The sequence below is a fragment of the Manis pentadactyla genome, chromosome 1, assembly GCF_030020395.1.
Source record: "Manis pentadactyla isolate mManPen7 chromosome 1, mManPen7.hap1, whole genome shotgun sequence".
Taxonomy (NCBI): Eukaryota; Metazoa; Chordata; class Mammalia; order Pholidota; family Manidae; genus Manis; species Manis pentadactyla.
The window spans coordinates 200430139-200561493 of record NC_080019.1 but is presented as its reverse complement, the minus strand read 5'-3'; the positions used below and the strand labels follow the sequence as shown (position 1 = coordinate 200561493).

At 45.7% G+C, this 131355-nt stretch overlaps 3 protein-coding genes, 1 long non-coding RNA gene and 1 pseudogene across 4 annotated transcripts; 3 read left to right on the top strand and 2 right to left on the bottom strand.

Moving 5' to 3' along the window:
• The first annotated feature begins 50839 nt into the window (after positions 1 to 50839).
• On the top strand, positions 50840 to 78982 carry COPG1 (COPI coat complex subunit gamma 1). The gene is made up of 24 exons (XM_036911533.2): positions 50840 to 50987; positions 51927 to 51979; positions 52424 to 52504; positions 52771 to 52842; positions 53074 to 53153; positions 54298 to 54373; positions 54631 to 54723; positions 55144 to 55230; positions 56740 to 56897; positions 56986 to 57119; positions 58996 to 59063; positions 59329 to 59517; positions 60349 to 60444; positions 62918 to 63161; positions 63935 to 64010; positions 65007 to 65110; positions 65579 to 65704; positions 66002 to 66070; positions 72231 to 72373; positions 72644 to 72815; positions 73562 to 73659; positions 75144 to 75282; positions 75476 to 75574; positions 78734 to 78982. Exons 1-24 carry the CDS (start codon positions 50951 to 50953, stop codon positions 78862 to 78864), a joined length of 2625 nt encoding a protein of 874 aa, XP_036767428.2. The 5' UTR covers positions 50840 to 50950; the 3' UTR covers positions 78865 to 78982.
• Positions 70542 to 72224, bottom strand: LOC118925582 (N-myc-interactor-like; annotated as a pseudogene).
• Positions 73666 to 75137, top strand: LOC130684607 (uncharacterized). The gene is made up of 3 exons (XR_008998939.1): positions 73666 to 73884; positions 73920 to 74475; positions 74522 to 75137. It is a non-coding gene; the product is annotated as an uncharacterized LOC130684607 (long non-coding RNA).
• A 1271-nt stretch (positions 78983 to 80253) lies between the features above and the next one.
• Positions 80254 to 106437, top strand: HMCES (5-hydroxymethylcytosine binding, ES cell specific). Its single transcript, XM_036911535.2, has 7 exons — positions 80254 to 80331; positions 80982 to 81187; positions 90278 to 90421; positions 91144 to 91290; positions 101401 to 101582; positions 104191 to 104383; positions 105786 to 106437. The coding sequence occupies exons 2-7, from the start codon at positions 81005 to 81007 to the stop codon at positions 106017 to 106019; spliced, it is 1083 nt and encodes a 360-aa protein (XP_036767430.1). The 5' UTR covers positions 80254 to 80331; positions 80982 to 81004; the 3' UTR covers positions 106020 to 106437.
• Positions 106438 to 115788: 9351 nt separating this feature from the next.
• Positions 115789 to 117325, bottom strand: LOC118925583 (histone H1.10). Its single transcript, XM_036911541.2, has one exon. The coding sequence runs from the start codon at positions 116907 to 116909 to the stop codon at positions 116274 to 116276; it is 636 nt and encodes a 211-aa protein (XP_036767436.1). The 5' UTR covers positions 116910 to 117325; the 3' UTR covers positions 115789 to 116273.
• Between the last annotated feature and the right edge of the window lie 14030 nt (positions 117326 to 131355).

Here is a 131355-nt window from a genome sequence, read left to right as displayed (position 1 = left end):
ATTTCCTTCTTTTTTTTCTGACTGAATAATATTTGTCTGTGTGTGTGTGTGTGTCTTATTTATTTGTCTATCCTGCAACAGACATTTAGGTTGCTTCCAAAAGTTTCTTCTTAAAATAAGAATAAGGCATGAGTTAATTTAAGAATAAATATGAAAAAGAACAACAAAATGTAAACAATCACAGAACACAACACTAGGTAGACCTGACAAAAATGGCGAGGGTAGAATGCACGTGGAACAAGGGTGGGAAACTAGATGAACCCCAAAGGAATATTTAGCAGTGGAAGACAGGAGGGAAAGCCCATAGGGGTGGCACTTTCAGAGCCTCTCACCTCATTCAGTTTTATTACCTACTGTTGGACTCTGACAGGCCTTGAGTATCAGCTGTTGGAGTAATTTGTGCAATAATTATGATGAAAGAAAAGATCCTCAAAAACACACGCTTGCCATTAAAAACAAAATGAGATAAATTCCTCCCGTGAATATGGCAAGAACGCTGTTGAGTAATCATAACACTTCGGCCAACTCTCCTTGAGGGTTAACAGTGTTTTTAAATTGAGGGAGAAAAAAAAAGGCAGAAACAAGCTCCTGTTTCCTATTCCTTCTATACATAGTTTCCATAGCGGAAGATCTTGGGGCAAAGGGCTGGCACTGGGACATTTGAATGTCTACAGACTGGCTGTTCAACAAGCTTTTCCTGCTGGCGTGCCATTCCCGGGAAACCTTCTATGGGGCTGTTTGGCGAGGGTGAGGAGGGGAGTGAAGTGCTGATATCAGGGACACTCGAGAGTTTCCGTCCCTGAGTGGTGGGTAGGTCTGCAACATTTAGTGTAGGTGGTAGGTGGAAGGTCTCTTTAGTCGCAGGCAGCACCCAAGTTCACACCAGCAGCCTGACTGTGCACGTGCACGCACCTGCCCACAACACCTTACATGCCCTTGACTCTTGGAAGATTGGCAGAATAAAATCACCTCTCAAGAGAAACAACCCCAAGGATACTGATTCAGGGGGACCCAAGACCCAGTGGAGGGTGAAAATAGTCTTTGATTTCTGTCCCTCTTACTTTTCACAATTTCCTTTCTGTTTCCTTACTGTTGTCTTCCTGGTCCTCTTAGGTAATGATCCCAGCTGAACACGAGTCCATAAATTGCTTTCTATTGAGAGGTTAGGGGACATTAGCCAAGGGTCTTTGCTTTTATGGGGTTTCTTCTATGGGTCCTTCTTGGAGGCTCCATGAAATCCTTTGTGGTAGATTTCATAGAAAGGCGAATAAATTAGTACAAGCTCCTAGGGGCTCACCACATCATAGCCATAGACCCTTACCTACTTTTCCCCCAGACCCTTATATATTCCTACATCAAGGATAATGCATTGGGTTATTATATAGGGACATAAAAGATGAAACTGTAGCTTAAGCTTAAGATCCACAATAGGGAAAAAAAGTTAACTCAGAGAAGTAAAATTATTGGAAGCTTTTGAAAACAAATCTCTCCATTTCATTTCATGATTTTCAACTGTAGACCCTCCAAGGTTGAGAGTAGGCAAGGTCTGAGCAATTTCATAGTCTCAGTACCTAACACAGTACCTGGAATATAGGCCTTCTATTAATTATTATTGAGTGAATGGAGATTTCATTTTCCTTCTCAGCATCACACCTGAGATGGTTCAAATTGTTCATTGTCCTCAGAACCAGCATTTATTACATCTCACTCAAAAGTTGCTAAGCCAAGACATTTTCCACAGGCTTTTCCTGTTTTTTAAGTACCTTCCAACGTTGACTTGCTAGTGTCAGCATCAGTTGGCATGAGTTTTATGCTGGCCTTTGCAAGGGTACAGTAAATAGAATCCGGAATCTCCAGAATCTATGTTAATATAGTTTTGAAATGGAACTACCATACAAAAGGAAGCTTGACACCTATGTCATGAGAGAGTGGTGAGTTTAGAATAATGTATGTTAAGAAGCACTTTTAAATTCTAAAGTGCTATCCATCTGTTACATATTACTATTACTAGGATATGAGGAAACTACCCATAGGACCTTACAAAAAGTAATTGTAATTAATCCAGGTCATTTTTACTCTATATGACAAAGCATGATTCTCCAACATTTTGGTAGTTAATCATTTTGGTGAAATGCCTCAAGACTCACTATCTCATTCACTTTTACTGTCCAATCCAAGCACTTCACCACAATGAATGGGAAGAACTGAGATACTTTTAATTTCCAGTTTCCAATAACCTTCTGCCAGGAAAGGCAAATAGGAATAAAAGCATTGTGGAAAGGAGTTCCAAATACAAGATCAGCCTGGATTGGATTCTTGATGAAGCAGCAAGACCAGCCGATTGTTAGGAAAACCAAGGAAAGGGCTCTGGGCCAGGAGGGCCGCTGAGTGCAGACCTGCTGCTGCGCTTGCCCTGGCCTCTGCATCTGTCATCCTCGGTGTTCCTGAAAGATCCATCCTTGGCTGCTTTCTCTCCTCACGCCCTCATCTCCCTGTTTCAACAGTCATCTACCAAAGATGGAAGGAGCCAACGAAGATGACTTGGGGGCAGGAGAGAGCAAAGATGAGTGAAGCGGGGCAGAGTATGAGAGCCCACCTGCCCAAAAGGTGCAGCCCTTGTTCAGCTCCAGCCAGCCCCTGCCTTTGGAGAATATCAGATCAGGGTTACCAGATGTCTCATCTTTTGGCAGAAGTTGAAATAGTTGGTTTGTAGGACAAATCCCCCAACTTTCCATTGTTGTCCATTTATTGAAAAGATTGCACAGAGGATATTTAGGGTAATGAAACTATTCTGTAAGATACTATAATGGTGGATACATATCATTATCAATTTCTCAAAACCCATCGAAGGTACAATGTCAAGAATGAACCCTCATGTAAAGTGTAGACTTCGGGCAGTGATGGTGTATTAGTGTGGGCTCACTGACTGTAACAAGTGCACCCCTCTGCTGGGAGATAGTGATGCAGGGGAGGCTGTGCATGTGTGGGGGAAAGGGGTAGAGGGGAAACTCTCTGTACCATCTGCTAAATATTTCTGGGAACGTGAAACTACTCTGAAAAATAATGTCTATTTAAAAAAATTGCCCTGGCCAAATGAAACCCATTAATAGTGTGCATTTGGCCCACAGACCACTGCTTAGCAACCTGGGACTGACTACACATTGTCTGGCTTTACTCCACACTTCTTTCTTGAGCTTGAGACCTGTATTTTAAGCTAAAAGTTGGATGTATTAATCCGGGCATTCCATGGATGACTCAAATACAATTTGTTTAAACTAGAATATACTTTATTCAACATACAAACAAACAAAATGAAACCTGCTTCCCATCTTAGAGTCCCTGTTGATTGTGATCCATCTGTTTGTCCAGATTAGGAGGCCTGGAGTCATCTGTGGCCCTTTCTCTACTTTATCTCTCACCCCCAATTCCTTCATTAAACCGATAGTGAGCATCTTCTCAGTGCCAGGCACCGTGCAGAGCACTGAAGATACAAATGTAAGATGAACAAAGGGAGTCCAGGCTCTGGAGGGGTTTACGTCTATAGGGGGAAATGGACAGGTATTTACAAAACAATTATTTACAAAGTGTTATAATAATACACATGTATAAAATGCCTCATGACCATTTTTTAATCTGCACAATGACCTTATGAAATAGGTATATTTTTAATAACAGCTTTATCAAGATAGGCTGTGAAAGTCATTCTTTTACAATGTACAATTCAGTGGGGCTTAGTACATTCACAGAGCCATACCTATCTAATCCTATCTATCCATCATACCATCATCCCTATCTAATCCCAGACATTTTTTTTTAGAGTGGTTGAAGTTCAAGCAAATTGAACACAGACCACAGAGTTCCCACATACCTCCCCCAGAAACCCTGGCAAGCACTGCTCATTGTACTGTCTCTGTGGTTTTATTTTTTCCAGAATGTCCTATAGTTGTAATCACACAGTTTGTATTCTTTTCAGCTTGGCTTTTCACTTAGTAATGTAGAGTTAAGTTTCTGCCATATCTTTTTATGCCTTGATAGCTCATTTCTTTTTAGTGCTGAATAATATTCTGCTACTTAGATACAGCAGTTTATGTATCCATTCACCCTCTGAAGGACATCTTGGTTGCTTTCAAGTTTTGACAATTAAAAAGAAAATGGCCATAAACATCCATGTGCAGGTTTTTGTGTGCACATAAGTTTTCAGCTCCTTTGGGTAAATACCAAGGAGCATGGCTGCTGAGCTATATGGTAAGAGTATGTTTAATTTTGTGAGAAACTACCGAACTGTTTTCTGAAGTGGCTGTACCATTTCGTTTCAGCACTCAGTGAGAGTTCCTGTTCCTCCACATCCTTGCCAACATTTGGTGTTGTCAGTGTTTTCGACTTTAGCTATTCTGGTAAGTGCATAGTGGTATCTTGTTTTAATTTGCATTTCCCTGATGACATATGACATTGAGCATCTTTTCATATGCTATTTGCCATCTCTATATCTTCTTTGGTGAGATGTCTGTTCAGGTGTCCTGCTTATTTTTTAATTGAGTTGTCCTTTTCCTCTTGTTGAGTTTTAAGAGTTCTCTATATATTCAATAAATTTTTAAGTTTCTCCTGAGCCTTCTTCTTTGACACTGTTATTTAAAAGTATGTTGTTTAATCTTCAAGTATTTTGGGGGCATTCCAGCTTTCTTCCTGTTACTGATTTCTAGTTTAATTCTATGTGGTCTGCAGGCAAGCTGGGCTCACCTGCATAACTCAGGTTACATGGCAGAGTTCTGGCCCTGAGTACTAACACCACTGAATTTATTGCATTTAAGCCAAGTCTGATTGTAACTTTAATCTGGAAGGATTAATTGTTGAAAAAAAGTCCCCAAATCTCCACCTCACTATGTTTTAAACTGACTTATAAAAGTTAAAAAAAAAGAAAGAAAAGAAAAGGCTCAGTGTACAGTAAAGGAGGCTAAGCAGACTTCTGTTTAATAAGCCAGGGCCTAAATGTATGAAGCTGTGCAGATTTGGGGTAGATTCTGTATCTGAATTTTCTTATTTATTGTGATAAAATGTACTAACCATTTTTTAGTATACAGTTCAGTGGCATTAAGTACATTCACACTATTATGCAACCATCACCACCATCCAAGTCCAGAACTCTCCCATCTTGCAAAACTGAAACTGTTCCATTAAACACTAACTCCCCATTCCCCCTCCCCAGCTCCTGGCCACACCGACTCTTCTTTCCCTGTGAGGTTTATGATGTTTGATGACTCTAACAGAGTATTCCTCATAGAAGTGGAACACACAGCATTTGTCCTTTTGTGGCTGGCTTATTACACTGAGCATAATGTCAAGATTCAGCCATATTGTAGCATGTGTCAGAATTTCCTTCTTTGTTAAGTCTCTGTCTGGACATATGTTTCTTCATTTTGCTTCAACTTAAAATTACAACAGTGCGAATCAGTCCTGATTTTGCAAACAAACGTGCCATGCCGAGGCTACCTGAAAGACATGGTGCTGCCCAAGGAAGCATCCGGTGTGATGTCCCCGCTGGCTCCCTGGTGTTTTCTCCAGAGGCAGCCTCTGCATTGATGGTCATTTGGACAAGGAACTCAAAGCTCTATTGACTGTGGCTGAGAAGTAGCAGATCATTCTTTAGTTTTCTTTGCCAAAAAGAAACTAAATTGTGCTGAATCAGAGCAACTATAAACATTGTTTTCTTTTAGAGATTTCACTTTATCCAACAGGCTGTGAGATGGGCAGCCTGTGCTCTGGAGCTGTGTTTCTGAGAAATAGATACGAATGAGTCGGCAGAGTCCATAAACAAAACAGTTTAGGATTTCCTAATCCAGGACAAACCAAGTAATATAAATCATGGGTAGTGCTGCATCACACAAATCTTTATAAAAAGTGTGCATTAGTGGGTGCAAGGAAATTTTTAGTCTATAGGAAAATGGCAATATATTAAATATCTAGTGCTTTATTCTTATATTTATTTTCCAAGTGCAGTAATTTTATCACCTCTCCCTGTGGTAAATGTATCAAACATCAGTCAAAGCAGAAACAGCTGGTGCATCTAGAAAATAATCCAATCAAAAAACCACTTTCTTACATTGTATTAACATTAAGAACATAATTATATTCTATATTTGTAAGTATATATAAATATATATATAGAAATTTAAAAAGTATATATACACATATAAGTATATATATAAGAATATTTTTATATATTACTATAAAAATGTTAATATATATATTTGTATTTTCTATATATGTAAAATTATGTGGTATTTACTGATTTTGAACAAATCTAAAAGATTACCTGTAAATGTATAAACTGTGACAAATAAAATCTGCCTTGATGGTTTTATCAGCACCCACCATCCACCAAAATTCAAGACAAGATAAATATTGTTATTTTAAAATGAATGAAACATAATAATAGCACTGCAAATGCATATGGAATGTGAACTTGAATTATTCCACATGGACTGCAGTTAAAAAAATGTTTTAAGACATAAGTCACCCCTGGGAGTTGGATAGAAAAGTTGAAATATAATTAGGGTCTCAGTTTTAGAAGTTAAACATCAGGCTTAGGTATCTCAGAAGTAACGTGAAGGTATACTATCTAACCTAGCTGTGTTATTTTTTTCCAAGTAGTATGACAGACAGTCTTCTGAAAAAATAACTCAGACATCACATCTCCCAACCTCTTCCATGAGGCAACAAGCCCAGAAAATTTTAGTGGCTTACTGATGGTCACAGAGCCAGGACACCAGCCCTTTCCCTGAGTCCAATGGTTTCTAATAGGAAAGTTTTCAAGGACAGGAGAAAATATATAAGAAAGCAGAAATATGCTGGAATAAGGGAGATCTAATAATTGTGCTCAAAATTTTCATAGAATGGGATCTATTAGGATTCAGAGGAGAATCACCACAGAATTAAATACTGACACCAAAGGAGAAGAAACCCTCAGGTGTAGTGCTGCACTAGCCCAGAAGCAGGCAGTTTACACAGAAGTGATTTCCAGTCCCTGTGGATACTGCCGGAGGCCAGGAGAGGAGGTGACTGAGGAAGGATTATTTCATTCCAGCCTTGCTCAAAACCCTCTGGTGGCCCTTGTCCATTACCGATGGGAATGTAAAATGGTGCAGCCACTGTGGAAAACAGTTTGATGATTCCTCAGAAAAAGACAAAATTACCATATGACAGCAATTTCACTCCTAGGTATACACCCAAAAATTTTGAGAAAGGACTCAAACTATACGTGTATGCCCACGTTCACAGCAGCATTACTCACAATAGCAAAAAGATGGAAACAACCCCAAAGTGTCCATCTACAGATGAATGGATAAACAAAATGTGATATATACATTCAATGGAATATTATTCAGCCATAAAAAGGAATGAAAACAGAACATAATAAGTACTGTCGAGGATGTAGAGGCATTGGAACCTTTGTGCCTTGCTGGTAGGAATGTAAAATGGTGCAGCCTCTGTGGAAAACAGTTCAGTGGTTCCTCAGAAAGTTAAACATAGAAATACCCAACAATCCAGCAATTCCACATTCACTCCAAAGACCTGGAAGCAAGGAGTTGAACAAATATTTGCACACCCATATTCACAGCAGCATTATTCATAACAGCCAAAAGGCAGAAACAACCCCACTATCCAACAATGGGTGAATGAATAACAGATATTCATGCTTAAAAGTGAATGAAATTCTCATCTGCCACAACATGGCTGAGCCTTGAAAACTTCATGCTATGTGAAATAAGCCAGTCACATAGGACAACTATCATATGGTTTCACTTATTTGCAGTATCGAGAATAGTCAATTCCTGGAGACAAAGTAGAATGGGGGTCTCCAGGGACTGGAGGACAGGGATGGGGAATTAGTGTTCAACTGGGACAGAGTTTCACTTGGGAAGATGAAAAATTTCTGGAGATGGATGGCCATATGCAGTGTGAATGTACTTAATGCAGCTGAACTGTTACACTTAAAAATGGTTAAAATGGGAAATTTTATGTTATGTATATTTTACAAAAATAAAAGCAAATGAAAATATGATAGTGAGAGCACCAGAAAAAAAAGAATAAAATTCTGATAACATTCTACAACATGGATGAATCTTTAAAATATTTCTAAGTGAAATAAGCTGGACACAAAAGGACAAAATACTGTATGATTCCATTTATATGGAATATGAATAATAGGCAGATTCACAGAGGCAGCAGCAGATAAGAAGTTACCAGGGGCTGGGCACAGGGTGGAATGGGAGTTATTGCTTAATGGGTAGAGTTTCTGTTTGGGGTGATGAGAAAGTTCTGGAAATAGTGGTGATGGTTGCACAACATTCAATTAATGCCACTGAATTGGACTCTTTCAAATGGTGAAAATAATAGGTTTGAGATATATTTTTCCAGCAAAACAAACAAAAAACAAACCAGAACACCCTTCAGTAGCTCCACAACTTTGCAGAACTAAAAGCCCACACCCCTGTGGCTGGCAGGCAGGGCCTTCCATTCAGCCTTTCCAGACATCTTTCCTACTTGTCCTGCTTGTACAGCTTCTAGGCTGTTCCTGGCCTTTGCCCAAATCCTACTGGCCCAGCTCCATGAGGCCTTTCAAATTCCTGGTCTGAGAGTCTCACTCAATCCTCTGAGTAACTTGCCACTCTTGCACCATCTACCACCCCACCCTGACCCCTCCTAAGCCTCAAATCTGAGTCATCTAGGCGGACCAGAGCTGTGGGCTCAGTAAGGAAGGAGTTCAAGCAGTGGCAGGGGCTGGCCAAGGTCACGCCTTCAGAGCCATAGTGTGCTCCAGCAGAAAGGCCACTGGGCTTGGCATCAGAAGATAGGTTCCAGGTCACCTCTGCCCCCTGCTAATGAGGTAACTATGGATAAGCACTGCCCCTTTCTGGACCTGCTTTCTCTTCTGTTAAAAAAGCAGGCTGACCTAGGATCTATAAGAATGCTTTCAGTTCTAGCTAGGGATTGGGGACTTAAGTGCAGCAAGATAGAAATCACCTTCCTCAAAGGAGAACATTTTCCCAAATTTTACAATGGATGATTTTATCCTCACTGGGGCACCTGGAGCAGTCTTTAAAGGTTTCTTGAGAGATATATGAAAAAAAAAGTAACACATAAAAGTTGAGAGTTTTGAGGCTGTTTTATCCAACAATTTTAGAGGTCATTGTGGTATTAGGATTTCCAAAAGAAGCTTTCCAAAGGAAATAATAGTTATTGTCCTAGTCTTAGCCTACAAATGTAAGCCTAAGACGTTGAATAGAATCTGGATATTAGCAATGCATAGTCAAATGGAGACACAGCCTAATGGAGGCCATGAAACAGGCATGGCCATGGGAAACGACATCATTAAGAGGAACTGAGCACAACTCCTGGCAACAATGTGATCACATATGTTGTATGACTACCATTATGAAATGTCCAAAAGTGGGTGAAAATATTGATGGTGCTTTTTCTGATTCCACTGCATTTTAACATGTTGGTATTTAAAATAAAACAGGTTACAACTGGAGAAAATACTTAAGATATTATTTTATTTAACTCACCTGTTACACTTCTGGGAATTTCTCCTGATGAAATAATCAGTGATGTACAAAACTAGTTGTAAGGATGTTCACTGAAGGATGGTTGTTATGGACTGTGTATTTGGGTTCCCCCTAAATTCCTATGTTGAAACCCTAATCCCCAACATGATAGTATTTGGTGGGGCCCAAGGAGGTGGTTAGCTCATAAGGGTGGGGCTCTCATGAAGAGGATTAGTGCCCTTAGAAGAGGCCAGAGAGCTATCCTGCTCTTTTTCTACCATATGAGGACACAATGAGAAGACAGCCATCTGCAAACCAGGAGGCAGCTTCAACAGACACTGAATCTTCCAGCACCTTGATCTCAGACTTGCTAGCCTCCAGGACTGGCAGAAACAAGTGTTTGTTATTTAAGCCATCAGTCTATGATGATTTGTTAGAGCAGCCCAAATGGACTAAGATAACTATTTATAATACTGAAAAAGAAACAAGTCTAAAGGTAGGGAATGGATTTTATATATAGATAATATGTGTGTGTGTATGTATATATATATATAATGCATGTGCATCTGTGTGTATATATAATATATATGTATTGATATAATAGCATATGTATAAACATATGCCATTATATACATATGCAACTATATCAGTATATCAATACATATGCCAGATATATATCATATGTATAAATAATATATGATATAAATAACATGTAAATATATTTATATTACATACACACATATATATTTAATATATGTCAGTGTATTGATATGATGGAATGCTATACAGCCATTTAATATTTTGGAAAATATTTAATCACTTAATAATAGTAACTAACATTTACTGGGCCTTAATTGAGCACTCTATCTGCATTATCTTATTTAATCATTACAATTATAACTCCCTGTGATAAAATACTTGTATTTTTATTTTTATAGATGAGAACACTGAAGCACAGGGGGTTAAGTAACTTGCTCTTACTCAAGATGACCTAGTTAAAAATGGCAAACCCAGAAATATATCCATTCATTTATGTTCAAGTGAAAAATAAGATATGCAACAATATGTATAGTATTATCTCATTTTTAATTCTTTTGTTTTTAATTTTTTCAAAATGTGTGTCTGCACAGATATGTAAAACGTAACAACATATAAATACATACACAACACACACATGACCTCCAAAAAATGTTAGCCATGGTGGATTATAGGAAATTATGATTTTCTTCCTTTTATGTGTGTGGAGTGGGCATGTACATGAACTACATGACTCTTAAGTCCTAGTTGTGGCAAGGTGTCTTATCAGTTACCAACACAGAGGGGCTGCCCTGTTGTAGGGAGGGTCAGCACATCGGTGTCCCAACATTGGGGTTGCTGATTTGCATATTCATAAGACCAGCAGTAGAGCCAAATATGCACAAGCAATAGCTATGCCCCACTGCAAGGGTTTGCTCACCTGCATGTAGCCCATCAAATCAGACTATGGAGGGCAACACCCCTGAGGAAATCAATCTCAGAAAGCCACTCCCTACTCCAGAGTTCAAGAGCCCTGAGCTTGGAGAGCCTGAGGGCATTCATGCCTGCCGCAGCAGGAGTGGCATGCTGACCTCCAGCTCTCCAACTCTTGAAGACAGAAGGAATCTCTGGCTGAAGGCTCTGGTCTTCCCTCTGATGGAGGAGCCCTTATCCTGGATCCAATCCACAGTGAGCACAGGCCTAGGCAGCCCTGAGGAGGGGCGTCCCTGACACCACGCCCATCTAGAAGTTAACGTATGTATAGCCTACCCTACCCCACAGAAATTTGCCTGTGTGTGCTGTTGTTTAACAGGAAGCTTGGAGAGATTAGATACGTTCATATTAGACAATCTTTTGTTATGTTAAACAACTTTATAATTAATATGAGTAATTTGAAAAGGCTGCCTAAGTTTCCACTTCATTCTACCCAAGTCAGTGGAGTGACTATAACTCAATTCACTATTTTCTAAAGTTTCTTTGATGACTGGGTAACATTTTTGCAGTGAGTGTTTTTTTTTTTTAATGAAACTAATCTTTAAAAATTTGGGAGCTGACCACGTGCCAGACCACAGAGACAAGACTGGTAAGTCCTGAGTTTATAGTGTGCACACAGAAAGCCCATTTTCCTCTACCACCCCCTCCTCTGCCCAACAAGGAAGACCCTCGGTTCTCTGTCTGTGCCTTTGGGGCATGGGTCTCCCGTCCCCCCAGCATGCTCACCCTTGAGCCTCCTTATGAAATCTTACAGCGGCTCCAGGCAGATGTGAGCATCCCCTGCTCTGGGCTAACTTGTAATATTCTTACAACCATAATAGATTCCGTTTATTGAATGCCCATAATGTGTCAAGCACTTTACATTCCTTAGCTCTTACTTCTCCAAACACACAATGAGACACATACTCTCATTTTAAAGCTGAAAATAACTGAGACATAGAGAGGTCAGGTAACTTACATGCGGTCACTCACCAGAATTCGATCCCAGGCGGACTGGCCCCACAGCTGCATTCACTTTCAACCACTTACCTTACTTTGTCAAATCTACCCCCAATGTGCATGCACACCCAACCCTGGCTGGCTTGTCAAGTTCTTAAGGGAGAAACCAATCCAGGAGTTCCTGAACAGCAATAGGCACTACAGCAGCCAAGGCTTACTGTTTCAAAGTCCAGTTTTTCTTTGGAATCCAGACCCTTCCTTTTCTTTTGTCCCAGCTACCCCTGCTAGAGCCCTACTCCGTCATCACCACTTACCCACGGCTGATCATATTTAAGCCCCTTCATTATCTCCACACTGACCATGGGATGCAAGGCAAGAAATGTTCTCAGCAACCCAACCCTAGCCAACCTTACCAGCTCCATCACCCAGCTCATCACACACCTCCAGCCTGCTCCCACCAGCTGGACCCGTCTCTATGCTCAACCTGTACAGGGCCTTCCTGCCCTTCTTCTGATAGACCCAAAGTGGCCAGGGGGGCTGGGTTTAGTCAGGGAGACTGATAGAAATGACAGGCAAAAATATGGCCTGTAAATACCAAATGATTTCCCTCATTTGTGGAGTATAACAATGAAGCAAAACTGAAGGAACAAAATAGTAGCAGACTTACAGCCTTCAAGAAGGGACTAGTGGTTACCAAAGGGGAGGAGTGGGGAAGGAGGGTGGAGAGGGAGGGAGAAGGGAATTGTGGGGTATCATGATTGATGCACATGGTGTGTGTGGGGTCAGCGGGGAGACAGTGTAGCTCAGAGAGGACAAGTAGTGACTCTGTGGCATCCTACTACACTGACGGACAGTGACTACAATGGGGTATGGGGGTGAACTCAATAATAAGGGTGAATGTTGTAACCACATTGTTTTTCTTGTGAAACTTTCATAAGAGTGTATATCAATGATACCTTAATAAAAAAAAAATCACTGGAAAAAAAAATGGCCTGTAAATGCTGAGACCATACAGCGAGAGGGAAAACTGCTTGCAGGAGGAGGTATCCCATGAGCATCTTAAAGAATGAGAAGGCTTCACTGGGCTGGGAAAGGCAGAAAGAGAATTCCAGTGTGAAAGGATAGAAAAGGGCTTTTGTAAACCATAACGTGCTCTGTGCTGTGTAGGTGGCACTTTATTCACAGATACAGTGTGAAGACCGGGCTTTGAAGTCAGAGTCAGAGTTGTGATCTGATGGCAGCTCTGCCTACTCAGCTCTGAGCTTGTTTACCCAGCAGTGGAGAGGAGATGGAACACTTACATGAGATGTGGGCGAGCACAAAGCTAGTGACACGGAGGGTCAGCTGCTTATCCACCACAAACCAGGGAGCAGTGAGTTCAGGCACACATCTGCGGTTGATATGTCATCCCTTGAACCTCTAGGTCTATGACTGGCCCCATTTTACCCTCAACTATGAAATAATTAAGGACGCTATGCTGGCATTTCTTTAGATTACTGATCTGTTTTTTAAGTTACATGATATATTCAAAATCTAGGGCATTACTCCTGCAAAATTATTGAAAATGAGTAACTGAATAAGTAGAAAAAGGCAGGTGCACAAGATGGTGCAATAGAAAATTAAAAATCAGAATGATGTAAGTATCCAAGAGAAGAATAATTTTAATTTATGGGCCCTCTCCGGATGATAGTATGCAGCCATTAACAGTTATAATTTTGACAACTGTCACAAATGGGAAATTCTTATATCTTAAGTGAAGAAGCAGAATACAAAAGTACATATATATTATGCTTATCAGGGAATCTAGAAGCTATAAAAGCCAAAGATAGTCATGTTTAACTACCTGAGCCTTTTTAAGTTTTATGACAACACTATTAAAAAGTCAGAGGCTAAAGGATAGAGCAGAAAAATTATAATATCTACAACAAAACTTAATATCCTTAGCAAACAAAGAGTTCCTACATATTAAAATCCAATAGAAAAATGGGTAAATGATGTGTACAAACAATTCATAAAAGAACAAATCCAAGAAGCACAACCTCTGAGATCAGGGCAGCAAATTCAGGGAATAACAAGATACCAGAGTTCATTTGCGAGATGGGCAAAACTAAAGAGCAGGAGAACATCTAGTCCTTGTAAAGATTCAGGGAAAAAGACCTTCCTGTTCATTGCTGGCAGGAATGTGACTGGCTACTACCTCTTTGGAAAGTAACTTGCTACTCTCAAAATTACACTCAGCAGCAAAAAGGGAGAAACTACTGATACAAGCAACAAGATGGGAGAATCTCAAAGGCATGATGCCAAGTAAAAAAAGGCAGACATAAGTGAGTACATAGTGGATGTTTCCAATGACATGAAATTCCAGGAAATGGAAAACTGTGTGGACAGTGGGAGAAGGGCTCTTTTGTGAAGGAGCAAGAGAGACCTTTTGGGGGTGATGGTAAGTTTTATATCTGGATTGTGTTGGTAGTTGCATTTGTGTATACATGTGCCAAAACTCATTAAATTGTACACTTAAAATGGCAAATGTTTAACTGTATGAACATTATAGCTCAGTAACGTTGATTTTAATAATTAAAACACAAATGTATATGTCTGTTGATCTTGTAAATCCCATTTTGGAGAATCAGGCTCACAGAAATAAAAGTGACAGTATAGAAGAATGTATGTAGATGGATGTTTTATGGTGGCATTGTTTTTAGAGTCAAAAAACTGAAAATGATGGAAGTGTTTATCATTAGGAAAATAACTGCATAAATTATGATAAATCCTTACTGTAGAATATAAACCCATTTAAAAGAATAAGTTAAATTGTATCTGTTGACCTGGAAGAATATGTGTGTCAAAGTGAGTTGCTGAGAAATATGCATAGTATCCCATTTTTGTAAAAAAAAGAAAAAAACATATTTGTTTATATATTGTTTGTTTCTGAAAGATGAGAAAAAATAATGGATTGAGCAATTCAGGCTGTTAATATTTATTACTTCAGGGGATGGAATAGAATAGGGTGTGGGATGGATGTAACTTTTCTTTCATAAAATGTTGGATTATTTTGCTTGTAACAAGTTAACATGAATTACCTTTGTAATTCTTTCAAATCTTAAAGAAAATTTAAGAAAAAAATGGCCAAGACTATAAGGAGATACTAAATGTTTTACAGTGCAAAATAGCAAAATAAAAATATTAAATTGAATTCATGCTCTGATTACAAATGTCAAAATGAAATGTGTGGATAAAGATTGGTAAAGAGAACTCAAAATGGGTTTTCAGAGATTTTTACAGTGTAGGAGTATGTATGCTTTTTTTAAAACTGTGAGTGCTTGTGGGCAATCACCGGAACAGTTCTATTATGTAAAATATGCCACATTATGTAAAATATGTATAGATAGAACATGCAAAAGCAAAGTAGAAATAGAAAATGCAAATATTTGAATTGTTTAGTAAGGATGGTAGTCTTATGAATAAACTTTTTTCAATTTCTCCCAACTATATGTAATATTACAGTCTTTCAAATAAAAAGTAACACCTCCTCTCTAAAAACCTAGGCTCTCTTTTTTGGAATTAATGACATTAGTAGAAAAGACAAAACACAAACGTGTCTCATAGTACAATTACAGCTTTGTCAAAATGCACCCCTGTATGGATAAGGAACCTAAGGAAAAATGCTGAGATTGTTGAGGGTTTCCTAATTTTCACTTCCTTTACTGTTACATTGCCAAAAAGAACCTATCAAGAGTGGGAAAAAAACACTTATGCGTTTTCCTAGTTCCCTGAAGCTCCGTTTCCTTTTTCGAATTATAAAACGCCTCTCCTAAAGACACGCTTATCGGATTGTCCCTGAAACAGTACAGTAACTCAAGCTGCTGACCTTTGGAAAGCAAATCAGAGACTATATCGAGAAAGAGTTGTAATCAGGCTGGGCCGCAGTGAGAGTTATTTAGGACGCAGGCTCACGCCCAGTTACAGCCGCAATCCGGAGCCAGCGGGGAAGCTGGGACACGTGACCGGCGCTGGGCGTCGGGAGGGTCCCACGCGGGCTGGTGCTCGGGAAGGAGCCCCAGGGCTGCCTTGGCAGCCTCCGCGAAGCTAGCAGGCTGCTTACCCGCTGAGCGTGTTCTCGCCCTGTCTGAACATGGACTGCCAATTGAACGTAATCCATGCAGGTCATTTTTCTCTGCAATTTGAAAAACAAAGTCAATCCTAGACTTGATATGCTTCAAATCAGCTGGAGCAGGGATTGAGACAGGTTTGGGCCACTTCCAATTTGGTTTTCGAATATACGAAGAAGTATCAAATCAGGTTTAAAATTTGTGGTATATTTTAAATGTTTACTTTAATTAACACAATACAAAAACATTTATAATAGTGCTATTCTGACTACAGAATTTTATATATATGGATGAAGATACATATATTTCCTTTTTGTAATATATAATTTTAAGTCAGGAAACAAGATAAGTTTATCTTTAAATAGTGTATCAGTTACATTTTAAAATAATATGTTCAATATTTTTTCTTTAACCTCTAGTGACCTTTTAAAAAAAAAACATCTAAATTTAAAACAATAGATCCAATTGTTCCTTTGAAAAAGTAAACACACAAGGAAATTTTTACATATGTATGTGTAATATCCTATCTGTCTATCTATCTATCTATCTATCTATCTATCTATCTATCTATCTATCTATCTATCATCTATCTATCTATGTACTCATAGTGTAGTCCAGGTGTTCTGGTTTGATAAAGGAAGACAAACTCAAGGTAATATAAGCATTTTGTTTTAATCCCACCAGGGTGTCTCTGACTCATGCACACCCTTATATGGAGATAAAGCTCTTGGAGAATGTGCAACCTGGGCACCCATCCATGACAGGCCCTGCTATGAGAAAGCAAGAGCCGAGGATGTGGACAAGCCTATGATGTGGAATCAAACTACTCAGGTTGAAACTGCAGTCCTGTCATTTCTTGTATGGACTCTGAGCCTATCTCCTCCACAGCTAGATGGAAGTAGTAATATAACCTTCACAGGGCTGTGGGGAAGATTAGCTGAGATAATATGTTGAACAGTCTTAGCCCAGGGTTTAGCATGAAGGTTGCTCAAGTGTTTTCTTCCTTGGACTCTCTCCCTGGCTGGACATGAGGATTGCAGTTGGATGATGTACATGAAAACAAATGTTGGTTATAATTAGAATCGGGTAACAGTGTCTCTGAGTCTATGTCAAGACATCATGTCTGTCTGTGTGTAGATGGTGGTGAAGGGAGGTCTCTCACTGCACTGCCTCCCAACTCCCAGGACAGGGACGTTAGTCCTCAAATGCTAGGTTATCTTTTTATTTCCATCTGAGCCCCTCCCCTTGTAGCAGTTCCTAGATCTAGCTTCCAACTTCGGGAAGTGCAGAGGGGCAATCCCAGGCAAGGAACTATGAGTCATAGCTCCTCAATTAATACTTCAAGGCTATATTTAAAGGTCCAACAAGGCTCCTCCGTGCTCTCTGATCTTCCCTCCCACTCTCTCCCATCTTTTCTTACAATTCAAGCACTCTGGCCTTTCTGTCCTAAAACATGTCAAGCTGAGTCTTAGTCAAGATGCATCCCTGCCTCCCTCCTTTGCCCTGTTCCCTCTTTCTAGAACATTCTTCCTTGAGCTCCACATGGCCAACTCCCTCTCATCATTTAAATCTCAGCTAAGCTCCCCATTCTGAGGAAGGCCTCTCCTGACCTCCTTAGCTAGGGCAGCCATTCCTCACCCCTAGTCACTCCCTACCCTATTATGCTATTTTCTTTATAGCACTTATCATCATTTGAAATTTTCTTATTTGTGTACGTACTGATTCTTTGACACCCTGCAGAATAGCTCACTTGTCTTGTCATACCAAATCCCCAGACCTACACACTCAAGAAATACTTGTTAATTGAACAAATGAGTGAAAGGCTTAGGACATCCATATAGCAGAATGTATAGCTTCCCCTGGGTGATCCGTGGCAGTGTATTTATTCCTGTATGCAGTGTTTACCCTAGTTGTGGTACACTGATACACCAGTAGCCTCCAGTGAAAGAAACACAGCATCCAATTTTCATGCTTTTTTGTAGTCCCTCACATATTAACTCCAGGATGGGCCATACAACTTGCTTTGGACAATGGGACATTAGCAGGCATGACATAAGCAGAGGCTTGATAAGTATCTGAATACTGGAGTTTGTCATCTTGAGGTCCTGAGTTAAGACACCTAGGACACTGTGACTTGGGTCCTTGCAAAAGAGGTCTGGCTTCCCTGATGGAGAGACAAGTGAGCCCAGACTGCCCCCACTGGTCCAGCCATTCCAGCTGAAGTGTTGAAAATGTGAGTGAAAAAGCTCCCTTGGACATTTCAGCCCTAGTAGATACCAGGTGGCGCAGAAGAACCATCTAGCTGAGCTCAGCCCAGATTGCAGAACCGTGAGAAATAATAAGTCATTATTTTCTTTCATAAGCTGGGCATGACTTATTACAGAGCAATAGGTAGCTGAAACACCAGTTTACCTTCCACTATAAACGGATGTGTGTGAGTCTGTATTTCTCCACTAGACTGTGACCTGAAGGCAAACGTGTGCTACATAATTATTGTCTTCCCCACTTTGCCTGGCATCCTGCACAAATTGAAGTCAATCCAAGATTCTATTTTAAGTCAATAATTCAAAGATTTATTGAGTTCCACTACATGCTAGTTAGTCTCTGTGCTACCTGTGTGGGGACAGTTTTGTGTGTGTGTGTGTGTGTGTGTGTGTGTGTGAGGGATGGTTGTGGGTAAAATTGTAATATTTCCAGAATCTCTTGCCTGGCCTTAGTGCATCTCCATATCAATAGGTGTTTCCAAGGGGTAGAGAGAAGTAGTCCATCTCTATATGAATAGGTAATTTTAAGGGCGAGTGAGGGCATATCTGGACCAGAGAGGTTGGGTGCGGTCTCCTCTTCTGCAGCCTGGTCACAAGAGACACAGGAGAGCAGAAGTGGACTGCTTATAAGAAATAAATGGGTCTCTCTCACTTTACTTCTCCCTTTCACTGATTTTGGTTTCAAAGGTATTTTGCCCCAGAATTATCCCCCTGGAGTTACAGATGGAGAGAGTGCAAAAAGCAGAGGCCAAGCTTCACTCCCCAAACATTTCACTAGGCTCTTCCTTGAGGTTGGCGATCATGCCCACCTCCCAGCACAGCAGCCCAAGTGCAGGAGGTGACCATCAGTGTCCAGAGAGGTCAAACAAAGGTCCCTGGGAGTCCAGAGAGGGCAGAGCTAACTGCCACCAGAGACATGGGGGGAGGCTTTACAGATCTGGGGAGTGGATTTTGAGCTGAGCATCGGTGTTTTGGCTGCTGTGTGAAAGCATGGGAAAGTTGGCAAGATGATTCCAGTAATTTTCTCTTGTGATCTAGAAGGCCATCCTGTGAGGTGTTAGTAGGGTCATTTTACAGTTTGTTCCTATTCACATAGCTTGTGCAGGAGTGCAATAGCTGGGCTCAGAGGAGTGAGCTACCTGCAGGTTACCTTGAAGCCAACCTTATTGCCTTCTCCCTGGTCCCTGAGGTTTGGAGGCCATATCCCCCCATCCTGGGCCCAGGGAAGGCACATACCTACCTTACCTCCTGGCACACTTTTCCCCAGCACCTGGTACTCTTTGGGGGAGATTAAGAATGGGGCAGTTCTACAGGCGGAGAAAGACAAGTACCAAATGATTTCCCTCATTTGTGGAGTATAACAACGAAGCAAAACTGAAGGAACAAAACAGCAGCAGACTCATAGACTCCAAGAAGGGACTAGGGTTACCAAAGGGGAGGGGTGAGGGAGGGCAGGTGGGGAGGGAGGGAGAAGGGGATTGAGGGGTATCATGATTGGTGTGCATGGTGTGTGGGGGGGGTCACGGGGAAGACAGTGTAGCACAGAGAAGACAAGTAGTGACTCTGTGGCATCTTACTACACTGATGGACAGTGACTTCAATGGGGTATTGGGGGGACTTGATAATATGGGTGAATGTAGTAACCACAATGTTTTTCATGTGAAACCTTCATAAAAAAAAGAATGGAGTTCTGCCTAACCTAAAGTTCATTCATGTCTTAAAAAACAAAACCAAACTAAATCCTACTTTATATTGCCAAATATAAGTTCAAGTAGAAACCTTATTTCCTTTTCCTCTTTTTTTCCCTCTTGGATGGAATTAAGTAAATTCAAACTGATGACATGTTTTATCTCAAGTAGATTAGAAGCTATGTTTGGTTATTTTGGAGTAAAAATAATTCTAAAGTTAGAAAAAAATACATAAAATTTTTTAAGGTGGGAAAGTGGGAATTCTTTAGCCACCAAAATTTTTACTATTAAAAACAGTCAAATATACAGAAGAGTTAAAAGATCCAACAATTATTAGTAAGTTGCCCTATCCACTTTGTATGTGTGTGCATGTGTTTTCCTCAAAGCTTTGGAGGAAATTTCAATTCTCCTCTATGACTACAATAGCATTGTCACACCTAAGAAAATTAACTATAATTAAACATAATCTTTAAACACAGGGCCTGGGAGAAGGAGGCAACACCTTCATCTCCATTCCTTACTTACCTGGGAGCACAGGTAAGTGGGTTGGGGTGCTAGGCCACGTGTCGGGGGACGTGAATGCAAGGGCTTTCTGATCCTCAGAGGCCTGGACAAATATGCAAAGCTGTCATCGTTTTGAGGTGTGTTTGAAACCATGTGTGAGCACTCCTCTTCTGCGCGTGTGATTACCTGCCTGTACATTAGCAAGCCCAGGGCCAGGGCTCACTGACCAGCGTGTGAAAACGTCATGAAAAACAGAAGTGAATAGGTATTTGAGGATGAAACAAGCTGTAGCCACAAGTCATCTTTGCAAGCATGAGGGAGAAAAAAGAAAGAAAGAAAAGAAAGTGAATGAAGATTACGTGACGGACTAATACCTCACTCTTCCTACGTCCGCCAGCTCCAGTTCACTGGGAGGATTTTGCATAAACTTCTGTGCATTCCATGACGGGATGAGGCCTTCCAACTGCCTCCTCTCCCCCATCCCAGGGACTCCCGCTCCACCCCACCCCACCCAGACTGCTTTTCTTTATCTGAGTCCCTAAATGCCCTCATCTATATAATGGAGTGCCTGATTTCTGCTTGCGGGTCGGTTCTCGGGCAGGACTACGTGGAGCGGCGTGAATGAACGTGCCTCGCAGTGTCAGGCTCATTGTCACAGGCCCCAAGTCTGAATCATTTCCCGGGAGCACCCGCCCTTGTGGAAACTACATTTCCCAGGCTCCCTTGTCCGTTGGCTCTTGGCTGGGTTCAGCCAATGGGAGGTATAAGTAGGAGATCGACAGGAGGAAGGGAGAAGCCCTTCCTCTGTGGCCCCAGTACCCAGCAAGCAGCCTTCCACACAGCAGTTCCACAGAGCCTCTGGGTTCTGGGGACACCACCTGTCGTCCTAGGGGTGGTGGAGGCTTCCTGTTGCTGCTGCTGATTTCTGGGTTCCCTCACTGTCTCCTGCTTAGCTTCCCAGCTCTTCTATCAACTCTGCAAATAACTTAAATTCTGCTACAGTCTGCTAATTCTAAATAATTACATTTGTGTCCATTATCCTGACTGGCCTCCGACATGACAGTGGTTCAAAGTATGCAGTAAAGGTACACATTCCAAAGAAAGGACTGGCCCTAAATTGGCTCCTGGGAGTAACCTATAAACCCTCGGAATACCCTGCCTAATGAGTGTTTTTGTATACTTGAGGCCTTGGGCAATGCCAGATAGCTTATGTTAACAATATGACTTGTGGTGAACACCTGTTTTTATTTGCCATGGGCCTTGAGCTATGCTGCTCCAGTTTGACTCAGTGATGGGGTGTAGAGGAGTCTGAATATCTCTGGTAGGTCATGCGGGTGCTCCATGCCTATGTGACTGACTCTTAATAAAACCCAAGACTCAGAGGATCAAAGCCTAATTTGGCTACACAGAAAACGAATTAAGATACGATATGAAGAAGAACTTCCAACATCAACATCCTCTGGAAGAGTCATTCCAGAAGATGAACATCAAAAAACTTCAACAAAGATCCTGGTGCTGCTGCAGTTGTAGCTGCAGTCATCCCACCGGTTCCTGGACTTGCCATTGGAATGAAGAAGGAGATATCTAAGCTGGCCTGTGCATACAGTAAAACAACAAATTTGACTGGATCTATACTGTCGGAACTCAACCAAGAATTAGGAGAAGTGCAAGTTGCAGTGCTCCAAAATCGTGTGACTCTAGACTATCTACTGTTAAAAGAACACATGGGATGTGAACAGTTCCCAGGAATGTGTTGTTTTAATTTGTCTGATTTTTCTCAAACTATTCAAATTCAGTTAGATAATATCCATCATATCATTGATAAGTTTTCACAAATGCCTAGGGTACCTAACTGGTTTTCTTGGTTTCACTGGATATGGCTAGTAATTGTAGGTCTGCTTTGGTTATGTAGCTGTATTCCTATTATGTTAATGTATGTGCTCAATTTAATTAGTAGTTTAAAACCTATACATGCTTATGTTACTCTACAAGAAGATATGTCAAAGAAATAATCAATCTTCCCATGTTTTCTTCTGTCTGCTACTTCTATAGCTTTTCTTCTTCCTTCCTAATTACAACCCTTTAGTAGAATTAATGCCTCATATCGAAAATTACCGAGTATCGTAATTCTTCCAAGTGGTAAAGATACCTCAAGACAAATGCTGGGCATAGAAGCCACAGGGCATAAATCTGCAAAGAAGTAAAAAGCTAACCTTTTCAAACAATATTGCCTCTCTCTCACTTGCCAACTTTACATTTCCCTGTATGGCCTCGGAAGATGACTGGTTAGCCAGAGACGGGTAAGATTCCTCAAGGGAGGAACAACCTAAGACAGGCACAGTCGCAGGGGGGCCATCAGGAGAGAAATTGGGGATCAACAGAGGGGAGGCTTAGAACCTCACCCCCCCTGTTTTGAGAGAAATCTTCTGCATCCGTGGATGTTTTGTTGCCCTGTCTAGCTTGGATTAATACTTAGTCTATAGGCACAGACCTGATCATCTACATTTGCCCTCTTACAGCACTAAATTATGTTTTCTACCTTTATCTTGCATCTACCTACCACTTCAGCATTTTATTTAAAAAAATAATAATAACAATAAGGGAGAAATGTGGGATTCACATATAAATCATGTATAAAAATCAAACGAATAATCATATCTGACTTGATTGTTTATAGTTCATGATGCACGATCAAAACCGAAAGTTTCTCTGATATGACTGCCCTTGCACTGTTCACCATGTAAGAACTTATTCACTATGCAAGACCTTGTTCACCATGTAAGAACTTGTTTGTTATGCTTCAGAAGATTGGAGACTGTTGAGATATAGGCTTGGGGTTGATTAATGACTGTGCATTGAGTCCCCTATACAGAATTTTATTGTTGTTAACAACCATTTGATCAATAAATATGAGAGATGCCCTTTCAAAACAAAAAACAAAAAAAAACCCCCAAGACTCAAAGGGCATCCCTGGTTGGCAACATTTTGTACTATTGTCATACATCAGTGCTGGGAGCACTAGGCGCTGTCTGTAGGCTCTGCTGGGTGAGGACTGCTAGAACCACACACCTGGTCTCTCTTGGACTCTGCCTAATACACCTTCTCCTTTGCTGATCTTAATCTTTAATTTTTTTGCTGTAACAAAACTGTAACCAAGAGTATTTCAGCTTTTCTGAGTTGCATGACTTCTTCTAGAAAATCATTGAACTTAGGGGGGATCATGGGGACCCCCAACACACCAATTAAGAAGGAAACATTTTTTCACGAAGTGTCTAGGGTCCCCAGAATAACTTGCCTGGACCAAATTCAAGTTCTACCTGACTCTAAAGCCCTGGCTCCCATCACCATGCCACACACTGCCTCTCGTAGGACAAAGGAGGGGTTAGGAATGTGGAAGCAGAAGGTCCACTTGACTGCAGTGTTGAAGTAGATGGCTGTTAAGCTCCAATAGCTCATAGATCTGCAAGTCAATCAATACCTATTAACTGTCAGACTAAGCAATTATTTGCTTGCCTGGGAGTGACTGCAGAAGGTCTGTGTGGGCAAGGCCACTCTGGCTGCAGCTTAAGGAAGGACTGGAGAGGAATGAAACAGAGCGGAGGCTCCTGCAGCAGTCCAGGGACCTAGGCTGGCAGCCAGGACTAGAGGGTGGCCGTAGGAAGCGGGGACAGGATGAATTCAAGCAACCGGGCAGGAAGTGCACTGCTGGGCATCTCTCCTGGAAGCCTTGTTTCCCACCTCTCCCCCAGAGCAGATGGTGTCCTAGGCATTTCAGCAAATCCTTCCTGATTCCTCACTTTCCCTTACTTCACCCCCCACAGAAACCATGGCAATCCTCTTTTGGAAATTTATGTTACGTGGGCCCTCTTTTCTCCTCTCCCCACCCTTCTCCACACCCCCATCACCTTTTGTTTCTGCACTGATTGTACTCTCCCCCCTGGCTTGCCTGGCTTGTGCCTTCTCATCCTTCCAAAATGTGGGCAGAGAAGCCTTCCCTGCCCAGCCGAGGGGGAGGAGATCCACTCTCTTGTTCTCCCCACGGCACCCTCTTTTAGTTCTTCATATATGGCTCTTCTTGCTTCTCTAATAATAACAACTAGCATTTATTGAGCACACTTATTGTAGGCCAGGCACTGTTCCAAGCACATTATGTTATATCAACTCATTAGTCCTCGTTTACAGGACAGAGTTGGGTAAATCCAATTTTAAATTCATTTTAGAGTGAAGGAACAAGTGAAACTGTCACCTCAGCTAGACTCTGGGCATTCTAAGAGCAAGAGCGGAGAACTTGTCTGTCCTGCTTGCTGCTGATCCCCAGAACCCAAGCACACAGCCTGGTCCTTAAGGAGGAACTGTTTTTGCTCAAGAGAAAAGAAGAATGTAGATGGATTGGACGTGGAGGAGAAGGGGAAGGAAGATGTCAAGAGTGGCTCCAGGTTTGTGGATTTTGCACATAAATGGGTTTTGTGCTGTTGACAGAGGTGAGGAATTCTGCAGAGGGAGCCGATGGTTAGACTGGGAAATGCGTGGGGTTAGGGAAATGTGGGGTTGAGAAGTCAGTCATGACTTCTCGTTGGGTCTAGAGCATTGGGTGTAGAGCTCAGTTTTGGGTGCTAGATCTGCATTTAGATGTGGTGAGCATGTAGGTAGTAAATGGAGTCTGAGAGTAATGAGATCATGCAGAGAAGTATTTTGAGTGAGACAAGAGCTTTAAACAATGTCAGCATCTAATGTAAGAATGGATGTAGCAAAACAGTGTGAGAAGCAGCAGCCCAAAGCTAAGTGGGAAACCAGGGTGGTGTGACCCCCACAGAAGCCAGGGAAGAGAAGGGAGTATGATGTGGTTCTTATAGGCATTACTGGCCTGAAGCATGCTTTCTCTGGCCTGCGTCTTCTAGGCCTGCATGATGTTTTCAAACACTTTTAATTGCCAAAATTTTTAAACAGAAATATTTCTTTTGAAATCTCTGGAAAAATCTGAGGATTGGCCATTTTAAGCCTGAACTACAGCATGCCACCAACCAGGCACAGTGAGTTATGGCTGCTCCCATTACCCGAGTGAGGAGTGTGCTCTCTGATTTGCCTCAGTCCCCACCTGTCCTTGTTGCATCCCTGACACTGGAGGCCTGTCAGATGCCATCCACCGTCTGTCTTTTTTTAAATTGAAGTAAGTTGATTTATGATATTATATTGGTTTCCAGTATACAACACAGTGGTTCAACAGTTACACACACAGCATCTGTCTTAGTCTGCCTGGCTTACTATAACAAAATACCATAGACTGGGGGGCTTAACCACAGACGTTTGTTTCTCAGTGCAGGGAGCTGGGAAGTCCAAGATGAAGATGCTGGCAGATTCAGCTCCTGGTGGGGGCCCACTTCCTGGCTTGCAGACAGCTACCTTCTGTGCTCACGTGGCATCTCTTCAGTTTGTATTCTTAGACATCTCTCTTCCTCTCCTTATAAGGGCACTAATCCAATGATGAGGGTCCCAATCTCATAACCTAGTCTAAACCTCCTGACTTCATCACATTGAGGGTTAGGGCTTTAACATATGAATCTTGGGGGACACAAACATTCCCCCTGTGATACCCCTCAATTACATTATTGCTTTTCTTCTAGCAGAGTAAAAGAAAGGACAGGATTTCTGAAGTTCATGTGTCTATTGAAAGTAGGAAAACAAAAGAAAGACTGAGATAGTTAAGCACTTCTTGCAAAATGGGAGGGAGGATATTTCTTAATGGATATGCCTTCTCTGCCTGGGAGATTCCTCAGGTGGCCCCCAATCATCCCTGCCTCCTGGTGTTCATGCCCTAGGTAATCCCTTCCTCTGAGTGCGGCTGAACCCATTTACTTGAGTCTACCCAGTAGATTATGCCAAAGATGATGGGATGTCACTTCTGTAATTAGATTACAAAAAATTATGACTTCCATCTTGCTAGCAGACTCTCTGTATTGACTTCTTGGCTTGCACACTTTGAAGAAGTAAGCTGCCACTTTGGAGAGGCCCACATGGCAAAGGACTGAGGGTGACTCTGGTGAACAGCCAGTGAGACTCTGAGGCCTTCAAGCCAATAGCACACAAAGAACTGAATCCTGCCAACAATCATGCTATTTTGGAAGAGGATCTCTCCCTAGTTGGGCCTTTGGATGAGACCCTTGCCTTTGTGTGGCCTTGTGAGAGACCTCAAGGGGAGGTCCCAGCTAAGCTCGGCCCAGATTCCTACCTCCAGAAACTGTGAGATCACAAATGTAGGTTTGTTATTTTAACTGTGGCACACACATATAACATAAAATCGACCATCTTGACCATTTTAAGTATACAGTAATAGTTTTAGCTATATCCACATTGTTGTACAGCAGATATCTAGGACTTCTTCATCTTGTAAATTGAAACTCTGTCTCCATTGAACAGCAACTTCCCATCCCTGACCTCCCCCACGACAGACCCTGGTAACCACCATTCTACTTTCTCTATGAATTTGACTACTTTGGATGCCTTACAGCAATGGAATCATATTCTGTTTGTCTTCTTGTGACTGGCTTATTTTACTGAGTACAATGTCCTAACGGTTCATCCATGTTGTAGCCTGTGTCAGAACTTGCTTCCTTTTAAGGCTGAACAATATTCCATTGTATGGATAGATCACATTTTGTTAATCCATTCACCAGTTGAAGAAAACTTGGGTTGCTTTCACATTTTGGCTATTATGAATAATGCTGCTATGAACATGGTGTACAAATCTCTTTGAGATCCTGCCTTCCATTCTTTTGTATATACACCAAAAAGTAGAACTGATGGAGCATATGGTAATTCTATTTAATTTTTTGAGGCACTGCTATACTGTTTTCCACAGTGGCTATACCATTTTACATTCCCATCAGCAATACATAAGGCTTCTAATTTCTCCATATCCTCACCAACACTTGTTTTCTTTCTTTTTTTTCTTTTTTTGGATAGTGGCTATCCTAAAGGGCATGAGGTGTTTGCTCATTAAACGTGTATTGCTTTGATCAGGTAAGTTTTGGGGTGACTTTTACATAACAATAGGTAAATACCACACCATTTCATTTTGTGAACTCCAAGAAGGGAATGGTTATTGATTTCAGCTGAAAGGTGGAGCTAGAGGAAAACTAAAAATGAAAGCCCCTGGAGGTTTTACAGAACAAGGCTGGGGGTCTTGGGCAGAGCAGATCCAGAGGAGAAGGGGGTGGGACACAGGGTTGGGGGAAGCAGTGGCAAGCCTGGCGATGAAGAAGAGTAAGGGCAGCTTTTTAAGGGAGTTGTCTATCAATTTTTATGGTTGTCTATATTCTTTCCTGTGAGGGAGAGGGAAATGGAAGGGAGAGTAGTCAGAAGGAGAGTTTTCTTTTTTAATTTTTAAGACAGGAAAGAATTGATGACATTAAAATAACAGGTAGTGGCCACTGTGGAAAGCAATATGGAGTTTCCTCAAAAAACTAGAAACAGAAATACTATTTGACCCAGGCATTCCACTCCTAGGAATTTACCTGAAGAAAACAAGATCCCTGATTCAAAGACATATGCACCTCCATGTTTATTGCTGTACTATTTACAATAGCCAAGATATAGAAGCAACCTAAGTGTCTATCAGTAGATGAATGGATAAAGATGTGGTACATATACACAATGGAATACTATTCAGCCATAAGAAGAAAACAAATCCTACCATTTGCAACAACATGGATGGAGCTAGAGGGTGTTATGCTCAGTGAAATAAGCCAGGTGGAGAAAGATAAACACCAAATGATTTCACTCATTTGCAGAGCATAAATAGAAAGCAAAACTGAAGGAACAAAACAGCAGCAGACTCACAGACACCGAGAAGGGACTAGTGGTTACCAAGGGGGAGGGTTGGAGAGGGAGGGAGAAGGGGATTGAGGGGCATTATAGTTCACAATCAAAATATACGTATGTCACAGGGAAGGCAGGACAGCACAGAAAATACATTAATGACTCTATAATATCTTACTACACTGATAGTGACTGCAATAGAGGGGGTGAAGACTTGATAATATGGGTGAATGTTGGAACCTCTGTGTTGTTTATGTGAAACCATCATAAGATTGTATATCAATGATACTTTAATAAAAATAATAATAACAGGTAGTGATACCTGTGGCAGGGCTGGTACTGGGCCCCAGGCTCAATGGCTCCTGAGTTTGCACACTTACCAGAATGCCTTGCTGACTTGCCCATTTTTGAAGGAAAATGAAAAACAAGACTAATATAAATCCACAATATTCTGATTTCTTTTCCTTGATGATTATTTTGAGTCTTTTTTGGGTGGCAAATATCAAATATTTAATTATTTCCAGCATTCTCTCCTTCCCCTTGGTGCCCCTGCTTGGCTGGGGTGCAAATACATGTCTCTTGGGCAATCCAGCTTCATGCTCTTCCTCCCCCCAACACCCACTCTTGTTCATGTCTCCTGAAGCAAAGCACAGTGTATGTTGGTAGGTCCCTAATGAAAAAGAAACAAAATCACCCCAGTGGCTGAGCTTTCTAGGGGTTTCACAAATTGCACGACAAACACCCTCTGGTGGGAACTGGGTCTTTGAGCGTGAAATGTGGGCAAGTGTGATTTGTGTACACTCCACCGTATCACGCATGTGTGTTTTAGCTATGTATGGAAAGGTACACTTGTTCTGGAGGCTTGCTGACTGTAAAATCCCAGACCTGGGCACAGCCCAGTGTTTACTGGACCCAGGTGTTATGGTTTGCATACAGAAGTTCACTGAGGAGTGGGTGCAGGCCTCAGAGCTCATCACAGACCTCCCTGTGGGGTTACTGGATGGTCATTATTCTTCATTCTGCTGGGTGGAGATGTTCTAAACCCTTTCCATTCATTGTCACCCGCTCTTGATGAGTCACTAATAACTATTCAGCTACACCACACCTGCTGGAGGGTGGAGGAGCCTGCAGATGGCTGCTTGTCCTACTTTGTAGCGACAGGAACATCATCCTTCAGTCATAGACATGGGTATAGGCACAGTCATAGACATTCGGCTTACAGTCACACACTCAGAGAAGAGCAGGACAGGTGTTAATTTGCTGCTTGGGAACCAAAGATCCACAGAAGCTGAGCAGTAAGTGCCCTCAGACTCACAGGCCAGGGCTCTTCCATCACATGAAAAGAAAATCAGGAATTTGCACATACACATTGATTTAACTTTAGATATTATATTATGTTTTCTTTTCAGTAAGCTATCAGTGATCACTGTAAAGGAATTTCTAAGTGCAGAAAAAGAGTAAATGTGGAGTTGCTCAGACCAGGACTGAATCTGGGCTCTGTCGTTCATTTGTTCCACTGCTATTTACTGAGCACCTACTATGTGCCTGGTGTGAGGGATATGGCAGATGAAGAGCTGCCTTAGTAGCTAAAGGTGGAGAGATGACAATAAATAAGCAGGATGGTTAATTTTATGTGTCAGCTTGACTGAGTCATGGTGTGTCCCGATAGCTGGTCAAATATTATTCCGGGTGTTTCCGTGAGGGAGTTTTTAGGTGAGATTATCATTTAAATTAGCAGACTGAGTAAAGCAGATTGTCCCCCTCCAATGTGGGTGGGCCTCATCCAATCAGTTGAAGGCCAGAATAAAACAAAAAGGCTGAATTAGATGGAACTACATCCGCCCTGATTGCCTTCAAACTGAGACATCAGCTTTTTTCCTGCCTTTGGACTCAAATCAAAACGTCATCTCTTCCTGAGTCTTAAGCTTGCCAATCTTCAGATGGGAACTACATCAGCAGCTCTCCTGGTTCTCAGAACTTTCGACTCAGGTTCAGACTAGATCATTGGCTCTCTTGGGTCTCAGACTGCTGACTCACTTTGCAGATCTTGAGACTTGCCAACTTCAATAACTGCAGAGCCAATTCCTTATAATAAATCAATCTCCTAATCTCTATCTCTCTATATACTTTTAAGTATTATTTTATATATTTATATCATACTCAGACACACACACACACCCTATTGTTTCTGTTTCTCTGGAGAAATCTAACTAAAACAACAAACAAACAAATGATCAGTTCAGACAGTAATAAATTTCCATAGGAAAAATGAAACAAAATCAGGGAAAAGAGAGAGTGGGTGGCATTTTGTGGCAGTCAGGACCACCTCTCTGAGGAGATGGCCTTTCAACCGAGCCAGAGTGGGAGAGCACTTGCTATATAAAAGATGTGGGGGGATGGTTGGGAAAAACCCTTGTGGTGGGCAGAGTCATAGGGTTTTGGAGGAACAGAAAGATACCAATATGGATGGAGGGGATGGTGGCAGGAGAGGCAGGCAGGAAGCAGGGCATTACGGACTGACATGCCATGGGAAGGAGTTTGGATCTTATGTTGGTGCAAGGGGAATCCTTTGGAGGCTTTTAAGAAGGCACATGACACTCCGGCTGCTTTGTTTTCCTTGCTTACTGATCTTGGGCAAGTGCACGTACCACTCTGAGCTTCAGTTTCCTGGTGTTCTTGTGGGAATCAGATGAGGTAATATGAGAGAATGAGTTATCACTACCTGGCCCAAAGAAGTGGCTGTAAAATGTTAGTGTCTCTTCCTGGTTGTTCACTAGGGGCAATGATTGGTAACTGCTAGCTCTATAATAAGCTGTGGAGGGGAAAATGACATGAACTTTCTGGAAGGCAGGATGATCACACCCTTTGACAAGGGATGCCCCTGCTAGGATTGTAGCCTAGGGAAATGATGAGATACAGACAAAATGTATGCAAAGATGCTCATCACAGTATAAATTACACATGGGAAGACTGGAAACAACTAAACATCTGAGACAAAGGATGGTTTAAAGACACTTTGATGTGGTGAAGCAAGAGTTCTGGAGTCCAAAAGACATGGCCTCAAATTTCAGCTCTTCAGCTGAATTCCCTGGGTGGCTTTTGGCCAGTCACCAAACTCTGTAAATATCAGTTAACCTGGGAAACAAGGACAACAACAGCATCCTCCACCACCTATGGTCGTTGGGAGAACTACATGAGAGCTCATGTACAACACACAACACAGTGCCTGCTACCCATAAGGCCCTGTACACAGGAGCCATTGGGGAAAATGCAAGGATCACACAGCTAACTTTTAAGAAGTCATGTATATAGGTGAGGATGTGGAGAAAGGGGAAACCTCATACACTGCTGGTGGGAATGAAAATTAGTTCAACCATTGTGGAAAGCAGTATGGAGGTTCCTCAAAAAACTCAAAATAGAAATACCATTTGACCCAGGAATTCCATTCCTAGGAATTTACTCTAAGAATGCAGCAGCCCAGTTTGAAAAAGACATATGCAACCCTGTTTATCACAGCACTATTTACAATAGTCAAGATATGGAGGCAATCTAAGTGTCCATCAGTGGATGAATGGATAAAGATGTGGTACATATACACAATGGAATATTATTCAGCCATAAGAAGAAAACAAATCCTACCAATTGCAATAACATGCACGGAGCTAGAGGGTATTCTGCTCAGTGAAATAAGCCAGGTGGAGAAAGACAAATACCAAATGATTTTACTCATCTGTGGAGTATAAGAACAAAGCAAAAACTGAAGGAACAGAACAGTAGCAGACTCACAGAACCCAAGAACGGACTAATAGTTACCAAAGAGAAAGGAACTGAGGAAGTTGGGTGGGAAGGGAGGGATAAGGGGGAAAAGGGGTATTACGATTAGCATACATAATGTAGCAGGGGGTGGGGGTGGATACGGGGAAGGCAGTATAACACAGAGAAGACAAGTAGTGATTCTATAGCATCTTACTACGCTGATGGACAGTGACTGTAATGGGTGGGGTATGTGGTAGGGACTTGATAATAGGGGGAGTCTAGTAACCATAATATTGCTAATGTAATTCTACATTAATAATAGCAAAAAAAAAAAAAGAAAGAAAAAAGAACACATGGTAGACAAAATGTTCCTCAGAAGAAAAAGTGAAACAAATACTAACAGAATTAAAGGAGGAAATAGAATGCAATGCACTCATTTTAGGAGACTTCAACACACCATTCACTCCAAAGGACAGATTCACCAGACAGAAAATAAGTAAGGACACGGAGGCACTGAACAACACACTAGAACAGATGGACCTAATAGACATCTATAGAACTCTGCATCCAAAAGCAACAAGATACACATTCTTCTCAAGTGCATATGGAACATTCTCCAGAATAGACCACATACTAGGCCACAAAAAGAGCTTCAGCAAATTCAAAGCAAATTCAAAAAAGACTAAAATTCTACCAACCAACTTTTCAGACCACAAAGGTATAAAACTAGAAATAAATTGTACAAAGTAAATAAAAAGGCTCGCAAACACAAGGAGGCTTAACAACATCCTCCTAAATAATCAATGGATCAACGACCAAATCAAAATAGAGATCAAGCAATATATGGAAACAAATGACAACAACAACACAAAGCCCCAACTTCTGTGGGACACAGCAAAAGCAGTCTTAAGAGGAAAGAATATAGCAATCCAGGCATATTTAAAGAAGGAAGAACAATCCCAAATGAATAGTCTAATGTCACAATTATCGAAATTGCAAAAAGAAGAACAAATGAGGCCTAAAGTCAGCAGAAGGAGGGACATAATAAAGATCAGAGAAAAAATAAATAAAATTGAGAAGAATAAAACAATAGAAAAATCAATGAAACCAAGAGCTGATTCTTTGAGAAAATAAACAAAATAGATAAGCCTCTAGCCAGACTTAATTAAGAGAAAAAGAGAAACCACACATATCAATAGAATCAGAAACGAGAAAGGAAAAATCATGACGGACCCCACAGAAATACAAAGAATTATTAGAGAATACTATGAAAACCTATATGCCAACAAGCTGGAAAACCTAGAAGAAATGGACAACTTCCTAGAAAAATACAACCGTCCAAGACTGACCAAGGAAGAAACAGAAAACCTAAAAAACCAATTACAAGCAAAAAAAATTGAATCAGTAATCAAAAAACTACCCAAGAGCAAAACCCCCAGGCCAGATGGATTTACCTCAGAATTTTATCAGACATACAGAGAAGATATAATACCCATTCTTCTTAAAGTTTTCCAAAAAATAGAAGAGGAGGGAATACACCCAAACTCATTCTATGAAGCCAGCATCACCCTAATACCAAAACGAGGCAAACACCCCACCAAAAAAGAAAATTACAGACCAATATCCCTGATGAATGTAGATGCAAAAATACTCAACAAAATATTAGCAAACCGAATTCAAAAATACATCAAAAGGATCATACACCATGACCAAGTGGGATTCATCCCAGGGATGCAAGGATGGTACAACATTCAAAAGTCCATCAACATCATCCACCACATCAACAAAAAGAAAGACAAAAACCACATGATCATCTCCATGGATGCTGAAAAAACCTTCGACAAAGTTCAACATCCATTCATGATAAAAACTCTCAACAAAATGGGAATAGAGGGCAAGTACCTCAACATAATAAAGGCCATATATGATAAACCCACAGCCAACCATCATACTGAACAGCCAGAAGCTGAAAGCTTTTCCTCTGAGATCGGGTACAAGACAGGGATGCCCACTCTCCCCATTGTTATTTAACATAGTACTGGAGGTCCTAGCCACGGCAATTAGACAAAACAAAGAAATACAAGGAATCCAGATTGGTAAGGAAGAAGTTAAACTGTCACTATTTGCAGATGACATGATATTGTACATAAAAAACTCTAAAGACTCCACTCTAAAACTACTAGAACTAATATCAGAATTCAGCAAACTTGCAGGATACAAAATACAATTGCATCAAAAAGAATAAAATACCTAGGAATAAACCTAACCAAGGAAGTGAAAGACCTATACCCTGAAAACTATAAGACACTCTTAAGAGAAATTAAAGACACTAACAAATGGAAACTCATCCCATGCTCTTGGCTAGGAAGAATTAATATCGTCAAAATGGTCATCCTGCCCAAAGCAATATACAGATTTGATGCAATCCCTATCAAATTACCAACAACATTCTTCAATGAACTGGAACAAATAGTTCAAAAATTCATATGGAAACACCAAAGACCTGGAATAGCCAAAGCAATCCTGAGAAGGAAGAATAAAGTGGGGGAGATCTCACTCCCCAACTTCAAGCTCTACTACAAAGCCACAGTAATCAAGACAATTTGGTACTGGCACAAGAAAAGAGCCACAGACCAGTGGAACAGAATAGAGACTCCAGACATTAACCCAAACATATATGGTCAATTAATATATGATAAAGGAGCCATGGACATACAATGGGGAAATGACAAGTCTCTTCAACAGATGGTGCTGGCAAAATTGGACAGCTACATATAAGAGAATGAAACTGGATCACTGTCTAACCCCATACACAAAAGTAAATTCGAAATGGATCAAAGACCTGAATGTAAGTCATGAAACCATAAAACTCTTAGAAAAAAACATAGGCAAAAATCTCTTGGACATAAACATGAGCGATTTCTTCATGAACATATCTCTCCAGGCAAGGAAACAGAAGCAAAAATGAACAAGTGGGACTATATCAAGCTGAAAAGCTTCTGTACAGAAAAGGACACGATCAGTATAACAAAAAGGTACCCTAGAGTATGGGAGAATATATTTATAAATGACAAATCCGATAAAGGGTTGACATCCAAAATATATAAAGAGCTCACACACCTCAACAAACAAAAAGCAAATAATCCAATTAAAAAATGGGCAGAGGAGCTGAGCAGACAGTTCTCCAAAGAAGAAATTCAGATGGCCAACAGACACATGAAAAGATGCTCCACATCACTAGTCATCAGAGAAATGCAAATTAAAACCACAATGAGATATCACCTCACACCAGTAAGGATCGCCACCATCCAAAAGACAAACAACAACAAATGTTGGCGAGGTTGTGGAGAAAGGGGAACCCTCCTACACTGCTGATGGGGATGTAAATTAGTTCAACCATTATGGAAAGCAGTATGGAGGTTCCTCAAAAAGCTCAAAATAGAAATACCATTTGACCCAGGAATTCCACTTCTAGGAATTTATGTTAAGAATGCAGCACTCCAGTTTGAAAAAGACAGATGCACACCTATGTTTATCGCAGCACTATTTACAATAGCCAAGAAATAGAAGCAACCTAAATGTCCATCAGTAGATGAATGGATAAAGAAGATGTGGTACATATACACAATAGAATATTACTCAGCCATAAGAAAAAAACAGATCCTATCATTTGCAACAACATGGATGGAGCTAGAGGGTATTATGCTCAGTGAAATAAGCCAGGTGGAGAAAGACAAGTACCAAATGATTTCACTCATATGTGGACTATAAGAACAAAGGAAAACTGAAGAAACAAAACAGCAGCAGACTCACAGAACCCAAGAATGGACTAACGGTTACCAAAGGGAAAGGGACTGGGCAGGAGGGGTGGGAAGGGAGGGATAAGGGCAGGGAAAAAGAAAGGGGGCCTTACGATTAGCATGTATAATGTGGGGGGGGGCGGGCAAAGGGAGGGCTGTGCAACACAGAGAAGACAAGTAGTGATTCTATAGCATCTTACTACGCTGATGGACAGTGACTGTAATGGGGTTTGTGGGAGGGGGACTTGGTGAAGGGGGGAATCTAGTAACCATAATGTTCTTAATGTAATTGTAGATTAATGATAATAAAATGAATTTAAAAAAAGACACATGCACCCCTATGTTTATTGCAGCAGAATTTACAATAGCCAAGATATGGAAGTAACCTGTGTTCATCAGTAGATGAATGGATAAAGAAGATGTGGTACATATACAACATGGAATACTATTCAGCCATAAGAAAGAAACAAATCCTATCATTTGCAACAAGATGGATAGAGCTAGAGGGTATTACGCTCAGTGAAATAATCCAGGCAGAGAAAGACAAGCACCAAATGATTTCCCTCATTTGTGAAGTATAATAATGAAGTAAAACTGACGAAACTAAACAGCAGCAGTCTCACAGACTCCAAGAAGGGTCTACTGGTTACCAAGGAGGAGGGTGGGTATGGAAGGAGGGAGAAGCAGGTTGAGGGGTATTATGATTAGTACACATGGTGTAGGGGTGGTTATGGGGAAGACAGTGTAGCACAGAGAAGACAGTGACTCTGTGGCATCTTACTACACTGGTGGACAATGACTTCAATGGGGTATGGGGGGACTTGATAATATGGGTGAATGTAGTAACCACATTGTTTTTCATGTGAAACCTTAAGAGTGTATATCAATGATACCTTAATAAAAAAATTAATAAAAAAAGAATGAAAAAGAATGCAGTAGCCCAGTTTGAAAAACACAGACGCACCCCTATGTTTATCCCAGCACTATTTACAATAGTCAAGAAATAGAAGCAACCTAAATGTCCATCAGTAGATGAATGGATAAAGAAGATGTGGTACATATACACAATGGAATATTATTCAGCCATAAGAAGAAAACAAATCCTACCATTTGCAACAACATGGATGGAGCTAGAGGGTATTATGCTCAGTGAAATAAGCCAGGCGGAGAGAGACAAGTACCAAATGATTTCACTCATATGTAGAGTATTATAAGAACAAAGAAAAACTGAAGGAACAAAACAGCAGCAGAATCACAGAACCCAAGAATGGATTAACAGTTACCGAAGGGAAAGGGACTGAGGAAGATGGATGGGAAGGGAGGGATAAGGGCAGGGAAAAAGAAAGGGGGCATTATGATTAGCATGTGTAATGTGGGGTGGGGTGCACGGGGAGGGCTGTGCAACACAGAGAAGACAAGTAGTGATTCTACAGCATCTTACTACACTGATGGACAGTGACTGTAATGGGGTTTGTGGGGGGTACTTGGTGAAGGGGGAAGCCTAGTAAACATAATGTTCTTCATGTAATTGTAGATTAATGATAACAAAATAAATAAAAAATAAAAATAAAATAAAGAAAAAGAAAAGAAAGAGAAAAGTCATATTTGTAATGCTGGTTATGCCAGTTTGCTGAAATTGCTCTATGAGTTTAATGCAATTATAACTACAATCCCACATATTTATGAAACAAGCTTTATTTGGAGGATTTACATGGAGGAATAAAGGCCAAGAAGAGGCAAGGCATGTCCAAGACAAGACGCAAGGGCTCACCTCCACTAAATACTGGTATCAAGACTTACGCCAAGACTCTGATAATCAAGCAGTGTGGAACTGACATATGGATAGACAGATTGACAATGATACAAACAAGGAGCCCAGAAACAAACCCATAGAAATGGGCCTTTGATATATGACATAAAAAGAATATGAATGAAAGTTTCATATAGAACAAAAGTAGCATTACAAATCAGTGTGGAAAGAAAGGAATTTTCAAAAAATTTTGCTGGGGCAGTTGATTATACATATGGGAAAAAAGTGAAATTGGTTCCTTACCTCACACCATACAAAGAAAGTTTCAGGTGAAGTCAGAACTCAAATGTGAAAAGCAAAACTTTAAGTCTTTAGAAAAAAACATGTTCAATACATGAACTGTGCTGTTCAATACAGTAGGCACTAGTGACATGTGGCTGTTGACATTTAATTTTAAAGTAATTAAAATTAAATAAAATTTAAAATTCAGTCCCTAACTCATGAGCTACATTTTAAGTGATCAGTAGCCACATATGCCTAGTGGCTACTGTACTGGACAGTGTGCAGATAGGGAACATTTCTATTATTGCAAAAGTTCTACTGGACAGCTCTGATATAGAAGAATACCTTTCCAAACTTGGGATAGGGAAAGGTTTCTTTAAAAAGACAAAAAATACTATCCACACAAAAAAATTGGTAATTCAACATTAAAATTTTACACTAACATTTATCAAAACATACCATGAATAAAATGAAAAGACAAATCATGAACTGAGAGAAGACAATTGCAATAAATAGAATCAACAAAGATTAGCACTCACAATATACAGAGAACTCCTACATATTGGCTACCAAAACACAACAAAAGACATGAGTGGGCATTTCCCAGAAATATCATGATTGTCCAAAAAACAGATACAATGTTCTCAACTTCAGGGAAAAGCAAATTAGACCGCAGTGAAATTTCATTTATAGCTACTAGATCAGCAAAAAGTAAGTTTAGTGATATTAAGTTAGAAAGGATAAAGATTCATGGTGGGAATAAAAATTGGTAAAAAATATTTGGGAAACAATTGGTATTATATTGTAAGGTTGAATATCCCAAGCAATTCCTCTTCTTCTGTTAATCCAAGAGGCATTCCTGCATATAGGCATCAGATGACAGGCACAAGAATATTCATAGCAGCATTTTTTGTAGTAAAAAAACTGGAAACTAAATGCCCATTAATAAGAAAATAGATAAGTACACTGTGGTATATTTCAAAATGGAATATTATACAGCAGTGAGAAGGACGAACTATAGCTACATGACCTCAAGAAAAACCTTAGATAATGCTGAGTACAGAATATCCTAGAACACTACCTATTGTGTGATACCATTTTTACAAAGCTCAAAAATAAGCAAAGCTACAAAGTTCATTGTTTAAGCATGCATATATACGTGATTTTATTTTCAAAAGGCAAAGAGAAAATAAACTAAAAATTAAGGATGGTAGTTACTTCTGGAGATGGGCAGGGCATGATAATATAGGGGGACTCTGGTTATCAGCAATGTTCTAGATCTGCATTTGGGAAGTGAGTTCATTGGTGTCATTGTATTATGATGCCCTAAAACTTACACATTACATATATTTGCTTGTATGCATCTGTAAGTCTGGGGAGAGGAAATCCCGGGGCAAAATACCAATAAAAACTGAAATCAGTCAAAGGGAGAAATAAAGTTTAAAACCCGTTTATTACTTACAAACTGCAGTCCAGGGCCATCTCTCTCCTCTGCTCCTGAAGAAGCAAGCCAGCAAGCCCCTCCCTTTAAACTCTCAGATTCAGACACGCCCTTGGTTGCCCAGGTAATTACCCATTGACATGGAGATGAACTTCTCTCCACCCCTGAGGATATGCAAATGCACTAAAGCCAGGCGAGATATTCTGGAAATGTTACAATTTTACCCACAGCATTGAATATAAGTAAAAATGTAACAAAGAAAGAAAAGAATTGTCAAGTTTCTCCTTTTCTTTTTACTTTGCTGTATTGTTCTGAAGTTCCTTCCCCTCAGATAAATGTTTTCCTTGTCAGGAAAAAAAAAACCCCACAAATGTATATATACATATACACATACATATATACTAATTACCTGGGAAATGCCTCATGAAATTTAGACATCATTTACAAGTAGGATTATGACAGGACCCTCAAAAATAATGGTGCAAGGAAAGCATATTTAGGAGGATGACCTGATTCTTCAGGTCATCAAATGACCATGTGTTCAGCTCAAAACTTCATGAAATGGCTTCACCCTGAGATTTCCCTTCAGTTCCCTTCAGCTGATGGGTTCAGAAGCAACAGCAGTCTTTTGAAAACCAGGAACCAAGCTTTGAATGCCAGCTCTGTTATTCAGTAGCTGTCTTTCCTTTCTAACATATATAACTTCACTGAGATTCAGTTTTTTTACTCTAAAAACACAATGATGGGATTAAAGATGGCAGTGTGAGAGGTGAGACAGAGAACTCCTCCCAAAACCACATATAATACAAAAATAGTTAATACAACTAATCCTAAAAGAGCAACAGGAAAGAAGGCTGCGCCAGACTGCATACACCTGGAGAAAAGAGCAGACCTCACAAAACAGGGTAACATACCAAAGCCTTGATCTGGCAGGACCAAAGCCCTTCCCCCACCCTAGCTCATCAGCAGGAGGAAGAGAAATGGAGCGGGGAGGTGGTAGAAGCCTAGGACTGGTGAACACCCAGCCCTGGAGATCTGCTTTGGGAGCACAAACCTATATTATTTGGTGCTCTGGAGATTAGTGGGGTTGGAAAGCTAAGACAGGCAGAATACTTAAGAGAGACTGAGCTTCCAGCCATTTGTGGAGGACAGGAATCTACATCCAGCTGCTCTGGGACAAAGGAAAGGCGTGCGGTCTGAGAGTCTTCCTAGCAGCGAGAGGGCTGCTGAAGGGGCGGGGATTGCACGGGGCTTGCTGCGTGGGAGAAGGGATAGGTGGACAAGGTTGTCTGGGTGTGCTCTCCCCAGCAGGTTGGGAACTTTCAGGAGCTTCAGGTGCTCCATACCCCTGACTGGCTACTCAACTCTGAGGCCGCTCATTGTGATACGCAGCCTGCTGTGCCTTCCTCCTGGCCTGCCGGCACCAGCTTGTAAACCGGCAGTCCCTGCCCTGGTGTCAGGCCAGCCAGAGGGAGGCTCTGACTACAGCAGCTACATACACAAAGCACAGAGGCTTACACCTGTATGCTCAGCCCACTGGTTTTGACTGTGGAGACAGGCACTGCAGCTGGGAATCAGAGAACAGCTCTTTCCTGCTCCCACACACCAGCACTGCTCCCCTGCAACCCCCGACATCACTCCAGGGGCTGAGCAGCTCCAGAGACTAGAACTTCTGGGCACTAGAGGGTGCCATATACAAATAAGAAACGTCAAAGGAACCTGGTTCAGACCAAAATCTCACACCACCAGAAAAAGGCCCAAGTGAAATGGAATTCACCAAACTTCCTGAAAGAGAGTTCAAAATAAAATCATAAACCTGCTCATGGAGCTACAGAAAAATACTCAAGAACTCAAGGGCGAATTTAGGATGGAGATTCAATCATTAAGAAATTCCATATCTGACATGAAACATACAATGGAGGGATTTAAAAGCAGATTAGATGTAGTAGAAGAGACGGTAAATGGAATAGAAATTAGAGAAGAGGACTACAAAGCTAAGGCACAGAGAGAAAAAAGGATCTCTAGGAATGAAAGAATATTGACAGAACTGTGTGACCAATCCAAACGGAACAATATTTGCATTATAGGGGTACCAGAAGAAGAAGACAGAGAAAAAGGGATAGAAGGTGTCTTTGAAGACGTAATTGCTGAAAACTTCCCCAATCTGGGGAAGGAGATAGTCTCTCAGGCCATGGAGGTGCACAGATCTCTATGGGAGATAAGGAAGGGAAATAAGGAAGACAACACCAAGACCTATAATAATTAAAATGGCAAATATCAAGGATAATGACAGACTTTTAAAAGCAGCTAGAGGGAGAAAAAAAGATCACATACAAAGGAAAATCCATCAGGCTATCACCTGACTTCTCAACAGAAACCTTAGTCCAGAAGAGAGTGGCATCATGTACTTAATGCAATGAAACAGAAGGGCCTGGAACCAAGAATACTCTACCCAGGAAGATTATCATTTAACTTTGAAGGAGGGATTAAACAATCATCAGATAAGCAAGAGCTGAGAGAATTTACCTCCCACAAACCACCTATACAGTGTATTTTGGAGGGACTGCTATAGATGGAAGTGTTCCAAAGGCTAAATAGCTGTCACCAGGGGAAATAAAACCACCCTAAAGAAAGTAGAACAATTAATTACTAAGCAGATACAAAATCAAATCAACTACCCACAAAGTCAATCAATGGATACACAAAGAGTACAGAACATGATACCTAGTATATAGAGAATGGAGGAGGAAAAAAAAGAACCTTTAGGTTGTATTTGTAATAGCGTACTAGGTGAGTTCAATTAGACTGTTAGACAGTAAGGGAATTACCCTTGAACCTTTGGTAACCATGAATCTAAAGCCTGCAATGGCAATAAGGACATATCAATCTATAATCACCCTAAATGTAAATGGTCTGAATGCACCAATCAAAAGACATAGAGTCACTGAATGGATAAAAAAACAGGACCCATCTATATGCTGCCTACAAGAGACTCACTTCAAACCCAAAGACATACGCAGACTAAAAGTGAAGGGATGGAAAAAGATATTTCATGCAACTAATAGGGAGAAAAAAGCCAGAGTTGCAGTACTTGTATCAGACAAAATAGACTTCAAAACAAAGAAAGTCACAAGAGACAAAGAAGGACATTATATAATGATAAAGGGGTCAGTCCAACAAGAGGATATAACCATTATAAATATCTATGCTCCCAACACAGGAGCACCCACATATGTGAAACAAATACTAACAGAATTAAAGGTGGATATAGAATGTAATGCATTCATTTTAGGAGACTTCAACACACCATTCACTCCAAAGGACAGATCAACCAGACAGAAAATAAGTAAGGAGACAGAGGCACTGAACAACGTACTAGAACAGATGGACCTAAAGGACATCTACAGAACGCTCTACTCAGAAGCAACAGGATGCACATTCTTCTCAAGTGCACATAGAACATTTTCAAGAATAGACCACATACTAGGCCACAAAAAGAGCCTCAGTAAATTCATAAAGATCGAAATTGTACCAACCAGCTTCTCAGACCACAAAGGTATGAAACTAGGAATAAAATACTCAAAGAAAATGAAAAAGCCCACAAACACATGGAGGCTTAGTAACAAGCTCCTAAATAATCAATGGATCAATGGTCAGACAAAAACAGGGATCAAACAATATATGGAGACAAATGACAACAATAATTTAATACCACAAAATCTGTGGGACACAGCAAAGGCCATGCTAAGAGGGAAATATACTGCAATACAGGCCTATTTCAGGAAAGAAGACCAATCCCAAATGAACAGTCTAAACTCACAATTAATGAAACTAGAGAAAGAAGAACAAATGAGGCCCAAAGTCAGCAGAAGGAGGGACATAATAAAGATTAGAGCAGAAATAAATAAAATTGAGAAGATTAAAACAATAGAAAGAATCAATGAGAGCAGGAGTTGTTTCTTTGAGAAAATAGATAAACCTCTAGGCAGACTTATCATGAAAAAAAGAGGGTTTACACACATAAACAGAATCAGAAATGATAAAGGAAAAATCACTACAGACACCAGAGAAATACAAAGAATTATGACAGGAAACTATGAAAAATTATATGCTAACAAATTGGATAACCTAGAAGAAATGGACAACTTTCTAGAATAATACAACCTTGCAAGGCTAACCCAGAAAGAAACAGAAAATCTGATTAGACCAATTACCAGCAAGGAAATTGAATTGGTAATAAAAAAACTACCTAAGAACAAAACTCCTGGACCAGATGGCTTCAACTGCTGAATTTTATCAAACATTTAGTGAAGACCTAATGCCCATCCTCCTTAAAGTTTTCCAAAAAGTAGAAGAGGAGAGAATACTCCCAAACTCATTCCATGAGGACAGCATCACTCTAATACCAAAACCAGGCAACGACACCACAAAAAAAGAAAATTACAGACCAATATCCCCAATGAGCATAGATGCAAAAATACTCAACAAGATTAGCAAACCAAATTAAAAAAATATATCAAAAAGATCATCCACCATGATCAAGTAGGATTGATTCCAGGGATGGAAGGATGGTAGAACATTCGAAAATCCCTCAACATCATCCACCACATCAACAAAAAGAAGGACAAAATCCACATGATCATCTCCACAGATGCTGAAAAAGTATTTGACAAAATTCAACATCCATTCATGATAAAAACTCTCAATAAAATGGGTATAAAGGGCAAGTACCTCAAATAATAAAGGCCATATAGGACAGACCCACAGCCAACATCATACTTAACAGTGAGAAGCTGAAACTATTCCTCTAAGATTGGAAACAAGACAAGGATGCCCATTCTCCCCACTTTTATTCAACATAGTTCTGGAGGTCCTAGCCATGGCAATTAGACAGCACAAAGAAATAAAAGGCATCCAGATTGGTAAGGAAGAAGTTAAACTGTCCCTGTCTGCAGATGACATGATATTGTACATAAAAATCCCTAAGGAATCCACTCCAAAACTACTAGATCTAATATCTGAATTCAGCAAAGTTGTGGGATACAAAATTAATACACAGAAATCTGTTGCATTCCTATACACTAACGATGAACTAGCAGAAAGAGAAATCAGGAAAACAATTCCATTCACCATTGCATCAAAAAGAATAAAATACCTAGGAATAAACATACCAAAGGAAGTGAAAGACCTATACTCTGAAAATTACAAGACACTCATGAGAGAAATTAAAGAAGATAACAATAAATGGAAACACATCCTGTGATCATGCGTAGGAAGAATTAATATCGTCAAAATGGCCATCCTGCCTAAAGCAATTTACAGATTCGATGTAATCCCTATCAAAATACCAACAGCATTCTTCAACAAACTAGAGAAAATCATTCTAAAATTCATATGAAACCACAAAAGACCCCAAATGGCCAAAGCAATTCTGAGAAGGAAGAATAAAGTTGGGGGGATTATGCTCCTCAACTTCAAGCTCTACTACAAAGCCACAGTAATCAAGACAATTTGGTACTGGTACAAGAACAGACCCATAAACCAATGGAAGAGACTAGAGAGCTCAGATATAAACCCAAGCATATATGGTCAATTAATATACAATAAAGGAGCCATGGACATACAATGGGGAAATGTCAGCCTCTTCAACAACTGGTGGTGGCAAAACTGGACAGCTACATGCAAGAGAATGAAACTGGATTATTGTCTAATCCCATACACAAAAGTAAACTCAAAATGGATCAAAGACCTGAATGTAAGTCATGAAACCAAAAAACTCTTAGAAGAAAATGTAAGCAAATGTGTCTTGAATATAAGCATGAGCAACTTTTTCCTGAACGCATCTCCTTGGGCAAGGAAAACAAAACAAAAAATGAACAAATGGGACTACATCAAGCTAAAAAGCTTCCGTACAGCAAAGGACACCATCAGCAGAACAAAAACGCATCCTACAGTATGGGAGAATATGTTGCAAATGACATATCTGACAAGGGGTTAACATCCAAAATACATGAAGAACTCACACGCCTCAACACACAAAAAGTAAATAACCCTATTAAAAAATGGGCAGAGGATATGAACAGACACTTCTCCAAAGAAGAAATTCAAATGGCCAACCGGCAAATGAAAAGATGCTCCACATCACTAATTATCAGGGAAATGCAAATTAAAACCAAAATGAGATATCACCTCACACCTGTTAGGATGCCCAACATAGAAAAGACTAGGAACAACAAATGCTGGCGAGGATGTGGAGAAAGGGGAATCCTCCTACACTGCTGGTGGGAATGTAAACTAGTTCAACCATTGTGGAAAGCAATATGGAGGTTCCTCAAAACACTCAAAATAGAAATACCATTTGACCCGGGAATTCCACTCCTAGGAATTTACCCAAACAAAACTTCTCAGATTCAAAAAGACCCTTGCACCCCTATGTTTATTGCAGCACTATTTACAATAGCCAAGATATGGAAGCAACCTAAGTGCCCATCAGTAGAAGAATGGATAAAGAAGATGTGGTACATATACACAATGGAATACTATTTGGCCATAAGAAAGAAACAAATTCATCCATGTGCAACAACATGGATGGAGCTAGAGGGTATTACGCTCAGAGAAATAAGTCAGGTAGAGAAAGACAAATACCAAATGATTTCCCTCATTTGTGGAGTATAACAACGAAGCTAAACTGAAGGAACAAAACAGCAGGAGACTCACAGACTCCAAGAAGGGACTAGCAGTTACCAAAGGGAAGGGGGTTGGAAAAAGCGGGTGGGGAGGGAGGGAGAAGGGGATTGTGGGGTATCATGGTTGGTGCACATGGTGCTTGTGGGGTCACGGGGAAGACAGTGTAGCTCAGAGAAGACAAATAGGGACTCTGTGGCATCTAACTACACTGATGGACACTGACTGTAATGGGGTATGGGGGTGGACTCGATAATAAAGGTGAATGTAATAACCACATTGTTTTTCTTGTGAACCTTCAGAAGAGTGTATATCAATGATACCTTAACAAAAAATAAATTTAAAAGAAAGGAAAAAAAAATGAAAGCACAATGATGTTTATTTTGAACTTTCTTTGCATGGGTTAAGGATAAAAAACACAAAGTATCTCCTGGTGAATCTTTGATACTTGCCAGCACTTATATTGTAATCTTCCTGCCACAGTAATGACCATACTTCATTATAGTGCAGCCCTTTACAGTTTCAAGGGCCTGTGCATGGTGTGATTATCTGATCCTAAGAAAGCCTAATTTTGATTACTAATAATAGCTTACATGTATAGAGAATTTGCTACGTTTATAAGAATTATCTAATAGTGGGTGCTTAATAAGTGCTGAATGAATGAAGCTTTCAAAGGTGGATGTGGGCAGAGAAGAAATAGGGAACTGCTTCTTTGACTGAAGAACTCATTTTATGAGGCTAGAAGCTGCCCCTAAAGCAAAGGTGGCCTTGAGTTTCCCTTTTATATTGAGGGGACCCTCAGGGCAGGACCAGGACCCTGAAACTGCCCTGAGTCATTCTGGTGAACAGCCAGAGCTTGGTAAGAGACCCTGGCAGAGCCTTTTCCTGCTCTGGCTTCTGAAAAGCTAGAGATAAAAAGAGAGAGTTGGTGCCACCTGGAGGGCAAGGGCAGGCACCTTAGATGAAGGCTGGAAAAATTCTTAGAAACAATCAGTTGTTATAGTTGGGAAGGGGTGGGGGTGGGAGTGGTGAGAAGGTACCATAAAAATAATCTCTTCTTTTTTTTAATTTAAATTTTATTGAGATAATTGTAGAGTCACGAGCAGTTATGAGAAATAATACAGAGAGATATTGCATACCATTTATATAATTTCCCTCAATGGTAACATTTCCAAAACTATAGTATACAGATCCATGGAATAGAGTTCCAGATATAAACCCATACATTATGGCCAACTGATTTTTGACACAGGTGATAACATAATCCAGTGGGGGAAAGAACAGTCTTTTCAACAAGTGGTGCTTTTACAACTGGATATCTACATGCAAAAAAATGAAGTTGGACCCCTACCTCACACCATATACAAAAACGTACTTAAAATGGGCCAAAGATCTAAGTGTAAGAGATACAACTATAAAACTCTTAGAAAAACATATAAGGATAAATCTTCATGACCATGGCTTAAGCAATGATTTCTTATATGTGACACCCAAGACATAAGCAACAAAAGAAAAAATCAGATAAATTGGGCTTTATCAAAATAAAAAAACTTCTGTGCTACACTATAAGAAAGTGAAAAGACAACCCACAGAATGGGAGGAAATGTTTGCAAATCATATACAGTCACACCTCGTCTTATTGCACTTCACTTGTTATGCTTTGCAGATACTGCATCTTTTATAAATTGAAGGTTTGTGGCAACCCTGTGTTGAGCAAGTCTATCGATACCATTCTTCCAACAGCATTTGCTCACTTCGAGTCTTTGTGTCACATTTTGGTAATTATCACAATATTTCAAACTCTTCCACTATTATTATATTTGTTAAGGTGATCTGTGATCAGTGATTATGACTCACTAAAAGCTCAAATGATGGCTAGCATTTTTAGCAATAAAGTATTTTTTAATTAAGGCATGTACTTTTTTTAGGCATAATGCTATTGTACATTTAATAGTCTATAGCACAGTGTAAACATAAGTTTTATATGCACAGGAATGAAAAAATTCCTTTGACTCACTTTATTGTGATACTTGTTTTGTGCAGTGGTCTGGAACCAAACCCACAGTATCTCTGAGGTATGCTTGTATATGGATGTAGTATCCAGAATACATAAAGTACTTTTACAACTCTACAATGAAAAGACAACCCAATTTTAAAATGGGCAAAATACTTTAGTAGGTTTTTCTTCAAAGAAGATATATCAATGGCCAGTAAGAACATGAAAATATGCTCAACATCATCAACCACCAGGGAAATGAAAATGAAGACCACAGTGAGATACCGCTTCACACCCACTAGGATGGCTATAATAAAAAAGACAGTAACAAGTGTTGGTGAGGATGTGGAGATTAGAACCCTTATCCATTGCTGGTGGGAATGTAAAGTGGTGTAGATGCTTTGGAAAACTGCCAGTTTCTCAAAAAGTTAAACATAAGTTATGATATGACCCAGCATTTCTACTCCAAGGTATATACCCAAGAGCAATGAAAACATGTCACACAGTCTTGTATACAAATGTTCATAGCAGCATTATTCACAAGATCCAAAAAGTGGAGACAACCCAAATGTCCATCAACCAGTGAATGTTTAAACAAAACGTGGTACATCCATTAAGTGGAATATCATTCAGCAATAAAAGCACCAATTTCATGCTATGACATGGATGGATCTTGAAAACAGTATGCTCACTGAAAGAAGTCAGACATACAAAAGGCCACATCTTATATGATCCCATTTATATGCAATATCCAGAATGGGAAAATCTATAGTGACTGAAAGTAGAATAATGGTTTGGGAGGGGAGTGAGGATGGAGAATGACTGCTAATGGATATGGGTTTCTTTTGGGGGTGAGGAAATGTTCTAGAATTAGAGGTGATGGTTACACAACTTCTTAAATATATTAAGAACCACTTTTTTCTAAACTGAACTATAGTTGACATATAATATTGAATTGTGCACTTTAGAGGGGTGAATTTTGTGGTATGTGGATTATACCTCAATTTTTTGAAAACTAGAAAAATTAATAAAAAACAATATCACAACCAGGATATTAGTTATAATCTTATTCATATTTCCCTGGTTTTTCTCTTGTACTTTCAGGATTCTGTGTTTCTACAAAGGATTTAGCAATCGTCATGAAGAATGTATATCACATTTAAAAAATAATAAAAACTACAATTATATATTATACTCCATACTTAACAGCTGGAGTCACAACCCACAATTCTCATTCTCAGAAAAGTACTGTAAAAATTGTCCTTGGTATATAGTTTTATAGATTTAGTATCATAACATAAAAGAATATTTTAATCTAACACATTTCATCTGTATTTCACCATCTTAACAACAATCCAGATCTCTGGGATTCCTTTCTGGTTTTTAACCATGAGGCATATTTATTTAATCTTAATTATGAATATTTTTATACACTGCTTTTCTCATTTAATGTCTCATTTATTGTAAGAAGTTTGCATGTTGCCTCCCAAGTCATTAGAAATACTTCATCCGATGGATATACTATAATTCCCTTAATCATCCCCTTATCTATGGACATTTAGGGTGTTTCCAATAATCCTGCTGCAAACTGCTGCAGTGGGCAACTTTATTTTCTTCTTTTCGATGATATCCTCCGGATAAGGGGTGGGATTACTGGTTAAAGATTTTGAACTTCTTTCTGGCTCTTGACAATTTCACTTTGGTTCAAGATCTGCTCTCCGCTTCCCCTGCTTCCCTTTGGCCCCCAGCCTCAGCCTCAGCATAGCCTGACCCTAAAGGCAAGTCCCTCCCTCCCAACCCCTCCTTCCGCTTTACTGTCACCCCCTCACCTGCAAGCCTCTGCCCCAGCCGCCCACCACTTCTCTCCCCAATCCTCACTCACCAGGGCTCCTTCTCCTCCAGGCTTTGGGCTCTGCCGCCTCCCCAGGCAAGCTGGTGCCACGTCTCAGCGCTCCACCATCCCGTTTGCCGCAGCCAATGCGGTGTGGCACGCTGGCACGCGCTGTCCTTACTTTGGCCTCAGGATGTCCCGCACAGACCCCCTGGAAGACCTGGGTGATGTTTCATTTTCTCCTTCCCTTTCCTTTCTGCCCCCAGGGCTAGGCGACGCACCCAGGAAGCGCTATTTAAAAAGTACATTTACGTTTTTGTGCTCCTGTTTACTTTAGTTAGATCTCTGGAAGCTAATAAAATACAGCAGTTTACACCAGGAGCAGATGTTATGGCGATGAGCAGATACGAATTATAAGAGTAAACCCATGCAGTAATGCATTCAACAAGAATTTACTGAGCATCTACTATATGCCAACTTTACAGCAGTGAATAAAAGTCAATAAAAAATAAAATTACGGTGTGTTAGATGGTGATTCGAGCTCGGGAGAAAAATCAGGTGGGGAAAAGGGACTGAAAGTGAGCAGTGGCTAGCGAGGCGTCCCTCAGAAGGTAACAATGACAGAACAGGTCATGTTAATTGGGTGTCAACGGCGGGCCGGGGTGCTAGGGGCCTCACCTCCGAAAGCCCGTTTAAACACTCCACGACGCAGGGACGCATGGACTACTACTGCACTCATTGTACAGATAAGGAGGGTGTAAGGGGCAGAGCGGGGCTGCCCGACAGTCTCAGTCTAAATCCCCCACCCCCTCCTCAGTCCCCGACCCCGGGACACTCCCCGGCAATGACCAGGTTAACGCCGGACACCGCGACGCTGTCGGAAAATGCGCACGCGCAGAGCCTGGAGTGCGCGTGCGCATCGCGTAGGGTGACGTGGCCGGCCGGAAGTGGCCTGTACAGAACCGCTGCGGTACCAACTCTGCTAGCGGTCCGGGTCCAGCACGGGGTTGCTGCTTTGCGTCCCCGCCGGTACCAACATGCTGAAGAAATTCGACAAGAAAGACGAGGAATCGGGTGAGGGGGCCCAGACTGGGTCTAGGCCTGGGGAAGACAGGACCCTCGCCCAAGCTCTTAGCACTCTCCCTGGGAGACTTTCTTCGGGGCGTCTGTTTTGACGCCTGGCGGAGGCCCATTCAGGAGCAGGGCCTTATGTGAAGTTCACACCTGGTCAGTGGCAGGCATCGGAGAGCCAGAGCATGCTCCACTAATCCCTCACTCCTAAGCTCGGACCGCGATTCGTTGGCTGACCTTGGGTGGGGTCACGCGCCTCTCCGGGCCTCAGTTTCCCCATCTGTCAGGGGAGGAGGCCGGGCCAGATGCTCATTTGTTACTTTCCCCGTCCCACCTGTTGGGACTTGGCGGGGGCTGCGTTGGCGCTGGCCAAACTGGGGCGGAATCTAAATTGCAGTGTCCTGTGGCTGATAACCACATGATGATTCTCATTTTTAATTCAGCAAACAATTATTAAGCGCTTACAGCATGCCAGGCTCTGTACTGAGTCCTGGCGCAGTGCCCAGATCCTTGGAGCCTGATCTGGGAATATTTGAATAGTCACAAGCACAGGAGACAGAAGCCAACCAAATAATCACATGCAGTTAATCACAAATGTGACATCTGCTGTGAAAAAATCATAGTCGCTGGGAGATGGTGGTCCCTACATATAGTACGGAGTCAGTAAATACCAGTTGCATAAAGGAATGCAAGACCTGGCACTTTGAGAAACACAGAAGGACGGTCCCAGGGCTTCTAGGTAACTGTAAGTGGTTTGGGGTAGGGGGAGCCCCCTTGCAGGAGAGCAGTAGGATCTATACCCAGGTAGAGGTTTGCCATTCCGAAGGACTTTAAGCCTGACTATGTAGACCACAGGGACATCTTTCCCTTCTCTGTCTCTGCAAGCATGATAAAATTCAGTGTTGCAACCTGTAGTCAGCCTTCTCTGTTCTCTGCCTGTAGGTGGAGGCTCCAACCCATTCCAGCACCTTGAGAAGAGTGCAGTACTCCAGGAGGTAAAGCAGGCAGACATGTCTTCCAACATAGATATTCACAATTGATGCAATCAAAATACTAACACATTCAAAGTGCTGATTTAAAGAATGACATGGAAGAAAACCTATTCCTGGAAAGACAGGAAAACTCTGATCCTGCAGAGAGTTCATTATGCTTACATTTTTTTGTTTGTTTGTTTCTCCTTCCAGTGAACAAGCATTTACTAATTATCTGTTAGTCAATAAGTCAGCACATCCCTAACCAACATCTAGGGAAGACATCAGGAGTTGTTAATAGATGAATTAAGGAAGAAGCAAAAGAAAACTCTTTCCTTATGAAAATAGACTTGTCTAGGCAAGCATATTTATTTAACCTGGGACATCTCAGACTTTGTTCTTGTGGGTAGTCAACGGAAGGGAAATAAACTGGGCTTGAAGGTAATATCATTGGTCACTTCTTTTTAGGCCCGTGTATTTAACGAAACTCCTATCAACCCTCGGAAATGTGCCCACATCCTCACCAAGATCCTTTACCTTATAAACCAGGTATCAGGGTGAGGCTTGGGGGTGGGGAAAACAGTGCTGGAGGATGTTGGGGGACTGGTGTGCACAAGTCGGATAGCCCTTAGGCTGTTTGACAGCCCCTGGGGGGTTGTAGCCAGCGGCCAGCCCTGGGTCCTCTTGGTGTCTAACTCTCATGTGTTGCCCTTGATGGAGCCTCTGGAGGGTATGAGGATCTTGTCTGGGCTGATGTGACAGGAGGTGCCTTCTGCCCTCTCTGTCCCAAGCTGAAACTTTCTTGCTTAAAACAGGGGGAGCACCTGGGGACCACAGAAGCAACCGAGGCCTTCTTTGCCATGACCAAGCTCTTCCAGTCCAACGATGTAAGTGCCCAAAGCCCACCTTTCCTTGGGAGGATTTTAATTTAGTCCACAGCTGCTGTGTGTATCCACAGCTATGACAGGGTGGTGGTAGGGCCCAGGGAGGCTGGTCCCCCCCATCAGTGTGGGCTGCCTTTGTGTCGATTGGAGTTTTCTTTTCCTAACCTTGGCCCTCATGCTGAGCCAGTGGCCATAGGGCCTTTCTCATCCCTTTCTCACGGCATCTCATCCCAGCCCACACTCCGTCGGATGTGCTACTTGACCATTAAGGAGATGTCTTGCATTGCAGAGGATGTCATCATCGTTACTAGCAGGTGAGTCCTGAGCCTGTGGATGGCTCCTCTGATGGATTCCACTGACACAGGCCATTTTTTTCTTATGGGTACCAGGCAGTGAGACTTTGTTTGAGATATTGCCAGGCTCCCTTTCCTCTTCTGTCTTCCTCATCCTTTAGTTACTGCTGCCCACCCCATGGCAGCCTCTAGAATGTGCGGTTTCCCTTTTAATATAGGCACAAACCCTTCCTTCCCTGGTTCCTCTTAGTCAACTGAGCCAGCCTGGAACTTTCACAATGACTTTGTTAGTGAGTACCAAGAAGAAAATACAAGAAAATCAGACAGAGAGAATGCAGGGGGCCTACACACAGGCTTGCTTATTAAGTACTGGTTTCTGCATCAGGCTGAGTTACGCAAGGGACAGATGGGACTAAATTAAAATCCCTGCCCTGAAGAACTGGGGCTCAGTCCTCTTACTTCTTCTTGCCCCAGTTTGGGTTGGGGGGGATGTTACACATTCATTTGCATTTAGAAAATATTGAGTGTCTGCCAGTCCCTGTGTGTAGCTCTGGGAATACAGCAGCAAACAAAATAGACATGGTCTGTGCAGCCCCAGAATTTATAGAGAAATAACCAGGCAGAGAGATGTTAGGGTAGCATACAGTTTATCATGGGAAGTATGATAGGCTGTGAGCACAAGGCTATCCGGCTTGAATTTAGGTCAGGAAGGGCCCAGAACTATCTGAGCAGAGTCCTGAGAGGAGTAAGAAATGGCAGGACGGTGTGTGGGGGGGGTGAGAGGCGGGTGGAGGTGAGCGGTCAGGGACTGCCCCATGCTGAGGAAACAGCCAATGCCAAGGCCTGGAGTGGAGAGAGCAGGCCTGTTTGGGGACGTCCTGTTCAGGAGTGTACATGTGATGGTGATGGCAGTAGGAAGCCTGGGGAATGTTTTACTGAAAGGGAGTGACCTGGTCAGTTTGGAGTGTTATAAATAACCTCTTTGGTGGCTGTGTGGAGTTTGGCTTGGAAGGATCAAGAATACAGAGAGAAGGCTACTTAGAGACTGGTAGACATTCAGGGAAGTGTGGTGACGGGAGCTGGAGAGGAGCAGGTGGGGACGTGGACTTGGGGAGGGCTGGCTAGGCTCCTGCGTGTAGACAAGGCCTTCTCCCCTGCCCCCCAGCCTGACAAAGGACATGACCGGGAAAGAAGACAACTATCGGGGCCCTGCTGTGCGAGCCCTCTGCCAGATCACCGATGTGAGTCTGCTGCCCCCTCTCTCTTCCTCCGCCCTTTTCTCAGTCGAGGCTCGACCTCCTCCTGTGCATGCTTTATGTTGTCCCCCATCCCGAGGGCAAAGCCCTGAGACAGGTGATGTGGGGGTGAGGGCAGGGTGCAGGGACACAAGGAGCATGTGGCCCCCTTTCCCCTCGTCCTCAGTGCTCTGTACCCCACCACCACACTCCTGAGGGTGCCAAGGATTGATCGGGCCCTTCCCGCCCCACTGTCCCCACAGGGCACCATGCTGCAGGCTATTGAGCGGTACATGAAACAGGCCATCGTGGACAAGGTGCCCAGTGTCTCCAGCTCTGCCCTGGTGTCTTCCCTGGTGTGTAGCTGCTGCCGGGATGCTGTGTGGCTGGGGCCAGGAGGTGGATTGGGAAACTGAAGAAAAGAGTAGATTTCCAATAGGGAAACAAAATGTATCAGATCCTTAGATCTGAGAGTCCCATCCCGCTTCTCAGTGGAGAATTCCCAGGAACTCTGGGTTTATTGAGAAGGGGCCTATTGGACAGCCTTGACCCTTCCCTTGGGGTGACAGCCTGTTGGAGTTTGGGCCTGACAGGAAATCTTTGAGGGTGGGAGCAGTGCTGAGTTCCTGCGCTGTCTTAGAGGACCAGGACAGCAGAGGAGCCCTGGGCTGTGTTGGGAAGGTCCCTGGGCTGGGCTGAACTGTGCGCTGGGCGCAGGAGGCGTGACTACAGAGGGCCCTGCCCACCTGCCCCTTCATGTGCCCTATTGCCCACAGCACCTGCTGAAGTGCAGCTTTGATGTGGTCAAGCGCTGGGTGAACGAGGCCCAGGAGGCAGCATCCAGCGATAACATCATGGTCCAGGTGAGGCATGAGCAGAGCAGCGATATTTACAACCCTTAGGAGGTGGACGGCACAAGCTGGCTAGTAGAAATGGACGCCCACCACGGAGATCTGCGGCCCCTCTCAGGAGCAGGCCTTAATCCTCACAGTGGGTGTTAGGGAGACTTGGGCTTTGGGAAAGAATCTAGGGCACCACTTGTGGGGATTTGGGTTAGAGACTGCTTACCAGCTTGTAGTGACACATTCAGGTGTGTTGCTGACCAGCTCAGTGTGGTTTTGGGGTATGGGCTAGAGCACACCTGGCCCAGGCAAGCTGAGGGGCCTTTGCCAAGCTGGCTTTAGTGATGCATGGAAATAGCTTAGTGGGACTTTCATCTCCTTATCTTTTTCCAGTGACCTAGGCTAGGAACTTCTTTTTCATCAAATTGAGTCTGTTTCCTTGTTTATGAAATGGGAATGAAAGTTCTTGCCTCACAAAGCTGTAAGGATAAGATGAGCCTCTGTAACACTTGACCCTCCTCCTGATGCATACCTATGAGGAGCGCCTACCTGTAGGGGGTGGGTATCTATGGGGAACATATACCTGTAGGGGGTACATACCTGTAGGGGACAGATATCTATGGGGAGCATATACCTGTAGGGGGCGAGTACCTATGGGGAGCACATACCTGTAGGGGGCATGTACCTATGGGGAGCACATACCTGTAGGGGATGCATACCTGTAGAGGGCATGTACCTATGGGGAGCACATACCTGTAGGGGGTGCATACCTGTAGAGGGCATGTACCTATGGGGAGCACATACCTGTAGGGGGTGCATACCTGTAGGTGGTCCCTGTATGTTCATCTCTTCTCTTTTCTCTTCACCTTTGTGCTGATCCTCATCTCCACGGCCAGCTGGGCCCCGCAAACCCTCCTCCCTCATAAAAGGCACCCACAGCCGCCATGCCTGAGCCCTTGTATGCCGCTCTGGCAGGGAAACAGGAAAGAGCAGAGGGGATGGGAAGTAGCTCTGTGCACCTCACATCTCCAGAAGAGCCCTGGGCTTTGGGCCTCCAGGTCTGGTGCTGTCGGCACCTGCCATGGTCCTTGGGAAAGTATGTGGGGATAAGAGTGTTGTACCAGTTCTCTCTGTAAGGTGTCCTGGCTGAGGTGTGCCGCTCAGTGCCTTCCAACACATCCGTGCCCAGGGCCTGGCTCCTGCTTTCTCTTCCTTGTCAAAAGACAGCTGGTCTCCCATCCTTTCATCTCTGTGCCATCTGTTCTTTCCCTCCACACCTGTGCTTATGACGCCTGTCTGGGCCCTTGGCAAAATCAGGGTGAGAGTGAGAACTGCAAATACACTCTTGCGGTTTGTCGAGCACTGTGCGGGGGGCTATCTGGAGGAATTGTCGCCATCGCCCTGTGCCCCAGCTCCGACGATGCCTGTCTTAGAAATGAGAAGGCTGAAGCCCAGAGACTGCAGTGGCCTGCCTTGGCTGGTAGCCTGGGCTTCACCTGCCTGTGCTCTGCTGCCATCTCCCGTCCTCAGTACCACGCCCTGGGGCTCCTGTACCACGTGCGGAAGAACGACCGCCTGGCTGTCAATAAGATGATCAGCAAGTTCACCCGGCATGGCCTCAAGTCTCCCTTTGCCTACTGCATGATGATCCGCGTGGCCAGCAAGCAGCTGGAGGAGGAGGACGGCAGGTAAGGGCTCCTGTCAGCCTGGCTGAGGATGCCGCACCCAGTGCTTGGCCGTTCCCAGCTTCCTCTTTGCGCCCATGTTCTATTGTAGCCGTGACAGCCCACTGTTTGACTTCATCGAGAACTGCTTGCGTAACAAGCACGAGATGGTGGTGTACGAAGCCGCCTCTGCCATTGTCAACCTGCCAGGCTGCAGTGCCAAGGAGCTGGCCCCAGCTGTGTCAGGTTACCAGATTTTCATGCCCCTTCACATGTTTATGCCTGCTGGGAGCTCAGCCCTGCCCTGGGAATCCGGGGAGAGGAAGAGAAGGCCCCCAAATAGGCCACAGTCTAGTGATAAGAAAAGGAATCGGTGCCTAGTAAGTACCTGCTGCGGGCCAGGCACTGTGCCAGAGCCTGTCACACTTTGGGTTTGGGGTACTTCAATTTGGTCTTAGCACAAAGAAGGCTGGAGCTCTCTAAGTGGCAGATGTGAGGTTCAAATCTACTCTGCAGCCTGTGGGGCTGGCTAGCTGTGGCACGAGGGCCTGGGGGGACCCAGGATTTATGACACCAGTGCATGTCCACTAGGGGCTGAGCCATCTCAGATGAAGGAGAAGGCAGTTCTGAGCCTGGGCATGGGCCCAGAAGCCTGGGTTGGAGTCCTGGCCCTGCCCTTTAGCATCCTCCCCAGGCGTTACCCCCTGTGAAATGTAGATAGTGGTGGTGCCTGTCACATAGGGGTATGGTAGGCAGTAAACCTGAGTGGTCTATACAAATGACTTAGAACAGTGCCTAGCACCATTGTGAACACAGAGTAAGTTGTTCTTTGTGGTCATTAAGGAGAATCCACCAGGCTCGAGTGGTTTCAGAGCTAGTCATTTAACGCTCAGTGCCGTGTTTGTGCAGAACCCTGTGCTAGGTAGTCAGATCTCAGCATATATAAGGGTAGTGAGCCTGTGATGATGTGCTAGGTGGTCAGTACCAGAAAGCAGGTACATGGACAAGTTAGTAAAGGAGAGGTTCTTAGGGATGCCCAGATTCAGAGTGGGAGAAGAGGAGAGAGTGTTCTAGAAGGACAAACCCAATGAAACCAAAGGTTTCATGACAGCAGAATTCAAGTTGCAGATTTTCAGGAATGATCAACTTCCTGTTTTTCTAATATTCTCCGTAATAATGATGTAAAGCTGGTCAGACAGACAGGTGGGGTCCATGTTTGGAGAGAGAAGTCTCCCTTCCAACTTGGAGACAAAAATATAAGAAGTAAATGGATTCATTCACTGATCCAGGTGTTCATTCATTTTTATTGTATTCCCTGTATTGGCAGAATAATGAAAGAAATAAGATAGAGTCTTCAAAATAAGAGGTATCTTATTTTAAGAAAAACAAAAGTTAGTGCTGAGTCGTATAAGCGTGAAAGCCAGATGAAGGAACACAATACCCCAGGTTACAGCGGCCATGTTCACTACCACAGCCAGTGCAGAACGAGCTCCGAGCTTCCTGACAGCAGAGCCTGGGGAGGGATATGCTGCCTGACAGGCGCCCACAGAGCTCGGGAACCGAGGCAGTTGTTTGAGCCAGCACTGAGGATGCTCTGGTTTCCTGCACATCCTGGGCGGAGGTTTACCTCCCCGGGGCCAAGGGCTCACTTCCGGTATACAGGCAGTCCTGGATGGGGGTCCTGGTGCTGCCGGCTGCTAACCTATTATACCTTAGTTGCTTTTCCCCTTTGCGCCTCAGTCTGGGTATCTGTTCAGTGGGGATAATAACAGTTGGTGCTTTATAGGTTTCTGAGGAATCAGTTAAAGCCAGGCAGCTCCTCAGCACAGTGCCAGGCACACAGCAGGTGCTCAACTGTCATCATTCATAGGCCCTCCTCCCGTCCCCCCTCCCAGTTGTAAATCTCTGCTCATGACTCAGGTGCCCAGGGACCAGAGAGCTTCTCCTTGGCCGGGGTAGGGGTGCTGCAGGGAAATGAGCTGAGCAGAGGGTTTGGGTCTGAGCAGTTGCAGAGCCCTTGCACACCCTCGAAGCCCTGTTCTGCCCCTCCCCAGAGGCCTCCCTGGGGCTTCCCAGCTGCTGAGCGGGGAGGGCAGCCTGGCATGTGCATGTCTCCCCACAGTGCTCCAGCTTTTCTGCAGCTCACCCAAGGCCGCTCTCCGTTATGCTGCCGTCCGTACCCTCAATAAGGTAAGAGTCCCAGGGTGGGCAGAATGGGGGGCCTGCCCTTTTCAGAGGATCAAATGGGCAGCCTGATCCAGCTGGAGGTGTTTCCTAGCCCCTGACCTACAAAAGGTGTAGCCCTGGTCACAGTTACTTTCTACCAGATGGTGAGATGAGTTCATCCTCTGACCAGGTCAAAGGACCTCTGACCAGGCCAGACCCATCCAAACAGATGACAAAAGTCCTTTACTACCCCTTGTCCCTGTCCTCTTTCTCTTTCTTCCCCAAACAGGTTGCCATGAAGCATCCGTCAGCAGTGACAGCCTGTAACCTGGATTTGGAGAACCTGGTCACAGATTCCAACCGCAGCATTGCCACACTGGCCATCACCACCCTCCTCAAGACTGGCAGTGAGAGCAGCATCGACCGCCTCATGAAGCAGATCTCCTCCTTTATGTCAGAGATCTCAGATGAATTCAAGGTACTGGGTGGCTCTGGGGCACCCACTGTCTCCAGTCAGCAAGGTGCTCTGGGCCTGCTCTCCATGACCCCCAGCCCCTGGGCTGGGATTGACCTAAGGGGCTGGTTAGGCCTGAGGACTCGGCAGAGAAGTCCTCAGTCACCCCGTACAGGGGCCTCAGGAGATGCACACAGTCCTGTCTCCAGGCCTTTGTCCATACCATTCCTCTGGACAGCCAGGTGGCAGGGCCTGGCGTGAGGGCTGGAGTGAATGTTGTCCAAGGTAGGGCATTTTCTAGCTGAGGTTGATGGTGGTACCATCAATCAGTTTGGGGAAGCAGGGAGAGGGTCAGTCTTGGGTGTGGGAAGGGGCAAGGTCATGATGATTGCTGACCTGCTGAGTGTGAGGTGCCTGGGGGCTCCAGGTGGAATTGTCTGGTAGACATTTGAACTCAGACAAGAGACAGAGATTTGAGGTAAGTGTTGTAGAAGTGGCTAAAACCAGGGAAGGAGATAAGATTGCTGGAGAGACTGCATGGGAAGAGGGCCAAGGACAGGATACCCAAAGATGAGCCAGGAGGGCCGGGTGGGAGCCAGGAGGTTCAGCTGGGATGAGAGGGGGCTCCAAGACCTGAGGTCAGAGTGGAAGGGCAGAGCGGAGGACCCAGAGTCCGCGTCCAGGGCTCTTGGGGCCTCTGCGCAGGCCCCCTGCCCTGGGTAGGCTCCAGGGTTGTGCTCTCTCAGGGTGGGGCTGGAGCCTTAGCCAAGGAAGAATTCTGTTAGCGCTTAGTGAACTGAGTACCTTGACCCTCGTGGCAGGGGGCTGCTGCTTACACGTGTGCTTTTGACTCAGGTGGTGGTTGTCCAGGCCATCAGTGCCCTGTGTCAGAAGTACCCTCGCAAACACGCTGTCCTCATGAACTTCCTATTCAGCATGCTGCGGGAGGAGGTACGAGTGGGGCCCTCAGGGGGCGCCAGGATCCCTGGTGCTGGGGGCGGGGAGGCCTGGCTGCTGGCTCCCCCCTCGACTGGGGGCCAAGAGCCTCTTCCTGGGCGTACCCACATCAACCTCCTAACTGGGTGGATTTCCTGGTGCCTGTGGCCCCTTAAACTCCTCATGGGCCAACAGTCTAAACGTGTGCCAATTACTGGTATTTGCAGTAATAACTATAATGATGCCCCACCCTGGCTGTAAAGACTCAGCAGGTGCCCTGAGGCCATGCTTGTGCTGGAAATGGGGAAACCTGTGTTCTGTACTGTTGTCCAGTGTAGAAATATTCTGGGCCATTCCAGGAGTTCCAGGGGTGGTTTCTTGTAAAACTGATACTAAGAATGTGACATTGATTCTATTTTTGTTTGTGACCTGAATTAGTGATTCACTTATGCCACTGTTCTTGGATGTCACAACAAAACTGGGTAATTCAGAGGAGCAGATGCAAAGTGTGGAGTAGATGAGGTCCCCATATCCTTGGTGCCCCTTTGCCCCAGCCCCAGAGTGGCCCTTGGACTGAGGTAGTGGAAGTACCATTACCTTGGCTTCTTTGGGGTTCCCAGGAGCATTAGAGAAGCAGAGGGCACAGTGTTCAGGGAGCCTTCAGCTAATGGGCTGGCACTTCGGCGACACTACACAGTGTACACAATCTTGTGATCCTCATAACAGGCCTTGTCAGTAGACTTTATTATCTCTCTTTAAAATTCAGGGATCTGAGACTCAAAGACCTGCCAGGTCACCTCAGTAAGTTTCTGAGCCAAGATCCAAAGCCCATGGTTTTCTCCCAGAGCTCCTTTCCTTCCAGAAGAGCTCATAGTTCCATGTAACGGTTTAGTGTAAGACCTTCACTCATTAGAGCACAGCACTTAGACTCTGAGACCTTGCCCTCTAGAAAGTGCTCCTGCAGAGGGCATGTCATTCTCTAGTCAGGGCAGCTCCCAGCAAAGCCTTGATGAGGTTGCTCTGAACTTCATGCTGCCCACCAAGCTGGTTGGCTGGCTGTAGAACTGAAATACAGCATTTGAAGGTTCATAGTGCACCTACTCCCATGACAGCCTTGTTTGAAATGTACAATATTGTATAAATAGCATCTTACTTACTCTTCAAAAGGTCTTTGTTATGCAGGTGCCTGAGGTTCAGACAAGTAAAGTGACACAGCCATAAAACAGAAACTAAGCTGAGAACAGAGACTGGATTTGACCCTTATGCAAGTTTGACCTGCATTTGACCCATATGCAATTTTTACACGAATAATTTTTAAACCTTTCAAGTTAGTAGCCATTATTTAAAATCCAGGAAAAAACCACCACCACAACAGATTCAAGTTTCTCTTACAAAACTTGTAAGATCTGGGCTGAGGGGTGATTTCCCTCTTTAGGTGGGGTGAGCAGTGTCCTTTGCCGCACTGTTCCTGTGTAGTTGGCTTCATGGTGTCAGGCTACACGTCTGGTACCTATAGGCATCTCAGTTGTCACCTCTGTCTTTAAAGTCTTTGAGTAGCAGAGCATAGATTGCATCCAGGATCTTCTGATTCTCTACTGCCTCATTCTGCCTCTTCCTTTTTGTGATAAAATACGCAACATAAAATTAACATTGTAACTGTTTTAAAGGGTATTGTTCAATATTGTTAAATATATTCACATTGCTGTGCCACTAATGTCCATAACTTTTCATCTTGCAAAACTGAAACTCTGTACCTATTAAATAATAACCCCTTATTTTCCATTCCCCCGGATCCCCAAAACCACTATTCTTTCTGTCTCTATGAATCTGACTGCTCTAGAGACCTCCTGGTGGAATCACAGTATTTGTCCTTTTGGGACTGGCTTATTTCACTTGGCACAGTGTCCTCAAGGTTCATACATATTGTAGCATGTGTCAGAATTTCCTTCCTTTTTAAGGATGAATAATATTCTATCAGGTAGGTAGACCATGTTTTGTTTATCCATTCATCCATCAGTGCACTTGGGTTGTTTCTATCTTTTGGCTATTGTGAATAATGCTGCTGGGAGCATGGGTGTGCAGGTATCTCTTTGAGACTCTGCTTTCAATTCTCTGCAGTGTATTCTGAGAAGTGGGGTTACCAGGTCATATGGCAATTCTATTTTTAAAGAATTTCTGAGGAACCACCATGTTTTCCATAGCTTCTACACTACCATTCTACCTTATCTCAATGTTGGGAAGAAAAGTAAGACCCAAAATGTTTCTGTTAAACTATCTACTGACTGTTAGATTTGAAAGGGCCTCAGCGAGCATTCAGTCCAACCTTTTGTTTTACACAAAAAGGAGAGAGAGAGACCAGCAGAGCCAGGTCCCCTGTGTCCAGGTTCTGCATTTGGACCACTGTCCCTGTTACTGACGAGGCTCTGCACCTCATAGCCCCTTTCTGGTGAGAACAGCCTCCTTGCTCAGTTGAGCCCTCTCACTGCAGGGTGGCTTTGAGTACAAGCGGGCCATCGTGGACTGCATCATCAGCATCATCGAGGAGAACACGGAGAGCAAGGAGACGGGGCTGTCCCACCTGTGCGAATTCATCGAGGACTGCGAGTTTACTGTGCTGGCCACTCGCATCCTGCATCTCCTGGGCCAGGAGGGCCCCAAGACCAATAATCCCTCCAAGTACATCCGCTTCATCTACAACCGAGTGGTCTTGGAGCATGAGGAGGTCCGGGCAGGTGGGTCTGAGCCAGGGCTGAACGTGGGCACATAACTTTCTCTTGAGTAGACTGTTCTGGCAAAGGGCACTTGGCTTCCTTGCCTCACAAGCACAGTGTTTTATTGTAAGAAGGACATAGGTGCTTTGATGTCATTGAGTTGAACGGATCTTTAATTCTCTGTGTTACTGATTTCTTATTTTTTAATACTATATGTTGGTGTTTAGCTTTGTCTTTTTTTTTGTTCTCTTCTTGGTGTTTAACTTTTTTTAGACTCATAGCCATATTGACATATAACTGACATACTATAAAATTCACTTGTAAATGGGTGTACAATTCAGCATGCAACCATCATATTCTTTATTTTATTTTTAATTTACTGTTCATTCTTCTCATGCCTTCACTGGACAGATTTTCCTCTTTTACCAATTAATAGTCCTTAAATCATAGTTCATTTTCGTGTTTATATTAATCTAAAGCCTCCCTGTAAATTGAGGCCATTTCAGTACAGAAGCCAGCTTCTGTGGCTTCATCACAATTAATGCTGACATGGCTCCTGGAATCAGAGAATGGGGCTGCCTTCTCCGTGAAATAGAGGGGGAGGCTGAGGCCAAGTGCAGCCAAGGTCCCCCCAGACCCAACTGTGGCCTCGGTGGTGGGGGGTTTGAGTCGCCTGGCATGGGACTGCCTGGCTTGGGGCTTCTACTGCCCAAAGGTGCATTCTGAGCACCAGACGTGCCCAAGCAGCGAGCTGTCAGGCATGTCAGGTAACTCATTTTGCTTCACCAACACAGGCGCAGTGAGTGCTCTGGCCAAGTTTGGAGCCCAAAATGAAGAGATGTTACCCAGCATCTTGGTGTTACTGAAGAGGTGAGTTGAGGCCAGAGGGCCCTGGTAGATGACAGAGTTGCCTCAGTCCAGGTGTCCATCCTTTGTCTCTTGAAAGGGGGAGAAAAATTATCCAGTGATGGATTGTAAGAAAAAAATAGCAAAGAAAAGCATGCAAAACAAAATCATGGAAAATTCCCCCCACCCAGACGTGGTCATTATTAATGTGAGTTAATTTCTTTTTATAAAAACAGCTTCGTTGCTTTATAATTCATAAACTATGCAATTCACCCATTTAATATCTTCAATACGATGGTTTTTAGTACATTCACTGAGCCATGAACTACTGCCACAATCTAAGTTTAAAACATTTTTATCACCCTGAGAAGAAACCCCATCCCCATTCACAGTCACTTCTCCCATCCCCACCCCAGCCCTTGAAAAGGTTTGCTCATTCTGGATGTTCCATATAAACGCAGCCATACAATGTGTGGCCTTTCGGGGTCTGGCTTCTTCATTTTTCCAAGGTTCATCCATGTTGGAACATGAACTAGTACTTAATTCCTTTTTCTGGCCAAATAGTATTCCGTTGTGTGGATAGTCCACATTTGTTTATTTGCTTATCAGTTAATGGACATTGGGTTTTTTCCACTTCTTGGCTTTTGTGTATAGTGCTGCTGTATTCATGGGCCAGTTTTATGTGATACTCATTTCCATTCCTATTGAGAACACACTGAATGGAACTGTTGCATCGTATTAAATTATCTTTGGACATACGCTTTTGGATACAGGAGGTAGAGTACCTCCCTCACTGGGTGGGCTTTAAGGAGAGGGTCAAGAGCATATGAATATGGCCACCTGCTGGCTAATTAGTTAGCATCTCTTAGGCCCCTCTGCATTTGATGCCTGGATACCACATCTGGGCACCAGACCTTAAGAGACTTGCTTCCTCTAGCCATCCTCTGATGAAGCCCTGCAGCTTCCCTCCTGTCTCCCCTGTGGAGCCCCAGTCAGGAGTACCTTGTGTTCTGGCTGTAGGTGTGTGATGGACGATGACAATGAAGTCAGGGACCGGGCCACCTTCTATCTCAATGTCCTGGAGCAGAAGCAGAAGGCCCTCAACGCTGGCTATATCCTAAACGGTGAGCCTTACCCTGGCTGCCTCTGACCCAGCCCTGACTGGAGCACCGGCCCTTCTCAGCACCCCAGAGGGGAACTCTGCATACCCTTCTGAAGCAGAGAAAATCCGAGGCAAGCCACTCTGGGCTGGGCTTGCATGGCAACTTCATGGCATCACTGTGACCTCGGGGGACAAGGGTCCTGTGGTTCACACCTGTTGGGTGGAGACAGCTCAGTGAATTGAAACTCTAGTCATTAATAAAAACCTCCATTTGCATAGCACTTTACTCTGTAAGTCACTCTGGTATATATATGTAATTCCCTACACCAGGCCTGTGGAGGAGGATTAGGTGAGAAAGTGGGGGTCCAGAAGGGTAAGGGGTTTTCACAGGGTGGTCCAGCCTAGGCCCCAGGGCCCCAGTCTTCTGTGGCAGCTTCCTGGTGCTCATTCTGTCACGTGTTCCAGGCGTGACCTCTCCCCTGGCCTCTAGGTCTGACGGTTTCCATACCTGGCCTGGAGCGGGCCCTGCAGCAATACACTCTGGAACCATCAGAAAAACCTTTCGACCTCAAATCCGTGCCCTTGGCCACCATGCCCATGGCAGAGCAGAGACCGGGTAGGTAACAGCTGTACCCCTTTCAGAGGCCCTCGGGGGCAGGCCTCCAGAAAGGAGCTGCACTAGAAGTGAGGCCACTGAGCCCAACTAACTAACCAGGGTGGCTGGGGTTAGCTGAGAGGAGGGACTGATTCTTCCTCTGCCTCCAGGAAATGGTACACATACACACTAACCCCTGCTCTCTTCCCCACATGTTCTGTACGTCCCGCTGTCTCAGGAGGTGGGACATTCTCGCTGGGTAACAGCACAGTGCCCATTACTGGAGTCACTGGTCACCACGTGTATTTGCTCCCACAGAAAGCACCCCCCTCACAGCAGCCAAGCAGCCTGAGAAAGTGGCAGCCACCCGGCAGGAGATCTTCCAGGGTGAGTAGCAGTGCTTGGTGGGGCCCTCGGAACTGGGCTTGATCTCGTCAGCTTCGGGGTACCTGTCCTTGGGAATTAAGAGGAAGAACTGTTGTTCATTGGGTGTGTCCTGAGGGTGGGCCATGAGAGTGCTTTAGACAGCAAATTTGAGCCTCAGGGGGAAGTTATTGGGTCCATTTGATATCTGAGGAGTCGGAAGCTGAGAGAGAGAGCAGCTTGCCCAAGGTTGCACAGCAGTAAAGTGGAGGGTCTGAAATTAAGATCCAGATCAAACTGGAATTGGCTCAGAGCTGCCACTCGGCCTTCATTCTGAGGCCTGAGGTCCCTTAAGCCCAGCCCAGGTCCAGATGTCTGATTCAGAACAGTTGGGGTCCAAAGACACTGGTCCTTTTTCTTGGGTTCCAGATGTGTTCAGTCCACATTGTCTAGTATGGTTTTGCTTAGGTATTTATCTGTTCCTCTGGTCTTGAATTCATCTAATTGCCAGACAGTTTATCCACTGAATTCCTTTCCTCAAGGACTAGCACATTCCCCTCTTCCTCCATGAAGGATCACCTAAGCTCATCACTTCTATACCAGCTCTTCTGTCTTCCCTGAATAGTCTTGTATGGTCCTTCTATGTTCTTTTATATCCTCTGTCAGCACCGAGCATAGTGCCTGCCTTCCTCACAGCAGGCTCCCAGTTATTGCTGACTTAAATTAGGTCCCCCCATTCCACTCCAGCATCCTGTCTTCTGCCAGCATACTATCTTTGAGATTCAGCAAAGCTGGGATCCTGAGCTGACTGGAATCGCTCTGACCTGAGACTTTTCCTCCTGTGTTAGTGCCCTCTTGCTGCTCTGGCAGATCACCACAAACTTAGCAGCTTAACCCAACACAAATTCAGTATCTAACAGTTCTGTGTTCAGAAAGCTAAAGTGGGTTTCACTGTGTTGACAGTGCTGGGCTTGCTCCGGAGGCTCTGGAGGCTGTGGGGGAGAATTGTTTCCTTGCCTTTGCTAGTTTCTGGAGGCCGCCTACATTCCTAGCCTAGGAGTGCCCCACTCTATTATCACAGCCAGCAGTGTAGCCTCTTCAGATTTCTCTAATAATCAGATAATTCAGGATGCAGCCAGATAATCCAGGATCATCTCTGTGTCTCAAGATCCAGCTTAATCATATCTGCAGATTCTCTTTTACCATGTGGCATAACATATTCACAGGCTCTGGGAATTAGCCTCTGGACATCTTGGGGGCCAGCATTCTGCCATACCTTCCAAGGAAGCCTCCTTCTAAGCATCTTCGAGGGCATCAGTTTCATTTTAAACAATTTTCGCAAACCTAACATTTATTGTTCACATTAAATTCCAGGAACTTTGCTAGAGCTTCACATTTATTGCCTCATTTATCTTCACAGCAACCCTATGTGCAAGATCATTGTATCAATTTTATTGATGAAGAGTCAAACTCAGAGGCATTAGCTGACAGCTACTAGCAGAGTCCTCCAGGTAGTAAGTGTCAGGTCTTGAAACTTAATGCCCAATGAAATAAATTCCCATAGAAAAGTGCTCTGGTAGCTGATGATCACAGTGGCCCAAAAGTTCCTCCTAGTATCTGAGTTGACTCTTCCTGGGCTTTATTGCCTGTGTGTTCATTAGATACAGCCCTTCAGGCTGCAGAGGGCTGAAGCAGTCATGTTGACCATATGTGGGAGGAGAAGCAAAATCATAACAATAGTCCCTACTTTCAGTGTCTATTCCTGAAACGTGAATTGAGTACCTTCTAAGTTCACGGCAAAATACCAGATCCCTGGCCTCGGGTCAATTCCTGGCCTTATGGAGTTCGTTTCAATTGGGAAGACAGGTTGAAAATGTTGGAGCAGTGGTCTTCAAATAACTGCATACATCAGAGCCATCTGAGAGTGTTAGAAAGGCCTGGCTCCTGTACCCAGGGATTCTTATTGAGCAAATTTGGGATGGTTAGAAGGAGCTGAGTGTTTAAACAAGCCATACTCCTGAATAATTCTGATAGGGGTCATCTGTGTCTATAGTTTGAGGAGTCCCGCCCCTGCAGTGGAATAGGGGTGAGAGCAGCAGCCATAGCATCATAGGCAGACGTGTGCAGACAGCTGCCAGATGCCTCTTTTCACATGGATGGGCCTGGATGGGGGCCAGTGCCTGGGCCAGAGCGCCCAGCCCAGTGCTGGAATCTGGCTGTGGGATGTAGGGACAGGCCGTACCAGGTACCCAGGCCATCCTAAGTTGGGTTTTCTGCAACAGTCTGAGTCTGAAACATCTCTATTCGTCATTTGTCTTAACTTAAAAATGTGTAGGACCATACTGACCTACTGGCCTACTAACCTACTAATTCACTGACCTCTAATCCCTCCTCACTCCCCTCTCGGCCTTGGTCTGTCCTATCCCACTCACACAGACCCCTGCCCACCCTACTCCCCCCTTCCTGCCACACACTTTCCCCACCCCTACCCCCAATTGCGACCCCTCCTCTCCCCTTCCCCTTCCCCCCTTTGGCGCCCAGCACCCCTGAGAGGATCAGGACATGAAGATGCAGAGGCTGCTCTTCTGGCTCCTCCTGCTCGGGTGTCTCAGTCACTCAAACAGCAAGAAGTTTTCACTTAAAACAGCCTTTCCTGTCATTACAAGTACTTCATAGACACACTTTTTAATGACTTTAAACTACTCTGTTACACAGATAGAGGTAACTCACTGGACCTTGTGTTCCCTTAATGTCGGACATTTGGGATTCCAAATTTTCACTAAATGCTGCATAAAACACCCCTTTGGGTAAAAGGCTGTCAGCTACGGTGACCTGCACGTTCAGCTGCATGATGAAGTTCACTGTCGAGGAACTGTGGCTCCTTCCCACATACTTCATGAGTTTACAATGGAAGACATAGAGTTCCCATCTGTCCTTGCCCGTATTTTGCCTGACACTTGCCACCTGGGGCTTGATGATTCTGAAATTCTGCAGAAGCTCACTGTTGGAGCTGCCATCCTGGGAGTTTTGGTGCTTGTCGTTTATCTCTGGACAACTGTCCTTGTGATAAAACTTTGAGGATATCAAGTTAATTTATACCAGGTAACTGTGAAGATCAGTAATGTTGCAAAAGAAAATACAGAACTTGCAGAAAAAATATCTGCTTGGGAGCAGAAGATCAGCGAATCAGCAGAAGATCAAAGAAATGTCTTCAAGAAACTAAGAGGGAAAATAGGATTCTGTCTGATGCAGCCCTTATGTTTAAGCATGATACCAACGGAGTTGAAGAGACCAATGGGATTTTGAGTGACATCCTTAGTACTTTGCTGTCTCAGAGAGGTCGGAAGTCAAGATTCAGGAGTTGGTTCAAATCGCCCTTGATGAAGCATGTGCCAGTGAACCAAAAGTGAACTCGGAAGACCAGCATGTGCTGAAGGAAGACATTCAGTTTCACCTTTGGAAGGAAACGACATGAGGTGAGAATGCTGAATGCTGAAAAATGTAACCTGGAAGAACATAAAAGAGACCCTAAACAAAGTTGTTGTGTACTGAGGTCTGCAAAAGCTGTACGGGGAGTGGAATTCAAACACCTGAAGAAGATCATAGACCTGTGTAATGAAAAGTATGCAGAAAAGAAAATGGCTGCAGATGAGAAGCTGAAGAAGCAGCACAATGAAAGCTTAAGAAGCACAGAGGCAAAGTTAAAATCAGCAGAGATAGGTAGAAGAGTGCAGGCGAGAAACTGAGCAAACTAAAAACCATACCCTGCAGCAGACCACACCTTTCAAAACCCAGGTTACCTGCCAAGGAAAAAGGGTTCAAGACAACTGGACCAAGACTCAGATTTTGAGCAGGTTGGTGATTCAGCAGACCAGGGGGTGCGTGCACTTGAAACTCAGCCTGGAAAAGCAGAAGCTGCCTGAGGGATACAAGAGGCAGACACCAATGCCTGGCAGACCTGAGAAGCAGAACCCTGGGCATAGAGGTTCAGGACGCGGTGCAGCTCCCAGAAGGAACCGTGGCTCCTTCCCGAATAAGGGTGCCTCTGAGGGCCAGGTCCATATGGATGCAGGAAGACCTCATTTCCCAAGACCACCTTGCATGCCCTACCTGATGGGCTGCTGTCCATCACCATTCATCACCTATGGACCACCTCCGCCTGCTCCTCCACCACTCAGACTATCAGTTTAAAATTTGGAGAGGACCCTGAGCTGTGACCAGAAGGCTGTGGCAATGATACATTTAGAAAAATGTCATAACTACATTATGGTCTGAATGTTTCCCCTGCCAACCCTGTCCCCTCCTCTCTCTCCTCCCCTAGTGTGACCCTTAATAAACCATTCCCAGTTCTGTAAAAAAAAATATATGTAGGACCAGTTTGTTCTTTTGCCTGTTTCTGTCTATAACAGCATTCTCCTCATTCTTCTAGTCTTTACCTGAGCTCCACCTTCTTTTAGGAATCCTTGCTGAGCTTCTAAAGTTAAGGAAGTCTCCAAATGGATTAGGCCCAGGACACTGGGATCTCCCAGTCAGTTTATTGCTTCTGAGGTCTTTTTTTTTTTCAAAGACATGGAAATTTATTTTGTATCTAAGAATAAATGGACGCTAAAGAATTAAAGTGTCATTCTTTTCAGGAAAACAGATACTCATTTTTGTCAAACACTGATAATGATTTGGACCCAGTAACTCTAATTTTCATGTGATTCCATGAGCCTCTTCTTCAAAGTATGCTATGTGGGCTTCACCTAGAGAACATTTGACTACATCTACTTCTCCACCTCCATTCTTCTCCCGTTGAAAGTGAATGTTAAGTAAATCCTCTACAATCTCTTCATCCATTATCTGAAGGTCTTCCATTCCAGTCAGAAGCACTGTCCTCTCAGATATTCCTGAAAATTTCTCAAGTGCGTTTCTATGTATGGAGAAACAGTCACTCTATGGCAGTGTTGATTTATAAAAAGAGGATAGTCTTTCTTTTTCAAAATCTTATCAGCAATGAAGCTCAGTTCTAGCTTGTCTCTCATCTGATTTTCAGGCAATTCATCAGGAATTTCAGTAACATTGATCTTCATTTTAGACACGTCTACAGGAACCTGGAATCTGACTCCAGAGTTTAATGGAACGGGGTTGGCCATCACCTCTATCTGCACATGATGTTTCCCCATCCTGATCACATTTTGGGCAACTTCTTTTTCAAATGTGATAAGCGCTTGTCCTCTTCGTAGCTCATAAAAAAACTTGGGAGCTCACTTGAAATAAACAAGAGGTGTAAAAAAACTGGCTGTCCTCAGGATTCTCTAAGGATGTGAATTTCATCTGTGTTTCGGGAATATCCACTTTAATCTGGAAGTTTCTGGCGGCCTCTTCTAATCAGCTTCAAGCTTCTGGATTTTCTCCTTTAACTGAGTATTTTCCTTTACAATTTTATGAATTAATCTCTTTTTGTTCATCCTCGAAAATTTTTCATCTCCATGCTCGTTAAGAACTTGTTTTTTGTTACCTTCATCAGCTGCCATGATTCCCTTGATAGACCAAGGTGGACTGCTCAAGACAGAGTTCTCAAGGCCCACTGAGTTGAGGTTCTCACTGGCCAAATCATTCTAAGTTTCGATTTCCGAAATGAAACAGAGCGCGCTTTAGAGACCGGTCAGGGGCCCGGGCTGCCTGGAGAGGCCGTCGCGGGCCCAGGGGCGGGCCGCCCCCTCAGCGGCTGATAGGGTCGCCGGAGCGCCGGGGCCATGGGCGCCGCAGGGTGGCGGTGGGAACAGACGGGACGGGAGGTCAACGGGAGGGGGTCGCCGCTGCGCGCTCTCAGCCCCGCGCAGCGCCTCGCGGTCCCTGGCCCCGCGGACCCCCCTCCCATCCCACCCCAGGCCTCACTTCCTGGGGCGACCAGCCGCAGGGACGGCAGCCCGGGGACGCGCGCCGCACTCACCCGCCTCGGGCGGCCCCGCTTCTGAGGTCTTTTGTGGGACAGAGGGGAGCATAGTAGGTGGTAAAATGTGAGCAAATTCAGGGGGATGAGAAAATGTATTGTTATACTTAGGAAATAGTGAGTAACCCGTTGTATCTACATACCCATCCATCTCAGTAAGGTGAAAGATTTTGAAAATTAGGCATGAGGATTTATTAGAAACCATCACAAGCTGCTCTGGGCATTGAACGTGTGGCCTGTGGGTTTCAGAGCAGTTGGCGGCAGTGCCAGAGTTCCGTGGGCTGGGGCCCCTCTTCAAGTCCTCGCCTGAGCCTGTGGCCCTCACTGAGTCGGAGACAGAGTATGTCATCCGCTGCACCAAACACACCTTCACTGACCACATGGTGTTCCAGGTGAGCTTGGGCTGAGGCCCTGCTGGGGATCGGGCCCAGGGACGGTCCCGGTCTGACGGTCCTGTAGCGTCATGGCACCCCCTCACTGAATAGGTTAGGAGCCCAGCTCGATGACAGGATCTGTCACCAGCTGGTGTGTCTCTTGCACCCTTGACACTCTGGTGTCTTGAGTGTTGGCACAGAGACAGGAAGCCTGGGTGAAAGGACTGGGATGGCCCAGGTGGTGAGAATTAGGACCACCTCGAGCAGTGTCTGACCTCTCTGGTCCAGTTTGACTGCACGAACACGCTCAATGACCAGACCTTGGAGAATGTCACTGTGCAGATGGAACCGACTGAGGCCTATGAGGTGCTCTGCTACGTGCCTGCCCGGAGCCTACCCTATAACCAGCCTGGGACCTGCTACACGTTGGTGGCACTGTCACGGGAAGACCCCACAGCTGGTGAGCCCCTCTCCAGAAACCACCCTGGTCACATGGGAGCCCCTGGGTCAGGATGGGGTGGGCAGCTTGTACCCTGGCTGTTTGTCCCCTATTAAAGCTTCAGCTCCTTGATATCAGACCTGAGAAGAACAGCTGGGTCCTGGGTACTGTTCGTACGTTATCTCATTTCGTCCTTGTGGAGGACCCATGGGGATAAGTACTGCTCTCCCTGTTCTAGATGAGGCTGACTCGGGTTAAATGACCTGTCCAATGGGGTATGTGGTGGGGACTTGATAATGGGGGGAATCTAGTAACCACAGTTGCTCGTGTGATTTTATATTAATGATACCAAAAAAAAAAATGGTCTGTCCAAGTTCCTATGGCCGGGAAGAGGCAGAACCAGGTCTGGCTGGATGCCAAACCAGTACTTTTCCTTTATACCATGAAAATAGAGATGGGCACAAAGGCAGGCCCCAACCCACTCCTCCCAAGGAAACCACCATCTTCTTTTTCCAGGCTTGGGGCAGTGGGCCTGTGACCGTCACGGCGTAGCCATCCTGCAGCATCTCTGCTTCCTCTTTCTTCTTCCCCAGGAGGGGGCTCCTCTGACCCATGACCACCCTCCTTCCACAAGGAGGCACCCCCTGTCCAGATCTGTGGGTTGGATAGCATGTCACTGCTGCTGGCGCTCAGGGGCCTGGAGAGCAGGCTGTGGCCATCCCCCCTGTGGCTGGGGACGTCCTGACCACTGACCTTTCTCCTCACAGTGGCCTGTACGTTCAGCTGCATGATGAAGTTCACTGTCAAGGACTGTGACCCCACCACTGGGGAGACTGATGATGAAGGCTATGAGGATGAATACGTGGTGAGAAGCTAGTATTGGGAGGAGGCTCACATTTGTGCCTGAGGTTGCCTCCAGGGGCTAACAGTCAGGCTTGGCCTGTTTTCTTGCCGCTTTTAGTTTCAAAGCTCCCTTTGAAAGAAATTTTCTTTAAACTTAAAAAAATACATGCTTGTGTGTAAAAAGAAAACATGGGAAGTACAAAAACAAAGTATAAACATACAGAAAAACATTGCACATAGTCCTTACGTGGGAACTAGGTGGAGGGAAGTTGTATACCTGAGGTTATCTCTACACTGCATCTCGCTGTTTTCACTTAAAACAGCCTTTCCCATCATTACAAGTACTTCATAGACACTTTAATGACTTTAAACTACTCTGTTACATAGATAGAGCGTAACCAACTGGACCTTGTATTCCCTTAATGTCGGGCATTTGGGATTCCAAATTTTCACTAAATGCTGCATAAAACACCCCTTTGGGTAAAAATTTTTATCTGCGTGTCAAGTTACTTGCTTAGGATAGATTCCTAGCAGTAGAATAATTAGGCCAAAAGATAGGAATGATTGTAAGACTTTGATTCATATTGTCAGATTGCTTTCTAGAGAAACAGGGTCAGTTTGCATCTGCTTGTAGTTCTGCCCTGCTCTGAAGTAGCCCTTCCAGTTGCACCTCTCTGAGCCTGGATGGAACTGCACGAGTGCAGTTCTGGGCTGTGATCATGGGCCACAGGCTCAGTGCCATCTGAGTGCAATGCTACACTTGGCCTAGGGTGGAGATGGTTAGAGCTCCTCATGGTTGGGACTGCCACTGTGGAATACAGCGGACACTCTCCATTGTGTCAGCCTGGAGCCGTTGTGACAAGGGGCCTTCCTTGAGCCAACAGTGACCCCCAGGACCAAGTGAGCTCCTTGGGAGAGCTGGGCCTAACACATTGCTTCTGCTGTTGGAACTGAGTCCTACTTAGGTACACCTTCAACATCCACAAGAGTAGGGAGGGGCTTAGTGAGGATCTGCTGGTGAATGAACAGGAAACCTTTATGGACACTTAGTCCAAGGTGAGGGGAAGTATTATGAGTCAAGTTCACGGAAGACATGGCTGACTTAGAGGTGGGGGTCCAGTATAAGGCAGGCCTAGAGGACACAGCTGAGGCAGGGGGAGGATCTGACAAAGCCATAGGAGGCAGAGCTCCGTGAGTGCTCCCACAGTCCCTGGATCCTGAGGCGCTGACTAGGCAGGCTTCACAGGGGATGTGATCTTGCAGCTGACACCATGAGGTGAGTGCTTGGGTTGGGGCGTTTTCCGTTGAAGGGTACCACTTGTCTGTGAGCACCTTCAGGACAGGTACATGGTCAATTTGCTGTGTGTCCCCAGAGCCTAGCAAGTACCTGCTGAATGTGTTGCAGGAAGGGATGAGCAGTGAGTTCAGAGCAGAGACACAGAGGGGTGCAGAGCAGGGAGTCTTCCCCCAGAGGGCTGTGCCTGATGTCCCCCTCTACCTTCCCAGCTGGAAGATCTGGAAGTCACTGTAGCTGATCATATCCAAAAGGTCATAAAGCTGAATTTCGAAGCAGCCTGGGGTGAGGTCGGGGACAAGTTTGAGAAGGAGGAAACATTCACTTTGTCCACCATCAAGACACTGGAAGGTAAGATCCTTGGCTTCTGTTGAAGTGCTATCCTCCTCTCTCCCCTCCATCTCCTGCGCCCCAAGGATCAGGGCCATGTCTAGAGAACTTACTTCAGATGCCACTTCATTAAAAGCCCCTCAGAGCCAGGTTAGGGGTTGGAGGAATGGTGGTGCCAAACAGGGCTTAACAGTACTGGGACTTCTTCCTACAGAGGCTGTGGGCAATATCGTGAAATTCTTGGGAATGCATCCTTGCGAGAGGTCAGACAAAGTGCCAGATAACAAGAACACCCACACATTGCTCCTGGCTGGTAAGCAGCATTTCTGGGTGTTAAGGGCCTGGGTGTCACTACCTCCTGGGCGGAGGGCTACACTGGGAACACAGGATTCAAAATTCAGTGTTGAAAATTCACAAGGTTAAGAGACCTGCCGTGAAATGCCTCCCTCCCACCCCTTGCTGCCAGTCATCCAGCTCCTTGCCAATAGGCAGCTAGTGTTACTGTTATGAACACACAGTGCCAGCATGGGCTTCCAGTGATTTTATGGCTATAAAAACTAGTATGTACACAGTTCCCTTTTTTTGTTGTTGTTATCATTAATCTACAATTACATGAAGAACATTATGTTTACTAGGCTCCCCCCTTCACCAAGTATCCCCCACAAACCCCATTACAGTCACTGTCCATCAGCATAGTAAGATGATATAGAATCACTACTTGTCTTCTCTGTGTTGCACAGCCCTCCCTGTGCCCCCCACACACATTATACATGCTAATCGTAATGCCCCCTTTCTTTCTCCCTGCCCTTATCCCTCCCTTCCCACCCGTCCTCCCCAGTCCCTTTCCCTTTGGTAACTGTTAGTCCATTCTTGGGTTCTGTGAGTCTGCTGCTGTTTTGTTCCTTCAGTTTTTCTTTGTTCTTATACTCCACATATGAGTGAAATCATTTGGTAACTTGTCTTTCTCCGCCTGGCTTATTTCACTGAGCATAATACCCTCTAGCTCCATCCATGTTGTTGCAAATGGTAGAATTTGTTTTCTTCTTATGGCTGACTAATATTCCATTGTGTATATGTACCACATCTTCTTTATCCATTCATCTACTGATGGACACTTAGGTTGCTTCCATTTCTTGGCTACTGTAAATAGTGCTGCGATAAACATAGGGGTGCATCTGTCTTTTTCAAACTGGGCTGCTGCATTCTTAGGGTAAATTCCTAGAAGTAGAATTCCTGGGTCAAATGGTATGTCTATTTTGAGCTTTTTGAGGACCCTCCATACTGCTTTCCACAATGGTTGAACTAATTTACATTCCCACCAGCAGTGTAGGAGGGTTCCCCTTTTTCCACAACCTTGCCAACATATGTTGTTTGTCTTTTGGATGGTGGCAATCCTTACTGGTGTGAGGTGACATCTCATTGTGGTTTTAATTTGCATTTCTCTGATGACTAGCGATGTGGAGCATCTTTTCATGTGTCTGTTGGCCATCTGAATTTCTTCTTTGGAGAACTGTCTGTTCAGCTCCTCTGCCCATTTTTTAATTGGATTATTTGCTTTTTGTTTGTTGAGGTGTGTGAGCTCTTTATATATTTTGGATGTCAAGCCTTTATCGAATCTGTCATTTATGAATATATTCTCCTATACTGTAGGGTACCTTTTTGTTCTATTGATGGTGTGCTTTGCTGTACAGAAGGTTTTCAGCTTGATATAGTCCCACTTGTTCGTTTTTGCTTTTGTTTCCCTTGCCCAGGGAGATATGTTCATGAAGAAGTCACTCATGTTTATGTCCAAGAGATTTTTGCCTATGTTTTTTCGAAGAGTTTTATGATTTCATGACTTACATTCAGGTCTTTGATCCATTTTGAATTTACTTTTGTGTATGGGGTTAGACAGTGATCCATACACAGTTCCCTTTTTTAACTCAAATGTTTGTGTACAAATTGTACATACACTCTTCTGCACTTTGCTTTTCACTTGACAGAGCTCTTCCCTATCAATACATAGAGGTCTCTCATTCTCTCTTTTTTTGATTGTGGCGAAATAGATGTAATGCAAAATTTACCATTTTAACCATTTCTAGGTGTCCAGGTCAGTGGCATTTGCTGTGTGTCCCCCGAGCCTAGCAAGTACCTGCTGAATGTGTCACCACCACCCATCTCCTGAAACTTATATCATCCCAAACTGAATCCTCATTCTTATTTATAGCCGCCTCATATTCCATTGTACACATGTACATATTTTACAGAAGCAGCCCATATTGGTGTACATGTGGATTATTCCAGTCTTTTGCTATTACAGTGCTATGGTGAATAATCATATGTATACATGTATACACACATACTTTATTTTGCTTCTGTGAGTGATGGTGTCTGTGGCATAAGTTCCCTAAGGCCAAAGCACATTTCTCATTTTGATAAATATTCTATTGCCTTCCACAAAAATTATAAGCCTTTCCTCCCACACTCTGGGCAACATAGTATATTATCACATTTCATGATCTTTGCCAGTCTGGGTGAAAAATGATTATCTTACTCTAGTTTACATATTTTACATTTCGTTTATTGAATGAAGGTAAGCATTTTCTCAAGTGTGCAGTACCGTTTGTATTTCCTTTTCTGTGAATTGTTTTCATATCATTTGTCTAATTTTCTACTGGGTTGGTTGGTCTTTTCTAATAGGGATTTTAAGATTTCATCATGGAAATGTTCAAATACACACAAATATTGAGCAGTATGTGCTCATCCTCCAGCCGCAACTACTAATGGCCTCCATGCCCACTCATTCTCCCCTACTCCAGATTATTTTAAAGCAAATTCCTGATAACATTTTGTTTGTAAATGTTTCTGTATCTGTATTCTGTTTCAGTACCTCTAAGACGTAATAACCCTTTGCTTAAAATTGGGCGGGAATATACAGTTTTCACACCTGAAACAGTGAACAAAAGAAGGAGGTGGTTTTTGTGTTTTGGGTTTTTTTTTGCTGTGTGTTCATAGACTGGGTTGGCTGGTAGCTCTGCTTCAGTGCCCTGCTCACAGCTGACGGCCCCCCAGCTCATCATTTGTGGCCACACTGAAACAGCCCAGTCCCCTGGGTCTTGCAGACACCTGCTCTGTGGTTTTGTCATTGTGGGGCCATCGCTTCATCTGTGCTGTTAGAGTCAGCCAACACATGGCAGAGCCTCTGTGATGTCAGATACAAGCCTTATACATCTATTAATTCATTTCAGTGTGGCAGAAGCTTGAACTATGGTTAGCATTATTGTCCCCTCCACTTTGTAGCTGAGGATACTGCAGCTCAGAGAGGTAAAGATGACTGGCACAAGGTCTCATTCAGGGATTTCAGCCCAGCTCTCCTGGCTCCCATCTCACTGCGTCAGGGCTGCCTTGATCAGTTGCTGCAAATGCCACCCTCAGCCCAGCCTCTGTAGCCCACTGCTGCCTTACACATCTGTACTTCCCTCTTCCCTTTTAGGTGTGTTCCGGGGTGGTCATGATATCTTGGTGCGCTCCCGGCTGCTACTTTTGGACACTGTAACCATGCAGGTGACGGCCAGAAGTTCGGAGGAGCTGCCCGTAGACATTGTGTTGGCATCTGTGGGCTAAGAGGCCCCCCCACTCCTACCCTTTCCCCCCAACACTATGCAGAAATCACACCTTCTTCTGAACCCAGTGGAAACTTCTTCCCAAGCCTCTGTATCAAGAAATAATAGGAATGACTGAGGATTTTTCTTTCCTTCTTTTTTTAATTTAACCCCTGCCCCAGGACTACTGGGGGATAACTTTTTTTTAGCTTGTCATGGAACTTTGCTGACCTACCTGCCAGAGAAGGGACATTGCAAATAAAGCGCTTGCACCTCCTCTTGAATTTATCCCCAAAGAAACCATCTTATCCCAATGAATAAATAAGCATGTATTTATTGAATGACTGCTACTTCTGCAGACTCATGCTTCCAGGCTTCACCTTCCCCTTGGACCAAAATGAACACCTGCTGTATCCCCTCCACACCCACAGCCCTTTGGCTGCTGTACTTAAGGTGAGGTGGGACCCTCCCCCACTCCCCTGCGTCCAAGCCCCACGCCCAGGAACAGGAGCAGGGCGAGCTTGCCCAGGGAATGACGGCAGACATTGAGGTTCTGCGCCTGTTCTGACATTCTCACAGCTACCCTCCATTTCTAGGTGATGACCAGAGCCCCCAGAGGGTTTGGGTCACTTAGCTAGGTGTTCCCTGGCATCAGGTCTGAGCTGTGCCCTAGAGTTGGGTGCTCCCAGTTCAGCCCAGTTAAGTGCATGCACAGAGAGGAAGAACAGCCCTTAGCCGACCCTGTTGGCTGCAGATGCAGAAATCCCTGGTTAGTGTCCCAAGGGAGCAGGCCCAGCGGCCACCTCAGCAGCTCTTTTCAACTCAGGCCAGGTGGTTTGACCATCTTTATGGCTGAAACACACCTGTGAAGCTGTTCTTAAAAGTCTGCGCCTCACTCTCAGAGATTCAGATTTGGGGGTGGGGAGAAAGTGAGGGCCTGGAAAGCCTCATCCTGGCTCCCAGCTGAAGTTTGAAAGGGACTTGTGTGATTCGTGGACGTGATGGTTTCTCAATTTTTGTCCTAAACTCAGTGACACTGAGACGAGAATGTTTCCTGAGATCACCCTTACGACTTGGCACCTAGTTACGTTCCCGCTGTATAGAGAAGGGCACTTCAGGCTCCTGGGACGCATCTAGGGCCCTGCCGCCCAGCGAGACTGGTCCTGAGACCCTGGGCCCGGGGGTGGGGTTAGGGCTAACCCCGCAGGCAGAAGTTTGGATACAAAGGGAAGTGGGGCTTCCAGAGCCTCTGGACCGGGGAGTCCGCAGAGGCAATCATAGTCTTCTCCCGGGGCACTTCGGTAAGATACAGATTTTGGCTCCCGCACCTCATTACTGCGGGGTGTGAGCGACGCAGCAACAACAGCTTGGGGGCGGAGCCAGGCCCCTAGGGGTGGGGCTGACCTCTGTGGGGGCGGGGCCTAACGGCCCGCCGAGTCCGAGGGCCTGGCGCGAGGAGAGCTTAGCGGGCCGCGCGGCGGAAGCGCAGGTGGGGCTGGGAGAGCGGCGGGGCTGAGGCGACGCGGGTTGGGCTGCCGGGCTGAGGCGGGGTGAGGCCAGGGCCGTGCGGGGGAGAGCGGCGCGGCGCGGGGCGGGCGGCGGGGGCCGAGGTGAGGCGCCCGCGGAGGCTGTCGTGACCGGCTGAGGGCGTGGGTGGCGCCGAGAGCCGCGCGGCACCGGGAAGAGGCCGAGTTCCAACACCCGGAGCCGGCGCCCCGGGGGCCGCCCTTGAGCGGCAGGTGCTCGCGGGTGTGTGGCCCTAATTAGTCCCGGGAAGAGAGCGGAGAAGGAGGGAGGACAGAGGCCCCAAGAGGAAGGAGCGTGTAGGCCCAGACGGGACCACAGATCCCCCCCTTCGGCCTTCCTGGGCCTAAACTCTAAGCTAAAGACACTGACCTTCAGGGAAATCTTATTGCAGGCAGTATGTATGGATCGGCTCCTCATACTTGATTCAAAAATAAATAGGAGCCTTGCCTGGAGCTAGACAGTGGGCCTACGTGGTGGGCAGAACAGGCTGGATCTGTTTTCCTGGGGGGAACTTCAGACGTGGTTACACGGAGCCACAGCTGGTGCTCCGCCGGAGTCGAGTCCAGTGGGAATCTCAAGAATGCGTGAGATCTAATATTTTGTGATCCGAAGGTGGTGCGAGGCGGTGCCGAAGGATGTGTGGGAGAACATCCTGCCACTTACCTAGAGATGTTCTCACACGAGCCTGTGCCTATCACGATGGGCAGGGCCAGCAGCGGCTCCCCGAGTGGAAGGACCCCGACAAGTATTGCCCCTCTTACAACAAGAGCCCTCAATCAAATAGCCCAGTGCTTCTGTCTCGACTGCACTTTGAGAAGGTAACCGCTTTATCCGCACCGTTCTAGTTCCCGCGCGTCATAGTGATGGTCATCTGCTTCTCGGGTTGGTATGTTCTCAGCCACTGAGGTGACATTAACTCTTTACTGACATATTCAGACCCCCCAGCTGAGAACCACTCTGGGCCTCCCTGAAAGGAGAAGTTTTATCAGTATATTCTAATCTTGGATGATGATTCAGTGTTCTTCAGGCTCCGTTTAAGTGCTTTCCATATACAGGACGTATTCGTCTCGACTCAAGCATGCCAAATTTATATGTGCCTTGTATTTGAATACATTTTTTTAAGACAGCATCTTTCAAACCTCACCAAACACCAGGGTTATTTAAGTATCTTTAGAAAAAAAAGATTTCCGTGGTTCTTACCAGTCCAGCTGAATCAGAATCTCTATAGCCCTAGGGCAGGATTAAACCTAGGTAACCTAAAACACCTCTGATGTTTCTTGAACAGGAAAGTTTCTACTCTTTCTGCTTGTGTTTTCAATCTTCTTGTTTGTCTTTTACTAAAACAAGAAACAGATGTGTTTGGTTTGGTTTTCAAGTTTAATTGCATTAATTGTATTTATAGTATTTACCTGTGTAGTGTTGGAGTGACCAGTAATTTAGTCATCTTTTGGTCCTTTGCTTTACCTCCTGAGAGTTCGTGTGGGTTCATGTGCAGTGTAATAAAGTGCTTTATTCCAGAGTTAATAGTTTTTCTATGTCTTAAGTATTTTCAATGCCCTTGATGTTTTTCTAAAATTATGACTGTTTACATCCTGGATTTTTCTTCTGTTTGATCCACAATGCTTAAATCATTTTATGAAGTTAACTATACCCCTGCTACATACCCTCCAGTACTCTTGTGATAATACGGTAGTCACAAGACTCATTTTTACATTATTTGAAATGAACATATACCAAATAACATTGATCTTTCTGGTGGAATGAAGCCATTTACATGAAATAGTTTATTCTTGAGCTATTTTTAGTGGGTGCATACTTCCCTGTTGTAACAAAAAACTGTGTTTAGTGAGAAGGAAATCAAAATGAAATAAATATCAGAGAGAGTCTTGACTGGGAAAGGAAAAAGATAAAACATCTCATAAGGAAGGCATCGGAAGTAGAAAGAGAGAAAAGAATTAAGTGTATGATCCTTATTCTTTTTTGGCCTTGGTTCTCTTTGTACCACATCTTTAGAATTATAGAATGAATGTTAGCTGGAAGAAAAATTTGTTTAACAGACGTAAAGACAGAAGTGTAGAGAGATTGTGACTTGTCCTAGGTTACCTAGTCAGTGAGAGACAGAGCTTGGACTAAGGTCCAGACCACTGTCCCCGTTCCAGGGATGCTTCCTGGAACTAGGAATGGGAAAAATGGAGCCCCAAGGAAAGTGGTAGCCTTCTTTTTCCGGAAGTGGTATGAATTTGCTGATAAATGTTTTGACTCCACATTCCTAACATATTCTGTTAAGATTGCTAGGATTTCCTGATTCTGATAAATACTTGAGGTTTCATTTTTCTCAAACCTGTAAATTGTAAAACAAAATTAGAATCCTTGCAGCAGTTCGTTAATCCATATCATCAACGGCCAACACATGGGTATAGATTGCAGCATTTGCATTTGAAACCACTGATTTGCAAATTACTTCCTCTTTAATTTATCTACCCCAGTGCCACCAGCTGGTTTGGTCACAGGTCCAAAAGGGCAGAGGAAACAATGACTAATACTGAGCAAAATTTTCAGTATATTGGCTCCTCAGCCACTTTCTATTCATCATTCCCAGTAGGGGGCAACCACAGGCTTGGCTTTGGTTTACAGTTACCCAGAAAACACACTCAAGCTGAAGGTGATCAGTTGAATTTGGAAGTACCATCTATGTTGGTACTATGGACATTTGGGTGAGACAGTTCTTTTTTGTGGAAGCTGTCCTGTGCAGTGTACAGTGTTTAATGCCATCGTTGGTACTACTAGGTACCAGTAGTAAACCCCTTCCTTCTCCCACCATGTTTTGGGGGTGGAGTGGGGGATATAGGTATCAGAATTGCCCCATGCTGAGAAACCCAAATTTAGAAGATTATTATCTTGCAGTTGTCTGAGGAGAGACCATTGAGCTGGCCGTTACCAGTCTTACTCATTTATGCTTTGGACAACGAGACTCTTCTGCTTGGAAGGCACATTTAATTCTTGGAGAAAATTTACAAAAACTCTGTTTTCATGCATTCTTTTTCTTCCTTTTATCTAGATGAGATTAACCCTTGGATTTACATTCTCTACCCTACCATTTCTTCTATGGTAGTCTTCCTTAGTTATCCTACACACACATTAATTTCTTTTTTCTTGCATCTTGGTGTACCATATACCTTAGCTGCCTCTGTCTCTAAGGGGGAACATACACAGACACACACGAGTTTATCCTCATTATTTATAGAATCCATGTTTGCAAATTTGCCTACCTGTAGAATTTATTTGTAACCCCAAAAGTAATATACATGTCACTTTTACAATAGTCATTCATGGACATACAGAGTGGTGGAAATTTTGAGTCACCTGATGTACACATTCCCAGCTGAGGTTGATTAAGGCAAAACTACCTTTGTATATCACTTTTACTATACACAAGTGTCCTTTTTGCAGTTGATTTAGTGGTTTTTTACATTTCTGTGCCTTTTTGTGGCGATGTCACTGTTTAAAATTGCCCCCAAGCAGAGTGCTAAAGTGCTGTCTAGTATTCCTAAGTGCAGGAAGATTGTAATATTCCTTATAGAGAAAATACATGTGTTAGATAAACTTCATTCAGGCATGAGTTACAATGTTGTAGGGTGTGTACTCAACAAGAATAATATAGACTAAAGAGTCTTTAAACAGAAATACACAGAAAACAAGCTTATGTATTGATCAGTTGGTAAAAATGTCTCCATAGGTTCGTGGAACCCTAATCATGTATTTCCCCCAAGAGCGGCTCAGTATTCACTAATTCAGTGTTCGCAGTGACTTGGTTGAACCAAACTGCTGTGAATAACGGGAGTGGACTTTGTGTGTGTGTGTGTGTGTGAGAGAGAGAGAGAGGTGGGGGGGTGATTAATTTACACAAGCAAGATTTTGGAAACCACTACAGATGATTCCTTTCCTGGAATTCCATCTTCCTGGCCATTTTCATTGTGCTTTGTCTCTCTGAGTGCTTTACTTGGACTCTACACCCTCGTTTCTCCCTTTTTCTTTTTGAACCCCCCAGGTTAAATCCTATGCTTGTTACTCTCTAAGAAACTTTTTTCTCATGGCTTTAACAATCTCCATTATATGGAACATTTTACATTTTGTTTTAATTGTAACTTTAGGAAATAATCAAACTGTAATTTATGTCTCTATCCATGCTATGTATTATTTTTCTGGTATCATTAATCTACAACTACATGAAGAACATTATGTTTACTAGGCTCCCCCCTTCACCAAGTACCCCCCACAAACCCCATTACAGTCACTGTCCATCAGTGTAGTAAGATGCTGTAGAATCACTACTTGTCTTCTCTGTGTTCCACAGCCCTCCCTGTGCCCCCCCAACATTACACATGCTAATCGTAATGCCCCCTTTCTTTTTCCCAACCCTTATCCCTCCCTTCCCACCCATCTTCCTCAGTCCCTTTCCCTTTGGTAACTGTTAGTCCATTCTTGGGTTCTGTGAGTCTACTGCTGTTTTGTTCCTTCAGTTTTTCTTTGTTCTTATACTCCACATAAGAGTGAAATCATTTGGTATTTGTCTCTCTCCGCCTGGCTTATTTCACTGAGCATAATACCCTCTAGCTCCATCCATGTTGTTGCAAATGGTAGGATTTGTTTTCTTCTTATGGCTGAATAATATTCCATTGTGTATATGCACTGCATCTTCTTTATCCATTCATCTACGGATGGACATTTAGGTTGCTTCCATTTCTTGGCTATTGTAAATAGTGCTGTGATAAACATAGGCGTGCATCTGTCTTTTTCACACTGGGCTACTGCATTCTTAGGGTAAACTCCTAGAAGTGGAATTCCTGGGTCAAATGGTATTTCTGTTTTGAGCATTTTGAGGAATCTCTGTACTGCATTCCACAGTGGTTGAACTAATTTACATTCCCACCAGCAGTGTAGGAGGGTTCCCCTTTCTCCACAACCTCACCAACATTTGTTGTTTGTCTTTTGGATGTTGGCCATCCTAACTGCTGTGAGGTGACATCTCATTGTGGTTTTAATTTGCATTTCTCTGATGACTAGCGATGTGGAGCATCTTTTCATGTGTCTGTTGGCCATCTGAATTTCTTCTTTGGAGAAGTGTCTGTTAGCTCCTCTGCCCATTTTTTAATTGGATTGTTTGCTTTTTGTTTGTTGAGGTGTGTGAGCTCTTTATATATTTTGGATGTCAGTCCTTTATCGGGTCTGTCATTTATGAATATATTCTCCCATACGGTAGGATACCTTTTTGTTCTATTGATGGTGTCCTTTGCTGTACAGAAGCTTTTCAACTTGATATAGTCCCATTTGTTCATTTTTGCTTTTGTTTCCCTTGCCTGGGGAGATATGTTCATGAAGAAGTCGGTAATGTTTCTGTCTAAGAGATTTTTGCCTATGTTTTTTTCTAAGAGTTTTATGGTGTCATGACTTACATTCAGGTCTTTGATCCATTTTGAATTTACTTTTGTGTATGGGGTTAGACAATGATCCAGTTTCATTCACTTACATGTAGCTGTCCAGTTTTGCCAGCACCATCTGTTGAAGAAACTGTCATTTCCCCATTGTATGTCCATGGCTCCTTTATCATATATTAATTGACCATATATGTTTGGGTTAATGTTTGGAGTCTCTATTCTGTTCCACTGGTCTATGGCTCTGTTCTTGTGCTAGTACCAAATTGTCTTGATTACTGTGGCTTTGTAGTAGAGCTTAAAGTTGGGAAGCAAGATCTCCCCCACTTTATTCTTCCTTCTCAGGATTGCTTTGGCTATTCGGGGTCGCTGGTGGTTCCATATGAATTTTTGAACTATTTGTTCCAGTTCATTGAAGAATGCTGTTGGTAATTTGATAGGGATTGCATCAAATCTGTATATTGCTTTGGGCAGGATGGCCATTTTGACAATATTAATACTTCCTAGCCAGGAGCTTGGGATGAGTTTCCATTTGTTAGTGTCCTCTTTAATTTCCCTTAAGAGTGTCTTGTAGTTTTCAGGGTATAGGTCTTTCACTTCCTTGGTTAGGTTTATTCCTAAGTATTTTATTCTTTTTGATGCTATTGTGAGTAGAATTGTTTTCCTGATTTCTCTATGAGTTCATTGTTAGTGTATAGGAAAGCCACAGATTTCTGTGTGTTAATTTTGTATCCTGCAACTTTGCTGAATTCAGATATTAGTTCTAGTAGTTTTGGAGTAGAGTCTTTACGGTTTTTTATGTACAATATCATGTCATCTGCAAATAGTGGCAGTTTAACTTCTTCTTTACCAATCTGGATTCCTCGTATTTCTTTGTTTTGTCTAATGCCATGGCTAGGACCTCCAGTACTATGTTGAATAACAGTGGGGAGAGTGGGCATCCCTGTCTTGTTCCCGATCTTAGAGGAAAAGCTTTCAGTTTCTCGCTGTTCAGTATGATGTTGTCATATATGGCCTTTATAATGTTGAGGTACTTGCCCTCTATACCCATTTTGTTGAGAGTTTTTATCATGAATGGATGTTGAATTTTGTTGAATGCTTTTTCAGCGTCTATGGAGTTGATAATGTGGTTTTTGTCCTTTTTATTTATGTGGTGGATGATGTTGATGGATTTTCGAATGTTGTACCATCCTTGAATCCTTGGGATGCATCCCACTTGGTCATGGTGTATGATCCTTTTGATGTATTTTTGAATTCGGTTTGCTAATATTTTGTTGAATATTTTTGCATCTACATTCATCAGGGATATTGGTCTGTAATTTTCTTTTTTGATGGGTTCTTTACCTGGTTTTGGTATTAGGGTGATGTTGGCTTCATAGAATGAGTTTGGGAGCATTCCCTCCTCTTCTATTTTTTGGAAAACTTTAAGGAGAATGGGTATTATATCTTCTCTGTATGTCTGATAAAATTCCGAGGTAAATCCGTCTGGTCCGGGGGTTTTGTTCTTGGGTAGTTTTTTGATTACCGATTCAATTTCTTTGCTGGTTATTGGTTTGTTTAGATTCTCTGTTTCTTCCTTGGTCAGTCTTGGAAGGTTGTATTTTTCTAGGAAGTTGTCCATTTCTTTTAGGTTTTCCATGCTATGTATTTTAATGATCCTGCAAGGTAAGACTTGTTCACTCTATTTTTATAGATAAGAAAAGTTGAGGGTCCAGCAGGTTGGGACTAGTCCAGTCTCATAAATGGCAGAGAAGGGACTTTTGAACCAGGGTCTTCTTACACAGGCCTTATTTCCTTTATGCCAGAAGCTGGCAAACTAACTTCTCATTCCAAATTTAACCCACTACCTGTTTTTGTAAATAATGCTTTATTAGAACACAGCCATGCTCATTTGTTCTTTGCTTTCACACCACCAGTGGTGGCAAAGACTGTACGGACTCATGTGATATGATGAATTATAAGAAATACATATTTGGTCATTCATATGACCAAATATATATTTCCCAGGTATATTTGGCCTTCACAGTCCATGAAAACACTGCAGTCTTAAAGGTGAAACAGGTGTTTTGTCATGTTAATGAGAGACTTTGATCCCCCACCCAAGGGCGGGGCTGAACGTTCGATTGACCAATGGCCAATCAATCATGACTATGCAGTGAAGCCCTCACAAAAGCCCTGAGAAGAGCTCGCTCTCTCGCTCTCTGCTCTGGCTGCCCACTCTGCCCGGTGGGATCCTGCTCCTTCGTCGGAGAGAGCTCCTGTGCTGGGGGAGCCAGAACACCTCCACTTGCCACCGAGCCAGGCCCCAAGCTCCGTGAGGATAGATGCTCCTTCCTTTGGGACCTTGCCCTTTGTCTCTCTTCACCTGGCTGTTAACTTGTATCCTTCACAGTATCCTTCATTAAACTGGTAAAAATGTTTTCCTGAGTTCTGTGAGCCGCTCTAGCAAATTAAAGGAACCTAAGGGGAAGGTTGGGGGAACCTCCACTCTGTAGCCGGTAGGTCAGAAGCTCAGGTAACTGCCTGGGGCCTGTGACCGGCATGTGGAGTAGGGGTGGAGGGCAGTCTTGTAGGATGGAGCCCTTAACCTGGGAATCTGATGCTGTCTCCTGGCAGAAAGCATTAGAATTGAGTTCTCCGACACCCTACTCATGTTCAAGAATTGCTTGGTGTTAGTATGTGTGGGAAGAACCCCTCCCACATACTTACACACATTGGAATAGGGTCTGGGAACCTGAATGGAGTTATACTACTATTACTGCTGTGTATAATATTGTTACTGTTATACATATATGTAAGGAAAAATACACCATGGCATTTGGTGTCAGGATGTTGCAGAGGCCCTCTAGCTAACAGCCCTGGGTCTCTGTTGCTGTACGTTCAATAGAACAGCATATCCTAGGCCACTCCAGGAGATGGACTTTGTGCTCACACTGGCCATATGTACCACTTCACCCAATTAATCTGAATTAATAAGGATTTATCTGTTTAACAAGCACCTGGCATTAAGATGCTGATATGGTACTGCTAATCAAAATACTATATATATATATATATATATATATAGCAAGTGACATGTGATGGTCTAGCTATTAAATGGGCCCCAGGCCTTTTTATGCATGTGTGGTGCATGTTTTGGTAGGAGCAGGGCATGTCACACAGCAGTGAGGATAAAGCCACAGACTGAAGAAGCAAAGGGAAAAACATTAGACTATTTGGTATCTTGATCTGGGTTATGACTACATAAGTGTATACCCATGTAAAAAATTCATCAAGCGGTACACTAAGATTTGGGCATTGTATTGTATGTACCTCAAAAAAAAAGCACAGAGCCCCAACAAAGACTTGATGAATCAGAATGTTTAATAAACAGTTTATTCCTTAAAAAAATGCCAGATTCCCAGAAGGAAAGCAGGTGTTTAGCATAAACCTTATTTTTGCACAAATATACTAAGCACGGTAAACCATCCTTATTCGTTAGGGACGTGGGAACACTCAAGAACCAGGTTCCCACACTCTAACCTAGGGTCAACCTTTTAAAGCAAACACCTCCTAAAAATAACATTGTCAGGTTTGCTGTTCTTTTCTGCACAAAACCACTTCCTGCACATTCTTGACATGGCCTTTTTTGCTCATAATTTTTTATCTGGCCTTCCCTCTCTCTTTCTGAATCCTGTACTTCTTGTGAGATCCAATTCAAGAACACTCCCCCACCACCCCTGCCCTTTCTGCCCCTTCTGTGGAGCCAGTATTTCTTCATTCCATCTTTCACAGATCAGTCTTCCACTGAAATCCTTTGATACTCATTGTATGTACCACTCATATGGCCCTTAGCCTGTTAATATTTTTCTGTGTGCCTTGGTCTCATAGGTTACAGCGCAAGCCCTTTGAGGTTCAGCACATTTCCGTGTGCCCCCATGGCACCCTCTGCATCCCTCGATCATGGCATGTAGCTCACTGTATTGTGATTGTCTAGCATGCTCTCCTTGAGAGCTGGGACCAGGTGTACTGCAGGGCGGGCACTGTGTTGCTCCCATCGTGAGCACACATTAAAACTACAGGAACTGATAGACCTCTGCACCCGCACCCGACCCAGGCGGGATGTCTGACATTCAAGTGTGACTGCTGAAGAACTCTGTCACTCACATCATGATGCACCATTAAAGCTGTTTACAACTAGGATCTTTTCCTTTTAGTCATCATCTCTGTAGTCTTTGTGTTTTGATACTAATAGTAATGTAATTCATGTGCTAAGTTTGGTTTTCTAAATTTCATTATATCTAGCATCTATGACACTGATGGACAGTGACTGCAATGGGGTGTGTGGGGAGGGACTTGATAATAAGGGTGAATGTAATAACCACATTGTTTTTCTTGTGAAACCTTCATAAGACTGTATATCAATGATACCTTAATAAAAATAAATAAATAAATTTCATTATAATCTCGCTGGGCCTTAATCTTTTACCGTGGCAGGGTGCAGACTCATCGGAGCGCATCATTGCCCCCATGCGGTGGGGATTGGTCCCATCTTGGTTCAAAGAAAGTGATCCTTCCAAGCTGCAGTTCAACACCACCAACTGCCGGAGTGACACCATGATGCAGAAGCGGTCCTTCAAGGTAGGAGGCTGGTCTCGGGAAAAGGCACATGTTCTGGTCTGTTCTCCCTTCTAACAGCGCTGTTGATGCCTTACACACCTAGGAAATAAGGTTCCCAGGTGTTAGTTAATGCTGAGTACTGTTCTGTTTATTACTGTGTAAAAACTGCCAAAACCTGGCTTAAAACAACTATTTGTTATTGTTTCTCCTATTCTGTTGATTGGGCTCAACTGGATGGTTTTCACTTGGAGGCTCTCAGGCAGTTATAATCAGATGGTTGCTGGGGCAAGCTGGCTTTTTCATCCACACGTCTGACATCTCAGCTCGGGTTGGTGGGATGGCTGGAAGCCTCTCCACATGCCTGGCTGGGGCTGCCCACTGTCAGTCTTCTTACATGGCATCTGCCTCCTCCCAGAGCGCACGATCCAGGAGGGCGGGGCGGAAGCTGTAAGGCGGTGTGACCTAGCCTCATAGGAGGTGATGAACACTGGGGTGCATGACTCTGGAGGACCCACTTTGGAGAGGAGCAACCATAGTGCCTATTTGTTAGAGACCTATTGCCATTTATGTACATTATTTAATCTTTCAACCCCTGTGTGAGTAGTGACTTTATACATAAGAAAAGTGAAGAACAGAGAAATTAAATAACTGCCTACGGTCCCACACTGGTGGACCTGAGATTTTAACTCAAGTCCGTGAAACAAGATTCTGTCAGTAAGACCATATCTTACATTTTCCCTCAGGTCCCTCTGGGCAAGGGAAGACGCTGTGTTGTTTTGGCAGATGGATTCTACGAGTGGCAGCGATGTCTGGTGTCGAGCCAAAGGCAGCCATACTTCATCTACTTCCCCCAGGCCAAAGCAGAAAAGGAGGTGTCATCAGCACTCCCAGTACGTATTGGGAAACGTACAGGGAAACTAATCCAGAGGCCGTATTTTTCTTCCCTTGTAGAATTTTTTTTCCCCTTAATAACAGCTTAATTAAGTTATAACTCACCATAAAATTCACCTTTTTAAAGTATGCATGTCAGTGATTTTTTAATATATTCAAAGTGTGCAACTGTCTTCACTATCAAATTTCAGAACATTTCCTTGTCTCACACATGCACCACCAAAAGCCCATATCCATTAGCAGTTTATCTCTATTCCCTGTTCCTTCCTGCCCTGGCAACCACTAATCTACTTTATTTTTACAGATTTCCCCATTTTGGACATTTCATATAAATGAAGTTAAACAATGTGTATCCTTTTATGTGTCTGGCCTCTTAGCCTGCATGGTATTTTCAAAGTTCATATATGTAGCATATATCAACACTTCATTCCTTTTCATTCCCAGATACTGTTCCATTGTGTGAATATACCATGGTTTGTTTATCCATTCAGCAGTTGATGGAGATGTAGGTTTCCGCTTTTTGGCTATTGTGAATAATGCTGCTATCAGTATTGGTACACAAGTATCTGTTTGATGCCATCTTCACTATTTTTTGGTTATATTCCCACCCATGGTGTATAAGTGTTCTAGTTCTTCCATGTCTTCACCAGCTTCTTCTTAGTTAGGTTTTGTTTTTTTCATTGTATTTTAATTATAGCCATCCTGGTGGGTGTGAAGCTGTATCTCATTGTGGTTTTGATTTGCACTGACCATCTTTCTGTGTGCCTATTGGCCATTTGTGTATCTTTGTTTAACTATATATTCAAGTCCTTTAAACTGAGTTGTCTTTTTATTGTTGAGCTGTAAGACTTCTTTATATGGTCTGGATACTAGACCCTCCCCAGATATATAATTTTTTAGATGTCTTCTCTCATTCTGTGGATTGTCTTTTCACTGTCTTGATACTACCCTCTAAGGCACAGTTTGTAGTTTTGATGAAATCCAGTGTATCTGTTTTTCCTTCATTGTTGGTACCTGTAATGCTGTCATACCTCAGAATGCATTGCCACATCCAAGGTCGTGAAGATTTACCCCTCTTTTCTAAGGGCGTTGTAGTTGTACCTTTATATTTTGATCTTTGATCAATTTTTAATTAATCTGCATTTCATTTCCACTGTTGCTTTATTTTTCTTTTAAAAATGTTTTAGTAGCTGCCCTATAATACACCATTGAAATTAATAACAGTCTACCTCCAAATACTGCATGGCTTCTTGTGTAGAATAAGGACTTACAGCAATGTATTCCTGATTCCTCCTATATTTTGGTATACTGTCATAACATTTTATTTTGTTTTATTTATTTATTTTTTTTGGTATCATTAACTACAATTACATGAGGAACATTATGTTTACTAGACTCTCCCCATCACCAAGGCCCCCCCACAAACCCCATTACAGCCACTGTCCATCATTGTAGTAGTAAGATGCTATAGAATCACTACTTGTCTTCTCTGTGTTGCACAGCCCTCCCCGTGTCCCACCTCCAACACATTATACATACTAATCATAATGCCCCCTTTCTTTTTTTTCCCCCCTTATCCCTCCCTTCCCACTCATCCTCCCCAGTCCCTTTCCCTTTGGTAACTGTTAGTCCATTCTTGGGTTCTGTGAGTCTGCTGCTATTTTCTTTCTTCACTTTTTTCTTTGTTCTTACACTCCACATATGAGTGAAATCATTTGGTACTTGTCTTTCTCCGCCTGGCTTATTTCACTGAGCATAATACCCTCTAGCTCCATCCATGTTGTTGCAATTGCTAGGATTTGTTTTCTTCTTATGGCTGAATAATATTCCATTGTGTATATGTACCACATCTTTATCCATTCATCTATTGATGGACACTTAGGTTGCTTCCATTTCTTGGCTATTGTAAATAGTGCTGCGATAAACATAGGGGTGCATCTGTCTTTTTCAAACTGGAGTGCTGCATTCTTAACGTAAATTCCTAGGAGTGGAATTCTCTGGTCAAATGGTATTTCTATTTTGAGCATTTTGAGGAACCTCCATACTGCTTTCCACAATGGTTGAACTAGTTTACATTCCCACCAGCAGTGTAGGAGGATTCCCTTTCTCCACAACCTCGCCAACATTTGTTGTTGTTTGTCTTTTGGATGGTGGCGACCCTTACTGGTGTGAGGTGATATCTCATTATGGTTTTAATTTGCATTTCTCTGATGACTGGCAATGTGGAGCATCTTTTCATGTGTCTGTTGGCCATCTGAATTTCTTCTTTGGAGAACTCTCTGTTCAGCTTCTCTGCCCATTTTTTAATGGGATTATTTGCTTTTTGTTTGTTGAGGTGTGTGAGCTCTTTATATATTTTGGATGTCAAGCCTTTATCGGATCTGTCATTTATGAATATATTCTTCCGTACCGTAGGATGACTTTTTGTTCTATTGATGGTGTGCTTTGCTGTACAGAAGCTTTTCAGCTTGATGTAGTCCCACTTGTCCATTTTTGCTTTTGTTTCCCTTGCCCCGGGAGATATGTTCATGAAGAGGTTGCTCATGTTTATGTCCAAGAGATTTTTGCTTATGCTTTTTTCTAAGAGTTTTATGGTGTCATGACTTACATTCAGGTTTTTGATCCATTTTGAATTTACTTTTGTGTATGGGGTTAGACAATGATCCAGTTTCATTTGCTTACATGTAACTGTCCAGTTTTGCCAACACCATCTGTTGAAGAGGCTGCCATTTCCCCATTGTATGCCCATGGCTCCTTTATCAAATATTAATTGACCATATATGTTTGGGTTAATATCTGGAGTCTCTATTCTGTTCCACTGGTCTGTGGGTCTGTTCTTGTGGCAGTACCAAATTGTCTTGATTACTGTGGCTTTGTAGTAGAGCTTGAAGTTGGGAAGCGAGATCCCCCCCCACTTTATTCTTCCTTCTCAGGATTGCTTTGGCTATTCGGGGTCTTTGGTGGCTCCATATGAATTTTTGAACTATTTGTTCCAGTTTGTTGAAGAATGCTGTTGGTATTTTGATAGGGATTGCATTGAATTTGTAGATTGCTTTAGGCAGGATGGCCATTTTGACAATATTAATTCTTCCTAGCCAGGAGCATGGGATGAGTTTCCATTTGTTAGTGTCCTCTTTAATTTCCCTTAAGAGTGTCTTGTAGTTTTCAGGGTATAAGTCTTTCACTTCTTGGTTAGGTTTATTCCTAGGTATTTTATTCTTTTTGCTGCAGTTGTGAATGGAATTGTCTTCCTGATTTCTCTTTCTATTAGTTCATCGTTAGTGTATAGGAAAGCCACAGATTTCTGTGTATTAATTTTGTATCCTGCAACTTTGCTGAATTCCGATATCAGTTCTAGTAGTTTTGGAGTGGAGTCTTTAGGGTTTTTAATTTGCAATATCATGTCATCTGCAAATAGTGACGGTTTGACTTCTTCTTTACCAATCTGGATGCCTTGTATTTCTTTGTTTTGTCTAATTGCCATGGCTAGGACCTCCAGTACTATGTTAAATAACAGTGGGGAGAGTGGGCATCCCTGTCTTGTTCCTGATCTTAGAGGAAAAGCTTTCAGCTTCTCGCTGTTAAGTATGATGTTGGCTGTGGGTTTGTCATATATGGCCTTTTTTTTTATGTGGACTTTATTATGTTGAGGTACTTGCCCTCTGTGCCCATTTTGTTGAGAGTTTTTATCATGAATGGATGTTGAATTTTGTCGAATGCTTTTTCTGCATCTATGGAGATGATCATGTGGTCTTTGTCCTTCTTTTTGTTGATGTGAACCCACTTGGTCATGGTGTATGATCCTCTTGATGTATTTTTTAATTTGATTTACTAATATTTTGTTGAGTATTTTTGCATCTATGTTCATCAGGGATATTGGTCTGTAATTTTCTTTTTTTGTGGGGTCTTTGCTTGGTTTTGGTATTAGAGTGATGCTGGCTTCATCGAAAGACTTTGGGAGTATTCCCTCCTCTTCTATTTTTTGGAAAACTTTAAGGAGTGTGGGTATTATGTCTTCTCTGTATGTCTCATAAAATTCTGCGGTAAATCCATCTGGCCCGTCAGTTTTGCTCTTTGGTAGTTTTTTGATTACCAATTGAATTTCTTTGCTGGTAATTGGTCTGTTTAGATTTTCTCTTTCTTCCTTGGTCAGTCTTGGAAGGTTGTATTTTTCTAGGAAGTTGTCCATTTCTTCTAGGTTTTCAAGCTTGTTAGCATATAGATTCTCATAGTATTCTCTAATGATTCTTTGTATTTCTGTGTGGTCCATCGTGATTTTTCCTTTTTCATTTCTTATTCTGTTGATGTGTGTAGATTCTCTTTTTCTCTTAATAAGTCTGGCTAGGGGCTTATCTATTTTGTTTATTTTCTCAAAGAACCAGCTCTTGGTTTCATTGATTTTTTTCTATTATTTTATTTTTCTCAATTTTATTTATTCTCTGATCTTTATTATGTCCCTCCTTCTGCTGACTTTGGGCCTCATTTGTTCTGTTTTTCCAATTTCAATAATTGTAACTTTAGACTGTTCATTTGGGATTGTTCTTCCTTCTTTAAATAGGCCTGAATTGTATATACTTTCCTCTTAGAACTGCCTTTGCTGTGTCCCACAGAAATTGGGGCTTTGTGCTGTTGTTGTCATTTGTCTCCATATATTGCTTGATCTCTATTTTAATTTGGTCATTGATCCATTGATTATTTAGGAGCATGTTGTTAAGCCTCCATGTGTTTGTGAGCCTTTTTGTTTTCTTTGTACAATTTATTTCTAGTTTTATACCTTTGTGGTCTGAGAAGTTGGGTGGTAAAATTTCAATCTTTTTGAATTTACTGAGGCTCTTTTTGGGGCCTAGTATGTGGTCTATTCTGGAAAATGTTCCATGTGCACTCGAGAAGAACATGCATCCTGCAGCTTTTGGGTGTAGAGTTCTATCGATGTCTATTAGGTCCATCTGTTGTCGTGTGTTGTTCAGTGCCTCTGTGTCTTTACTTATTTTCTGTCTGGTGGATCTATCCTTTGGAGTGAGTGGTGTGTTGAAGTCTCCTAAAATGAATGCATTGCATTCTGTTTCCTCCTTTAATTCTGTTAGTATTTGTTTCACATATGTTGGTGCTCCTGTATTGAGTGCATATATATTTATAATGGTTATATCCTCTTGTTGGACTGACCCCTTTCTCATTATGTAATATCCTTCTTTATCTCTTGTTACTTTCTTTGTTTTGAAGTCTATTTTGTCTGATACAAGTACTCAACACCTGCTTTTTTCTCCCAATTGTTTGCATGAAATATCTTTTCCCATCCCTTGACTTTTAATCTGTGTATGTCTTTGGGTTTGAGGTGGGTCTCTTGTAAGCAGTATATAGATGGATCCTGCTTTTTTATCCATTCTAATACTCTGTGTCTTTTGATTGGTCCATTCAGTCCATTTACATTTAGCGTGATTATTGAAAGATATGTACTTACTGCCATTGCAGGCTTTAGATTTGTGGTTACCAAAAGTTCAAGGGTAGCTTCTTTGCTATCTAACTGTCCAACTTAACTTGCTTATTAAGCTATTTTAAACACAGTCTGATGATTCTTTATTTCTCTCCCTTCTTATTCTTCCTCCTCCATTCTTTATATGTTAGGTATTTTATTCTGTACTCTTGTGTTTCCTTTGACTGCTTTTGTGAGTAGTTGATTTTATTTTTTGCCTTTAGTTAGTATTTGGTTGGTCTGCTTTCTTTGCTGTGATTTTATTTTCTCTGGTGACATCTGTTTAGCCTTAGGAGTGCTCCCATCTAGAGCAGTCCCTCTAAAATACCCTATTGAGGTGGTTTGTGGGAGACAAATTCCCTCAACTTTTGCTTGTCTGGGAATTATTTAATCCCTCCTTCATATTTAAATGATAATCGTGCTGGATACAGTATTCTTGGTTCAAGGCCCTTCTGTTTCATTGCATTAAATATATCATGCCATTCTCTTCTGGCCTGTAAGGTTTCTGTTGAGAAGTCTGATGATAGCCTGATGGGTTTTCCTTTGTAGGTGACCTTTTTACTCTCTCTGGCTGCCTTTAATACTCTGTCCTTGTCCTTGATCTTTGCCATTTTAATTATTATGTGTCTTGGTGTTGCCCTCCTTGGGTCCCTTGTGTTGGGAGATCTGTGGGCTTCCATGGTCTGAGAGACTATTCCCTCCCCCAGTTTGGGGAAGTTTTCAGTAATTATTTCTTCAAAGACATTTTCTATCCCTTTTTCTCTCTTCTTCTTCTTCTGGTACCCCTATAAGGTGAATATTGTTCCATTTTGCTTGGTCACACAGTTCTCTTAATATTCTTTCATTCCTGGAGATCCTTTTATCTCTCTCTGCCTCAGCTTCTCTATGTTCCTGTTCTCTGATCTCTATTCCATTAACGACTTCTTGCACCTCATCCAGTCTGCTCTTAAGTCCTTCCAGAGATTGTTTTATTTCTGTGTTCTTTCTCTCTCCTAACTTGATCCTTTAGCTCTTGCATATTTCTCTGCAGGTCCATCAGCATGGTTATGAACTTAATTTTGAATTCTTTTTCAGGAAGATTGGTTAAATCGATCTCCCTGGGCTCCCCCTCGGGGGTTGTCTGGGTGATTCTGGACTGGATCAAATTCTTCTAGCTTTTCATGGCAATAGAGGTAGTTGTAGGCATTTGGCATGTGTGTCAACTGGGAGAACAATGTCCCTTCCTGCACCTTGCCATTCTCCGCTGCCTGTGCCAGTTACCTGCACACGGGGAGCAGCTTCTGGTTTTATTTCCTGAGCCACAGTGGGCAGGGCAGCCCTCGAGGCAGCCCATAGCCCCGCAGGGTGAGGCAGGTGTGCCAGGTGTGCTCTCCTGCGAGAACAGCGACCCTTGGCGCCCTGTCCTGGCTTCCTCTGAGTCTGGCCCGGGCGGCTGCAGAGGAGGCTCTGGGTTGCTGCTGTGGGCATGGCCGCTCTGAGACTGTTCCCCTGCTGTGGCGGGGCCACGTTGGAGGGGGAATGGACAGGAGGCTATTTATCACCATGAGGGGCTTCAGAGCTGCACTGTCGCCCAGGGGGTTAGGGCGCCTGGAGTTACCTGGGATTCCCAGCTGCTGGGCTGTGTGTGCCAGGACAGTTCCATCCAGCTGTGTAGTCCCTGTCCCTTTAGGACTTTCAAAAAGCACTCGCTTTTCTTTTGTCCCAGCAGCTCCGGCCGTGGGGACCTGCTCGCAAGTTTTACTGTTCCATTTCCCTAATATGCAGCACACCATGCAATGTGTGTCTGCGCTCCCGGGGCGGATGACTAGGGCTGGGTATTTAGCAGTCCTGGGCTCCCACTCCCTCTCCGCTCTGACTTCTCTCCCACTGGTGGTGGGCTGGGGTGGGGGGGTGTGCTCGGGTCCCACTGGGCCATGGCTTGTATCTTACCTCCTTTGTGAGGCGCTGGGTTCTTGCAGATGTAGATGTAGCCTGGCTGTTGTACTGTATCTTCTGGTCTCTCTTTTAGGATTAGTTGTGTTTGTTGTATTTTCAAAAATACATAATTTCGGGAGGAGATTTCTGCTGCCCTATTCACACCGCCATCTTGGCTCCTCCCCAAGCAACATTTTACTTTTTTATATGCTATCAACTCACAATACATAACTACCATTTTTCTCTAGACAGTCAATTATATATGTGTGATAAATAAATTTTATTCATTTCATCTTCATTTTCACTGTTTCCACTTTTGGGGTACATCCAAGTTTCTATCTGGTATCATACTCCTTTTGCCTTAAGAACTTCCTTTAATAGTTCTTGTAGTGCAAGTCTTCTGGTAATGAATTTTATTTTTGTTTGTCTGAAAAAGTATCTCGTTCTTCATTTTTTAAATTGAGAGATAATTCACATATAAACTTTACCCTTTTTAAAGTATAATGGGTTTTAGTATATTTGAAATGTTGGGCAGCCATCACTGTCTCATTTCAGAACATTATCATCACCCCAAAAAGAAACTCCATACCCATTATTAGTCACTCACTGCCCCCAGCATCTGGCACCTTTGAAAGGTATTTTCACTCTGTATAGAGTTCTGGGTTGGCAGTGTTTTGTTTTTGTTTTTGTTTTTTGAGCATTTTTTTAAAAGTACTATGTTGTCTCTGGCTCTCATACTTTTTGAAAAGTCTGTTGTAATTCTTGTATTTTCCTCCTTTTGTGTATAATATGTCCACCAGTCTTCTTTCCCCAAGGCCTTCAAGATTTTCTCTTTGATTTTCAGTAAGTTGAATATGTGTGTAGGGGGTGTGTGTATGTGTGTATGTGGCATGTTCTCTGAGTTTCTTAGATCTGTGGTTTGATGTCTTCCATAATTTTTGGAAAATTCTCAGCCAGTATCTATGCAAATATTTCTTCTGCCCCATTTTCTCTTTCTGGGATTCTAATTACACATGAAACAATTTAATATTGTCCCATAGTTCTTGGATGTTCTCTTCTGTATATTGCATTCTCTTTTTCTCAGAGTTTCTGATTGGGTAATTTATGTTGACCTGCCTGATTCTATTTTGCCAAAATTCCTTACCTGTTCATACAAGTCCACCTTTTCTGTAAGAACCTTTAACATACTAATTAAACTTCCTTTAATTTCTCTGATAGTTTCATCACTTGGGAAACGTAATCTCCAGTCGCTTCTGTTAGAGAGTTCTACATCTCTTGGCAGTTCATTGTGTTTTTTGGCTTTTTTGTGTGTCTTGTAATCTTTGATTGATTGCCAGACATAGTATGTAGGACAGAGACTGAGATAAATAATATTAATGTCTGGAAGTGGATACGCTTATTCTTCTATCAGGCCATTAATTTGTGAGGTTGAGTCAGTCTTGGGTTTGGGTTTTGTTATGATTACCTTTGTTCACTACAGGCTTTAAATTTCTGTTGTCACCCTGTGTCTAGCGTAAGGGTTGATTTCCCAGAGGGGTTTTCTCAGGAGTCCTGCTCGCTTCAGCGGCAGGGCTTCCCTTTGAGCCTGTGCCTTAGAGAGGATCTCTCCATGCTCTTGGCCCTGCTTCCCCAGAGCTAGACTGCTGTTGCCTGTCCCATGCCTGCCCCTCTGAAGGAGAGAGTTCTCTGTTGCCTTGGTCCAGTCTCACTGGTAGGCAGAGCTGTGTCTCTGCCTCAGGCTCAGGCTTTCTCAGTGGTCCTTCTGCAATCTCAGCGGGTCTTTACCTGTATCTTAGGAGTGATAGGGTTTATGACCCTTCCCCTGGCCCCTCTAATGGCTTTTGCTCTTCAGAGAGAAGTTAACAGGCAAAGCTTCCTGCCTTTGCTGATGCAGAAGAGCTCCTTCCTGTAAGCGTGCGCCAGCAAGGCAGGCTCTCCTGTCTCCCGCTCTGCCCCCAGGAGGTCTGTGGGGAGGAGTCTGCAAGCTGATGCAAACTCCCCTAACGTCTGTGGTTCCCAGGGGTTTTGTATTTTCAGGCTAGCCCACGCTCTGTGTTTAGCAATTTGATCATACTTTTATCTGAATTCCCACCTGCTGTGTGAACACCTTGTCTTCTTTCTGTTGCCCCCAGAAAGCTAGTACTTGTGTCTCAACTCCCCTTGGAGGGCCCTGCCTTTCCACAAAGTTCAGGCTGATTGGTTGCCCTGCTATCTCAGTTCTGTGATGAGTTTAAGAAAATCATGATTTTGTAGATTATCTAGCTCTGTTCTTACTGTTAGGGTGGAGGTGATGCTCTTTCCAGTGTTCTGAAGGTCTTGAACTGAATTTTAGGTGGTGTTAGGAGTTGGCATGATGAGAACAGAAGGTTGCTATGGCAGGAAACGGCATGAAATCATACGAGGGCTTCATTTACAAGCAGCTGGGTTTGGTTCAAATTAACCTTGTAGTGGAAGCTGGAATGATGCGCCAGATTATGGAGGGCCTGAAGGCCCACTGAGGGTGTTATGTTGTATTCTGAAAGCATTAAGAGAACATAAACCTATAACTTCAGTAGATACTTGCTGCTGAGCCTCTTGCCTTTGGTGACAGTAGATCAAGAGAGGTTAATAGGCATGAGCTGAATTATGTCTGAAACGATTGCCAGTCTCTTAAGTCTGTAGTGTACCTAGTCCCTATGTAGGAAGGGGCTGCTAGGATCTAATCTGCCCCTGTATTTTGTTCCAGTCAGGAAGCATTGGGGCCATAAACAGTCCTGAGGACTGGGAGGAAGTCTGGAACAACTGGAGGCTACTGACAATGGCCGGGATCTTTGACTGCTGGGAGCCCCCAGAGGGAGGAGACCTTTTGTACTCCTACACCATCATCACAGTGGATTCCTGCAAAGGCTTGAATGACATCCACCCCAGGCAAGTCCCACTTCTTATCCTAGGTCCAGAACAATTCGGAGTTTGTTCTCTTTGCTTGTAGTGTTACTTTCTTAGATTTTATTTTTTTAATTAAAATATAGTTGATACACAATATTATATTGGTTTGAGATGTCCAATATAGTGACTCCACAGTTCTGTACATTGCTAAAGGCTCACCGCAATAAGGGTAGTTACCATCTGTCACCATATAAAGATATTACAATATTATTGGCTATATTTCCTATGCTGTACTCTCATCCCTGTGACTAATTTATTTTATAATTAGAAGTTTGTCCCTCTTTATCCTCTTCTCCTATTTGACTCATTCCCCCACCCGCTTCCCCTATGGTAACTACAGCATTCCTCTGTCTATGTTTATGAGTCATTTCTGTTTTGTTTGGTTTTTTAAGATTCCACATATAAGTGAAATCATATTCTTTGATTTTAGATAGGTAACTTTTGGAATTCACAATTTCTGTATGCACAAATTTAAAGAGCAAAAGTTGCTTTGCAAGATACCATTACAGTCAATTTGGCTATAATAAAACATGCATTCCTAAAAATCACCACACTACACAGAATTGTACAATGAAAACCCAAGATTTATGGGAAAAGTGACACATTCAAAAATAATAGAAGTCTATTAAAAATAGTACCACAGTTTTATACACTAAGTAGTTAAGAAATACATAGGTGCTACAATAAATATAGCCCTTTACCTTAAAGATACCCAAAATTTTCTTGTGGAAGTGTTGGGAAGAGTTGCAACTTGAGTTGTTAGGAAATGGTGAGAGAAAGATTATGCAAAATGTCTTATCTTTTTGTGGTCTTAAATCATGGGGTATGCTTTTCTGCCTTTGAAATGTAGTTCCTCAAAGGTATGTGTTGATGATAGATTCATATGTAATCACAGTTGAACATTTTGATCCAATGTATAGCTTCCTCCTTCAATTAGATTCTTTAGCCAAATTTTTATCCATGCTTGTGTCTTCTTCCTACACCAGAAACTTTGGAAAGTGCATCACTGAGATGACCAAACCAGCCAGTACTAACACTGAAAGGAGCCTGCTCTGGGGTATTTCAGGTCTTTACATACAGACAGTGCGTTCTCTCTGTGAGACAGCTTCCAACTTTTCACTTGTTTACTGTTTTAATCCGCATGCTAAAGGATCTTTACGTTGCTTCTCTTCCCTTAGGCCTGATGGTATTGAGTTCATAACACTTGTTGAAGTTGTCCCGGCCCCAGACATCCCTTTTATTGGCACAGCACTGTTGCTGATGGGGACCCATTATGTCTGCCACAGGAGATACCACATGTCCTCTTTACTTGCAAGAGGCTTTATTATCTCAGGTTTCTCCTCAGGACTTAAAAGTGTCCCATTTACATGCAATGGTTAGCATATTTTGAGTAGGGAGCTTAGATATGTTTGGGATATTGAAGTGTTTTTTAACATAGAAGTTCAGAAATGCAAAATAAGAGTAAAACAACTTTGGAGGATAATAGGCTACAAGTCAAGGCAGCTGTCAGTGTTCGAGGTGTGCACATTTTGTGTGTCCTGCAAGGCTCAGTTCAGCTGGGTAGGCTTCTGTTCCCCTGGCATTTCTTAGACAAAACTGTGTAAGTGAATGCAAAGTCTTCTTTATCCTTAAATTGATATATATCAGTTACACTGGAACAGATCTGAGTGCCTCCCAAGTGATTTCTGATTTGCTCAAGAGAACACAATGCTGCACACACAAGATTACCTGTTGTAGCTTTGTGCTAAGTGTTCTGTGCAGAATCATGCTTTCATGTGATATAGTTCTGTTTTTTGCCAATCGCCTTAAAATAAATTCCCATTTCATCCAAGACACTGTTTTTTTAATGTGCCATTATTTTATATGCTATTAAGAAAAGTATAGTGCTGCCAGTTAGTGCCAACTAAACTATAATACAGTACAGAAATGCCATTCACCATAAAAATGCATCTGAATTTCAGAGACTTCAAGTATTTCTTGAGTATGTTTGATTTGTGGAAGTTATAATAATTACTAGATGCATTTATCTCCCCAGATCAACTTTACACCCACCAATGAAGTGCTTTGCATTGGCCTAGGACATAAAACTAGAAGATAAACATAGGATCTTTTCCTAACATCTTCCTGGATACCAGAAGTCACCTTAGCCACTTTGCTTTCCAAGGCAGTTTTCTATCATTCACAATTATGTGGATAGCTCTTCCTTACTGTAAATGTCATAGCTGGTAAGGCTGGAGATTCTTACTGACAGGCAAGTTTTCCAGCATCTATTTTCCCTTTATTATTCTAGGCTGGGGCATCTTAGAAAGGTCACCCGTTTGCTGGCATGTACATGGATTGCACTGGATCCAGTCCTAGCACTAGGCCCATCTTTGCTGTAAAGCCTTATAAGCTGCTGTCTTAGTGTTCGATTTCATGCCCTGTCAAGTTGTGCTCAGAGAGCACATGGCAGCAATGAGTGTGTGAGGTGCAGAGGGAGGGCAGGCCTCTCCTTGTTCTGATTTGCTCTATCATCTGACTCAAGTTTCTTTCCCTTCTGTCCCTACCCTCGCCCTCCTCTCCCAACCAATGTCTTGACTGTACTGGCCAGGATGCCTGCCATATTAGATGGAGAGGAGGCAGTCTCTAAATGGCTTGACTTTGGTGAGGTCTCAACTCAAGAAGCTCTGAAGTTAATTCACCCCACAGAGAACATCACCTTCCATCCAGTCTCTCCCGTGGTGAACAACTCCCGAAACAACACTCCTGAGTGTCTGGCTCCTGTCAACTTACTGGTCAAAAAGGTAGGTGCCTGTGACTCTTGAAAGCCCTTTCTGTCTTCTGTCATGTAGCCTTTTCTTTTAGGATATGGCCTTTATATAATAATCAGAGCTTTAATTTCAGCCACCTCAAAGTCATATTCCTTGTGCATGGCAAGGTCGAGCAGTGCAGTGACTCAAAGCTGGCTGTGACTGTGTCCTCAGGAGAGCTCTTAAGTGCTGGACCCTATCTAGACCTACTGAGTCTATATTCAGGGCTGGGCTGGCACTTCTGTATATTAGGAAGCTTTGTCAGGGAGCCTGATTAAAAGCGAAGTTTGAGGACTCCTGATCGAGATGGCCATGGTGAGAAGGACAGAGGAGCCCTTGACTGTAGTTGTATCTCTGTCTGCAACCAACTGTGTGATTTTTTTTAAGTCTCTTTTCTGTACCTCTGCTTTACCAGCTCTAAGTTGGAGGAGTTCCAATCCTTGTTCTTCTTCAGGAGGGTTTGAGGACACACCTGCTGTGAACTTTGACTTAGAATTGTCAAGAATCCTGAAGATGTTTTTGAAGGGAAGGGGAACAGGCAAAAGGCCTGCAGTGGGAAGTTCCAGAGCAAAAAGCTGGCCCCTAATGACATGCGGGGATAAAGATTTAGGTGGCAGAGGGGGATCGGAGGCAGGACATGGCTCTGAGGTTCCAGGAACAGACATCTTAAAATGACTGAGAAGTGTTCAGGACTGTGATTGCAACAGCTACCCCTCATTTTTCTTAACATTTATAAAGTTTTCCATGCCCACAGTATCAACTTTTTTGTCTCAGTTCTCGGCAGACTCCTGCAACCTTGACACTTATTTCATTAGATGTGTCTAAAAATATAATTATATATTCATTCTGTACTAGACACTGCCACATTTCTGTCCTGGTCTTCACTCCAAAATACTTTGCATTCTGGAGAGGTGGCCTTAAGCCAGTTCAGACCCTTCAGTTTCAGGATGTAAGGCAAGCAAAAGGGAGCGGTGCTGTCTGAGGTGCTGCACACTTGAGAAACAGCTGAGCCAGTTCAGCCCTCGTCTGAACCCTTAATCTGTTTGAAGCCCTGTGTCTCCAGCATCATTTTTTAGCACTGTGCCTGGACACACTGAACTACATTTTTCTCCTGAGACTGCTTCATTCTGTGCAGGAGTTTGGAATGCCCACCAGCTCTCTCCCTGGACTGATCCCACACACCTCCACTGGGAAGCTTTCTCTGAGAGCTCCTTTCCCTTGCACTCCTGGGACACACTCACTTGCTCCTCTCTTCCCACTGCTGATCAGAGGGCCCCATTTGGCCCTTGGTAACCTTTTCCAAGCCTGGGTCAGTATCTAATACCTCTTCTGTTTTCTTCCCTTGGAGTTGGCCTTCCTCCCAAAAGTGGTTTGAGCTTTTTCTACTTTCTCCCAGGAGCCCAAGGCAAGTGGCCGCAGCCAGATGTTGAGGTGGCTGGCCACAAAGTCACCCAAAAAAGAAGATCCTAAAACACCCCCAAAGGCAGAGTCAGATGTGCCCCAGTGGTCCAGCCAGTTCCTGCAGAGGAGCCCGTTGCCCACCAAGAGAGGCAGTGCAGGACTTCTGGAGAGGTGGCTGAAGCAGGAGAAGGAGCAGCCCCCTGTGGCCAAGCGGCCTCACAGCCAGTAATGCAGGACTTTCAGAAACCAAGGCCATGATTTGCTGCACTAAACGCCATGCTGATAACAGGTTCTTGCATTGTGAATGTGTGGAGGTGATTTGGGGTGAGGTACACGATGTTAGTTGATAATTGTGGGTGCATCAGGGAATGGCTGTCCTGGCTCTGAGCAGGAGCCCACAGTGGGTAGATGGGCGGCCTGGGATGAGGAGGGCTGGCGTAGCAGGGTGGTTTTGCCTGCAGCCCTCGTCTGCTGGGACTGGTAGAGCCTCCCCTGAAAGCCTGACTCTGCTGCAGTTCTTAGCCCTGACCTGACCTGGTGCTGCTACAGGCCGTTTCCTGCTCAGCCTTTAGGTGCTCTCAGCCTTTTGTAATTAAGTTCTTAAAACACTGTATTTTTATTCTGAATAAATTATATTTGATAAACTGTCTGTATTGCAGAAAGTGCTGCTGGTGGGGGAGTTCTGGCTCTTACCGTTTCTCCTGGCAGCAGCCCTAAGGCATGGGCTTTTGTCACAAACATGGAGCGCTAGGGCTTTCTGTGGAACAACCGCTTTTTCGGAAAGAGTAAAAGGCTTGGTGGGGTGTTATTTGTTGAATCTCTTTTCACCTTTAATACCCAGAAGTTGTCTGAATCCTTTAGCTTAAAACCACCCTGACTTGAGTGCCTGCCAAACCCAAGGGGCTGGGGCTAGAACGGGTCCTAGCCTTACCCAGGGAGCACAGGATCTGGGTGAGAAGCCCCAGTCACAGCCCACCAAGCCCTACCCGATTCCCAGCTTCCGGGGAGAGGTAAGGGTGACGTGGGCTTGGGGCCTGGAGTAGGCGGCCTGGGGAGCTGGCATCTGCCATGTTCTGGTCAGAGCCCCTCCCATTTCTCTGCAGGCTCTTCCTTGGCTTTGAATCACTTTATAATTAGACAGTTATTGGGGATGGTCCCAAATAAATCTGTAAACTGTCTCCTCACCCAGATTAGTTTCACGGAAGCAGGGACTGCTTTTCACCTTTATTTTCTCAAAGTTAATGCTAGGGGTGCAAACATTTGTTAAAGGAATGTGAACATATACATGCCCCTCCCTACGCTAGGCTGGGAGTGACACCTTGCTCTAGTGTGCCCCGCAGGGATGCGATGAGGCGGGAGGGCCGCTGGCGACTAGGGTCCCTCCAGGGAAGACACGGAGCAGGAGCTGCGCTATCAGGATAGGAGGGGGGCCTCCCAGGGACCCGGAGAGGGGACGGAACAATTTCCTGGAGCTCCAGGGCCGCTCCGTTCCTTTCTCTTGGGGGTGCCCGGAAGACGGGGATCCACAAGACGCTGCCCCAGAGGGCTGGACGGAAGCGGGTCTCGAGGCGACGGGGAGGACAGGGCGGTACCGGCCCGAGAGCTCTCACCAAGCGGCCCACTGCGCTCGAGCCGCTGCGTAGACCCTGCCCACAGGCGGCGGGGCTCTGGCCGGAGGCCCTATGCAAATCAGGGATCGCAATTTGAACCAATCAGAGGAGCTCAAGCGGCGCGCCTGATGACGAGAGGGAGCGCGCTGGCGTGGCACGTCCCGCTGCTGGGCCGGGGGGAGACGAGCCCGGGGTCTCCCCGACCGACCCTCGCGGTGGCCCGCCGAGTGCCTAATTCCTCTTTAGAGCACACGGCCTCCGGCGGAGGAGGCGGGCTTAGCCGCGATGTTCAGTACTCAGTACCCTGGCGCTGGAAGGCGGCGGCGCCTTCGCTGTGGGCTCCGGTTGTTTGGGCTGATTTGCGTGGGTTTGGGTGGTTTTACTGAGTTTCAAAACACAGGTACTTACCGTAAGGTTGACTGTTAACTGCTATTTTGTCATATTTGTTTCCAGTTTAATAAACGATAAAAATGAAATTCCATTTGTTTTTCGTTGCTGACTGCCCATAGTCGGGGTTCCAGATCAGTTGGGTGGGGTCTTTGAATTTTAACGTAAGGGAATGGAATGTCCTCAGGGCCACGAATTCTTTCATTTTCACATAAATGTGACGTTAAAAGCACGTTCTTGTATCTGAGAACATACTATTTGTGATCTTCAGGTTTACATAAACCATGCCTTAGGCATTTTATTCTGCACTTTTCTGTCTGGGTCATCAGCTTTACTAGGTATTGCCAAATTACCCTCCAAATTTTCGCTTATTTCAGGGGCATATGAATCCCCATTTTCCCACCTTTTGCCAATACTTACGAGAGCAGTGGGGCATCTTATCATCTGTTTTTAAAGAACAAGTGTCTGAGATAGACATGCAGCCTTAATCTGACGGCCTGTATGTGACCAAGTCAGACCAGGGCCGCAGCTGTTCTCCAGGGCAGGTGGGACAGCCCACCCACGTGCAGCAGCCCCCTCCTCACCCACACCCCACAGATGCAGCGAGCAGACTTGGCTCCAGACTTTAAGGAGATTCTTTCCTGCTTGGCAGCCTTAGAGAAAGTAGAGGGTCTCCAGCACTCCAGGTCCTACTAGACAGGTGACCACCCTCCACTCCAGATCCATCTCCTGCTGCAAAGCTCATGTGCCTAAAGCCCAACCCTGCTTGTAAAGAGATGGAATAGGCCCAGGTAAGGGAGGTGCTTGGCCAAGGACACACAGCTTATCATAGGTAAACTGAGGACAGATCCAAGGAGCTCTTGGCCTTGGAGGGGGTGTCTAAGCTTGGAGAGCTTGGAAAGATACTGCTTGCTGCTGGGAGAGCCTGGAGGGTGGCTTGGCAGTGGTAACCGGAGCGTAAGGGATGGCCTCAGGCTCAAAGAGCCCCACCTGGGCCTGCACAGCCTCCCTCCGCCTTTTCAACCAGAGTGAGGAGCAATTGATGGGAAGGGTGGAGCCTCATTCCTTGGGTAAAGGAGCTTCAGCGCAGGCTGTATGCAAGAGTCCCTAGAACGTGAAAAACTGACCACATCTTCTTCTGTGAGACTTGGTTTACCCATCTCGGATTCAGGAGAGTGGATGCTTATAATTGAACTCCCAGGGGCCCAGAGCCTTCTTCTGGGCTGGTGTCCCTCATGTGGAGATGGGTGAGGATCTCCCTTGCATCCTGGAACTCCAGGGAGGAGAGGCATGCTGCAGGCTTGCCAGGCAACACTCCCAGCAAGCAGCAGAAGCTAGAAAACTGTTTGGAGGAGCTGGGGCATCAGTGAAAGGGCTTGGACAGTCAAGCTGGACAGCACAATAAGTTTTAAAGGGCAGCCTGGCTGGGACAAGGCCCCAGGGCTCCACTCCTAGCCCCTAATAGGAGCAGCCAGAAGTAAAACAGGAGCTGGGAGAGAGACAAGAGAAGGTGGGCAAGAAGTGGGGGTGGGCCTCTGGAAACAAGTATCTGCAGGATGCATGGCACAAGGCTCCAGGATCCTCATGACAAGACCACATTGAGCTACCCTGATGCAGACCCTTAGCACCAGGAGGCTGTGTCTCTGGCTTTTGCCGCTTTAACCTTCCTTCCCTCAGTATCCTTCAAGACACCACCACAAAGGGCTTCTTGTCTTGTGAAGCAGTTGGAAGGGCCATCACAGAAGATCAAGTCAAGCGATCTCAAAGGTGGAAGACTGCAGGCCACGTTGAACCTCACACATGATTTTGGCCCATATGGTATATATGTATTATTTTTAATTATGGTAAAATACACAAAGTAGTTGCCATCTCAACCATTTTGAATCATACAGTTCAGTAATTAAGTATACTCACATTGTTATGCAACCATTCTCCAGAACATTTTCATCTTGCAAAACTAAAACTCTGTCCACTTAAACACTAAGCCCCCTTCTCCCTCCCCCAGCCCCTGGCAGCCTCCATTCTACTTTCTGTCTCTATGAATCTGACTGCTCTAAGTACCTCATAGAAGTGGAATCACAGTATATATCCTTTTGTGACTGGTTGAGCATAATGTCCTCAAGATTCATCCATGTAGCCTGTATCAGAACTTCCTTTTTAGGGTGAATCATATTACATTGTATGGATAGACCACATTTTGTTTATCTGTTCACCTGTTAGTGGACACTTGAGTTGTTTCCACTTCTTGGCTACTGTGAGTAATGCTGCTATGAACATGGGTGTGCAAATATCTCTTCAAGTCATTGTTTTCAATGCTTTTGAGTGTATGCCCAGAAGCAAAAGTGCTGGATCATAGGATGGCTCTGTATTTAATTTCTTAAAGAACTTCCATACTCTTTTCCACAACAGACGCATCATCTTTCACTCCCAGCAGCAGTGTACAAGGGTTACAACCTCTCCACATCCTCACCAACACTTGTGTTCTGTTTGGTTTTTCACAGTAGCTCTCTTAATGGGTGTGAGGGAGATTGGTAGATTGGGTTGGTTGGTAAACCTTTTTTTAAGCTCACATTTTAAAAGTGGGAGGTTTCACCAAAAAGGTTTATAGTTTCCACATAAACTCTCAGATGGTCCCTGGGATGACTGAGCCCCATGTGCGGCCATGGTCAGGCTGAGACACACACTCTCACACACACACACACACACACACACACACACACACCTGCCACTAAGCATGGTCAGGCTGAGACACACCACACGTACACACGTACACACACACACACACACACACACACACACACACACACACACACACCTGCCACTAAGCATGGTCAGGCTGAGACACACCACACGTACACACACACACACACACACACACACACACACACACACACCTGCCACTCAGCCTGTCTGGGTAGCTCAAGCCACGTCCCACCTCTGGAGGGAGACTTAGAAACATTTTCAGGTGTTTCTGACACGGTCTGAAAAAATGAGAAGCTCTGACCTTACTGAGCCCACTCTGCTGCCTGGCAACTATCAGCAGAACTGGGTAATCACTGCCCGTCTTCAGGTGGAGTCTGCGTCCCCGGCTGGCCAGATTGCCCTGCCTGGCCTGGTGCCTGTGCTCTTCTGTGCCGGTCCCTCCTCAGCCTCATCCCACACACACCCACTGTACAGTGGATCTGCGATGGCTTTGTAATGTATCAACTTGGCTAAGTGGAGCTATATTTCTCAGTACTGTCTTACTTTCTGTCTCCCGGTAGGGTGGGCCACAGGGAAAATTCTTGCCAGATATGGAAGGAAGCAACCATTTTGGTCACCTGTTGCCCATTCACCTCCCCAGTGTGAAGCAGGACCTGGGCCTGCAATTACCCTACTTGCTGTGGAGTCTCCTTCAGTCCTGGGCCAGGTGTGTGCGTGGTGCACTCTCCACCATGCACTCTCCATCTGGGCTTCCTCAGAATAGGTTCATGACCAAGGTCAGAGGCAACAAGAACCAACACAAGTTTCGGTCTGTCCTGGGCCCCAGCTTGTGCTAAGCAGGGCTTCACCCTGCTCCTGATGGAGCACCCCAAGCTCCAGCACCAGGCACAGGGACGCAGCCTTACAGAAGCTGCTTACTCAGGCCTGCAAATGTACAAGCCAGTTTCCTGGAACAAATCCAGTGTGTAGGTGTATATGTGCCTGTAGCCCTATGGTTCTGTCTCTGCTGACAGGGCACCTGAAAACTTGCTCTCCATCCCTGCTCAATGCTCTGTGGGTCTACCCGCTGATTTCGCCACTCCCCAGGCTCAGGAGCTTCGTCCACACCTGGGGGCCTGTGTTAGTGCTGCTCCAGCGTGGACTGTCCCTACCCAGAAGCTGCTGGTTTATTTGCCCTCCTGCACGTGGCCGAGCAACTCAAAAACAGGGATTAAGTCTGATGGGCTCCCATCCCTGCCTCTGCTCAGCTGTATGTGAATGAATGATCGTGGACTAGGCCCATGACCTGAGGCCACATTCTGTCCCCCAGGACGGTGCAGCTTTCATCAACCCCACTTTGCAAGTGCAGGGAGCCCAGTAGCAGTTGCTGTGGAAAAGTGGGGGCTGCTTGGTTGCCTCATGACCAGTGGAGCTGGTAGAACAGCTTACGTGCCCTCTGGCCCCATCATCCAACATCCTAGTTGCCTGGGACACAGAGATGTCAGTAACTCACACTGAGTGCTTAGGCTTTCCCCTGAAACAAGTCCCTACTCAGTGCTAAGCCCTGCCCTGCGCAGAGGGACAGGTCCAGCTAGGCTGATTCCTAGAGTTGCCTGCAGCACCCTTCTACGGGCTGCTAAGGCTGCACAGCCTAGAAAGGGGCCGTCCCTGTGTCTGCAGGTCTGTCCTAGCTAGGGCCAGGGAGACATTGGATCTGGGGACTCGGAAGGTAGAGCCGAGATTCTGAGAAGGAGGTTCATGGGGAGACAAATCCCAGCCCTGTGGGAGGAGGGAGGCAGTGCTTCAAAGAGAACACTGCACCCAAGGTCAAGGGATAGAGGCAGGAAAACCCAGAGGCCCTGGCCAGAGGCACTGTGTGCAGACCCTCCCTGGTTAGCAGGTAAGTAAACAAACTCTTCCCTGGCTCCATATACAGATGAGGAATCTGACGCTTAGAGAGAACAATCTTACCACCAACCGAAGACCACAGTAGAACCAAGCCCAAACCCTGAACTCAGCCTCAGGGGCCCTAGTCCCACTCAAAGCTACTCCTGATCAGTGGATGCATGCAGGAGCCCAGGCCTGGGCTACCACGCCTTTTACAGACATGCTCCTATTTTACAGACAAGCAAAAGCTCTTGTTCCTTTGCCTCCTTGCTGCACCAGGGTCACCTACTCCAGGAAGCCTTCCTCCTGGGCCTTGCAGTGTCACATGCCTCCAATGTTCACCTGGAATTGAGGCTCCCTGAAGCCAGGTCCAAGAGACACAGTAAGTAAATGGTGAATCCTGCATCCCTCAACCCCATGACGGAGCAGAGTGTGGTGTCGGAGCAGAAAATACTCGTCCCCATCTTAGTACCTGCACCAGTAAGTTGAGCTTCTGGACACTTTGCTCACTGGGGCTGTCTTGAGGCTGAGATGAGGCCTGTGCAGCCTTCCTCAGAGTGCTCAGCACACACCGAGTGCTCATGTGGGGCTGGGTACTGCCAACTGTTCAAGTTGGGGTACATGTGAATATATGTGAGACCCACCCACAGAGGTGCAGCTTGGCTGAAGGGTCCGAGTGAGCAAGCTGTGAAGAGAGGAGAGGAGGGGACCGTGGGTGGAGAGTGGGCCTCTGGGGGAGTGGTTTTGGAGGGAGAGCAATTTGATAGGATAAGGTCCAGGATGTAAGCGTTGGAGAGTATAATGCATCAAGTGGAGAGAGAGACTAGCTTGTAAGTGACAAGTGAATTCAAACTAGCTTACCTAAAAAGCAATGTGTTGTTTGCTTGAAACTAATATAAGATTGTATATCAACTATACTTCAATTTTTTAAAAAAAGTCAATATATCATGTATCAGTTTATGTGACAACTCTAATGGCTTCAGGCATGGCTGGATCCAGAGGGTCTGTTAATGATGTCAGGTATCTATTTCTTGGTTCCAACTCTCTGTCCTGGCTCCTTGTTCAGGTGGGCTTTCCCTATGTACTGACAAAGGCAGACGTTGGCAACCTGCCCCAGGTCGCTCCTCTTCAGCTATGGCAGAGGGAGGGCAGGTAGAGGTCCTTTTTCTTATTAATTCCAGAAGTCCCAGGATTGACTCCCACTGAACCCATTGGGGTAAGAGCCCATTTCTGACCCAATCATTATGGCAAAGTGAACAACTGACTCAACACTCATTGGTCAGATCTTCGGTCACACCACCATCCCTGGAACTTGAGGGGTCAGATCCCCTGAGAGACATGTGGTCTCAGAGTAGGGTGGATTGGGTTGCCAGAGGAAAATACAGAGCAAAGCTCAGAAATGTGACAGGCCTGCCCCACTGAGGGCTGGCCCACTGGGTGCTCTGGTGCTCTTGGGGTGAAGACAGCGAGCCAGGGGCCCAAGTCTTCCAGGAATGGACAGGAGTGATGGGAGAGGTGGGGGCAGGTGGGAGGCAGCAGTGTCAGAGCAGGCGGCCGCTGGGAGAGCCCAGGGGTGGGAGCAGCCAAGGGCAGATCTTGGTGGGAAACATGGAAAGGCAGTGCACAAGAAGGGTGACCTGGAGGGTGCTTTGGGGTCCTGGAACTCATGGGATGCTCTCAGAGGACAGTCATTGGGGTGGCAGGCTTTGTTAGGAAAGACTCAGAGAAGGGGACGAAGCTCAGTGTGAACTATGTGGGCAGGAGGGAGCAGCGTCCACGTGCCCCAATCCTCGGTAGCAGCCCTTCCCAACCCTCTCTGAACCTCAGCGCCACCTAGGAGCTGGTCAGAAAGCCAAGTATCAGGCCCCATCGCCAAGATTCCAACTTGGACAACTGGGGTGAGCCCAGATGGCATCTGGGCTTGGGTTTCTGTCTTAGGGAAGAAGAGTATAAGCTGGTCAGGCACAGTATCTCCCAGAATCCCAGGTAAGCAGAGGCCTCTCCTGCTGGTGGCATATTGGCTGGCCCTATAGGCAGTGTGGGACAGGACCTGGGCTGGTGCAATGACATCAGGCATAGCAGGACGCCAGGCCCACTGCCCCCCCAAAGTAGATGGAGCTGTTACTGATGAGCAAGTGCTCACAACATGGGCTGGCAGGGTGGGCAGAGGTGTCAGACGTGGCTCACCAGAGTCCTGCCATCTCCAACGTACGCCCCTGCCTGCTTCCAGGATGTGCACCGGCAAAATAGCCAAGTCTAGCATGGTGTCACCTGCTTCCCCCTAACGACAGTGCCCGCTGCTGCCATCAGCAACTCACAGTCCAGTCAAGGCCCCATCTCACTTTCGGGACTTGTGCCTGGAGAGCGGAGATGTGCAGAGGACTGCATCTGGCTTGGCTCCCTGCTCACCGGGAAGATCAGGCAGGGCAGGCATCCATGCTGGTTCTGCCTCTGGCTGCGAGCTCAGGTCCAGCTCGGGACAAATGGGTTTCACTCTGGCAGTTAACCCTGTAGTTCCCCCAGGGAGGAGCCCCCCAGCAGAGGGAGTGGACCTCCTCCTGAGCTGTGGGTGGTTGAGGGGTCTGCACTATGACCATACCCTACATGCCAGAGGGTAGTGACTGCCAGGCCATCAGGGGTATTCGCAAGCCAGGGGCTCTTCTCCAGTGATGCTCCAGAGTTCCACGAACCTGCTATTGCCCTTGCGCCCATCCTGTAGTCTCAACACAGGAATCAAAAAGACCACCTGCATTTAACCCCAGCCCAGGCTTGCCCAGTTTGGTACAAGGATATACCCACTGTTGTAGAACATTCCCCAGCTTCCAACTGCCCCAGTGTTTTGCAGGGTTCTCTTTATTGGAACATTGATAGGCCTCAGCCTAGTGCCCAACTGGATGAACAACTATTCTATATGCTGCACACCAGGGTATCCCAAAGCTGCGGGTCATTCCACCCAGTAACCTTCCTGGCCCCTGTGCAATCCTGGTTAGTTCAACGGAGGATCAGGGCTTCGCTCAGAACACACTTGGGTTGTGGTTGGTGAGCCAGAGCCTAAGGCCTATATACATCTCCCTTATCCCTGTCGCAGAACAATTAACTTCTTCAAAGGCCAAGAGCTGGTGTGGCCTAAGAGCTGAGAGGCCCTGACCAGTAAACCTTGTGGTCACCTCAGCCCCCACCCATGGAAGATGGGTCCTTGTTGGAACCAGCTTGTCTCCAGCATCTTTGCTGCTCACAGATCCGGCTGGAGGCTCTTTTCAGGGATCACCCAGCCCGCTCCCCCCTTCCCCTTCCCCCCGGTCTCCCCCTAGGGCCGAAGGCCCCAGCCTTCTTCGTAAACCCGCGCATTTGAGGAACGCTGGGGCCCACCGTCCAACCCGAGCTGCGGCGCCGACCACGCCCAACCCTATTCCACTTAGAAATCGAGAGCGGTTCAAAGGTTTCAAAAATTTATTGTGCCCCCCCAAACGGCCGACGGGATAAAGAGTAGCGCCGCACAGCCCCGCGCCCCGAGCGACTGTCGCGCACCCAAAGGCGGGGAAGGTGGGTGACCGGGAAGGGCGGCGTAGCGGCCGTATCCACGCACGCCCAGGCCTGACCAACCCGCGGCCCCCGCCGGGGATAGCGGGCGAGCCACAGCCTTTGGCGCCTTAAGGCCGGTAACCATGGCGATAGCCGTTGCTAAGGGCGAGAGCCAATAGAGGCGTCGCCAGGGCCGTTTCAAAAATCTAAAGGGAAAAAAAACACGCTACAACAGCGGGGGATGGGAGGAACATAGAAAGGATGGCGCGGGCCCGGGGCCCCTCCCTGCGGCTCAGAGCGGGCTCGGCGGCCCGGGCCGGGATAACCGTACAAAATCTACAGACACTTGGGGTAGAAAAAACCAAAACCTGGAAAGACCCCGCAGGAGAGCACGCTCATTTGCGGCCTTTGGGCACTTTGGGGACGCTAGGCTTGGCCGCCTTCTTCACCTTCTTGCCCCCAGAGGTCGCCGCCTTCTTAGCCTTGTTGCCTTTGTCCTTCTTGGAGGAGGCGCCCTTCTTGTGCGAGCGCTTCTCGGGCTTCTGACCCTTGGGTTTCTTGTCCGCGCGCCGGAGGCTGGCCACGCCCGGGGCCGCCTTCTTGGCCTTGTGCGCGGCGGGCGCCGGGGCGGTGGCGGCCGCCGGGGCTCCGCGCCGCTCGCCGCCGCCCTCCAGCTTCTTGCGGTTGAGCTTAAAGGAGCCGTTGGCGCCGGTGCCCTTCACCTGCAGGAGCGTGTCGTTCTGCACCAGCGCCTTGATGGAGTATTTGAGGTAGGTGCGCCCATTCTGCTGGTCGAACCACGCCACCTTTTTGGCTTCCGCGTAGATCTTGGCCAGCGACGAGCCGTTGCGCTCGCCCAACCTGCGGATGGTCTCCACTACCAGCTGGCTATACTTGCCAGGCTGATTCTTCTTCTTGTGATTCTTCCTCTTCTTGGACGGAGACAGCACCGCCGAGCCGCCGGCCTTGGCCTTTTTGCCCGCCCCCTCGGCGGTCGTCAGCGGCAGGGCCTCCTCGAGCTCCACAGACATGGTGGCAAGCGGGTTGGTGGCGGGCGGGGCGCGGAAGCCCGGGGGCCGCGCCGGGAAGAGGAAGGCGAGGGGCCGAGGGGGCGCCGGGGGGCTAGGGGCGCGCGGCGGCTCCAGGCGGGAGCGGCCGCGGCCGGACCTGGGGCCGGGCGGCAGGGCTGGGGCGGGGGCGGACCGGCCGGAGCGGAGGTCCCAGGCCGGGGCCGGAGCGGAGGGGACCGGAGAGGAGGGAATCGAAGTGTAGGGGTCGGGCCGGAGTAGGGAAACCGGCCGGGAGCGCCGCTGCTGCCGTTATCGCCACCACCAGCCCCGAAGCTTGCCGGGCGTGCGCGCTGCGCTCTGACGAGGAGAGCGCCCCGCTCTGCTTTTATGGCTCAGTGGCGGACCACGTTGAGAACAACAACAGCCTGGTCCGGAGCCAGCGCCAACTTGTGCTTCTTGAAGCCCCTTCGCCGGCCGCTGGCTTCCCGGACCGCGCCTGCCCTGCGCCCCTGCGCCCGCAGCAGAGCGCCCCGGGCGGGGCCCGAGCCCGCGGCACCGCGGAGAGGCGGTCTGCGCCCGGGAAGGGCTCGGCAAAGGGAAACGGAGGAGTGCACCCTAGGCTGCGGGAGCGCGAGAGGAGGGGGGCACCCTGTTTGGGCGTGAGTAGCGCGGGCCCGGGTGTGGGCCCCACGGCCCGGAGGTCTGCGCCTGGCAGCCAAGAGTGCGCCACGGGCACCCAAGCCCTGGCCAAGTCCGGGAGGCCCCCGGCCTGCCCGCAGAACAAGCTTTAATTCGTCCGAACTAACACAGGGCGCGCCCTCCCGCGGCCGGACGGAGCAATGGTAAGTGAGCTGGGGCTTCTTCGAGGGGGGTCTCCGCCCCAGTCCAGGAGGGTAGCGAATGGAAGGCGCCCTCCAGCCCCGCGCCCGGGGTCTTGTTAGCTTCAGGCGCCCGGGCACAGCTCGGGAGAATCGGGGACGACCGTAGTGCCTCTCTGGGGACATTTCCTAGCCGGCCACCCCGCTTGCCGCAGATGCTTCCAAGTGCCCCATTTTGTGGTGCTCAGGCAGCTGCCACCGTTCCCCCAAAACCAAATGGCGGCTCCAGGGTGGGGCAGGGTGGGCGTCAGGTTGCGACCCCCGGAGGAGGTCCCGCGGGGATGGGGGAGGAGGGAGGAAAGAAGGAGGGGAACTGCTGTTCGCTCCTGGCCACACCCCTCCCCCTCGACTCCCCGGAGGGCAATTAGGAGGTCCTGCAGGGAGCTCTCGCGGCAGCCCCACTCCTGGTACCTCCGCGGAGGCTTGCGGAAATCTGGCGTCCATGAGCTCCTCTGGGTCCCCCTCTAGTGGGATGCAGAGATGTCAGACAGTCTTTTCTCGGAGCCAGAGAAGCCTCCGCTTGGGGAGGCTGAGACCGCAGAGGGGGCACTCCGAGGAGAGAGCGGACCCCTTTGGGGTAAATGATTTTTGAGGCCTGGACGTGGGGGCCGCGTCAGGGGCACAGACAATAAACAGTCCCCTGTGGCCCGAGCATGGAGGCTTGGGTTGGAGGGGAGGCTATAGAGTACTGGGGTTTCAGGGATAGGGAGAGCTGGAGGCCGTGAGGCCCTGAAAAGGGGAGGGGTGTTTCGGTGCCTTCTGCCCCATCAGGCCCCTCCCCTGCTGTCGGCGCTCAGCCCTTTCCCTTTCACAGCGCTGGCACGGACCCCATTTGCCCTAGGACAAGCTTGTGAGGAAACTGCAGGAATGGAGGAAATCGAGGCCTGGAAAAGGAGACAAGGCGGTGTTTTGCGACGGAGGTCAGGGGTATACGGAGCCGGGAAAGGGCTTGGGCCCTCGGGGCAGTGAGTAGACTTCTCCCCGTAGGAGAAGGAACGTAGATTGCAGCCGGGGCTCCTGCGAAGAAGGCCAAGCCCCTCTCCCAGAGAGGACGACCCTGGGCGCGTGCGCCGTCTGTCCATGATCAGGAAATCCTCCAGGGTGTGAGACGTCAGCCAAGGTGAGGGTAAGACCATCCAAATTTCCTAACGGGGGGGATTCTGAAATGGCCAGGGTGCTGAGCCCTGGGAGTGGCGCTGGGGAGGAGGAAGGGCCAACTAAGGGCTGCATGGCTCCTCAGGGGCTACATGGGTGCAGCAAAGACCTCAGTTGCAAAAATGCAGGGTGTGTGCATGCTGGGCTGGGGTGCGTAGAACCAGGCAGTGCAGGAAGAGAAACAACGCTGCCTAGACGTGTGGCCCACAGAGGAGTACCTGCCGCGGAGCAGAAGCCGTCGAAGAATGAGCAGTCGCACACTGGGAAGGTGGTAGGGTGGCCCTCTGCGGGCGGGCCGTGGTGTGGAGATGGTGGAAAGGGGACACCCATAGAAAGCCGGATTTGGGGCACCAGGTGGAGGGGAGGCAGCCAGGTGACTGGCCCCAAGGGGCTTGAGCTTGGGTGTCTGAAAGGTCAAAAGGAGAACAGAGCTGATAGCCATGGGGAGGCATGGCATGGGCAGCTTGGGTGCACCCAGGATGAAATTCGTCCAGCCGTCACGGGAGGGGTCGCTGGAAATGTGAGTCTGGAGCTGGTTGCAGCGGCATCCGGGGCAGGGATACCTTCCGGGGCCATTGTAGAGGTGGTGGAAGCGGCAGGAAAAGGAGGACGGCAGCTTGGGAGACAGAAGGGGAATGGCCCGAGAGGAGTGGGGGAGAGCAGGCGTGGCCGGCCCCAGAGGAGAGGGCTTCGGGAAGGAGTCCTGGTCAGTCCCGGCGCAGTGCACAGCCCCAGGGGCCTGGCTCCCCGCCAGAAGGCCCTTGGCTGGACGTTGCTTGTTTCCACCATTGATTTTTTTTTTTAAAAAACAACAAATTAGTTCTGGGCGATTTCAGATAAAAATGCAGCCCTGCTTTCAGACTTCCCTTTAAGAAATGGGAAGATTCCACGTGCTGGTGAGACAGGGACCCTAGATGTAGTCAAAGTAAGGTGAGGGCCTCCGGAGGGGGCAGGGCGGGATATTTGCAGTCAGAACAATGTAACTACATGCAAAGAAACTCCCCTGCTAAAATTCTATGTTAAACATTGAGCTCTAGAATCATTCTAAAGTGAAATCAGTTAATGTTCCCCAGATAAAGAAGAGTAGCACATGTTTTATTATGCTAATCATTTGTAACCATGTGTAAGATTCACTTTAGCATGCTAAAAGGCCCAGGCCTATGTGCTGTCTTTCCTCCTTCAAATCTGACGGGGTGATTCTGCAAACTGAGCAACTAACTTAGCATGCAGACCCAGTTGTAGACGGCATGGTAAAAGGCATCTTAAAGATAAAATTGCATTTTAACACCCAGGAAGTTCAAGAGGCAGAATTCTTTAGCAAGTAGACAATACCTCAGCCCTCCTTGGGGGCTGGGCAGGCAGCCTTTTGATATGCTCCCAGACCAAGGTGCCAGTGTCCCAGAGGGAAATCAAGGCAGGAAATTCCTTATGTTAAGTTAATTTTTAATATTCAGAGACCACTTAACAAGGCCCCACCCCTAAGTTTTTTCATGTTCTCGAAAAATCCTCAACTGCCTATAAAACCCGCTAGACAATGCACCAACGACGGACTCTCTTGTCCCCTCCCGGCGTTAGCCGGGAGCTCTGTTCTTTCACTTTATCTCTTAATAAAAGCCTGTACCTTGCTCTCCTACCTTGACTGTGAAGCTCATTCTTCAGCTCCACAAACAAGAACCCCAGCATCACTTGGGGGGCTGAAGGTGTGGGGCCTGAGCCACAGTCGCCGCCCCTGGGTGCCTGGCAGGGCTCTTGGCACCCGGTCAGTGAGGGAGTGGGTGTGGCCAGCGTGCGTCCCAGGAAGGGCTCTCCAGCCGTGGGGGAGGCCTGCCGCAACTGGAGTTGAGGAGCAGTGATAGGGGGACCCCCGCAGGCAGGCTGGTGTGGCCCAAGCCATGGGGGAGGACGCTGGAGACAGTTCAGAGTCCTCGACAGCCTGGGAGCTCCGTGGCTGCCTGGGGAGGGGGTGCTTTTGCCAAGATGGGGCTTCCTGTGGACCTGGGCTCAGGAAGATTAATTCTAGGCTTTGGGAGCTGACAAGACCGAGTGGGTTCATCCCACTGTCCTTGTACAGAGGAGCAAACTGAGGCCAGGGGAAGGGGCGTTGGTGCCTCCGTCTGATTAGGGCTGTATGGCTGGCCTCCTGCCAGTCTTCAGGGCTACTTCTCAAACCCCACACCCCCAGATAGCCCCCTGCCACCCCTCAAAGGAAACCAGAGGTGGGGAAGACCTCAAGTAGCCAACGAAAAATGATGAAATCAAGAAAAAGGAGCATCTGAAAGTGGCCCCGGCCCAGCCAGTCTGGAGGAAGCTCGGGGCCCCTGATTCCTGAGGGTGCTAACCTAGGACGACCCTCTGTCCCTAGGCGAGCTGGTCCAGTCCCGGGGCTGCAGACACCACCCACACCCTGACGATGCCCCGTTTCTTCCTCCAGCCCTGACGTCTGCCCCTCTCCTGACCAACAGGCTCTGGCATCCAGCTACTCGCTGTCGTCTGCACTGGGATATGTGAAACCCATTTCTTCTGTGTCATGGTTAAACCAGAACTCCTAACCTGTCCCTTCCCAGAGTTTCACAGACAGTTCTGGTTAGAAAGCACGTGTGATCCCACCCCCCCACCCCTGGATTATTTTTTCCCCTCTACCATTGCAGCCAAACCTTTGGTTTCTGTTAGGCCCACCCCCAGGCAGGTCCCACCTCCCCCAAGCCTCTCCTCCTCAGGCTGCGGTGCCCCCTACCCTTTCACTCTGGCCTCCCCAGGCCTCTCCACATGGCAGCAGAGGACGCGACTAACACGAGGCTGACCCCCAGCAGCCTGTCTCTCCAGCAGGCGTCCAGTGGTTCGTCATCAGACTTAGGATAAATCTGCACTTGGCCACACTGCCTTTTTATTCCTTTCGTGTACCCAGGAGTTCCCAGCTCAGGACCTTTTCATGTACTATGTGTCTGTCTCCTTTCATTCAGATCTCAATCTGTAAATATCTCCCAGCCCCTTACTAAAACACCTCCCTAGAATTGCTACCCTGGAACCCTACCATCATCTGACCCTATTTTGCTGATATACTCATGTACTGGCTGCTCTCTTAAAGAGCAGAGCTCGGTCTGCCTTGCTGCCTGCTGGCTCCAACCCGGGGTACACCCTGCCCTACAGACAGTCCTGCTCACTGCTGCCTGGGCACCACTCAGGTTTGCCTGCAGCACAAAAACAGGAAGGTGGACTGGGAGTGAGGAGCTGCTGCTTTGGCTCAGATCGTGGCACTCCTGCAACCCCCATGTGTGACCACCCCATGCCCCCTAAACCGCCCAGCCTGGGCTCCACAGTTTGTGAAAAGGGGTTGGACGTGTGTCATTTGAATGACTCTTCAGCTTTACCATTCTGATTCTGGACTACTGAACAGAGGAGATGGACCCACAGGAATATAGCCTGGCTGGTCCATGAGACACACAACAGAGGCCCGTGTGTCTGGGGGAGGAGTAGGCTGGTCTGGTAAGAAGTCTCTGGGCTGCTATTGCAAAGCCCTGGGCTCTGGGCTGGCTCCTGTGATTCTGTGGGCCTCAGTATTACCATCTGTAAAAGGCATTATGTGCACAAAAGCTCAACAGGGCTCCTCTGCCTTGAAGGTTGCTGGAGGCCTGGGTGGGAGCCCCCAGTGTGGGAGGCTGAAAGATACTACAGGAGCCACCGGCCTCAGGGATGGGGTCCAGCGGCCCTGTCGCCTGAGGGCCCTTGACCAAGGAAGGCCCGTTGGCTTGGGCCAGGCTGCTGCGGGCCAGTCTGCCTCCCGAAAATGTGTTTTAAACCCAGAGGTTGGCTCCAGCTTAGGCCTGGACTGGAAGAGGGGACAACAGGGCCCAGTTTGGTATTTTAAATGTGCAAAGAGAGGCTTTTAGGCCTTTTCAGCATTTAGTGGGAAATTCACCAGAGGAGAATTTGGGGAAGGTTGCCTTCAACATGCAAACATATATTGTGAAGTCCTGAATGGGGATGATCAGGCTCCTTCACCCACTGCAGCGCAAGGGGCCAGTGGCTGTGATGAAAACCTGGGCAGACTGCTGGAGATCAAAGAAGCAGTGGAGTTGACGCCCAGAAGATGCAAAAAAGACAGAGAAATCAGAGTGCTTGGAGGCTCAGCTGCTGAGAAGGCAAGAGGGCTGGCTGCCTTCCCACCTCCACCTCTCCTGCCAGCCTGTAGGGGCTGGGTCCCAACTGCAGGCTCCCATGTCCTGGGTGCCCTCAAAGCAGGAGTCCCCAGAGGATTCTGATAGAAAATCATTTTTAAAAGAATGGACTTCAAGTAGGGTTTTTCATGGAAGAAACCAGACCTGTGTGGGACACAGCATTAGTGCTGATTTCACCCAGAATCACGTTAAGGGATGAGCCCTCAGTATCAAGCTGCACAGGTTCACATTCACACGTCTGCATCGGGCCTCCAGCGAGGATGTCACCTAGGCGCCCCGGGGACTGTGGGTGCCCACTAAGAATGCCCAACCTAGAGATAGGGCCTGAAATGCTGACCATGCTGTGGGTGGTTGGACCTGTTGCCTTGAACAAGATCAGTCACCCATCTCCAGAAGGACTTGACCGCCACACTGTCAGTGCTCCAAGGACCGTGATGATGGCTGGTCTGAGCCGCGGCACAGGAGGCAGCAGGGGTGGGCCAGGCCTGTTGGAAGACATGCTGGCCTTCCCTTAGGCCTTTTGTTTCTCTTTTTATTTAAAAGCCTGTTGGTTCTTTTTTCTTACTAGATTCAGGGTATAACACCCAAACAGAAGCGTGTGAAGCTAAAACAAGGTCCCCAGCCCTGTGAGGCTGTCCCTGTGCCTCTGCCCCCAGCTGGGTCCTGTTTGGAGCACCAGCATCACTCAGGTGGGAGCACTTGTACCTCAGGATTCCTTTTTCATCTCTTTCCTGTTCTGTGACTCCACCCAGCTTGGTCTGCAAGCCGCCCACCCCATTTCAGATGCTGCCATCAGTCCAAGCCCAACTACCCTCTCTGGGCCAGGGCAGTCTTGCCCAGCAGCTTTTCTCAGGGGCTTGAAAGGGACCTGACTCCAAGCCCACTTCATGTCAGGTATCTGCCTGCTTTTCTAACTTCATCTCCCATTCTTCCCATCAGAAGCCTCCATCTCCAACTCTGCGGCAATACTCATGGTCGGCTCTGTGCTCTCTAGAGACCTGACCACCTGCCCTGGGGTCCTGGGGCTCCTGAGGTCTCGGCCTGGCTCTCCAGCCTGTGTGCGCATGGCCAGCTGGGATGAGGGCGAGCGGATGGAGGGAGTGAGCAGCAGAAACTAGGAAATGACTTCTCCAGTCCCCACCCTCAGATAAGTGCTTGGCACGGAATTGGGAGCTCTGGCCCAGGCTCACTCTTGGGTGGGAACAGTGGCGAGAAGCCCAGAGGAGCTTCGAGAGGCTCCCAGCCCCCGCTGCGGCTGCCTTCAGCACAGGGCCTTCCTTTACTTTGGGGCTGAGGGTTTCCTGGCACATCCCTGAACCTTCTCCCACCCGAATGCCAGTTTACAGGCTCAGAGAGGGTGGTGGCCCGTGTGTGCTCCCAAGGGCCCTGGGGCCTGTCCCCTCCAGGAAGTGTTGGCCCTGTGGTAGGAGCCTCCCCTCCAGGTCTCGGAGTCCACAGCCGGGTAAGGGCAGAGTTGGCTTCTGCCTCAGACCCGTTGTAGAGCTGGGCATCTCTTCAGAAGCCCCAGGGTTTGAGGCCCAGGAGTTGGGATAGTATCTAGAGACCATTCTGAGAGGGGGCTTCGGTGACCAGGACAGTACCTAACAAACAGAGAAACAATCTCCCAGAGTCTTCCGGAGAGGTCAGCAGGGGCATCCTGCGCAGGTGGCTGTGGCAGGACCCCTCGGGGCCGAGGCCAGGCAAAGGGACCATAGCCTATCTCCCTTGCTTACAAGCCGCCTCAGCTGTGGGGACGTGCCTCCCCAGCCCCACGCTCAGCAGGCAGATCGGGGATGCCACAGCAGCCCACTTGCCAGGGGTGAGCATTCCCATGTCCACCTTCACTGTCTGGGAGATGAAACTGGCATACGAAATTGGGTCATATCCCCAATGCCACCTGGCTAGGAAAAGGCAAAGCATTTGCTGTTTTCCTCATTTCAGCTGTCTCCTTGCCAGCCTGTCACTTTCTGAAATAATCCTGTCTCAGGCCTGTCAGTCTCTCTACGGCAGGGACCCTGTCTGCCTTACTGCTGCATAGGGACTGGTACACAGTAGACCCTCAATAAATATTTGTTAAATGAATGAGATGGGATTCAAACCCAGGTGTGGTTCAGTGTGCTTGAGCTTCCTGGCCCAAGCCCTGATCCTCCTTGGGTCCCAACTCGAAGTGTTTGTGCCCTGGGCCCTCTAGACCTCCTGGCATGACAGGCAGGGGCTCCACAGGGCTTGTGACACCTTAGAAAAACCAAGTGGAAAACCTATGGTGACCTTTGCAAGGCTCACAGTATTTTCATAGTTATTTGCTTGCCCAGCCTTGGGGATACAAAGTTCTCTACTAAGGAACAAGTCAGCGGCTGTCCTCAGCTTCCTCCTGATGTGAGGTGCCCACCCTCAAGCCCAGTTCGGCTCCCTAACAGCCTTCATCTGAGGGGCACCTGGAGAGTGAGGACATTATGCTGCATTAGGTGGGCAGCAGTAAAATGGGGTGGCTTTCAGATGGCCACATGCCATCACCATTTCCATACAGTTCCATTGTGTCCCCTGCCCTGCTGGCCCCCCAAGGTCAACCTAATCCTCTCTTCATTTAGAGGCAGCCAGAGTAGCCTTTTAAAAGGTGAAGCAGAGCTTTGTGTCTGCATGAACACAGCAGGCCCACCCCCCCAGCCCTACGCCCCGAGCTCCTTCAGTCCTCATCCTGATATCCTGTAGAAAACCTACAGGATAGGTCCTAGGTAAATTACCTCTCAGTTACTTGCTGAATATCTGTACCCCCTCCGTCCCCAAGACCTTGTCTGTCTTGTGTAGCATTGAATAACAAGAATCTGGAAATGAGTCAACTGCTGGCGCCCATAAGGATTCAGAACTATATTTATGAAAGGGGAAAAAAAATACCCATCAAACCAATACCTAATCTGAAGCCTGACATAAATGGCTCTCAGAAATGTGTACCTTTATTCATGCTAATCGGGTAATAATTCTTGAAAGAGGCAGCCTTAGAGGAATGCTTTGGGGCCATCGAGGGGTAGAATGGGAAGGGTCCTGTCTTGGCCTGTCTGCCCGGCCCCATTTTACACAAAGAAGCTGAGATCCAGAGAAGTAAGGCTGACGTGATCATCCGGATTATACTCCAAGTCTGAACCCCAGTCCAGTATTCTTGCCCCAATTGACCCGCTCATCTGTCCAGTTAGCTGAGTGTGGGGAGCTAGTGCAAACAAGAAGCTGCAGGATGGGGATAGGGATTCAGCCGTGTGCCACCCTTCTGGGTGCACGGGGCAAGCATCAGAAGGGAGGGCCTGGGCGGGAATAGCCAAGAGAGCTGTTTAACTCAAGGGGAGCGGTGAAGTAGCCGAGCACTTGTCTGACTTTAAACTGCATTTGGACCTGCCCTTTTGGCACCATCTGCCCCGGAAGATTGAGAAAACAGCACTGTGAATCTGCCTGTGGCCAGATCTTCACAGAGGCCTAGGTTTTCCCAAAGGCCCCAGTCAGATCCTGCCCACCTCTGCTGAAACATTTGGACAGCTTCCCGTCACACTTAGAATAAAATTTAATGGTCTCCCCATGGCCCAGAGGCCTGATGGGGTCTTGACCCTGCCAGCCTCGTTCCCCTTCACTGCTTGCCAAGCCTGGCCCCAGGGCAATGCCTTTGCCCAGCTGTTCCTCTCTTCGCGGACTTTCACAGGCCACTCCCCCCACCAGCTTTTGCCAATCAAGTCAGTATCACCTCCTCAGGGAAGACCTCCCTAAACACCCCATCTGAAGTAGGGTTACCTACTCCAACCTTTCACCATTGCTATTCCATGTTTTCTTTCATAGCACCTAATCACTACTTGGAGTTTTGGCATTTGTGTCTGCATCTCTCTACCTTGCCCAAAGGTCACATGTCTATCACCAAATTCTCTGTGGCTGGCACATAGTAGATTCACAATAAACATTTGTTTGTGCCGGTCCCTCCCTGCTTCTGACCCACAGATGAGGACACAGGATGAGATGTCGAAGATCTGAAAGGACCGGCTGGGGGACTCGAGGCTTGACAGCACAAGAGTCGTGGTGAGAGGGCACCCTTCGTATTTAGTGAGCAAATAAATGTTAACAATAGAATTCTTTGGGGGGAGGGCTTAATACAAAATTATTAACTAAGTCTAAACCCAACCCTCAGCAGTCTCCAGTCTCCTGGGGCGTGACGTCTGACATGGTATTGAAACAATAGCAAGGATACTCAGGTCACAGAAACTGTTTGGTCTTGTTTGTTCTGTTCTTGATTACGTATCAGGTATTACAGGAAAAATAATCAAGTCATATATGATTATATATTTGATCCCTATATTTGATTTCTATATGAATCCCACAGTTTGAATAAATGAAATGTGAAGGGCCCTCACAGAGTACAGAGATTTGGCCTGATATTTTCTGCCCCAAACGAACCGAGTGTGCACCGCCTGCAGGCCGGGACAGCATCTCTGCCGCCCTCCCGCCTGACATTTTAGGATTGCCCTCGAGCCGGGAAGGAGCTCACGGGCGGCGGTGGAGTCTCGGGTGTCGGCCTGTTTCCTCAGCCCATCACCTCCCCTGCTTGGCACAGGCCGGTGCCCCCCGAAGGGTGGCCTGGTGTGGATGTTGGCAGAACATGCATGCCAGGTGTGGTCTTGGGAGCATTAAGGTTCTCGGGAAGGGCAAAATCTTCAACCCTAGCGTTAAAAACGCCGGGTGCGGACGTTGCATCAGTTCAGGAAAGTAACGAGCAAGGCCGGGGTCAATTGTGGAAAGATCGCTGTGAGTGTCGGGGAGCGGTTTAATGCTGCCTCCCGGAGAATGTGTGCCCCTAGAGGGATGGTGCCCTGCTCGGTCTTAGTGCGGAGCAGAGTAGGGCAACAGCCTGCGGCACCTTTAGGCGCCCATGGCCAACGCCTCTCGAGTGGGAGTGGGCTACTCGCCCAGGGAGCTCGCAGCGGAGGGGTGCCCGCGCATCCCTCCCTTCCTGCCCCGGGCCCTCGGGGGGCCTGACCCTTCCCGAGTCGGGGGCGCAGGGCGGCCTGTCAGCTCTCCGGCTTCCCCGCGCTTCCCTCCCTACCCGCCCCGTTGCACAGCGCAGCGAGCGCCGCGTGAGGCCGAGGCGAGACTGCCCGGCACCCGACTGGGCGCGGCCGTTAGGCGTTGGGCGCGCGCCCCGCCCCTAACGCCATCACCGACCCCGCCCCTCGTCTCCATGGAGACCCACTCGCTTTTCCGCCCCGCTTCCTAATAGCCCACCGGCGACTGCGCTCGCGGAAGCTGAGCGCCCTGCAGCACCCCGCGCGGTTCCGGGGACGCGCGCTTTTTCTGGGCTCGGGGGTCCAGTGTTTCCCAGACTTGTCAGATCGTAAAATCACCGGAGATGCTTATTAACGTGCAGACTCCCAGACTCCCGTCCCTGAAGGGGCTCTCAGCACGCCAGGCAGGGGCTTGGGAATCTCTATTTTAACAAAGGGATTCTTACGATGCATTCTTACTGGTAGTAGTCCAGGACATGCATAAAAGCTATCCTGCAGCAAAGGTCTTTGCTAACGTTTATCGGGGGTGGGGCCGAAGCCAGGCCCCAGGGATTTGTTTTCCGTGCGCAGATCCCTCTCAGCTGCCGCCTCCGCTGCACGGGGGCTGCGATAAGGGAAGCTCGGAGAGGATGTTACGTAATGAGCCGCTGCGAGGCTGAGGGGTGCGGAAGTGGACCTCGCCCGGTATAGAAGCCCCAGGGAAGGCATTTCTGCTTTGAGGACTGCTTCTCCTCCCACAAATACTGGCCAAGCCATCACAGAAGCTCTGCAAAGCCGACCACTGTCTTTGATCTCTGCCTGGGAGGCTGAAAAAACATTCTAGCACCCACCTGTGGTCCCTGCCACCTTCAGGCTAGGCCACATCCAATCCTGCCAAAGAGACCAACTGCTGGTCTCCTTAGAAGAGCCCCAGAGGCCCAGAGGCCCACTGGAGGAACCACGAGGGTAAAATATACTTACTGGCCAGGCTGGCCTGAAAGCTGACTTCCAGGGTCATCTGAGTGAAAGCTGGCCCAGAGCTGATCTCCTGCAGTGCCAACTAGCAGAGCTGGCTTCCACCGTGACCTCTGAACCACTCCACTGACTACTGCATGTAGCACCATTGTTGATGTTACCTTCAGGGCCTCTGGAATCCTCATGGCCCCCTGGCTACACTGGACACGGGACCATGCTTCCCAGACTTCTGATTATAAAACCACTGGGGACACATTCACATGTAGAGCCACCAGGCTCCACAGCTCAGGGCCTATCTTGCCCATGCACCCTGTTCCTCTGTCTGGGATGCTTTTCTATTCAAATTTTGTCCCAGGAAACATAAAACAAACAAAAAGCCCCCACATAAAAGCATTTATTTTATGTGTCCCAGGGTCCACAAACTCTCAGGCCTACCTGGCCAGGTAGGTAATACAAATGAAAGAGGTGATCTGTGAGGGACTGATGACCTGGAGGACACGGTGGGCCCATGAGGGGGCAACTGAGGCCAGCCCTCACAGCCATGCCAAGCAGAAGGTAGGCCAGGGCTGCGAGATATTCTGAGAAGTGAAAAACCAGTGTTTTAAAGTATATAATCTCTTGTTTTGTTTTCTAAATATTGCAGTAGTCAAAATGCAGATCACAGGAAACACCACAAGTAAAACAGGGCACCTCTGCGGCTCCAGGTTGGCCCCTAGCAGCCTCGGACCTCAGTGCAGATTCGACCCTGTCTGCCCAGGACCTTATCAGAATTTAAACACGCAGTGTGCAGACCCCTGGTCATCCTTCTTTGCACATGGCCAGTGCCACAAAGACCCCTCCACATTCAGGTCCACCTGCCCTGTGAGTCTGTGAGCCCCCCCCTCACTTGGCTCCCTGGTTTTCCCTCGTGACTGGTAGAAACCTGCTGCTCACCGAGAGGCAGCTAGCCAGTAAGACGTCACCAAATTGCTCCTGGAACCCAGCCTGGAAGGAGATGCCCCATGAGAACAGGGAGCCAGCCCAGGCCCACTTGGTGTCTGGGCCCACACTGCCCTGTGCCACTCAGACTGCCAGGGGCACTGCCCTCCTACTAACTTTCTGCCCCAGATGGGGAAGCAGACACTCCTGACAGTCTTCCCAGCACTGCTGAACCTAGAAGTCAGTGGGGAGAGTGGCAGCCCAGCAGTCTGGACCCCAGGCTGCTTCTGGCAGTCCCCGTAGGCCTGGCTCGCCTTGGCCCTGAGACCCCCAAAATCAGTGCCCCAAAGCCATAGCTAATTCCTGGGCTGGCTTTTGGCTGGCTTATGTGCTAACTAGTAACCTGCGTTTGTCCATAACCTGGCGCCCTTTGCCCTTTACCTGTGGCCCTCCAGTGATCAGCTTAGGGGCCACATTGTTTCAGGGAGCCCCAGCCTCCTCTAGATCCAGGTGTGGCTTCTCGAAAGGATATGACATCCACAGTTTCTCCCAGTCACCATATTCACGTGCATGTAATAAAGGGCATGCGCAGAGAGGTTCCACAGGCTTCAGGCCTTGGTTAAGAAAGTAGAAGCGTTTCTCTTTTCCTACACAGAAACACGCAGAGCAGGAATAGAAATAAACCTCTGTGCCCACTAACGCTTGTCTCTTGCGAACCTGTCATCTTCCAGGGCCTTGGATGCTGGAACACAAGGATCCCTGGCTCCTTTCCTCATTCTGGAAGGTGCCCTAAAACAAAGGCCTCGCTGATTCATCATCATGTGCACGTGCACGTGGTTCTCACTCCTGGCCGCACACTCAAATCACCTGGTGAGCTTTGGGAAGCACCAGTGCCTTCTTAGGCCGAGTGAATCTGGACGATGAAGGTAGGGCCAGGGCATGAATGAGGATGTTTTAAAGCTCTAGCTCTCCCAGGGGGGTCTAAGGCATCACCAGAGCAGAGAATGACCGTCTTGGAACATTGGAGACATTGCCTGGGCAGCTCAGGAGCTCTTGGAGGTCAAAGGGGCCAGCTTCCCGACACCCCAGTTTCTAGAATGGCTGCAGTCTGAGTCACTCCAAAGGGAGAGAGCAATCTGGAGCTGAGAGGAAAGGTAAGCTGGGGACACCAGGAAGGGAAGGGTGCATGAGTGGCATTCTCTCTACCCCTCTGCTCACCATCCTTGCAGGAGCAAGGCTGCCAGGTGTTGCTCACAGGCTCTCTTAGAGCATGATGGGTAAAGAAACTAGGCCTTCCTCGCTCCTACCCAACACTGGGGAAAATCTCACACTGTCTTGGTACAAAGGAGCTGCAGCA

What these genes read in the sequence shown, in the direction of transcription:
- LOC118925583 (XM_036911541.2), bottom strand. Translation starts at nt 116,909, where the DNA reads ATGTCTGTGGAGCTCGAGGAGGCCCTGCCGCTGACGACCGCCGAGGGG.
- COPG1 (XM_036911533.2), top strand. Translation starts at nt 50,951, where the DNA reads ATGCTGAAGAAATTCGACAAGAAAGACGAGGAATCGG. An exon ending in AGAGTGCAGTACTCCAGGAG is followed by an intron (nt 51,980 to 52,423) that starts GTAAAGCAGGCA and finishes ACTTCTTTTTAG; the next exon opens with GCCCGTGTATTTAACGAAAC. An exon ending in GCGATAACATCATGGTCCAG is followed by an intron (nt 55,231 to 56,739) that starts GTGAGGCATGAG and finishes TCCCGTCCTCAG; the next exon opens with TACCACGCCCTGGGGCTCCT.
- HMCES (XM_036911535.2), top strand. Translation starts at nt 81,005, where the DNA reads ATGTGTGGGAGAACATCCTGCCACTTACCTAGAGATGTTCTCACACGA. An exon ending in CTCGACTGCACTTTGAGAAG is followed by an intron (nt 81,188 to 90,277) that starts GTAACCGCTTTA and finishes TTACCGTGGCAG; the next exon opens with GGTGCAGACTCATCGGAGCG. An exon ending in AGGTGTCATCAGCACTCCCA is followed by an intron (nt 91,291 to 101,400) that starts GTACGTATTGGG and finishes ATTTTGTTCCAG; the next exon opens with TCAGGAAGCATTGGGGCCAT.